The following is a 144179-nucleotide window of genomic DNA, read 5'->3' as shown; positions in this document are numbered from 1 at the left end:
AATGGAGAGCTTAGAAGAGGAAGAAAGAGGTTCAAAATGAGCTTTCCAAACCTAGAGTATGTTGGGGGGAAGTTTGAGAGGGAAAACACACTTTTGGGAAAAAAAATAAAATTTTTTAATTTTTAGGGTTTTTCATCTGCGTGATTTTAGTTGGGGGGGGCCTCTAAGTTTGGGCCCAAGAGGTAGGGGGACAAGAGTAGTAATTAGGCCCCATTAGCAAACCAAAGCCTAGGCCCCCTAGGGTCAAAGAAGTCAAAAATGTGCACCCAGCCCTCTTCCTATTGGTCTATTCCTAATCAAAAGTTAATCCAAGAGGCCCTCTTTGGGTCCAAAAAATTCCTAATGTGGAGTTGAGTCCAAATCCCTATCATATCCAAATCTATTTGGGCCTAAGTCTAATTCTTAAACATGATGGGAAGATTTGGATTCAAGTCCAAATCTTTAAGCATCGAAAGGTGATTTGGACTAGAGTCTAAATCTCTAAGTCTTAGAGGGAGATTTGGAGTCAAGTCCAAATCTTTTAAGCCTCACTGAAGATTTGGACAATAGTACAAATGTACATTGGCATTTTAGGGAGATTTGGACCCAAGTCCAAATATGAAGCCTCATGGGAAGATTTGGACTCAAGTCTAAATCTATAGCATTGGAAGGAGATTTGAACTTTAGTCCAAATCTCCAAGCCTCATGGGAAGATTTGGACTCAAGTTCAAATCTATAGCATTGGAAGGAGATTTAGACTTGAGTCCAAATCTCCAATCCTCACATGGAGATTTGGACTCAAGTCCAAATCTCCCAGCTTATTGTTTATGGCTTTTTTTATTAAGAATCAAATTCAAAACTTTCTCGCCAAAAATTTAAAATTTGAATCTTCCCCCCAAAATTTCAAACATGAATCCACAACCCCTTCACCTGCAAGGATTATACCAAAGGGCCGAACAGAAAAACAAGATTTTTATTCATCTACTTGGTTGTAAAACAAGGTTTCAACATATTAACATGAGGTAAGATTTTTTTATTTGTGTATCCATGATTCTTAATTTTGTTCAAATTAAATAAAAAAGTATGTATTTATCTAGGCTTTGAAGTAGGGTTTGTAAGTATAACTAAGATTATGTATTTAGATTGTTAATTAAGTTTCGAAATAAAATTATAGCTTCTTTTAATTAAGAAGCATACTAGTTAGATTAATAAGTACATAGTGTTTAATATTTTTATTAGAAGATTAGAAAAACAGTTTAAAAAGCTCTGTTTTGTTCAACTAGATTAAGAGAAGCAGAGGAAGAAGAAGAAGAAAAGAAGAGGAGAGAAAGAGAGAAGAAGAAAGAAAAAAAACATTGTCTTTCATTTTTTTAATTTAGGGTTTATAGAAAAAAAGGATTAAGATAAAGAAGAGGGAGAAGGAGACGAAGAATATTAGGATTTCTTCTGCTTATTAGGGCAGCAATACTACTAGCTCTTCATATGAAGCTTTAAGCTCAATTTTTAAAGAAGCTAGAAACATAAAGCTTCAAGGAAGATGGCTATATCTAGAAATAGAATGCTTTTCCTGCATAAATCTGTCTATAAATGCATCATTTAGAGTCAAAAACACCTACGCTCACCGTGTTCGATTTCCCGCTACCTTGCACCAACGATGCGCTGCCGTTTGCACCAATGATGAGGTTGAATCAACGATGCCGCTGCCATTTGCACGAATGATGCCGCTGCCGTTTGTACAACGATGCTGGTTGTATTAGTTTATCATTAGTATCATTAGTACTAATTAATAATACTAATATTAACTAATAATAATAGTCAATATTAACTAATACTAATATTATCATTAGTATTAGTTAGTATTAGTTAATATCAGTTAATAATAATAATAACTAATATTAACTATTAGTGATTACTTAATTAGTATTAGTTAATATTAATAGTTAATATTAACTATTAACTAATAATATCAGTTAATAGTTAATCGCTTTTGGACTTATGTTTATAGTACTAATTAATTAGCTAAATAATTAATATTTAATAGTTAATTGCTTTTGGACTTACGTAGTATAAGTTAACTAATTAATTAGTATTAATTAATATTAACTATTAACTAATAATATGAGTTAATAGTTAATCGCTTTTGGACATACGTATTAGTTAATCGCTTTTGGACTTACGTATTAGTTAACTAATTTATTAATTAGTATTAGTTAATATTAACTATTAACTAATAATATTATTAGTTAACTAATTTATTAATTAGTATTAGTTAATATTAACTATTAACTAATAATATTAGTTAATAGATAATTGCTTTTAGAATTACATTTATAGTACTAATTAATTAGTTAATATTAGCTAATTAATAGTTAATAGTTAATTACTTTTAGACTTATGTTTTAGTACTAATTAATTAGTATTAGTTAATAATTAGTATTTAATTAATATATAATATATATAGTATAATTAGTTAATATATCATAATATATAGTATATTATAAATAATATGAGCTAATTTTAGCTAATTATTAGTAGTTAATAGTTAATATTTCATCGCTTTTCATCACTTTTCTTTTAGTACTTAATATTTCATCACTTTTGGACTTTTGTTTATAGTACTAATTAATTAGTATTAGTTAATAATTAGTATTTAATTAATATATAATATATATAGTATATAGCATAGTATAATTAGTTAATATATCATAGCATATATAGTATATTATAAATTGTATGGTATAATAATTTATTAGTATAATAAATATTTAATAATTAATCAAAATAATAATTTATGAGTATACACTATAGTAAATAATTAGTATACAGTTGGGTACCTGTGGTTCATAGTAGGTTGAGATTTGAAATTGAGTCCAAATCACTAGGTCTCTAAGAATTGGAGGGAGATTTGGACTCAAGTCCAAATCTCAAAGCATGGATGGGAGATTTGAAATTGAGTCCAAATCTCTAGGGTTTAGGGGGGAGATTTAGACTTGAGTCCTAATATCTAAGAATTGGAGGGAGATTTGGACTCAAGTCCAAATCTCAAGCATGGATGGGAGATTTGAACTTGAGTCCGAATCTGCAGGAATTGGAGGGAGATTTGGACTTGAATCGAAATCTCTAAGAATTGGAGGGAGATTCGAACTCAAGTCCCACATCTCAAAGCATGGAGAGGAGATGTGAACTTGAGTCCAAATCCCCAAGAATTGGAGGAAGATTTGGACTCAAGTCTGAATCTTAAAGCATGGAGGAGAGATTTGGACTTGAGTCTACGTCTCTAGGAGTTGGAGAGAGATTTGGACTTGAGTCCAAATCTTGAAGCATACAGGGAGATTCGGAGTTGAGTCTAAATCTCTAGAAATTCGTGAGAGAGATTTGGACTCAAGTCCAAAACTCTAGGAGATTTAAACTTAACTCCAATTCTCTAGCAATTGGAGGGAGATTTGGACTACTTGAGTCCAAATCTCTAAGTATAGAGAGGATATTTAGACTTAATTCCAAATCTCTAGGCATTGGAGAGAGAATTGGACTTGAGTCCAAATCTCTAAGCCTCCCAACGAGATTTGGACTTAAGTCAAAATCTCTAAGCCTTACAAAGACAAACCTCCAAGCCTCCCAAGGATATTTGGGCTAAAGTCCAAATCTCTAAGCCTCCCATTGGAAATCTTCTGTATTTTCCTTGAGCACAACGATGATTTTTTATGCATTTTTTCCTTGAGCACAACGATGATTCTTTATGCATTTTTCTTCTTGTACTCTATTGGTTCCACCTGTGAGTTGGCATCATCTTTGGATTGATTTCGTACTACCCAAATCAATCTATGTCCTTAGTAGTAGCCTTGGACTTTTAAGAAGCGTTGTGTGGTTACCCATCCTTGTGATGCTAGATCATTCTTTAGTTTATGGGTTTTCCTTTCCTTGGGATCCATGCTAGCTTATTGTCACTTGCCATCCGTTCATAATATTGGCTTTTGGAATCCATTCCTGCTTGGGATTTTTAACCTCAGTTTTTGGAGAAGTGGAGGGTATAGTTATTGGGTTTAGTGAGTCAGTAACACCCACACTTGTTGCACCTTACACTTGGAAATACTTTGTGAAGTGGAGGTAATAATAATGATTTGGGTATAGGACATCGAGTTTTGACCTACTCCTCTGTCTAAACAAAGCAAGTTTGGCTATCCTCTTTTATTTTGTTCTAAAGTCCAAGAAAGACTTGCAGCCTTCACTTCTTGTTCTCCATCATCATTGTCTACAGTAGCCATGTGGACAAGGGCAGGATGTCTCTCCATAGTTTTTCTTTTTCTTCGTGAATGGTTGCTTCATGTTAACCTTGTTTCTTCATTTCAATCTCCTTTTTCTAAGTTTCCTCTTCTTAGTGGATGGCTTCAATTAGTTGTTCATAGGAAAGAGGTTCGTATAACTTTCTACGTTTGCTCTCATGGATTAACATCAATTAACACATGAATGGGCACATCCGAGAATCATATTGTAATTCGTCGGTCTTCCAAAGTTAACATAATAGCAAATGTATGTTTATAGGCCAAGCCACACAACATTACTTATACCCCTTTAAAATTTCCTATGGGTGTTCCTACAGCTTATTTAAGGATAATATTTACTAAAGGTTTGAGGAGATTTCTCCCCCATCTTCGCCACATGTCTTGTCACTATGATCCCTACCTTGTTAAGTACTCAGCAACATCGTGATCATCACACAAGTAGAGAGGATTTCTCTCAAGCTTTCGGTTTCTTCTTTAAGCACCAGGGTAAAAATTAAGGAGCATATCCTATGGTCAAAGTAGAGTGGGTTAGCGTATCTTTCTTTCATAGAAGGTAGAGTCTATAGGAAACTTTGGTGAATGAAAAATTTTACGATATATGCTCACTTCTAGTGTAAATTTGGTGATTTTTCCTCTACATTTACCCAAAAAATGCTACCTTGGGCTAATATATTAAAAAAGTGACCATTTTTGGGTCTAAAATAGCCCAAGACTTTTGGAAGACCCTTGAAAATTATCCTTTGGACTAAAATTTCACCCCTAATTTTTTCCTTATTAAGCGCTAGCCGTATTGAAGGCACATGGCTATGGTCATGAATAATCATCATCTAAGCCGATGTATGAAGGCATGGTCTATAATGAGTTTCTTTTCAATTATCATTGTACCCATGCCCATTCAGACACAATTTCTTATGTGTTATCTCCTAACATTGATTCCTCAAGCGCATGTTTCCTCTCTCATGAATCACTTATTCTCCTGAGGATGTGGTCTTGTAACACTCCATATCTTCAGGCTCTAAAGTCTTGTTATGGATTTCTTCCTTGGTTCCAAGCTCTTTCAGTACTTTTCGAGTTTCCTTTTATTATCTTGAGTGGTCTATCAGTAGTTAATTTCTTTTTTTTCCTAACTAGAGACACTACCTTCATTCATGGGATGCTTTTAAGATTTTCTCTAGAGGTCTCGACATCAGAACCTTCTGTGAAATCAACGTGATTGGTCCAACAGGTCCTTGTATTTTCAGTTAGGTCTACTGCACCACGTCCTCTACTTCACTTTAACTTTGAGATCTCCTCTCTCAGGTTACGGTACTCTTGTAGTGGGGTTTTTTGTATTTTAATCGTGGCTTACATCATCCTTCCACTAATTTCTTAGCCATTTCTAAGAGTTGGTCCATCCTACCATCAATATTTGATCCGTCCCTACCTTTTTTCCCTCATTCCTTGTCTAGAGTGATTTGAATTAAAGGTTCTGAAACATCTTTAATTTTAATGTATCCTCCTAAGCTCTTGTGTTCTATCAAGATTGGCCCTCTAGGTTTTCTTATCCCCATTCTTCATCTAAGGTGATTTGAGTGGAGAAATCTGGAACATTCTTGATCTCAAAATACCTTGGAAGCTCCCTTGGGATCCTTCCCTATTGTTTCTTTTTCTTTCTCAAGACTCCGAGAAGTCCTGGTTTGATTGGTTTGGTTTGTGGTAGCTCACTCGACAATGATGTTGCCTTTTCTTTGTTACAGTCCCTACTTCTTCTTTTCCCTTTTTTTCTCTTAGAGGATTTTGATGCAGAATGATGTCATGGATAAGGATTTGTGATCTTGTAATATTTGGCTTGAGCCCTTATCACAACTTGCAATGGAACCTCCTTCTCTTCTTCTAAAGAAGACAACAGACATGTCACACTAATGATACCCAACCTAGTGGTGGGTAATGATATATTCATCATTGGAAAATTCAAATTTATTGGCTTAAGAGGGTAGTCACTAATCAAATGATCAATGCCACACTACATAGACCACGCTATCAGGACCTTGACATTTGAATCATGTTAGGGAGGTAGCCTTAACGCATTGATATCCCTTGCTTGGTAGGCTTCTGATGTTGTTTGCATTAATGTTGTCAATTGGTGCATGTCAAAAGCATCAAAAGTCTTGGTGCTCACTTCTTGAAGGATTTGGCGTTACTAAGTCTAGGTATTCTACATAGAAAGCTGGTGGGTTAGGAGTTTATTAATGATCGGCTCTCTCTCATAAGAGTTATTCCCAGAAGGGCTAGTTGAGACCGTAACACTAGAGGTGGAATCTTTGTGTCCCTATAAAGGATTCGTAAAATGCTGATTAGGTTTCTATTTGTATAAGTTGCATTAATACCACCAGGAGGTGGTGTTGGCAAGGCTAATAGTTGAGTTACTCTGGTAGTGCTAAGAATGGCACTCTTGACATTCTCATCATTCTCTTGGCATGATAGGAGTTAGATGATTTGTGATACATATCTTCTCCAATATCTACAGCACTGATTTGCTCTTTCTCTTAGAACTGGGCATTCATGAGCTAGAATACCCCTTCGATTCATCCTTTAATCAAAGTATTCATTGTGTCCTTCGCACACTTGGGCTCTCCCTCGGGGGCTTCACCTAAAAATATATAAGTGTAGCACTTGAGTTCATCAGGAGGAGTATATTAATTCAAAAAAGTTACAGAATTATATTTACAGAAGGGGTTTGTTAAACCAATTTTGAAAAAAAAACGATAAGTTTATGAAGAAAAAGGGGTCATTTTATTCATAAGATTATGTAAGTGTAAGGGATTTCTTAAATACACCTTGAACGCACATGATACATAAAATTTCTTAGAGGTGAACCCCCCGAGGGCCAGCCTTGTTTGAATCCTGGCTTTTAATGTTGGGCTCATTTTTTCTCATTAGGTCTGACCTTAAACTATTTGTGGATCAGATGCATGTAAAGTTATCATCAAAATATATGGCATATAAGCAACACTCCACTAGCATTCAATGCCTCTTAGCATCAGAACACATCATGTCGTTTCTTGATCCTCAATCCTTCCACAAGAACAACAAAAATTAGCCTAATTTGGTTGGGTTCTTCCTCATTAGGATAACTTCTATTCAAGTTCTTGAGATGATTGATGTAGTCTCTCACTGTTTTTGTTCAAGAGCTACTTGAATTGATATAATTATGTTAGTATCTATGCTTAAATGTCTTGAGGAACAAAAGTGTACTTCAGCAGCACAGGGAGGACAAGGGGGAGCAAAGCACATCAAAGAAAAAGCCCATTGAGCCTATAGGAAGAAAACCTCTGCCACCCAAGACACATCACAACTCTCCAGACTCTGAGTAAGTTGAATTCTTCCAGTCACATATAACCTAGCGAGGTCTCAAAACATTTCTTGGGGTTGCACCCAATTTATCAAGAAATCACAACTCTCTCTCCTCTTCTATGGTCTTCTAAGGTCATTATAACTTTTATCTTAATTTTTGTCTAAATTTTAAGGTCAAGTTTAGATATTTCTTGGCCATTTTCGGTCTAAGTTTATATCCTTATGATGTAGGATCCCTAAGGTCCTTAACCTAAACTCCTTATCATAAAATGTTTTGAGGTCAACATAACATATAAATCTTTTCTATATTCTTTCTAGGGTTTCACCATTTTATTCCCTGATATCTAGAGAGATAAAGTGGAATCCTACAGGTGAAACATGAATTGCCACAACCATGGGAATGGCCCACAAAAGAAATTTTGATTTTGGAGACAAGAAATCAAGAAACCAAGCAAGCAAGCAAGCAAGAAGCTAGAAATCAAGAAACAGCAAGAAGCTAGAAATAGAGAAAAACCAAAGAATGAAAGTGCCCACTATATACCAAACAATGCAAGAACTTGTAGTGGGTGCTATAAGGATGGAAGTGGAGACTATAAAGGATCCCCTCAAAACCATCAAGCAATTGGGAGTGTCTCTTCCCTTGCAACAACGGAATCTGTGTCAACTCCAAAAAGAGTAGAAAAGTTTTCAAAAAGAGTGGATGCACACAAGGCTCAAGGGGCACTTGATTATCTGCATATGTGTGTAGAAAAAAGACCCCAAGGAGATCGAGAGGCTCAAAGATACCTTGAAAGAAAGAGAGATAAAAGCAGAAAAAGACCACAAGGAGCTACTACTCCTAAAAGTTGAGCTATATTAGAGCAACAAAAGAAGTTCCAAACATAAAAGTTAGGTTTTCTAAAAAGCAACAAAATGTTGGCAAAATAATCGGGTCCTTAAAGGTTACAATGGCTAGGCAAGAGCAGGAGAGACAAGATAAATCAGGGAAAGACTAGAGGAAGCCACTACTTGCATTTCCCTCAAAGAGAAACCTTATTACGAAGTATCCTCCAAGACTAAGCAGTGGAACCCTAACACAGAGTGTGGATGGGATAATTCATGGAGGGGATAAAATATCACTCTTATTTTGTAAGTAAGTGTTCCCTTTCATGTGTTTTTTAATGTTATAATGTTATTCGTGATAAAAAATAATGTTATTTTGCAAGTAGGTGTTGCAACTTTGCACAAAAAAGGATGACAAGGTGTTTGATATGCTTGATGGGGTGTGGATACATGGCTATGAGGTGCTATTGTGTATGTGTTCATAGTTATATTGTTTGCTGAAATTAAGTGTAGGAATGACAAGTGATTCGACATAAGAGAAGTTGATTCAATCCCATGGGTGATAAAAAAACTAAAATTAGAGAAAAGCAAGCAAGCATGTGTACCAAGATTTTGGAGACAATGTTTTCTATCAATTCGTCTTGCAAGATCTATAGACTAAACATGTACTTTTTTTTAGAGCCTACATAAATGTATCAATCTATGAGGAAATATATATTTTAGATGTAGATACTATTTGCATTTATTGTAATGCACCATAAGTATGACACCAAATTCTAGGTTAACCACTTCATTCTTTAGCAAATTATACTTTTACTATGAGAAAAGGCACATTGAAGATTTTGTGAGTGAGAGAACTTAACATATTTTGCATTTAAAATTGTTTTTTTAAGAACTTGTGCCATTGAATTTCCTTTTAAAAGTTGTCAATCTATTTCTAAATAAGATTAAATTATGATTTTATGATTTTTTTTTAACAACCACTATAGCTCTCATGTGAAATGCTTATCTCTTGGAGAAGTAAGAGGAAAAAAATATATGTATGCATGTGCTCTCTATCTTAAATGATTAAATTTTGAATCGTTTGAAAAGATGAGCATCATTTGTGTTTTGTAGTAGAGGTTTTACCTTGACATTTTTTAGATAGATGATGGTAACTATTTTGATGCTAAAAGAAATATTCATGTAGGGAAATTATAAAATATTAAATCTTGCAATAAAGATTATGTCAATGTTGATGAAGAGATTTGTGTTAATGAAAAGATTAAGATTGTGATTTTGCTTAAATGAAAACAAGTTCTTTTCATAAAGAGAAATGAGTTAACTAAGACAAATGCTTAAAAATTGGTTGCACGTGATGATCATTTAGATTGGCAAGTGAAAATGATAAAGATGTCTTCTTACGATTATTAATTGCCCCCACAAAAAGGGGGTCATCATTTTCCATGGATGTCTAGATTTTTTAAGAAAAAAAAAGAGCAATGCCAAAGAAAGTTTTGTGACCTTTGATGGTTCTTACATAAGATTCAAGTTTTCTAGCTCTTCTTTAGAAGATCTACATCAAGGTGCTTTGTCAAGGATAGCTTGCTACTAGCAATGTGACTTCCATAGGGTAAATGCACATAATTACAAGTATAAGAGGAATTGTGAAAAGTGGGCAAGATACACCCCCTCCCCCCCCTCTACACCCAAGTTACCCCCCCTGACGGGCTCTTCACCCCCCAAGAAAAGAGGTATTTTTCACAATGAGAGTAATCAATCAACTCCCTTAAAAAAATGTCATATTATGTGATAGTAATTAGAGTTTATTGGTCTAGGTTCAAGGGGAGCCTCATTTAATCATTCAACTATTTTGAGCAAAGTAGTTAAACTAACTTGTGTATAAGCTCCCTCATAATAATCTGCTCCTTGCCTATTTTACAATATGTTATGTAAATACCACTATTTAGATTACAATATGTTGTGCAAATACCATTGTTTGGATTAGGCATGTTTTTTTATACTATAGTGATGGTAAGAAGAACAATAATTTTTTTATTAGAAATATTTTGATGATTATTGTTTTATGTGTTATGTTGATTCCTCGTCTTCTTGTCCTTTCCTATATTAAAAAATTTAGGCCTACATATCCTTTTATTAGAGTGATGGAGAACTCTCTTCTGTAAACATGAATAAAATTTCACCCATGTGTTTTTGAATAGAGGACCTTGCAAAAATAAATTATTGACTATGCTTGTAGAATATCTTTGCAATTCAAAATGCATCGCCTCTGTAAACATGTACAAAAGGAAGGCTTTGGCCATGTGGGGCTGCAAGTTTGTTTGATTTGGTAAGAAAAAGTTTCCTTGAACCCACTTGATAATCTCTTTTAAGTTTTACGAGTAATATATAACATGTGATTATTCAATGTGCCTAGATAATGCCCACAAAAAACAAACTTCTCAATGATAGAAAGTCTCTTAAATTTTTAACTAAATATAAAAGTTCATATCACATTGAGATATAAAATTCTATTTATGTGGGGAAGGCTTATAACTTCATTATTGGCATGCCTTTGTAAAAGGAAGGCCTTCACTACATTCCAAACTATTGCTAAGAAATAAATACATATTAAAAGAAAGTAAAACACTCAAGAACGTTTTTTCTTGGCCCTATACATTGATGCTTCTTCGAAAGAGTAACTTGCAACACATTTCCTTTATACTTTTATCCAAATATTATTATCCCATGCTATGCATGATGTATTGATGTCGGCTCATGAGTTAAAATTATTATGATTTCAACCCACCCACTTCCTCTTTTAAATCTATGTATGAATTTCGTGCATGATATCACGTTTAGCAGTTGGTGCATTAGAGACCATGTTGATCATTGTTCACAATAGGTACAATATTGAAGGTTTTGGTGTATATACTACATGAGTTTATCTTTGGTACAATATTGAAGGTCTTGTGTATATACTACATGAGTTTATCTCTAGGGCATATTTTTGAGAGGTCTCCACTAGTTTTGTTATCTCTTTTATATTGCCAAAGATTGTACGATAGTTAGAGTATTGGTAAAGGCTTTGGCACAAATATACTAGAGACTAAGAGGTTCAAGATATGATGAGATATGGAGTTGTAGGGAGTTTGACTTTTACATATCATCATGCCAGATTTGGGCTATGTTGTTGGATTGGTGAGTCAGTTTATGCAGGTCTCGAAGAAGCCACAAAAAAACAAGAGCGAGAGAGAGAGAGAGAGAGAGAGAGAGAGAGAGAGATCGGAGTCAAGGTTATTTCATTTTATTTTCTCTCTTTTGAATTGAAATGTTTTATTTTTGTATAATGCTTTAAAATTTTGAAAACAAGCTTATAATATGATCTATTCTATTAAGCACAGGTGTCACTCTCTCTAGTGTCTCCTCTACTCTCCTCTGAAGCCATCTCTCCTCCTCCTTTTGGGTGTACAAAAAAGGAGAACTAGTAAGGAAAGGGGGAGGAAGATTCCCCCCTTCTTTTATAAAAGGTATTATTGGAATCACTGGTTAGCTCTCTCTCAGGGGCACGTGAGCAGAATATTCGTTGGCCCATTCAACTCCCACCATCGCTTGACAAAAGGAGAAAAACTTGTCTGTGATTTATCAACACACTCACTAAAATAGTTCGTGTGATGGTGGTCCTGTAGGATATGAATATGTGCGAACCAGCTCTACGTGTGTCTTATTACCCTTGCGGACAGCAGGTGCTGCTCGAGGGACTCGCCGAAAATAATTATTTGATGTGTGTGTGTGTGAGGGGGAGAGAGAGAGAGATATGCAGTCTGTATCCAGTGAGACAGAGACAAGGATGTTGTGTATGTATGTATGTAGAGAGATGTGGTGGTATGCATCTAGTGTGTGAGAGGAGGGGTTGTGTGTGTGTGTGTGAGAGAGAGAGAGAGAGAGAATTTGTGTGTGTATGCATATAGTGTGTGTGTGTGTGTGTGTGTGTGAGTGAGTGAGTGAGAGAGAGAGAGAGAGAATTTGTGTGTGTATGCATATAGTGTGTGTGCGCGCGCTATATAGAGAGAGAGAGAGAGAGAGAGAGAGAGAGGGGGGTCTATTTTAGAGCGTGCATGTTTGATCTCCAAATGCTTTGTGTGGTTTCAATCGGCTCTGCACGAGCTGAGGTTTGAATCCAATTTAGCCACACATCATCATCATCATCATGGCTGCATCACCACTCTCGGGCAGAAAAGAGGCAGCCACAGAAGAAATCACAACAGTGAAGCAGGAGCTGAGGAGACAATGCTGGCTTGCAGGTCCCATGATCCTCATCAACATTCTGTTATTCGCAATCCAGATGGTGTCCGTCATGTTCGTGGGCCACCTCAGCGAACTCGACCTCGCAAGTGCCTCCATTGCCTCCTCAATAGCTACTGTCACTGGCTCCAGCTTGCTGGTAGGTTTGTTGGATCTCATTTCTACCCATTTGCCATGTACTACTCTGCTTCTTGAATTGTACAGTGATGACAATATAGGAATACTTTGCGTGATAGAGTTGATGACTCTTAAGTGGACCGCTAACCATGCCTATATCACTTCCACGGCATACATTGTAACTTGTCACCCCCTGTACAGCAGCAAGCGATCTCACACAACCTTTTTCTAGCTCTGTAGAGATAATTCAGAACTCTGTAGGAAACAGATCAAAGCTTGTATTCTTGCTACAATCAGCGACCTGTAGGCCTTCTGTAGGCCACAAATAGCCCTCTTTTGGCTTTGGGGCTGCCCATGGATTAGCAAAGCTACTAGTATAACCTTTCTAACGTGCTCCTCTTGCTTGAACACCTTAGAAATTTGTTTTCCATACTTCGTTCCTTCCGTTCTGAGCCTGTCATTCCCATCGGAATCTATCTGTGTACACCCCTAATAATAATAACTTTGGGCGTCTATCCCAGTATGCAAACAGGGCACTGGACGGCACTACGTGCTGGAGATTCCCTGCAGTTGGTCCGGTGGATGGCACTACGATGGATATTGCCCGTAGTTGGTCCATAGGACTCCGGACATGCTTGCATTGGATGACATACGCTCGAGATGGCCCATAGATGGTCCAATGCACACCTGAATTGATTTACTCGGGGTGGGAGATCGTCCAATCGAAAGTGTATTATTTGGTTTAAATGTTTGCTTGGGAATGACTTGCACGCATGAACATTACCCAGACTAGTTGGAACCCCTGCTTCTCACTTTGTTTTGAGGCTTTCTAAATCAAATTCTACTCAAACCTCCTCAAAAAGTACAGAACGAAATTTTGGTCGCTTAGTGTCTCTAGAACATCTCAGCTACTCGAAATGGGCACTAGACTTCTAACTCATGCAAAGTTCCCCCTTTTGGCATGTATGAAAAAGTGCTCATGACAGCAAATAAATACGCCCAATTTTGCAGAACGAGATACTCGCGCATCCCTAACAGTCCCGCTTCTATCGTGGATCAGTCCAGTGTTAGAAATAAAGCTTTTTTCTAACCACTCAAAAAAGGATAAACCAAACCGGTTACCAGTTTTTATTGAAAAAAACATTGCATAGATTAACCAGTTTTATAACTAAATTTTCGAAATTGTGAATCTTTATATTTAAGGCTAGGCGAAATTGCAATCGTTTTTTCTGGAAATTACACTAAAGAACGCTTTTTTCTAACACTGGATCATTCTTGGACCCCTGTAGGCTGTGGCCCCTTGGTTGATTGTCTAGTTAATACGTCCAACTTTGTAGAACGAGATCATCCCTAACATAATATGTCGTCATGGATCATTGCCTTGTCATGGTTTCTTTGGCCTCCTGGCTCGTCTTCTGTTCCTAGCTCTCAATGTCAAAAAAATCGTACTTTAATGTAATTTTCATGTAGATTAGTAATAAAACCGATTAACTTAATCATTTTTAATGGAAATCAGTTGAGCTGAAGGTCAATGGTTATAGAAAAAAAATTATTACTGGCACTGCCATTGGGCCTTAGAAGTTAGCTTACATAGATGCCATTGGGCCTATCATTAGTATGAAGTAGTATAATATAAAAAAAAACCCTCCTTTACCTCCTCAGTCAGTCTTCCCAGTAGCCAGTCACCCCAAGTTCCCTTAACCCCCATACACTTTATCAGTCACCCCAAGTTCCCTTAACCCCCATACACTTTATCACCCATTTGTCAATCTTACCAAAACTTTCTGATAGCAGGACAATCCCAAAAGTATGTTTGTCATCTTCAATTGTTGATTTATATGTAAGGCATATTTCAGCTGTGAAATTCCTGTAAAGCAGTTTATATGGAATGGTATTGCCCCCATACAATATTATCCGTAGCAATGTGCCTTCCTCTGAGAGCTGCCAGCCATGGGAGAAATGCCCCTCCAGTGTTTGTACTCTGCGTTCTAGGCAGGTCTTTTTCAACTAATAGAAGGATCTCCTTTACGGGAAAAAAAAAAAAAAAGGGAACCTCTGCATTTATTGCAAAATTGGCTCAAATTTGGATTTTCAGTTCAAAACGATACCATAAATTCTTCAACGACCCCATAATTTAATGTTGCACACAGCTTGGGGCTTCGTCGAACTAAGCCCCCCTGCGGCAACTTCCCTTGAAACCACTTACAAACCTTTGCTTTGGGTGCATGCTTCAACCGTGCATGCAAACTTCAAACCTACCCTTGTGAGCTAGTGTTCAGAAACCCTAATGTTCTGCTGCTACATGGAAACCCTAGTTTCAAGCGGTTGTACGAGCCTGACTTGGGGCATTTGAAGCTATCTGGCGGCTATCAAAGACATGTGGACAGAGTTGGGAGTTGAATGTATGCTAAAGAATCATTGATCAGCGCTACTCCATGACACATGATGCCATCATGGTTGATCATTGCGGCATGAATAGCACGTTGGAGAAATCCGATCATTACTTTGTTTGAGGAGAGAGGTGTTTACTTATGTAATTCATGGAGAGAGGGTGTTTACTCTTAAATCTATGCCTGTTTTTGTTTCAAGATCTCTACTATATGCCGATTTTATAACTAAGTTATATGAAAAATCATTCTTTAAAATAAAGGTTACTTAAAATCTCAGTCAATTTTTCTTAATTCTGGCCGATAAAAGTACACTAGAATGTCGTTTTTATTTAAAGCACTGGGTGTAAGCATTGGGTGTATGTGCTGCTCTACAACAAATAACAGAACTCTTTTCCACCCTTTCTCTACCATAATAATTTGATGAAGTGGGCCCATGCAGTCCACTTTAGTTAACGTCTTGGACCGTAATTTATCCCAAGAACCTGAATTCCCATTTTATTTGCAAGGGTAAACGGCTTTGTAGGAAGGCTGAATTCACCAGGCCACACCTTCCCAAACATGAAGACCCCACATTATGATGCTCTAAACATAACAAAAAACTAGCATGCCTGCTTTTTGCAAATGAATCTCAATCAGGCCTTGAGAAGAAAGGCTTGAGTCTGTAATCTTTACACTTCTATTGACATCCAAATCAGCAAGTTGATGCCAAACACTTCTTGTTATGGTATATGAAGCTTTCCACCTAATCCAGAAGTTTGCTATCATATCTAAAGGACCAGTGTTTCACATTAGCAAGTTGATGTCAAAACACTTCTTGTTATGGTATGGAGCTTTCCACCTAATCCAGGACTTCTTGTCATGGATATCATCAGTATATCTAAAGGACCAATGTACCCTTCTTCAATCCCTGCCTCTTGCCTATGCCCCCTCTTCCTTGGCTTACAGTCCTGCGTGGAGAATTCCATAGCAAGATCGTTAGAAGTGAGACTTCTGTTAAAGACATAATCATTTAAGTTCTTGCTGCAGTGCTCAAGAAACATGAATTGAAGAACATTATGTTGATGATAGTGTTTGCTGGATGTAGATGGGCATGGGTTGTGCCTTGGAGACGTTATGTGGACAAGCTTATGGAGCACAGCAATACAGCTTGCTTGGTTTGTATCTGCAGCGAGCATTGGTTGTCCTCAATGTTACTGGCATACCTCTAGCATTCATATGGGCAAACATGGAGAGCGTCTTGTTGGCTCTCGGACAAGATGCAGCTATTTCAAAGAAAGCAGGCGAATACACACTCTGGTTGATCCCCACCTTGTTTGCCTATGCAACAGCACAGCCTCTTATCAAATTTCTGCAGGCTCAAAGCATTGTCATTCCTCTTATGCTGTGTTCTGCATTCACATTCTTCTGCCACATTCCTGTCTGTTGGGTCATGGTATACAAGTCTGGCCTTGAGAGCCGAGGAGCGGCCTTGGCCACGAGCATCTCAAACTGGATCAACGTGATGCTGCTCGCCATGTATGTGAGATTCGCGCCATCTTGCAAGAAAACGAGAACCCCTTTCTCTTCAAAGGTGTTTCATGATCTGAAGGGCTTCCTCAAGCTTGCAATACCCTCTGCTCTAATGGTCTGGTATGCACCTAAAATCAAACCTTCATCTCTAAACAGTGATCCGTCACAATTCCAAGCATGAGTTACAATGATGCTGCTCACAGCTAGAAATTTCACAAGAATGAGCTGATCAATGTTCTCTAATGCTGGAACAACAGCTTGGAATGGTGGGCGTATGAAGCCCTCGTGATTCTCTCGGGTTTGTTGCCAAACCCAGAGCTGGAAACCTCAGCACTTTCAATCTGGTGCGATGAATTGAATACGCACGTTTGAAGATCTACTTTCAGATTAGATGTGTGCTTATTTGAGTTTGTTTTTGCAGTTACAACTGTGCTGCATTTGCTTTTATGGTTCCTGCAGGACTTGGTTCCATGGCAAGGTTAGTGGTATAATAAAGGACGGATTGCAGTGATCTCTTTCATCCTGTTTAGCTGTAGATTGAGGTGATTGCTTGATGTTTGCTCAGCACAAGGGTCGCGAATGAGCTTGGAGCCGGGCGTCCGAATGCAGCGTATAGGGCAGTTTATGTTGCCATGGTGATTGCTTCTTGTGAGGCCATTGTGGTGTCCACGACTTTCATTTCTCTGCGCAATGTGTTGGGACGGGCATACAGCAGCGAGCACGAAGTCATCAAGTACATATCCAAGATGATGCCGGTGCTTGCCGCCTCCACCATTTTGGACAGCCTGCAGGGAATTCTTTCAGGTATCCGGCCTGGTCATGATCTCATGATCTTGGGACACTCCTTCAACTGTCAGTGTGTTTCTGCAATTCTCAATGCTTTGTGCGCCTGCACACTATGCTTTGTAGGTATTGCCAGAGGCTGTGGATGGCAGAGAGCTGGGGCATACATCAATTTAGTGTCGTATTATGGTGTAGGCTTACCAGTGGCTTTTGTTTTGGCTTTTGTCTTCCACATAAAGGCTGAGGTATTCATTTTTGACACTCTTCTTAGACTGTAAGATGCCTTGATGCATAGAAATGCTGCTGGATCGGTTTTGTTTCTGACAAGCTTTGTTTCCTATGATCTGGCAGGGCCTGTGGATGGGGATAAGCAGTGGCGCGGTGGTGCAGTTGACAGCATTGGTGGCTATTACATGGGCAACCAACTGGGAAAGAGAGGTGGGCAACTCATCCTGTCTTTCTAATTAGTAGCATAATCAAGGTCTCTACAGACAGAGCCCCTGCCATTTAGCCATGAAATGAAGTGTAAGGCCAGCATTCCTCATGTAAATGTGCAGGCTATCAAGGCAGCAGCCCGAGTAAGCTCGCCATGTCAGGACGCAATAGAGCCACTACTATTGAAATAAGCTGGGACAAAATGGAGTTATTTACATTATCCCTGCATATAGTATCCTCAGTAAAGAATCTTTTGGGATCACATGCAAATGCCAACAAATGCACAGCAGGTGATCACAAGCCTGAGCAACCAGACTCTACAGGTCGGTGCATAATTTTGAGAAATCTTACCTCCATTTTCTTCACTTAAGCAACAACCACAGGAGTTCACAATGAGGTTTTTGTGGCCTCTGAACAAACTCATTAGTCTAATCAAAGGTCTGTAATGGCTCATTAAAATTCATCAAGGAGTTTACAATCTCATAATCTTATTGGTCGCTTCTTTGATTGAGATCACACCACCTCGTTTCCAAGTCTCTTTTAGGATCCCTCTATAACTTTAATATATAAGGTTTGGCTTTTTGCTAGCTTTTATTATGTTGGTGAGCTCATCACGAGTCTCCCTAGGCACATGACAGTACCTTCTTGCAGGCCCTTTTGGCCTTCCTTAGACATTAGTTCTACTCAATGAATTTTTCAATTTTTGCTTGGCTTGGGGTTGTTTGGGAAGGACAATCCATGGCTTATAGTGTGTTTGCTATAAGAAAATATGACTTCTCCTTTCATACAAACAACAGAATCTTCCATAAGACATAACTTAAAGCAAAAAAAGATGGAGAAAAATAATGAATTATTGTCTCGTCCAAATTACAATTTGATGGCGTTTGCCCACATGTACACTCCAACAAGGAGTTTTGGTTGTGATCTAGGTAGACTCTGAGACTGAGGTTTTCATGTACTAGTAAGCTGCATAATGTAATGAAGATAGATCTCAACACAATGATCTTCATATAAGAGAGAAGCTGTCAAATGAATCTGTATTTGGTACATAGGGTTGGTCATTAGCTTAACCCAGGTTGGCCACTATGTTAACATATGTACTAATATAGTTAGAGTGCATATTAGTTTGTAGAATTTCAACATCTAGCATACTTGGGACTGCCCCTAGCCTCGTACTATTGATTCAATGCCCCCCTCTAAAACAAATCCACCTGCTTCAAGCGTCCTAGGGGGGGGTGTCAACTTTGTATATATGTAACATAGCACGTTAATGCATTTTTTAATGGCGGTTTACATGCCATACACATGCAAGAGGGGATTAAACAAATAGTTCTTTAGTTGATTAAATTATGTGAATTTATAGAGGGGGCTTTAAATTTATGTGAATTTATATGGGGATTAAACAAATAGTTCTTTAGTTGATTTATGTAAATTTATAGAGGGGGGTTTAAATTTGAAATCCAAACATGTATACTTGCAAATGAGGGGTAAACAACTGTGTGAAAAATTGGAAATTTCAAAAATAGGATTTTGTGATACATGCATGATGCAAGCATGTTCTATATGGGTTTTAATAGAGTGATCAACATGAGGAAAAACCAATGGTTGAGATTTGAGAATAACCAATTAGTACTCTGGAAAAACCAATGGTTGAGATTTGGGAATAACCAATTTAGTACTCTTTTCATTGTATTACACACAAGCACTCTTTTGGATGCTGTAGCTAAGACACCTAAGTTAAAAGCTATTTCAACAAAACGTTGGGTGTTTGCCCCAAGGGCAAGGTTAAGCACTTGAAGCTTGAGAGATGGTTGTTGCTAGAAAGGCAAAGCTCTTCTCATTGTATTGAAGAAAAGAAAATGGTTGAAATTTGAGAATAGTAAGTATATGAATGGCGCAATAGATGGAAACTAAAACCAAAGTGCTCTTCTCATTTTTATTGAAAATACATCACACTGGCACTCTTAGGCTAATATAACTCTTCTCATTATATTGACAATACATTACACATAAGCACACTTCTGGCTATTGACAATACATTACACATAAGCACACTTCTGGCTATTATAACTAGAGACACCAAAGTTAAAAGCTTTTTACACCTTGGTCTCCCTACTCCAAGGGTAAGGTAAACATACAAAGCCCGCTCCCTCGAGGACCTATACCACCCTATGCTAAAACATGCTAAAAAGTGAGAGATCTAAAGTACAAGTTTGAGATGCACATTATTAAGTACACTGCGCACTTGTTGAAGAAGCCACCGGTGGTTGCAAGATGAGGGTACTCACTTTCGTTCACTCTCTCTAAAATTGGGACATCCATGCATCTCGGGCGGAGTACCTCGATCGTGATAGTGCCGCGAATTAAAAGACGACACGTGCCTCCCGAGCCTAAATCGACATATCTCGATCGAGATGCCAACTAATGCCACGCTAGCAGGTCCGGGTTTCCAGGCGTCATCCATGTCACCAATACATGTCACCGCCACCACAATATCTCGATCGAGATATCTATGCCACTCGGATCCACATCAGGGCCACGCTGTATCCCCGTAGGCATATTTGACTAGCACATCTCCATCGTCCACGTATCTCGAACGAGAAATTTACATCCAATCGCGACCATTCATTGTTCGAGGTAATGGGATACAATCTCCACCGTCCCCATATCTCGATCGAGATACTGAGTTCAAATCTCAGCCGTCCAAATATCTCGATCGAGATACAGAGATTCAATCTGCACCATCCAAATATCTCGATCGAGATACGTAGATGCAATATCCACCGTCCAATTATCTCGATCGAGATACGGAAACGCAATCTATACCGTCCATTCACGTACGTTGGAGATGTGATCTCGGCCGTTTAAATATCTCGATCGAGGTATATAATGAATCTTGACCGTCGAGATACCTTGTCGTGGTAATGCCTTTAAATCGTGGCCGTCCATGTACCTCGAACGAGATAGTAATATCAAATCTCAGCCGTCGATCCTTCCCCAACCCTAAAATTAGGTGTGTATCTTGGCCGTATGTTGCACTAACCCTAATATCCAGAGCGTTAATCTTGCAAACCCTAAATTGCATGATGTTACCGAACCTCGATCGAGGTTATAAAACCGGAAAACTTTTTTTTTGCCTCATTTTCACAAGTCGTTTTCACTCTCCTTGCTCTCTTGATTTGGATTAGTATTAGTGAGCCCATTAGCTTTGTTTTTAGCTTCATTAGTGCTACTTAGCACTAAGCATTAGACCCTTCACATTAGACCCTTCACATTGGACCCTTCACATTTGGCTTAGGTTTTAGCATGGAGGGCCATGAGGAGGGCCACGAGGAGGGCCGCTCATCTATTGCGGACCTCATCGCAGAGATAGACCGCGAGTTAGCGGCTATCCGTAGGAGTGCTAGAGACACTCCGTCTACATTACATATCGTGGCAGACTTGGAGGCGATGCTTGCGTCCCTTCGTAGCCTTCACCAAGAGACTTGAAAAACCCGCACTGGGCGCTAATTGCCAATCCAAACATGCTCTGATTGTGACCAAACTTTGCAAGCATGTGGGGGGACCCACCCCCACATGCTTGCAAAGTTTGGTCCCCATCGGAGCATGTTTGGGTACGATGGTATGGGGAAGGCCCGGATTTTCCATGGCCTCTTAAGCACCAAGAGACTTGAAAAACCCGCACTGGGCGCCAATTACCAATCCAAACATGCTCTGATTGTGACCAAACTTTGCAAGCATGTGGGGGGGACCCACCCCCACATGCTTGCAAAGTTTGGTCCCCATCGGAGCATGTTTGGGTACGATGGTATGGGGAAGGCCCGGATTTTCCATGGCCTCTTAAGCACCAAGAGACTTGAAAAACCCGCACTGGGCGCTAATTGCCAATCCAAACATGCTCTGATTGTGACCAAACTTTGCAAGCATGTGGGGAGGACCCACCCCCACATGCTTGCAAAGTTTGGTCCCTATCGGAGCATGTTTGGGTACGTTGAGTATGGGGAAGGCCCGGATTTTCCATGGCCTCTTAAGCACCAAGAGACTTCAAAAACCCGCACTGGGCGCTAATTACCAATCCAAACATGTTCTGATTGTGACCAAACTTTGCAAGCATGTGGGGGTGGGTCCCCTCCCCATGCTTGCAAAGTTTGGTCCCCATCAGAGCATGTTTGGGTACGATGGCATGGAGATTTTCAACAAACAATATGATAGCCAAAGTGTTAAAAAATATAATAAAATCAAGAACATCAACTAAAATGTAATGATACTCAATAATGAGAAAACTCATAATGATATAAACATCAAATAAGTACATCAGAATGAAAATGAGCTACCCCAGCTAGTCTGAGGTTAGTCACTGCCCAAAAATCTAAGTACAATGTAAGTGAGCTAACCCAGCTAGTCTGAGTTTAGTCACTATCAAGATAGAGATCTAGTCAGTAGCACCCTCTCTAGCTCTCAACTGCTCTAGAATGCTCTCATGGTCATCCACTCGAAGCCGAAAACGAGGGTGAGAACTGTGTTTTCGGCTCTGTACTCGAACAAGAGTGAGCCTGGTAGCAACCACTAGATGAGAGAACTGAAATGCCTCTAACTCCCACTTCCACTGCTGGAACTCAAGACTCCCCCGATGAAGTTGAATCTGCTAGTAGAACCGGCCTGCCACAATCATGCTATGGGCGTCATAAGAAAACCCATGATCATTCACTGTATCCTGGTCAAGCATGCACTTTGGCCTAGTGCAACTCATCAGATAGTAGTCTACTCCCTCGCTATTTCCCTCACTGGCAATAACAGCAAATACATCACCCTCCTGTAGCAAATCTGTCAGGTCATCATAACTGACCATGAACGCAGGACCTGTGTGCTCATCAGACACCACTGGATGTGAAGGATGCTCGGGGGAGAGGAATGTTTGTATCCATGCATCTGCCCATCCTCTCGAGGCACAATGTGACCAATTGCCATCCATACATGCTCCACAGAAGCATGCAAACCGTCGTGTGTAAATCGTGGGGGCCGCCATGCACGTGCTCCTGATGGAATGTAAGCCCAAGGGCCAGGTACTGTGTCACAATCATGGGAGGCTCTACGGTCAATCGTGCCACCATCCACATGCCAAAAAAATCTCCTGACAATCCGAGCATCACGTTTGGGGTACGATGATGCTGCACTCCCACACAAATGTTAGGAGCACCACTCGACTACGTGGCCCGCATCTCTGAACCGCTGAGCATCCTGTCGCAGCTGATGACGCCTCAAGGCACGTTTCACACACGCGCCTGCACCATCATGCTCACCCTTCCTTTGACCAGTCTCAAAGAATGACCAAATCACTGGGATACTAGACTGCACATGCCACCTATAAATCCATAAAAGATAGTCTTAGTTATTGTTTTCTTTAAGATGTTCTAGTGAATTTAGTTTAATTGTAAATGTAAGAAAGCCATAAGTACAACCTGTAGAGCCAATAGAATTGACGTGATGACTTGAACTGTGCGCCACAACCATCCGACCAAACCCATCGTTGGACATGTCTGATCCCACAATCTCCTAAAAAATCGTCATGGAGACGAAAACAGTGTTGCACAAAATGTGCATCATGTGAACGATCATCACTGATATAGAAATGATACTCTCGAATAATGACACGGGTCTCGGGGGTACTCGCTATCCCATCTACATGAGCCTCTGCATGTCGATAGCTAATGTGGACCAAAATAGCAACCTGGTGAGGTAAGCAATACATACGCTTAGGACACAAAAAATCAATTAAGTAATGTAGCTCAAACATAAAACAAATATTACAAAATATAACCATTACCTGCTCTGAGAAGTAATACTCAGATTGTATCTCCTGAAAAGGTGTGAAAGTGTAGTTCTCTGCAAAATCAATCACAGAGATGACCACACCAATAGGAAACTCTGCTAGGCATGCTCGGAACTGACGATCCTGCCACTTGGCACAATGACTGTGCCGTATGTAGGGGTAGATCTGCTCCCTAAATGTGGCTGTGAAGTGACAACGTGGTGTATGTTTGTCCACGAGCTGCAACTTCCTGGACTGTCCACCACTCTGGAGCTGGTGTGTCACATACTCATAACGTTGCCATGCCACTATCTCTTGGTCACTTGCATCAAGATCTACCATCTGTAGATGTGCAAGTGAACCACATGATGTGCAATTGCTCTCCACACAAGGCATCCTATGGAACTGGGCATCCTCCGTGCGTGCACACAAAAGAGAGTGGATGAAATCACGTGGACTACGAGGCAACTCTCTATGCCCACTAAGAAAACAGAACACATCATAAAAAAGTTTGAACTCAACATGGTAGCGACAACAACATGTATCACGCTGACGTGAGTACCTCACAAACCAAGGCTTACACCCCTCAAATGACCTTTGCCCAATTTTAAGCTCTGGATACGAAGCCACAAACTGAGAATACAACTCAGTTTGTGACATTTCAAGAAAGCAAGCACCGTGCTTAATGAACACTCCTCTTGTCACTCTCTTACGCAAAGCTTTCTTGAAAACTGGCGATGCACGACAATTCTCCTCCCAAAAACTTTCTATCAAGGTTCTAGTGGTTTCATCTAGTAGGCGATCATGCCTAGCTACACGACCACTACTCGCCCACATAGCACCAACCTCATTGGCATCTAAACTTTGTCGCCTAATAGACCCAACTCTAAGTGCGTGTGGTGCTATGGAAAGGATGCGAGATGTGGCACTAACCTTACCCTTCATTTGGGAGCTACTTATGGCTGCCACAATAGCCCGTCGAGCAACCAAAGCGTCCGCAGAGTTCCTCTTCTTGTTAACTATATAGGAATGACGAACACTTTGTAGCACCGCCATGCCAGCTCTCCTCTCTCTTCGACCTCCAATGTCGGAAAGCGCCCTGCAGTTGGCCATGTTGGGCAGATCAATCAAAGCATCAAGCACACATGCCTGTGATGAAGACGTGAGGTCTTTGAAATAGGAATGGAAGATTGCATGGGCACGACGATGTGCCCCTGACTTTGATAGTTCTTTCCTATCCACACGAAGGGCGCCCAAAGGAGGGGGGTGGGTTCTTGTAGAAGAGAGGACTCAAGAAGGGCGGGTTCATGTGGATTATCTAAACTAAGGGGTAGTGGGGGGGAAGAGGGCGAAGGGAGAGGAAGTGGAAGAGGAGGAGCAAGGCTTGGATCATCGCCAACAACGAAAGGTGTTGCTCGTTGACGTGCTCTCCACTCTCTCTTTCTCTCACGACCTACCCTTCTCCTCTCCTCCTCTTGAACTTGGTGGATGGGGGGGAGTCTAGTCCTATCACGTTTCCGACTCCTACGACTTTGAGAACCCATTCTCAAGGAAGCTAAGAGAGAAAATATTATAAAGGCTCAATGATGGGATAGTACTAGAGATAAGTGTGGGATAGTACTAGAGATGTGTGATTATATAGGAAAAATAGGTTATCCACTTCAAATCTCACTGGATTTCCTATCTAAGATTGATTGGATAACTAAGATAAACATAAAGATAATTAAAGATAAACTATTATCCACTTAAAAATTAATATTATTTATAATATTTATTAACAAGTCTAAATATTTATCATTACTAGATATATAAATATATCTTTAAAGATATCTTTTATTTTATAATTATATAACTGCTTTTTTTAAATAAAGTATTTTTTTCAAATTTTATTCAAAGGTTTATTCTACATAAAAAAATTTCAAGAAATATAAAAATAAAAAATTTATTTTTTTTAAAATTAATAATATGATCTTTAATAATATTTTTATTGATCTAATCCCAAAATATAATCCTTTAAAATTAGTGATTTTAAATTCTTTTATTTAATAAGTTATATATATTTTATTATTTAAATTTCTATATTCTATTTCTCTAAATTACTAAATTAACTTTTTCAAAAATATGTTTTTGAAAAAAAGAGGGGAGGTGGGAAGGAGATGCCACGTGTCACAAGCGTGCATGACATGTGGCATTCTCTTGACATGTGGCACTATTATGGTTGATGTGGCAATTCCATGATGTGGCATGCCATGTCACCATGTGCGAGGTGGCATGCAAAGGTGGCAAGATGATGTGGCATTAATGATGACTAGGATGATGAGGTGGGGAGTCAACTAGGTTGACCATGTTGACATGGAGGGTGGAGGTGGCAAGCTGCTTATGTGGATCCTCTCGATGCTCACGTGGACATAAAGTGGCATGCATATATAAGGTTTGGGCCTACCCAAGCCTCACACATGGAATGAAACCTAAGCTGTGAAGTTTACCAAGCCTAGATTTCCAAACCTAACTAGGATTGGTTTTAGACTTGAAAAGGGGAGAGTGGACACAATATGGGAATTTTCACTGGGAGGATTGAAAATGGACCTTCCCATACTCAAATCAAGCCAAATTTTTTTTAATAAATTCATGGCAACAAGAGTATTGATCCCTTGAGTTTTTAGATTGAAAGATTCAATATTTAATTTTCTAGAATTAAATTACTATTGATTTAATGGGCCTCTGACAGTCATAATAAATTTTCCAAAGTAAATCTACAAAAATCAAACCGTTAGATTTGTAATTTTACCTTATACCCACATTATACTAATCTTTCCCAATCTAATTATCACTAGATCCATACAATTTGAGCATTTTAAATGGTAGATGTGGTGGGAGAATAAAATAGTATGTTTTTTAACAATTCTAATATCTTTTAAATAATATAGAAAATAGTAGAACACATAAAAAATTACTCGATAAATCAAGTTAAGCTCTATGTTATTTGTATTTGTGATATGCAAAGTGGGAACATCATATGAGTAATAATGTAAAAGTTATAGGCAATTTACTCACATTCACTATACCTGTCTAAACCTAGGACAGGGCCTGTATACAAACTTGGTTCCCAAAGAAAAGGGGATTTGCAATTATTGGATATTCGATCAGATTATAGTTTTAGGTGCCCAACTTTGCATATGATGTTTCATTAGAAGACCTTGAAGTGAAACTCCTTGGCTAACTATGAGAGATTGGCTATTCTTCTTGAAAAAATGCCTGTTTTTCAGCTAAAGCCAAGGGCGCCCACGACATGAAACTAGATAACCTCATCTTGCAACCACCCCCTGGACACACTTAATTAATAGCTAAAAGCTTAAACCCGTTCCCACCTAGATCTTGCTTAGGCTGCCCCATTACATGTGGTGAATGACCATTCAGTGCAAACCGCTATGGCTTCTTGACCATTTGTATTGCCAAAATTACATCATTGACCCTTGCCTAGACACATCAATAAAACTGTATTATCTGTTCAATGTCAAGTTACCATAAATTTCCCAAGGCGCAGATCTAGAAATATCCATAAAACCTTTGGCTATACAACTGGTCAAATCGTTAATAATTTAGATTACTAGGCACGCTAGATGAATTGGTGCTCATTAAATGTTACTCTCCTATTATTGTTTATCCAAGAGCATCAAAGGTTTGTTTAGTCAAATCAAAAGTTGGCTTTATATTGTTAAAAAGCCAATTTAGAGTGTTAAGTATGCTAGATGTTCCTAAATTGGTGCTCATTGCTTCTTTTTAGCCTCCTGCTAAACTTGATTCAAGGTAGTCATTACTTTGTCTAGTAAACTGGCTTTTGAGATCTATCTTGATTTTGATCTTTAGTGTTTAAATGGTCTCAATTATAGAGCTTAGCCTAACATTGTTTATACGTTAAAACTCTTTTTGTATCACATTTTTTACTATTTACTAGATTAGTGGATTTTCCTTGTAAGCTAGTTTTTTTATTTGCAACTTCTTACTGGGTTCAAAGTGGCCATAGCATCCAAAATGATGCTTAGCATGGAAGTAGCACCAAATTTTATTTGATTTAACTAATGAAAAGTCTTAAAAATCAATATTTCAAGGTTGAACATCACTAGATTGTGATGGTCCACTAAGTTGCCCAATCTTCCATGTCCTTGTTATCAGTTAAGGAGAATAAAATTATAGATCCTTTTCTAGATTACCCTATAGGTTTTTTTAATGTTGTTATAGTAAATACAAAACTCGAACCCAATACTTTTAAACCTTTAGAGAATACTGCAAATTTCATGACTGGTGCAGGGTTAAAAAATAAGATGCCTCCATAAATATATGTGTAGGAAAATAGCCAATTGATTAGCTCTTATTTTTTTCCTTAGACTAGTGTGAAAAAAATTAGTCCCTTGAAAAAAGTTATCATTACCAATTTTAAGACCTCTTGTGGAATCCAACTCATGAAGCTCTATTTTTCAAATGATTTGCCTCCGAAGGGCTCCTACTCATGCAAGCTTCATTTTCTTACTGAATCTGAATTTTAAAATGTATAATTTAGTAATTCCTCTTCTAAAAATGTATAATTTAGTAACTCCTCTTCTTAAGCGCGGTCCTCTTTGTAGCAAAATGAAAGGTCTTATGTCTATTTGGACCCAAGGACAAGAATAAGTGTATGTAAATCTTGGTATTGAGAGTGGATTAGCAAATCTAAGGAGGATCAAACATGGTTATAGTCATGGTTAGGTCATGATTATAAACATGATTAAGAGTGGATTAGGAGATACTAATGAGACATGACTTAGGCATAATCATGGAAACACACGAGTTGCTTCTTCATTAGCAAGAGCCTCTTATATAGGCAAGTAGTACATGACCACATGACATCACCTATGATGTCTTACAAGCATAAGAGGCCATCTCCCCCATGTGGGTATGCCATCTCCCCCATGTGGGTATGCCATAAATGAGCAATATTCCCTCTAGGCTATATTTGAAGTAGGCGCCCTTTTGAGGATGTGCCTTGAGTAAAGTAATCAAGGTTATATAGCCCCTTTCAACCTTTGAATGGATTTGGGTGATATATCCAACAAACCCTCCTTCAACCAAATCCATGACAATGCTACCTTTATGATGGCAATTCTAGGTTCTAGTTACAACATACAAGAACTAGTTATGATGACCATGCTGGTGCCCGTAGGTCTTATTCCAGTTAGGTTTACAATGCTAGCAATGATGGATGATGCTAGAATACCATAGTAAAGCTTACAATGAGATAGTTATGTTTAGGATGGAGAGGTTTTTAAACATGGTATGGGCTATCCCTTGATTTTACTCAAAAGGCCCATTCTTCTTCGATAAAATTGGCCTCTTCGGAGGCCTCTTCTTGCAGCTCTTCTTTGTCTTGACTTGCGAGAAATGCCTTTTGTGCCTTTTGTTTGAAGAAACAATTTTCTTCAATATGATTGTCCTTGCCGCAGAATCCACAAGTCTTCTTCTTTCCTTTTGTGTCGATGAAGTTCTTCTTCTTGAAGTGTGACTTGTTGTTGGAGAAGTATGCCCCTTCCATTATCCCTATATTCTCTTGCTTCTTCTTGTACTCCTCAAGGAGTGCAGCTTCAATGGCTTCTAAAGTAGGATCCGGAAGATTCATGAGAGTTGACACTAAGTGCCCATATTCATCATAAGGCATGCTTTTCAATAAAACTGCAATGGCATCTTCCTCATCTATTGGTGCTCCTATTGTTGCAAGTTGTGACATTAGGCTTTTCATATAATTAAGATGAGTAGGTAAAGACTCAGAAGCTTTCTTTTCAAGTTTAAAGAATTGGATTTTCAGCCCTATCTTGGAATGCTTCCCTTTTGCCCCAAATAATTTCTCTAAGATTTCCCATGCTTCAGCTGAGTTGTTTGCATTAGAGATATGATGTATGTAGTTGTCACTTAGACCTAATGCAATTATGGCAAAAGCTTTCTCATCCCTAGGTAACCATCCTTGTTCACCATCTCTAGTGGTAGGTTTTTTCTCCTTTCCACTAGCAACTCCCCACAGACCTTTCTTCATGAGAATAAATCTTACTCTAACTTGCCAGGTATGAAAGCCTACCCCATTAAACTTATCAACATGAAATGAGGATGTAGACATGATGATAAAGCAAGGTCTTACCACTTGAGTATCCCTCAAGGGCAGTGTCTAATGCTTTTACAAGATTAGATACCTTCACCAAATAGATGAAGGTTATTTATGAAAAATTCAGACCAATCATGCCCTCCTAAAACATTGTTTGCTCTTGAGTTGTAGACATTGTTTCTTACCCGTCTCCTCGGCTTTCTGCTTTTCTTCTTAGGCCTCAAATGTTGAATATTTGATGATTCAGCATCAGATGGTTCAGTCATTGTGATTAAACAATGATGTAAATTGCAACATCATCAACATATAGAAATATCACCACATACATGAAGCTCAACAATTTCTGAAAAATTGTGTCACTAGATGTCCTTGAATGAGATAGAAGCCTAAGTCTAAACACCAAATGCCTTTAGCACCTTCAATAGCAATGACTTGAGGCCAGATTAAGCACTAATTACTAGTGATTAAGTGAGTTAATCATTCATGCTTTAACTGTTATCAAATGAGCTTTCTGAGATTATGTCAGACCTGAAGCCACCAAACCACTAAACCATTCAAGAAAATGACTGCACAGGCGTGTTTGCAGCTATTGAAAACCCCCAAAGCCAAGGCAAATTAGTGAATCTTGCACTGGTTCAATCGGTGGACTGATTTCCCCCAAAAAAATTGGCGCCGGTTTCGTCTGCAATGCTGGCGTCTTTGCGCAAGATCCGCCTAATTCCACCAGGCTGCAGCTTCTTTATGATGTTGAGAATGCATAGCTTGAATCCCGTACGAATTCGTGGAGGCGAGTGTGAGCTGTGGATGCTCCAAGGCAACCCTATATTTCAGGCTATGAAATAGGAAGGGATAAGCTTATGATTAAGCTAATTAAACACTAATGATGAGGCAAATGAGAGGGATGAGGTTGTATTAACGTGGCTCTGATACCAAATCTTGGTATTGAGAGTGGATTAGCAAATCTAAGGAGGATCAAACATGGTTATAGTCATGGTTAGGTCATGATTATAAACATGATTAAGAGTGGATTAGGAGATACTAATGAGACATGACTTAGGCATAATCATGGAAACACACGAGTTGCTTCTTCATTAGCAAGAGCCTCTTATATAGGCAAGTAGTACATGACCACATGACATCACCTATGATGTCTTACAAGCATAAGAGGCCATCTCCCCCATGTGGGTATGCCATCTCCCCCATGTGGGTATGCCATAAATGAGCAATATTCCCTCTAGGCTATATTTGAAGTAGGCGCCCTTTTGAGGATGTGCCTTGAGTAAAGTAATCAAGGTTATATAGCCCCTTTCAACCTTTGAATGGATTTGGGTGATATATCCAACAGTAAAAGTGTCAAGAGCTAGGGAATAGGTTGCCCATGCCCAGCCACCATGAACACTTTTAAGTTTAATGTGAAAGGGGCAACCATGAAAACGAGAAATAATCACTTGTTTGCTAATGACAATTATAATTTAGTAATCCTAAGCTATGGTGGTTTCAAGATTAGTGAGCCATGCAAACTCTTATTTATGAGTGTTCGCCTTTCTTTCACTAGTATCAAAGCTTGATTTTGATCCCATTTTCTTGATTTTCTAAACTTTCTTGATTTTCTCTCTTCTTGCACATGAAGAAACCCTAGAAATCTTTGATCATATGGCTTGAATCTCTGCACATTAGCTATCTAGGGCTTCATAGGCTTAATGCTAAGCAACATTGTATTTATTTGCACCATCCAAAACCCTAGAAAATAGTGATAATTTTCCCACAAGCAGGCAGCACAAATCATGGCTCTCCATGTTGGTGAAGCCTAAATGGCAAGAATACCTACCATTGAGGCTTGCTATGGCTTCCCTAGCCTAAGTAATGGTGAAAGCAAGCTATTCTGAGCATTTAGCTCTCTCCTACAAGACAAGAGAAGGGAAAACATGGTTTCTTGAAGAAGAAAAGGGAACAGATTCAAGCATCAATGCTTCGAGGATGAGTTGCTACAGAACTCATGCCTATGACTTGATTTGGGGTTTTCCTCAAAGAAACCCTAATTTCCATAACATTGGCCATTTACATATTTATATGTTGCCACCATTGATTGATTGCATTTGAACCAACATTCATAGAATGGCTTCTTTAATACATTGGAATGATTTTTCATGCCTTCTTGAAGCATTCTATTGAAGATTCACATATTGAGAGTTTCAATGAGCCATTCTTGTATCCATGTGTAAGATTGAAGTAATCATTGGCTTCATAGTGGCATTGAGTACACTTAGGATCTTCCATTTGTCAATAGGGGTGTAATGATGTATAAAGAGGCATACTGGATGCATAATGATGGATTTGGCAATGCATATGACACATTTGGATGGCTTTCTTATGATTTCTTGAGCCTATGGTGAAAAGCTAAGTACCATATCACTTTGTGGAAAGCAAGAGTTTATGCGTACGAGTTAGATTATGTTGGCATGCATCTATAAATACTATTTTGTAAGTGAACACACATTCTCACTTCATTTTAGCTTTCTTTTAATTCTTTGCAAAACATTCAAGCTAGATATGTGGTGAGGGAACCCTTGGCAATGGATGGAGAGGCCAAGGGTAGAGTGTGTCTTGAATCTTCGTGCTCTATGATTACCTTGGAAAAGTGGCATGAAGGGGGATTAGGTATGTGAATATGAAGACATGGCCTCAATCCTTGCCATCAGACTCTAAACTTTGGTAAGGGGTTAAAAACGCTTGGTCGATGAGAGATCACCAAGCAAGAGCGTTTCTTTGTATATCACAATTGGTAATGGACAAATGTAATTGATGAACAATTGGTGCATGAGTTGACATTTGATATTGAATACATTGGATACACTTCTTGATTTAAGATTCGATTATATATACAAAGCAGATTATCCCAAGTACATATATGGTGGTTATGGATTGAGTTTGGGTTGCTCAAATACATGCCTGAGGTTGCCAAATAACACTTTTGATACATAATACATTGGCAAATGTAATTGGGATACACTATGTCAATTTTGGGACACTTTGACTATATTATGCTAAATCATAAAACCCTAACTCAATCAAAAATGATTGGGGCTATTTTGTGAGTGTTTATATAGCTTAGGGCTACATCTAGAGCAATGAAACTCCCAATTCCAAGACAGTTTGCTATCCCAACTAGCAAGGTCAACTGCACAACAGGAGAAATCCTAATTCAGTCATAGCCTATTTTCTATCTTACCAAAGTGTTTATATATTCCAAGATGTTAACCCATTCCCACGGTTAACAAGAGCTAAATCCATTATCTTATATCAAGGATTCAAGGTAGACAAACCAAAAGGTCATACATTTAAGATATGAAGCAATGGTGTCCAAATCTACAACTTGGGCAGGTGCCCGTAATGGTCCGATGGAATATGTATGGCGATTCGCGCTTCAAGGGTGTGTGGTAGTAAGTTAGGATGAAGTTCCAAGTGATGTACTTCATGGATATATTATGAGAGTCATCATTGTAATAGCATTAGGCCTCTTATGAGCTGAAAGTGCTCGGCTAGCCAGAGTTTAAGTGAGTGTGAATACTTAAGGCCATATATATAAGTGAATATCTCTCATAATACAAAAAACTCTCCCATTGGGCAATAGAGTCTCGCTCTTGCTAATCTCTCTCTTATCCATGCTAGTGAGTGTGTGTGAGTGAAGTGAGGTGAGAGGAGGGACGAGTACACGTAGTGCACGCGGCGGTGTGACAACGCTCATTTTGGGAGGTGCGGTGGAATTGCTTCTCAGGGAGTTGTAGCGCTTGGAGACCTCAAGGGTTATGAGATCGGCCAATGGAAAGATCTTCATGACAGTTGTTGCGGTTCACCATGTAACTTCTTGCTGGATGTGTTTCGAGAAGGGAGCTTGGGTGAGCCATAACATTTTTGGCGCCGATTACCCATTTCCCATTGTCTTTAGTAATGGTTTCCCATGAAAAAGATGTGGTTTTGATGGAGATTTGTGTGTGATTTTGTGAGAAATAGCTTTCTTTTTTGTTTTTGAAAGAATGATTTTTTGACTTAAATGTGTTGCTTTGTTAGTTTTAATCTAGTTTTAGTGTTTGTTCAATGTGTATATAAAGTGTGCTAGGTTCAATTTGCATCCATTGCATCAAACAATGCAATGCATTGTAATTTTGTGATTTTTAGCTCTCTTTTTTAGTTAGACATAGAGCTACAATCATTAATTTTTGCTTGATTTGTGTGTTTTTTGTTTGATTTGTATGCATTAGAGTGTTAGCAATTATTAGGAGTAGCTTAATCATTTGAAAAATTTCACAAAAACTTTTAAAACTCTTGAAATCGACTAATCTTTTTCAATTGATTGGTTTTTCTCATTAAGGGTGATTAATCCACTTCAAGGCCAAAAAAAACACTAGAAAATGTGTTTTTTGGGTTCAAAATCGATCATGTAGGGTGTCAAAATTAATGTTTTTGGGTGTTTTGGGAGCATCTAGATGCATCAGAACATCTATTACATCAATTTCTTCACCATTTAGATAATTTTTATTGTTTTTGGCCTAATTTGCATAAAGAAATAATTAAGGGTTTAATTAATATTTGATTATTAGTTAATTACACTTTAGATTAAGCATAAAGCTTAGCAATCCAAGGATCTATCTAATGATGTGCTTAATGGTGTGGATTAATTGAGGATTAAGAGTTAATTAGAAACTCTTAATTAGTCCAAAAAGGAGAAAGATTAGTGGAAGGATTAATCTTTGATTAATTCTTAAGTACTTTTTTCCATAACTCATTAAGGCTAATGGGCATTAAATAAAAAAAATATGCCAATGAGTTGTCAAATGGCCACTTTTGGGGGTCATTTATGAAGGGTGTAAGGGGGTGTCATAAAAGTGTTGGCTTTTCTTATTTCCACTTATCTTTTTGGGAAAATGCCCATATCTCCCCAATTTAAATTCAAAAAATATTCCCTCCACACAAGGAAACTCGAATTTCCCACTAGACTCCCAAAAAAAAATCACATGAAACACCTAGTTCACATCGTGAAATGCACCTACTAGTTCACGTCATGAAATAGGCCCTCATGCAAAAAAAAAAATCCATGAAATACCTATTTCACGTCGTGAAACGCACCTGCTAGCTCACGTCGTGAAACAAGCCCCCACATTTTTAAAAAAAAATTCCATGAAACACCTATTTCAAATCGTGAAACACACCTACTAGTTCACGTCATAAAATAGGCCCCGTGTAAAAAATAATAATAATTATTAATTTTAATTAAATCCGTGAGATCCATTTCAGGGCGTGAAATGCACATGCTAGTTCACGGCGTGAAATGCACCTGCTTATTCATGGCGTGAAACAGGTTCATAGGTAAAAAATAAAATAATTAAATCCGTAAGATGCATTTTATACCGTGAAATGCACCTACTAGTTCACATCGTAAAACAGGTCCGTGGGTTTTTAAAAAAAGTCTGAAAAACAACCATGTTTGGAGGCTCATATCTCCTAGACCGTGAGTCCAATGAACGTGTTCTAGTGCTCAACGAAAAGCTAACATCGAGTCCTTCAAATTGGTCTTGAGCATTTGATGGCAAAATCCATCGTTTTAGCCTCCGACCAGCATTCTCAAAATTCAACCCAAAAATTGAGGTTAAAAACGAGCCTTAAAGCACTAAAAATCGCCCAAAATAGCCCAAAAAAGATTGTGTACCATATTCATGCTACTTTTTAAGTGTCTACGACAAAATCATGAAAAAATAAGAGAGACAAAGTTATACTCCAAAAATACTACAACTCTCTCGTACAAAATTTTTCCAAATTCCTTTTGGAGGAACAGAGTCAAAAACAGGCTACGAAACACAAAAAATTTTAGAAAATTTTTTTATCTTGAGACAATGATGGAAAATAGGTTTTGAGACCTCCTCTTCCATCTAGGGATGCTACTGGCATGCACTTTTTCCTAAAAAGTTCATCCTATTAAGGTCATTCACATGTGCTTTTGAGACCTTGGCTTCCATCTCGAACACCAATGGGACACGTACTTTTTTCAAAAAAATATCTCTAAGAGGTCATTCACGTGTGCTTAGCGCCTAAGCAAATCACGTGTGCTTAGCGCCTAAACAAATCAAGGTAAACGAACACTCGTTTGACCCAGAGAAGGGTGCGCCAAGCCTCCTAAGACTATAACAGACTATAAGAAAACCTAAAAAGCAAAAAAAGAAAAAACATGTGCGCTTACTCATTAAGGAGAAATTAGCAACGTCAAGATATGGCAACGATAGAGGAATTACTAAACCCAATGGTTGAACTCTTCGAGCCATTGAGATTCATGCCCTAAATGCATCTCCCAATACCACTTGCCATGCTAACAACAAGCGTGTCATCGGGTTTTACACCCCCTGTCACATCAATTCCTTCGGGATTTGGTTTCTTGCCTAAAACACTACCACAAATCCTAAACCTTTAGAAATGCTACGAACCAACCCTTTGCAATCCCTTAATTCCCAAACCTTGGACATATTGATTAATCTAGGAAGGGGGGTTGCCCAAGGACTAAATGAGGTCCTAATCAAGAGCACCCACACACGGCCTCAATGACTCATCCAATGACACGGCCATACAGATTTCCAAAATCATGGGCAAGTATGATGGAATGACTGATCCTGTTCAATTCATACAAATATTTGAACAAAGATGCGAAACCTTTGGAAATCCAAACTGTCCCACCAAGGTACATGCATTGAACCTTTGCTTAGTAGGAAAGGCTAGTCGATGGTTCATCACATTAATGCCAGTGATTAAGACGAACTTCAGGACCTTGAAAATAGCCTTTATCCATGGCTTTTCAAGATAAGGTGATCGGTGAAGTGCAGCAAGAGAACTCTATTCAATTGAGCGAAAACAAAACGAAACCATTGGAGATTTTATCCTTCGGATAAAAATCTTGGACTCACGATGTGAGCCATGGGAGAAACTAAACGATGCTTAATTAAAAAGATGTTTCATGATGGGCATAAAGCAAAACAACTTATAAAACTTGATCAATTAAATCCAATCCGAAAACATTTGATCAATTTTGCAAAGAAGCAATACGTTTAGATGACAACATGATGGAGGATGATCACGATACGAGATGTTCCTCATCTAAACCAAGTGAAGCAAAGGTTAAAGAAAAATTGATCTCAAAATTGTCATTCCCTGAATTCTATACAGCCTTGCTTAAAAATTTTAAAACGGAATCTCCAAGAGAGGATGAGCCCCCTCAAAACCAAACATCCATAATGCCTCTCAAAGTGATGGGGGCAAAATGCCTTGTTTTTATTGCCACCATCACTACGTCCATCCCAATCCCCAATGTGCATACAATAGGCCTATTTTTCTGTATTACATATATTACAAAACCTTTGGTCACAATACACCCCAATGTCCTAATTCACTTACAGTTACCTCAATCTCTCATGCCCCAAACAAACAATTTTCAAAGGGTAGAAACTGCTTAGGAAGTAGTTAAGCAAACACTTCAGTGTTTCTATTGTCGTGGACCGCAAAGTGGCAGACTGCATAGTTTGAAATACTTCCATGCACATCGTCTCACTGACACTTTGCCACCCATATGTGAACAATGTGGTATTGATCACATATTCCAAGATTTTCCAAGGCGAGTTGCTTCACTGCAACCTGTCTCGTAGAATACAACTCTTATGTCTTAAGTGTGCAAAATGGGCAATTGTCCACGACGGTACCCTTGAATATGCTTACACGCTTACAAGCCAAGGCACGATAAACAGTCAAAAAGAATGCAAAAGAACAGAGTTCAAAATGGGAAGAGGAGCATGTTTTAAAATAGAAACTACAAAAGGATGCAAAACCTTCTAAACCCAAGAAAAATAAGGGAAAACAAATTGTCGAAACCAAGGTAGAAATAAAGGACATGAAATAGGAGCCTGTGGACCTGGCCCCAAAAGAGCCCAAGCTACACATGATGTGAATGCCACCTCAAAGGCTATCCCTGAAACTAAAAAAGCCACATGTGCAACACATGATACAAAAGCCCAAAAAAAAATTTGTTCTCGTCACATGGGCAAACATAATGAATCCCCTAACGATCCAAGGAAGGTCAGAAGAAGAAACAAGTTCTAGTATGTCACTTAGTGAGGATGAAACAAGTTCTAATTCACCACTCACAGTGCACCTCACAGACCAATCAAGAAACTACAATCCACCCAACCACCCCAAATTGAATATCATGATCACATGACAAGCTCAGGAGAGCATGCTAAGCATCGTTGAGTGTCATACAGGATCATCAGTTGTGATTGAACCTCATAATGTCAAACCTAAAAAAGTAATCAAACTACAAAAACCAGAGGAGTATCGCTTCCCCTTTCAAGAGGAAGATGTACTCTCTACAGAAATAAACTCATCAAGCTAAAAAGAGTCATCCGAGGAAGATTGCAATAAGGATGCAATTGAAACAGCACGTGAGAAATTCGATGAATCCCTTATGAAATTTAAGCAATCTCTCAAATCGTCATTTGAAGGAGTGCTCTTCCCTTGTGGTGAAGCTAGCATAGTTTCAACCCTTGCACCTTTAAAGGCTCACCATGATTTATACCAAGACATAAAGAGCTACATAGAACAAGATTGTGAGGATTCACAAGTTTCCAAACAGACCTCAGTTAAAGTTGTCAAAGGACTGAGTGTACCATTGTACACATTGGGCACTCTAAAAAAGTTGAGAGCCAAAAAGAGGATGAAAGTGAATGGGAATATGAAAACGAAATAAGAACTGAAGCTGAAATTGAAACTCAAGCTTCCATAGTTCTTCTTGAGGATTCTAATATCATGATATGGTTGGATTTCCCTATGGGCAATGATGTTAAGTGTAAACGAGCATTGATTAGCCCTCGAGCTAGTCATAACATCATGACAATAGACACTTGGGTGTCATTAGGAAAACCTAAAATCATCCCTAAAGACAATGGTCTTGCAAGATGTGCCAATGGATAAAGCATTAAAGTTCTAGGGTGCTTTAGCTATGCTACTCAAACAATCGGTGGAAATGTGAAATTTAGATTCCATGTTATCCCATATCCCCTTGAGAATGATGTCATCTTTGGTGGAACTTGGATACGTGACTCGTTATATTCAATTGATGAATCCATGCAAACAGTCACCTTGAACACTCTTGCACGCATTGTGAAATTGCTATTACGGGAGGAAGAGACCTTGGAGGAGCTGAAACTTCCAACATATCTTACTCAGAACATCCCAAGAATTATGGTTGGATTGAAAATTTCTAATAAAATCACCACAATCCAAGCACATCTTTAGCACAATCTCATGACCCTCAAGTTATGGGATTTGTTAGGTCACAACCAACACTCGCGGCTCATCCTGAAATAATTCTATTCACACAAGACTTGAACATGCCATGTTTGGGGTACTTTGAACAAACAATGTATATAGAATCTAACCCCCTTATGTGTAAGTTTTTGTAGTTAAATATGTGTTGGAAGCAGATTTGATCTTGGGGCATAAAAGGACTATTGTTGCCAAAGCACCATTGTGCTTTGCTAGCGTAAAGAAGTCCCCCAAGAGCCACCATTAATCTCTGAAAAGGAACTCAAGGGAAAAGCCCTGGAGCCAAAGCCTCTTCATCAACCAATCTCACCCAAAGAGTGGACTGCATGCTCAAAAGCCTCATCATCAAAAGCCACTCCACCAAAGACCCAAGCCTCATTGTCAATAACACCCATGAGTCTCACTCTCACAACCTTAGCGCCCAACCAATGTGAAGGAGAGCCCCAAACCTTCTGCTTCAACCAAAAATAAAACCCCACCATGACAACCAAGATCATGATATCTTAATGGTATCGAAATGTGGGTGGAAAAGTAGCTAATTGTAGCTTAGGGCTACTATGAAGGTGCCAATCCAATTTGGGTGCCTCGACAATCAAAGACTCTTCCTCAATGCAAAACTCAAAGGCCAAGGAAGAATAACAATACTCCACAACATCGTCCACAAAAGCCTATGTGAGTTTCTCAAAGAACTCCAGTCACTCAAGAAGTGTGGGTACCAAAAAGATTACTGCAAGCTCAAGGGTACTACCAAGGTAATACCAAAGCTTTGATTCCCAAGCACATCAAGAAGTCACTCGAGCCTACTCAAAGAAAGAAGCCTCAAAGGTATCAATCATTAACTCCTAATGTTCATCAAAGATGGGTGCCTGTGCACGTGCTTCAAGAACAAGGATATTATCATGGAAATCCCATCATATGGTTGCTACACTCAAACAAAGCAAAGAACGCTTCACCAACACTTTCAACCCCAACAGCTTCACCTAAAGTCTAACAAAAATGGAGGCCCAAGCAACACCAAGCTAGCCACTCGACCTCTCTCTTACATACAACTCATACACAGGAGCTTGCGTGTTCAGTCAACCCCAATGGCAACCAACCAAAAGCTGTACCTACCACCTTAACAACACTTGAGCCATGAATTCAAGAATCAATCCCCACGTTTGCAACAATGAAGACTTATGAGCGCAAACAAACTAACAATGCTCTTTTCACCCCTCTGGATAAGAAGCATAAGTGCAGAAGCTACGTGGCAGACATAAGAATCTATTTTCTCAAAAAGGAGAGAAGCCACAAGAACCTGTTGCATGCAAGGTGGTAACCACACCAAAAAAAAAAAAACAAAGAAAGACAAAAACAAAAGGGAGTCACAGTATGGCCCACCTGAAAATAGCAGAATATCACAAGAACCTCCCAATGATCTTCAATAGCCAATACCTTTTTGTTAAGCTTATAGCTTACCATTCTTTTGGCTAAGTTAATGTAGCAACTTGTCCATGAGTACATATCCATACTCATGCAATAGCCAATACCTTTTTGTTAAGCTTATAGCTTACCATTCTTTTGGCTAAGTTAATGTAGCAACTTGTCCATGAGTACATATCCATACTCATGCAGGAGGACATTTGCACCAAAGCCTTATCACGCGATAACTTTCCAGGTATATCTCTGAATTGGGGGGTCATGGTGGACAAAAGCCTGGTCAATAGTACAACCCATCATCTGGAATTTTCCTTCAAATTGCAAACCTCTCCAAATGAAGATAAGTCTTCACAACACATTGGTCTCTAATCCTTCATGAAGATTTCTATATTAGCCTCGCAAGTCGACGTGATTCTTTCATGCCTCACTAACAAGTGGCTACTTCACCAAGCAACAGCTCAATAGGAGTCTATTTGACTCAGTTATGTATATCTACTTCATCGAACACTTAAATATACATAAAAGCATAAAAAGCACATGGGAAGAAGCATGCAAGAACATGTCCTACTCAACAACACTTGACAAGAATCCTGCCACCAAAAGGGACATCGTCGAAGGCCAATTTCTTCAAATGATAAATGTCGCTTCAATGAATCAGATGAGGAACTAAAAATCACAATCTTGTTCTAGTGATTTTGTCTGCATTCCTCTGGATCCTTCCTTCTCTTCTCCCCCATCATCGTAGTGGAACGTGGCGGTGTGACAACACCGCCGTGGGAGGTGCGGTAGAATTGCTTCTCAAGGAGTTGTAGAGCTTGGAGACCTCAAGGGTTATGAGCTCGGCCAATGGAAATATCCTCACGACAGTTACGGTTCACTAGGTAATCTTCTTGTTGGATATGTTTTGAAGGGGGTTTGGGTGAGCCATAACACAAGAGTACTCCCTTTAAAGAGCCTTGATAAGAGCCATTGACTTCCCAATCCATTACTATTTGGTTAGTCGATGGGCATAGTTGGCTTTTCTAAAAAATCAAAATAGAATATACTTACCCTTTGACTTTTAAAAAACCCTCTTAGGAGTAGGTAGTATTCATCATTATCTCACCATCAAGCCAAAAACCAAAGGATTTTAACACGATTTGAGCATTATATACTTAAATTACATTTTTAGCAAAAAATAAGCTAGTATGATGGGAAGAGGCCAAAACTTCAAACATAAGGGCAACTTCAAGGAAGCTCTTGTGCATGATGAAGCGGGTACAAAAATGATGCAAGGGAGGAACAACTTGCAAATCAATCCTCTCATGTGGAAGTACATGAATCTATGCATGAAGAAAGAAATATCAATGAAGCAGCACATGAGGATGTCAATGCATTGGACAGTGCCTAAAGTTCAAGAAGACATGAATGTCATCTTGTACTTTTATACAGAAGCTTTGTGACCAGATGGATAGAAATGATGACCTAACCATGGAGAGGCATGAGAACTTAGTGGGCTACATGGATCAAAGATTTCAATTCATGGTTGACAAGTTCAATGCTTTGGGCAAAGAGATCCAAGATGGAGTCTCTTACTTGAAATAAGAGTGGAGTAGAGGCAAAGAGATGTTGGGTGAACCAACAAGGCATACCTATGCATCAAACAAAACACAAGTTAGTGGGACATAAGACCATATACCATTTGAGGATGCAAGGCACACAAATGGATCAAATGCTCTACAAGCTAGTTTGCTTTTTGGCCATGGTCATCATTGTTTTACAAATGAGAGAAAATGTACCTCCACAATCGACCCATCATGGTGGGTCATACATGTATGGAATGCCTATGCAACAAACTATGATGCAAGTTTTATCATCAATGCGACGAAGAAACTTTCACAAGCGTAAGGGTTTAGCTTGAGCCAATTGTGGACAGAACTTGGAAGACACCACCTATGGTCGCTCATCAATTCAATGAGTTTGGAGCCAATCATGCTAGACCACATGTGCATCATAGAGGTGATGAGGATGAGTTTAAGGGACAGAGGACAAGATTACCTTTACAAAGTTCAAAGGCAAAGTTTCTTCTCATGAAGAATTTGAAGAATGGATCGATAATATGGAGCTTTACTTTGAGCTTAGTCCTCATAGTGATCGAGCCAAAGTGTTGTTTGTTACATTACATTTGGAGGGATATGCACATGCCTGATGGTGGCACTTAAATACTCATGATTACATATCACTACATGGGTGGATTTCAAGAATGAAATGAGATGTGTGTTCATTTCATCCCTAAGCCAATGATGGAGAAATGGGATGATTTCACTCAAGTCAGCGATGTAAAGGATTACTGCATAAGTTCATGAAGTTTTCACTACATGTGGAAGGCTTTGACTTTGAGTGAGGAGTTTAAATTGAGAAAGTGCATAAAAGGGTTACAAATTAGAGTTTATGTGGATCCTCAAAGACCCAACACCATCAAGGATGCCATGCTAAAATATGTACATGTAAGGGAAGCAAGGCAAGGAGCAAGGGTTGATTCAAACACTCCATCCATGTTCAAACCTTCATGTGATGTTGAACTTCATACCACGCCTCCTAGATTCCCTATCATCATGCATGGAAGAGGTGGGAGAGAAAATACATTTGGTACATCTCTTCTTAGACCTTCAAATGTTGATGTGAAGCATGTCAATGCTAAAGGAGCCAACAAGAGCAGGGTCATTAGTTAAAATCGCCATCAATAACTTGAAGAACAAGGCATTGTCCTTCAAGTGTGATGACAAATGGTACAAGGATCAATAACTTGAAGAACAAGGCGTTGTCCTTCAAGTGTGATGACAAATGGTACAAGGATCATTGGAAGGATTGTAAAACCAAGAAGATGATATTAGGCATGATCCTCACTGAAGAAGCGTGTAATGAAGGCATAAAAGAGGATGTGGACAAGTATGAAGATTACTTTGAAGATGCCAACAATGAAGTTGAGGATATAGAGAATAATAGTGAATTTCCTTTTAATTTGGGTGAATCAAAGAAGAGAGAAGTTGACTATGATGATGGATTACCATTGCCGATGTGTGTGCGTGATGATAAGGACAATATGGCCACTTTGTGCAATATCTCTAGTGATACCTATGCCGGTTGCAATGGTGCAAGTACATTAAGGCTTAAGGCATGCATAAATGGAAGGGTGGCCCATGTTTTGGTTGATAGTGGAAGCACACTTAGCTTCATCAACACAAAATTTATGTGCAGTCTCAAACCTCGATTCTAATGAGATTCTAATATGACCCATGAGGCTCACAAAGGGCCCGTTTTAAGTGTCGTAGACTTTTGGAAACTAGAATATTCCTAGCAGCTTTCCTCATCTTCAAAATTGGTCTTCAAGCTCCCATGGCCTTCTTAGTGATGGAAATTACTAGTAATATATCAATCTTATCCCTCAAAGTCCTTCCTACTTGGCAACTCTATCTCCCCAACGTGATTGCCAAACGTGAATATCCATTGGGAAGTCTTGTTTCTATCAACAAATTACCATAACTCTCAGTGATTTTATTAGAATTCCCAAGCAGTTTTGCTAGGTAAGAGCTCAAATATTACTCGATGACTATAGTCGCCTTCCTATCACCTTGAACAACTCTCACCCATCACTCAAAAGAGACACAAAACCAGGGTTCAAGCAGCAAATTCTATGCTTAGGGCTTAGCCCCTCACCATGAAGCTTGCAAATTGCTCTTCCATAACCAAGAAAATAGCCCATTCACTCACAAGAACAAAGCACACAAAAATATCATCTTCCTCACCATCCTCACTATCTCCTTCTTCTTCCATTGATACAAGAATAAGAAACACAAAGAAAGGAGAGAAAGATTTGAGCCAACCAACAGAGAAAAAAAAAGCATGCATGACTTTCTCAACAAACTCCCCTCTTTTCTTGAAATTATTAAAAATGAGTACACCTTTGGCCTAAGTTCCAAAGACCTTTCATTTTTGCAACTAAAGAAACTAAAAAGTACCCTCAAACCTTTCAAAAGTTGAGAAAACTCACACACAAATATTATTTAACCATGGCTTTTAAAATTTATGCGGACCCGTTAATTTTTCCATGCCAATTTACAATGGTTTTTTACAATAAAGCTCATCAAAATAAATGATTATAATAGCCAAAATGCTAAAACTTTATCAATGTAAACTAATAAAATATGCCAAAAATGCACAAAAATAGGGGTTGTCAATCCTTCTCCACTTAGTTGTGAATGTCCTCGTCGTGAGCACTTTGAAAAGAACACTTTGCCTTTGAATAAGCACCTCGAACATGTTGATGAAGAAACCATAAACACTCTATCACTTATCTTCTCTTCACATTGGTGGACCACCTCAATCGGTACCTATCCAAAAACACCACACTTCTTCTCACACACTTCTCACTTCACATCTCAACTTCTCTCCTTCTTTACTCATCATCAACACCTCTAAAAAGATCTACCGCTTTGACTTTGAAAGAACAAGGCAAAAGAACCTCCCCAAAATGAACACAAGTGTGTCCACAATTTTGGATGGCTTGGATGGCGACCATTATGAATCACAACATAGTAGTAGGTGACGTGTCTGAGAGATGGAGTTTATGATGAACCCGTTCGTAGCAGCAGAGTAGAGTCGCAGACCCTTGACACCCTTGAACCCCTTCTTTTTTAAACCTTGTTTTACTGTCCAGAAGCAACAATGACGGTTGGGCCACCTCCTCCTCCTTCCTGATTTGAAAATGTAACAAGCAAATTTTGAGCCAAATTTTCTCTCTCTCTCGTATGCTAGTCCTTCACCTAACTAGCCACATGCACGTTCTCATCATGCGTCTTATCATGCTTTAGTCGTCGCTAGTATATACAAAACGAAGAGAAATCTATTTCCTTTGAGGAAGCACATGAAAATAATCGCTAGTATATGCAATGAAGAGAAACCTATTCCCTTTGAGGAAGCACGTAGACAATGAGGATGACTCAATCCTCAAAAATGACACTTGGTATTTAGCAGATTTACCTTATGGGTAAAAAGGCTATTAGTAAGAAGTGGGTTTATAAGCTTAAGTTGCAAAGGGTTATGCTCTAGATAAGGACATAGATTATGATGAGACCTTTGCACCCATGTCTCATATGACTACAATCAAGTGTAGTATTGAATTATTGATTGTGTATCATGGTTGGAATGCTCATTAGTTAGATATCAAGACAACCTTCTTGAATGGGGATTTGCATGAGGTTTATATATCTCAGCCTCCTGGTTTTGTTCATAAGAAATAGGAGTATAAAATATGCAGGTTAAGAAAAGCTTTATAGCCAAAGCATGGTATGAGAAGATAAATGCATGCTTGGTTGTAAATGGTTTTTGCAATAGTACTTTCTATGTAGTGAGGAGTAAAGACTGTTTTTTGGTCATCATTTTATATGTTGATGACATATCACAGGCCCTAATGAGGAGAATATTTTAGTCTTGGCATCTTTTTACAATGGTTGTGGAGTGTGGCTTAGATGCCTTTTGGTATATCTTAGTACTAGTGGACAGCAGCCCCCGACCTCCATCTTGGTGTCGGATAACAGTTCTCCACCTCCATCTTCACTAATAGCTAGAGTGCATTAGCCATTGTTATTACAGAGGGACCCAGTGTTTCATGCTTGTACAAAGCACATTGAGCTGCATTGTCCACAGAGAGGCTCATTACACTCGAGATTAGCTTGGCTTATGTTTCTACATGTGACAATGTGGCAAAGATATATATTCATGAAGGAAGTTTGAAGCTTTTCTCAAAGCTTTGGGCTTATTACCATTTCGGGATTGATTAGCCACATGATCCCTGTACATGTTCACATCATTCACTACAAAGAGAATTCATGGCCATTTATGTGGTAGTGATGTGTGGAGGCTAATAATGGGCCGGGACACTTTTTCCCTCTAGGAGATTTTCCCCTTGAGCATGTGTACACACTCTTATGAATGTGTGGTCTGTGTACACACTCTTGTGAGTGTGTGTAGGTGACCTTATAATGTCATTCCACTTGTACTTCACTTATTCTGATCAATCTACTTTAAGTGTTGTGCTTCTCTCCATCTCTACTCGTTGCATGTGTGTGTGTGTGTTGCTATCTTTGTCAACACTCCAACACAAGGAATGGTAAAGAGTCCATCAGGACTAGTGGATTTATGTTTACATTTGGGAGTCAGTGAGTTGGAGCTCAAAAAAGAAATTGTGTGTTGCTTTATCAAGTATTAAAGTTCTTGTTCGCTTAGAAAGATACTAATGGATATGCCTATGGATGATGAGGTTACCATATATTGTGTGCTTAAAGAAAAGGACACAACTCCACAAGAACCTATATGGGATTGTCCCTCCTATATCAAAGCAATCACCACAGTAAGTTCTAAATTCAACACCTTGCTTGAAGGGACATATACAAAATCCAATAGGAGAACCACGAGAACCATGGTAAAAAAAGCCATGATACACAAGAACCTCCCACATAAACGTAGGTGAAGGTCATATAATTTCATGTGGAAGCCAGTGGTCCTGAATACAATAGATTCCCACTTCAACCAACTCTGGAATAACCAACTTTGAATCTCAAAGAAAACCTTGATGTGGGTGGGATGCAAAAAAGTTGGCTTCCACAGTTGGTATGAAGAACAACATAGAACAATGATTGCGTAACAAAAAGCAAAACAGATTCAAGACCATAAATTTTCTATGTCATATTATGCGTACAACAACATATGACGTATAATACCAAATGTATGTGTATTTTTCATGTTATAAATATATAATAACTCAAGAGATGATGTACAAGTATGATTTTGACTTTAAGAATATATGACTTCAAAAATGATAATGTATATTTGATTTATAATGTTCAATTTATTTGAAGAATCTCTCTCTCTCTCTCTCTCTCTCTCTCATATTACCCAACTCTGAGTTACGCATTAAACCTGATCAACAAAGTATATAACATCTACTTACCCAACCTTTGATTTCTGATTGTGTCACATTAAATGGGCATCATTTATTCAAAGTTTTCATCCTCAGCTTGAAAAATAAAATGTTAGCTAATGCATTAAGTAACGTCCTTCCATTGTTGCAAACATTTCAGTTCTTGATATGCATTATGTGTGATACATATGAGAATGATCCTAATTTTCAGGACGCATGGTTGAAGCTGCACTTGAATAATTATTTGCATGTTGATTTCTTTGAAAAGCATTTATGCATAACTCTTCCATTTAGACAATTGCTTTAGAAGAATTGCATAATCCTCCGTACATCGATCATAGAGATATAATTATTACTTTGAAAGCACTAACATATGATTTTTATTGGCCTAATGTAAAGAATGATGTTTCTTTTTTTTTAATGTCTTATTTATCAATGAGTCAAGCGACATCATGGGAAATAGAATGTAAAGAATGATGTTTCTTTTTTTTTTAATGTCTTATTTTTTTTAATGTCTTTTTTATTGGCCTAATGTAAAGAATGATGTTTCTTTTTTTTTAATGTCTTATTTATCAATGAGTCAAGCGACATCATGGGAAATAGAATGGCTTACTCACGCTATTGCCTATTCCTAATGTTCCTTGGGAAGAAATATCTATAGACTTTATTATCGGTTTACCTATTACTTTTGCATATGAAATGATATGCTTTGGAATATTGTTGATAGATTTAGTAAGCAATCATATTTCATTGCATGCAAAAAGACATTATCTACTTCACAATATTGTTGAATTTCTATTTTATGATCTCAAAATCTTCGTCTAACAATGAAGGGCCATCATAGACTGGATAGGCCGGAATAGGGCCTCCAAATGGTCTTAATAAACTAATGTGAAATGTATTATGAATATGCATGTGATAATATATCTAAACAGTAAGAATTATCGTTAATCTTTGTGAGAATCTTGATTGAGCCATAAAATCTAGAGGCTAATTTAACGGCTAGGTGTTTCTATACGCTTTTCAATCTTTTTTTTTTGTCTATGCGAAGCCAAACATAATCACCTTCTTGAAAAGTGAATGTCTTACGTCTTGTGTTAGCTTGGGTCACATATTATGTTTGGGATTTAGCTATAGCTTCATGTACTTATTAAAGAATATAGTAGGGGTAATTTGTGAAAGCTGAGAAGTAGGTGCCTGTAATTTCTTACTATACACAACTTCAAAAGGGGCTTTGCTTGTAGTAGAATGTGGTGTATTATTATAAGCAAATTGTAGCAAATTGTCTCAAGTACCTAGTATAGAAATAATGTAGGATACACTACAAAACAACTTGCCATCTACATCATATTATTTCGACTCGAATGCGAAGGGAGATGGAGAGTTGCAACAGCATTGCTCAGCCCCTCCAAAAATCAAAGAACCCACAAGGAGGGCATGGACTCTTTCTTGGGGGGAACAAACTAATTGATGAGCTCAAGGGAATGCATGTGAAAACCATTGTCGGTTGGGGCGACACATCCTTTGGCAATGCAAAAACTAGAAGCTAAAAAAAACACACACACACACACACTCTCCAAGTTTGATAGATTAAAATAGGACCATAATGTTAGATTATATAAGTAGTATATAAGCTATAAAGTCTAAATATCAATATAATGTAAGTAGAGCTGATTTATCTTCCCCCCAAGAATATGTAGTAATGTTGAATGCATGCATAGCGTTCAACGTATTAGGTAGCAGGGTTTCATGTTTCTCTCGTCGGCTTGCCATCATTTTGAGTCTAAAGCAGCAGTTGTTTCCCTTCCTCTGCACAGGCAAGTGATCTATCTGCTCTCGTAATTCCTAATTTCTCATGTTTTATGCACTTCGTTGCAGTTCTCACAGAAAACTCACCTGCAATATTTTCATTGTAACTTGTAAGCTTTGTCTCCTCAATTTCAAAAATTTTGGGCGTTTTAATTAGATTTTAGCTCAAAATGCTGCAAATTACCTGAAGTTGTAAGTTTTACGATCTGTTGAGAAAAATGTATTTTGTTCTTTGAATTTACTCAAAACGCATTAATGTTCCTTTTTTCTTTCTCGTCTAGTACATCACCTTCTTTCTAGTTGTCAAGAATCTATGAAGTGCTTAAAAAGAAAGGCACTAATTAAGGGGACCTTAACGATGAATGCCTTGCCCATTTGACTAAGCTGAGCATGCTTTGCATGTTGCCATCCTATCCCCCCCACACTGAGTAGATCCTTCCTTAGTCGCAATTTAATACCAGCCCAGAGGCTGACCTTCCCACTTGGAGGCATTACAACTTGTGTTCCTCCACAATACCGACCGGGCCTGCAGGGATTTGAATTTGGGACTTCCCCTCCCCAAGGCACAAGTCCTCACTGCTGAGCTATGCGCCCATTCGCTGCATGTTGCCTTCATTGCAAGTAGCTGGCTGCAAACTGAGCACACAACCCTTGATGCCATGTCAATCTATGCACACATCCTTTGATCATGCTCAGGGTCAAGAGATCATGCTCGCTCGTAGTGCCATAATACCATCATGTCTTGCTGCTTGATAAAATGTCCATTCTCAACACCCCCCCTTAATTGTTCACTTTAAACAAACAGGACTCCTAGAAATTAGTTTACATGCTTTCTTGCCGTTATCGGCTCCAATGTCAATGCTGTTAATGCCTGCTTGGATTTGCTGATATCAATGTCAAGCCTCATGGTAATGTTGATGTTGATGTTTTGGATGTTAGTTCTGGTGCATGCACTGATGCTATATTAGTTCCTGTGCATGTGCCTTTGACTTCCAAGGAAGCACAAAGAAAAATTGGAATCGACAACTGTGAAACTTGCCTTCTGATTTCCTGGTATTTGGCTTCATCATTCAGCAGATCTGACAAAACTGAACATTCTCATGCACATCATACATCATGTGAGGTGAGAAGAAGAGTCCGGTGAACTTCTCTAAAGTCGGCCCCTCATCAAAGTGTGCTATGGGAATATCACTTGGCTGCTGAAAAAGCACCTTTTCGAAATCCGTGTCTTTGATGTTGACGCATGTTATGCTGATGTGGATTATTTTTAGTTGTTTAATTTTCAAATTTTTGTGTGTGCTGATGTGGCAGCTGTACATTTAAAGTACTTTTTGAGTTTTGCTGCTGTGGCATGATCTAGTTAAAGTATAGAGTAATTTCCAAATCTGAAGTAAGCTGAATGCAAAATTGACTCCCATGACTGGTGGCCATGATTAGACTTGGGTTGAAGTAATTAAATGGTGCAAAAAATTGCATTGAAAAGGTCTGCAGTGGGCATAAATTGGCAAGCATTAAATGAACCTTTCATTCAAAGCTTGCTCTCTTTACTAGATGTACTTCAGCCATCAAAGCTTGTACATTCACCATCATTTGCGTGACTTGGTGTCCTTGAAATCCCGGCCATGACGGGGAGAAACCTTGAATTAGGGTTTAGAGTTCATTCATGGGAGACATACACAGAGAAGCAAGGAGAGAGAGAGAGAGTTGTGGGGATAAGTCAACTCATGAAAAGCATGAGTGTGTGACTCCCCTATCACACATGTATATTGCACTAGTACACATAGTGCACTTAGTACATTAAAAGTACTAAGTGTACTATGTACTATAACTTATGGGCTTGTACACACTATAAGGGTGGGCATAACGCCTTTACCCCAACAACCTCCCACTTAAAGGCAAAGTGCCCTTAAGTAAAGGAAAAGAAAAAAATCAGCATGTACATGATAATATACAAGACCATATCAAGGCTGAAAATGGCCTCATCCAATGCCCATCAAGTGTCTGCAATGAGCAAACCGCTCCGGAGGCAAACTCTTCGTCAACAGATCAGCCGGGTTGTCATCCGTATGAATCTTAACAAGCTGAATTTGCTTGTTCTCTATCACCTCTCTGATGAAGTGATACTTCACATCCACATGCTTCGTCTTTGCATGAAAGACAGGGTTTTTTGCCAACTCGATGGCACTCTGACTGTCACAATGCAACAATGGAATATCCCCTGTATAGCCCAAATCAACCACTAACCGAGATAGCCATAATGCCTCCTTGCAAGCCTCTGTGGCTGCAATATACTCGGCCTCTGTAGTAGATAAGGCTGTGCACTTCTGCATCCTGGATATCCATGACACAGCACCTCCTGTGAATGTAAATACATAACCGGTAGTAGACTTCCGGTTATCTGGATGACCGGCATAATCCGAATCCGTGTAACCATGCACTAATGCATCCTGTTTGCCAAAGCAAATGCACAAATCCTGTGTGCCCTTCAGGTATCTCATGACACCTTTCACTGCTTCCCAATGCTTCTTGCCAGGGTTGACGGGGAGAAACCTTGAATTAGGGTTTAGAGTTCATTCATGGGAGACATACACAGAGAAGCAAGGGAGAGAGAGAGAGAGTTGTGGGGATAAGTCAACTCATGAAAAGCATGAGTGTGTGACTCCCCTATCACACATGTATATTGCACTAGTACACATAGTGCACTTAGTACATTAAAAGTACTAAGTGTACTATGTACTATAACTTATGGGCTTGTACACACTATAAGGGTGGGCATAACGCCTTTACCCCAACAACCTCCCACTTAAAGGCAAAGTGCCCTTAAGTAAAGGAAAAGAAAAAAATCAGCATGTACATGATAATATACAAGACCATATCAAGGCTGAAAATGGCCTCATCCAATGCCCATCAAGTGTCTGCAATGAGCAAACCGCTCCGGAGGCAAACTCTTCGTCAACAGATCAGCCGGGTTGTCATCCGTATGAATCTTAACAAGCTGAATTTGCTTGTTCTCTATCACCTCTCTGATGAAGTGATACTTCACATCCACATGCTTCGTCTTTGCATGAAAGACAGGGTTTTTTGCCAACTGGATGGCACTCTGACTGTCACAATGCAACAATGGAATATCCCCTGTATAGCCCAAATCAACCACTAATCGAGATAGCCATAATGCCTCCTTGCAAGCCTCTGTGGCTGCAATATACTCGGCCTCTGTAGTAGATAAGGCTGTGCACTTCTGCATCCTGGATATCCATGACACAGCACCTCCTGTGAATGTAAATACATAACCGGTAGTAGACTTCCGGTTATCTGGATGACCGGCATAATCCGAATCCGTGTAACCATGCACTAATGCATCCTGTTTGCCAAAGCAAATGCACAAATCCTGTGTGCCCTTCAGGTATCTCATGACACCTTTCACTGCTTCCCAATGCTTCTTGCCAGGGTTGGCCATGTATCTAGAAACCACTCCCACTGCAAATGCAATGTCCGGCCTAGTAGCAACCATGGCATACATGAGACTGCCACAAGCTGAAGCATACGGAATCTTGGCCATATCAGCCCTGTCTCTATCTGACTGTGGGCTGTCCATAGCACTGAGTTTCACATATGGAGGCAAAGGAGTACTAGCTTTCTTCCCCCCGTCCATATTGAACCTCTGCAAGACTTTGCCAATGTATTCCTTCTGAGACAAATACAACACATGCTGATTTCTGTCCCGAAGTATCCGCATACCCAAGATGTGATTTGCATCACCCAGATCCTTCATATCAAAGGTCTCATGCAGCCTCTTTTTCAATGCATCCATCTCTTTACGAGATTTCCCGGCAATCAACATATCATCAACATACAAGATGAGAATCAATAGACTGCCATCCAAAGCTTTCTTGGTGTACAAGCAGTGATCTATGTCACTTCTCCTGAATTTCTGAGATTTCATGAATGTATCAAATTTATGATACCATTCCCTTGGTGCCTGTTTGAGCCCATAAAGACTCTTTTTCAGCTTGCATACAAGCTTCTCCTTTCCACTCACTGCATAACCCTCTGGCTGCTGCATATATATCTCCTCATGGAGATCACCGTGAAGAAAAGCAGTCTTCACATCCATCTGAATCAAGTCCAGATCATCATGCGCAACCAAAGCCAACACAGCTCTAAGTGTGGTCATTTTGACCACTGGAGAGAAGATCTCATCAAAGTCCACACCATATTCCTGCTTGAAGCCCTTAGCCACTAACCTGGCTTTGTATCTTGGCTTAGCATCTGATGCAACTTTGAGCCTGTATACCCACTTGCATGGCAAAACCTTCTTGCCTGCAGGCAAAGGCACCAACTTCCATGTTCCATTTTTATGCAAAGAATCCATCTCTGACTTCATGGCACGCTCCCATAGAGCTTTGTCTGCCCTCTGTAAAGCCTCCTTGTAACATGAGGGCTCCCCACAGTCAGTAAGCATCAAATAGTCAACCCCTGGAACAAACCTGTCAGGGGCTCTGGAGGGTCTAGTGGACCTCCGTACCCAATGACCATCATTTGCAGGTTGCTGTCCAGCCTGCATATCATTCATTGGTGGCTCCTGTTCCATGCCATAAGGCTGAAAAATCATGCCCGGTATCTCCTCCAACTGTGTTATATCCATAGGGATATCTTCTGCCATATCTGGCTGTCCATTTGGACCATTTTCAGCACCATTTAAGGGCTGGTTTTCCTGCTGTAATGGCTGATTTACAGCCCTTTGTTGTTGTCCATGATGTCCATCATCATCAAAGATGACTCTGCCAGGCTCCTGTTGCCTTGCAGGCTCCTTATACATGCATGTTTCATCAAAAATGACATCATTGCTGCGTATGATCTTTCTATTCATGGGATCCCAAAGTCTATACCCCATTTCACCTCTGTCACCATATCCTAGGAATATGCATTTGTGAGACTTGGGATCAAGTTTGGTGCGCATTTCCCTGCGTATGTGCACGTACGCAACGCAACCAAACACTCTCAAGTGCTTGTATGACGGAGGCTTCCCTGTCCATACTTCTTCTGGCACTTTCCCACCAAGCCTCGTGTTAGGTGACCTGTTTATAAGGTGAACGGCTGTCATAACAGCTTCAGCCCAAAAACCATGAGGTAATGCAGCATGTGACAACATAGAACGGACCTTCTCCTGTATGGTCCTGTTCATCCTCTCTGCTGTCCCGTTTTGTGGAGGATCATAAGGAGTAGAGAGCTCCCTCTTGATGCCTTTAGCATCACAAAAGTCCTGAAACTGTTTGGACGTATACTCTCCACCATTGTCGGAACGCAAAGCCTTCAGTGTTTTGCCAGTTTGATTCTCAACAAGAGCAACAAACTTCTCAAACACTGAGAATGTATCACTCTTCAAGCGAAGAGGATAGACCCACACCTTGCGTGTGGCATCATCAATAAAAGACACAAAATATTTTGCACCTCCCAAAGAAAGCTGAGGCATCTCACATACATCTGTATGCACAAGCTCTAACTGAGCATCTTTCTGTCCAAGAGCTTTCTTATGGGGGCACTGTAGTTGCCTACCATATATACAATGCTCACAAAACTGAAAACTTGAAAACTTTAGAGAAGGCAAGTAACCCAAACGAGACAATTGCTCCATTCCTTTGACACTCATGTGTCCCAACCGGCTATGCCACATAGAAATTTCCGGCAGCTCGGTTGCATTTACATTAGCATGGTGACAAACACCTGCATGCATAAAATAAAGAGTGTCCACCTTAGAGCCTCTGGCAACAACCAGTGAGCCCTTACTAATCTTCCACTTTCCACGACCAAATGTGGTAACATAATCAGCATCATCAAGCTGTCCAGTAGAAAGCAGATTCTTCTTGATCTCAGGCACATGCCTGACATCATGGAGCATAAGCTGTGAGCCATCTGAAAACACAAGTCTCACATCACCTCTGCCAAGTATCTTGCATGCATGGTTATCACCCAAATAAACCACTCCTTCATTGCCAGCAGTGTACCTGACAAACAAGTCTCTGCAACCTGTGACATGAAAGGAGGCACCTGAATCAATGATCCATGAGTGCATACCATGACCACCTGTAAGAAGTGAATGGGCATCAAGTGAAGAAGTAAAGAGGACCTCATCCTCACTGCCACCTGCATGTGACACATTGATTTCTTCGATCTTGACTCCACTTTTGCCCTTTGGCTTTACATCTTTGGCTTCATCCTTCTCTTTGTCTTTGCCTTTTCCCTTTTCCTTTTGATCATTTTTCCATTTGTAGCATTGCTTTTTGATGTGTCCCTTCTTGCCACAATAATGGCATTCCAAATCCTTTTTGGAGCGAGACTTGCTCCTTCCCCTTTCTTGGCTTTTTCCCCTTTGTTGGGATCTCCCACGTGCATTCATTGCATTGGACTTGCCAACAGAGTTGTTTTTCCTGTTCATCTCTTCTTGAAGAAGAGCACCCTCAACGTCTGCATATGACAGCATAGCATTCGAATTGCTAGTGGCTGTCCTGAATGTGTCCCAACTCTCTGGCAAAGTGCATAACAAAAAAGTGGCTTTGAACTCATCGTCCATTGCCAACTTTTGATTTATAACCTGGCTGACAATACCATTAAACTCATTGAGATGGGCTGTCATAGAAGCCCCTTCCTTCATCTGAAGACCTATGAGTTTCTTCAACCAATACACTTTGCTTGAGGCACTTTGTTGGGCATACAAGTCCTGCAATCTCTGCCACATTCCCCAAGCTGTCTTCTCTTCACGAATGCTGAAAAGTAATGAGTCTGACACAGACAACATGATAGTAGATCTTGCCAGCTCATCCATATCTTCCCACTCTTCAGCCGTAAGAGAAGCGGGCATCACACCCCTTTCTTTGATAGGCTTGTGCTGCTTTTTCTGAAGCAACACATTGTAGCACTGGGTTTGCCAAATGTCATAATTCTGCGAGCCTTCAAGCTTCTTGATGTGAAGCAATGAAGAGCTCTCACCTGTGGTTGCCATAGCAAAATACAACCTGTAATGCCTGACTCCCTGCAAATGTGCAAACACTGCACCCAAGATGTGCAAACACTGCACCCAAAGCACACAAAGTGCTTACAAATGTTCTCCCAAGCTTTATCTCCCACTGCGGAAGCAAGAATGCAACTTTTCTCCCACTTTTTGTGATGAAAACACCAAAATCTGGTTGCTGCAGATTTTGGACAGCACCTTGAATGTGCTCTTTTGTCCTTCCAAAGTACTGTACAGCAGTACTAAGCGCTTTACAAATGATGTACCAAACCTGTACCGGCAATTTCAGCAGCTGAATTTGAACCTTTTGATCACTCAAAACAGTGTACAGCCATGTCAAAACATGCACAAAGCTGTGCCAAATCTGTACCAGCAGGTACAATAGCAATAAATGCTCTCCTGGCTGTCCAAATGAGTGAAAATCAGACTTTTACAGTCCTGTACACTGCATAAAACAGTCCCGAACAGAAATTGGGCAAAAGCCCCTTGACTGCAAGCTGATTTTTGAGGATTCAAGGCATAAAAGTCTCGCCTGCTGCTTTGCCAAGCTCAACAAGCATACAAACTTGAAAAGCCCCTTGATTTGAGATCAATTTCTGATCATGCATGGTACATTGGCGCACATGAAGGCATCCAGAGTGTTCACGATGCTTCCCCCTGGCCACATATACATCAAATACATGAAAGCCCCTTGATTTACAGGCACATTGAGTGCTTGTAAGGCATCAGCACATTATCCACAGCATCAAATGCGATTGCCTGCATGCAAATCAACTCAATCGGCACAAAAGCCCCTTGATTTGCACTGCAATTTGCTGCGATTTTGCCCAAATGTGCGATTTTTCACATCATACAGCATGTATGAGTGCTTAATTGCACAATTACATCAAAAGCCCCAAATTTCGACATCCAATTTCCTGCAAATTGATCCTGATTTGACCAATTTCCTGCAAATTTATCCTGATTGTGACCAATGTCACCCAATTTTGCCAATTTTGCTCAAAAATTGAGCAATTGGGCACCTGTACCTGCTCAATTAATTGAATTGATGAGAAATTCCCAAAATTGAAGCAAAATACCTCTGATTTTCTGATTTTCGGGCTGAATTTGAGGTTTGCAGGAGTCGATTTCGGCTCTGTGCAGGTATACCAGTTGATGGGGATGCGCCTCCTGTGCTGCACACCCACGCTGCTGGCTGCCTGGTGCTGTGCTGAATCTGATGTTGGATGGCCGCTTTGCCAGTAGGGCTTGAGCAAGTCGACTAGGCGATTTTTTTGAATCGCTAGTCGGGCGGGTGTTGAAAAAGCCTACGATTTGAATCGCAGCGCTCTTACAGCCTTACGCGTGTCCGCCTGCCTTCGCTTCACGCCCAGCGTTTGTTTCCGCTCGCTGCTCTTGTCGACGCCTGGCTTAGCCGGTGTCTTCGCTTAGCGCCTATACGCCAGTGATTAACACGCCTGCTCTACGTTACGGGTGCTTTCTTCACGCCCAGCTGCCTTGCGCTTCAACGACCTGTATTCGACTTCTTCTCCTCTGTTCTCTTGCAAGCTTCTGGCTGCCTGCTGCGACTCTGATAGGCTCACACAGAAGAAAAACGACCAGCAGCTCACACAGAGGCAGGAAGAGGGAAGAGGGAGGGAAGACCTTGCTCTGATACCAGTTGACGGGGAGAAACCTGTAATTAGGGTTAGAGTTCATTCATGGGAGACATACACAGAGAAGCAAGGGAGAGAGAGAGAGAGTTGTGGGGATAAGTCAACTCATGAAAAGCATGAGTGTGTGACTCCCCTATCACACATGTATATTGCACTAGTACACATAGTGCACTTAGTACATTAAAAGTACTAAGTGTACTATGTACTATAACTTATGGGCTTGTACACACTATAAGGGTGGGCATAACGTCTTTACCCCAACAGGCCACATATGAAAAGTAGGGAAATGTCCAGGTTGGTGATATGCTTACAGCTTCCTCTGACCTGTCAATGCTGACAGCTGTGATTACTCCAATTTCCAATATACAGGTTCTAGGAAGCCATCATCGTTGGCATATCTTATTATGACATTTCATAGTCTTCATCGGAGCGTCTCTCTACAGGAGGACAACATAACATGCATATTCAGATCTTGGTGTAGATCTGGGAAACTCATTGTTTATATTCATGTTTTAAAGTAACGTACAATAGATTAGGGTTTCATCTCTTGTCTATTGTGTGTTTTGCCAAGTAGGATTTGCGCTAATCTCTATTGCTTAGCGTTAATCAAATCAGCTAATCTCTATTGCTTAGCATTAATTAAATCAGCTTCTGCTCTCATGTCACAGATTCTTTGGTTTGACGAGGAATACACGCCTGATCTGTTCTACTAGTGTGTCTCCTTGGAGCATGTCTACCAGCAAAGTTACCTTGCGAGTTGAAAGAATCAATGGGTATTTGTTGTTTTTTCAACTTCCAGAGTAAAGATTGTTTTCTGACCAAGTGATGTGAAAAGAAGGCTGAGTGATTTTTGTTGGTTTTTTGGATCTAGGCACATGACTGAGCTCATGGAATTTCATACAGAAAGTCCAAAGTTGAGAGTCATTTTCATTCCAGGGAATCCAGGTACTTGATGTTGGTATTAAAACATCAGTTGAGTTTCAAATACTGCACTTACATATGTATCTTCCACCGAGCCGAGTCTCAAGAGAAGAAAGATGGGAGTGAGGACAAACCTCCACTCTTTCGAAGAAGATTGTCCTTCAAGCATAGTGAGGAATATGTTAAAGAAGGGAAGCGTTTCCAATGTGGAAAGAAGGGACATATGGCTGCAAATTGTCCTGACAAGCCAGTGCACGAAGCCAGAGAGATCGGAAGATCAACAAATTGACAGCATGCCATGAAGTTCATCAAGAGGATTGCAGTGGATGCTATTCCATTGCAAGTTCTGAAAAAGGAAGCCGTGGGAACTTTTGTGGAATAAAAAAGAAATCTTTGAAGCATTAAGATTTTATGCTAGCAAAGGATCACTGTTGATTATTTCATATGTATTTGAAGGACAGATATAGATGTTTTGCAATCAAGACAGATTCAAGAGGGATGGATTGTACCTCTAGCCCTCTTCATTGTATATATATATTTTGGAATGGGATTGATCATTATTTTGCTTATATAATGGTTATTTGGACATGCTCTAGTTTGGGTGGCAATGATGCCAGATAGTCCAGTTCCCATTTAGACACTGGATGTTGGCCATGTATGGCCGCATGGTTAGGAGATGCTCATATAGCCTTGGCACCATGCCAAGTAGAATGCACACGAGTGTTGGACAATAGACCACACTCCAAGGTGGGAGGAGACTTCCTGGGACACCTTGTCCTTGGATTGTAGGGTTGGTTCATGTACCCATGTACCCATTCGAGTGTATGGGGTTTTTATTGGGGGTATGGTCAGTCATGACTTGTTGGACCCAATCTTGGGTCCTGACAATGCGATTGGTACATAGCTGCCACTAGGATCCTATATATATGCTAGTGGGGTTCACCCTTCCTCATATCTTGCATATCAGATATCACATGGATATCTTTCTCATTGTTAGCACCTTGCTAGTGCATGACATCCTTTGTCTAGAGTCTACCTAGATTGCCATCAAAGCTCCTTGCTGGAGCACACGGGTGGGCAGACACCATTAGTTTGTAACTTTGGTTTGCAACAACTTTGGTTTGCAACAATAATTCAACATTATTCTCCATATCTCTTGCTTCAAGTTCTTTGTCTTTTGATCAAGTTCCGCTTAGTGTATTTTCTTACAATACATCCCTGTTTCTTGAAAGAAATCATCATAATCACTATTTTGCTTGCATATCTGTGAACATCAACAATCTTGCTAACCTCAAGTCTCACATGTGTGCAGTGCCTTTTTTACATTGTGCAACGTGAACTTTCTTACAAATGTTTGTACATGTGCAGGTGTGGTCTCTTTCTACCAGAGCTACCTTGAGGCACTTTCACATATTTTCAATGGAAAAGCAAATATCACAGGTTTCTCAATTTCCATTCAATCTTGCTTAACATTTCAAAAAAATAAAGGGTTAAATTGTGTGTTGATAGCTTTATGGCCTCATGGTATTGCACCCTGATATTATTTTTAAACACATTACATGATTCTCTCTGCATATTGAATGAGTGTTTTTGATGGCATATGAAAGGACATTTTTTTTTGGTGTGTGCTTGCAGCCATCAGTCATATTGCTCATACAGCCAAGGTAATGCTCTATTGGATTCATTGTTACGGTTGGCAGGATTTGAGTGACACTATACAAAAATCTGTGTACCCTTTGGGTAACGCTTGCTAAAAGCATGAATTGCATATATCAACTGTCAAAGGCTTATTCTGTGATGGCAAAGAGACCTTATGTTTTCTGCCTACATGTTTTATGGAGGAAAGAATTGTAAAGAAGGAGAAGGGAAACCCCTTTGGAGTTGAAGTAAGGAGTGTTGTGCTGTAGCAGGGGAAAAGGAGAAGGGGAAGGGGGGGTGTAATGGTCGGGATAAATTAATGTAAAACAGAGCTTAAGGTTTTCAAGTGGGAGCTTTTTAACCTTCAATTTTCTTGTATTCATATTTGTGTTCATTAAGGTCCGATGTTTTCTACCCCCAAGATTCATCTTTGTGTTCCTTTACATGGCCAAGCTTATGCCTTAAGTGCAGCCAATTTGGGCAGTTTGTTTGTCATGTTTCACCCTTCTAATTTTCGGTACAGCTTTGATACCTTAGCTGAAATAACAAAATTTATGGCAGATTTCTTAAACAAAAAAAAACAAAGCCTTTTGTTGGTTCTCGTAAAGCTCATGTACCTACATCTTTCCCAATATAAGCTGGAGAGTACAAGCCTTTTTAAGCAGTGCTTTGGGGCTTGGGTCATGGACTCAACTTAGAGCCAAACTCTTAGGTGTCAAGTATGTGAAACACATGTCCTAACTTTCAGTATTACGTCCTGACTCCTTAATCATGTTTTATAAATATCATTAGACTAGGAAGTCTTTACAGAGGAGATCAAGACAAGGAGAGATTGGAACCTTAGCCATACCAGAAGCCAGTTGAGAAATTTTTGCAACAAACTTAGGTCAAAGATGGATTGTTTTTTGTATCTTTAACAGAGAATGCTCCATTAAATGACAACAAGGGCTTCGTGGTAATTAGGGCCAGTTCTGGTGAAAGGGAGAAACTTCCGGTTGAAAGGTCTTGACTGTTGAATGAGGTCTTAGTTCAGTCCATGCATGACCTGGGGTGCTGAACTCTCGTCAGCACCATGTACTGCCGAAGGTATGTCATATCTGGGGAACACTCCCAGCCCCTACAGGGGAGGGGGGGGATGAAAGAGTCAATGTCAAGGCTAAGTCTGTCCCTACCTCGTATCCTAGCGAGGCTCGTTGCCTGGACCTTTAAAGCTGTCTGAAAAGTATCCAATCCCCTAGGGACTGCGCTGGGCCCATGCTCAGAGCTCCCCAAGATACGTGCGGATGGGCACCCGACATGTGATCACTGGGTAACTGAACCAGAGGGTTCCATATCAAGAGTTGTTGGAGGCGTTCCTTTGCTGAAGCTGCGGAGGACTCTGAAGGGCCGACCTGAGGTGGTGCCAGCATGAAAATCAAGACTCTTCAAATCTCCTCAACCGTGCTACGAATCTCGGAGTCCTGAATGAGGCACTCGGGGATATGGGTGCTCGCTTGTCTATCCTGCCTCCATGGGTCCTCCAGGGAAAGAACCATGGGAGCATGATGTGCTTGCAAGAATGCCAACCATGCCGCCTCATCCATGAGCCCACTCATCAACGTAAAAACGGTCTAGTCTGCAGAGGTTGGGGCTAGTACCTCTCCTATCTGATCTTGAAAAGCTCAGACTCCCTAGGCTACGCCCGAACTATGGTAAATGTCATGGATCCTGTCCCCGAAGAGTCAAAAGCAGCTCTTCCCAAGGCGAGTACTCGGAGCCTAAAATGGTGTCCATGCCTCCTCTGAGTCTGTCCTCTCCTGCCTCTAGCATGTTAAAATCACCACCCATGGGGGGAAGTGATGGACCATGCTCCAAAAAGTGGCTCTACTTGCTGCTGCAGTGTTCAGAGCATAGAGGTTAAGGAAACCCACTCTGTCCTCTCTAATCCTAACTGTTCTACTTGTGATGATGGTGCTTGAGTCAGTCACTGTTGGTAAGAGCTGCTCACAGACAGAGATGCATACCCCGCCCTGGATCGCGGAGGGGCCAAAGGTATGGGACGAGGAGGTGTGGCTTCTTCCATGGAGAATCTTCCTGCATCTGTGGGTGCGACCCTTAGAGAGATGGTGCTCCTGAAGGAAGAGTATGTCGATAGGTCCACCGACCACGGCTCTGTGAAGCTCCTTCCTGAGGATCCCACGCCTCCTTAAGCACTGTTGTCACCCAAACCTTGAATGTTCCATGAGACAATTTGCATGTTTAAGAACGACTGGAGGCGGAGGGACCATGTTGGAGGAAGAGCGGGGCTCTTGAGGGGGCTGAGGGGGCGGTGGGATGAGGGGCCGGGTCCAGCAGTGGTGCGAAAGGGCCAAAAGATCTTCGAGGTACTTGGGTTGAATAGAGGGAGGTAACGGTATCCAGAAAGGGGGGATAGGTGCCGGGTTCTGAGATGCGACCCCTAGTCCCGCGGGGGGGGGGGGGGGGGGGGGGTTATTGTCCAAGGGCTGCTAAGATTAATGCCCAAAATGGTTCCCTGACTTAACTGTATCGTCCTAGGGTCCGCAAAACTGGCGCGCTTACTGGCACCGCTCCGTCTTAGAGGCCTGGCGGTGGTTCTACCTTGGACCGCAGCTTGCCAATCTCCTACCCCGGATCCTCGGGGGCCGGGGCTTGGTGCTCTGGATCCTGAGGGCTGGTTCACCCCCTCTACGCTGAGGAGGAGTTGTGCCCCATGTGATGGCAAGTGAAGCATTGTCCAGGGAGGTGAGTACTCAACTCTCTGCAAAATAGGATCTACCCAGAGGCACTAAAGAGAGAGGACATGAAGAACAGATGGAATCCCTGCCGTCCAAGCTAGAACCGAGGTGGCTTTTGGGCGGGATTCCCTCGCTCTCTCGATAACTTTACCAATCACTAGTAGTAGGGGAAGGTACTTCTTGAGACCAGGAAAGAAAACTGTAACTGGGAAGCTCGAGACATGTGCCAGTGTGATATGCAGCGAAAGTCTTTGTATTGGTTGATCCTGTCACACAAATGCTCACACCGTCTTCTGTATCCTGAGTTTCGTGAGTTTAGCAATCCATTTCATTACTTCAAACTTTAAAGAGATGAGAGAGAGAGATATGAGAATTGTACACCAGATTGGGTCCCGAATTACCCACTGAAGGGCCCCCTATCCCGATAACGAGATAGTATTTGCTTTATTACTTTAGAGAGAATGACTTTGGACTGTAGATAAGCCAAACGCAAGATCTCGGAGGATCGGAGAGCGGCTGATCTGTACACTGCTGTAGAAACACCTCAATGACTTGATCTCGAGCCTATGCACTCCTCCCAAGGGCATGAGGAAGGGCACCTGAGGCTCAAAGAAGAAGAAGGTGGACTGTTCTACACACTGTTAGAATGCTGAAAACACATATGAATGCTGTGTTACCTTCACCAGATGACTGCTGAATGTGTGGATGATGCACAGAATGCTGAACACTGATGCAAACAACAGTTTCAGGGCTGGAAACTGCGGTAGACTGTTGCTTCAGGGCTGGAATCTGCTGTGGACAGAAACGCTGAGCTGTGGAGAGGGCTGAGGACTGAAACGCATGTGAATCTGGGACTGCAGGAGCTGCTGCTGTACGGCTGGGACAGAAACGCAGCATTGCTGCTGCTGGATCAGAAAACGCAGGTGTATACAGGCTGCAAACTGGCGTTGAACTGAAGGTGAAGGGTATGCTGAATCTGGGCCTGAACTGAGTGCTGAATTCAGGGCTGAATGCAAGCACCTAGGGCTGAATGAAGCTACGGTTTCTCAAGGGCTGGAGAAGCAAGCTTATGGCCTCTAGGGTTGGATTAGTCTTGGGCTGAAAGCAAGAGAGAGGAGAGCTCTTAGCACAATGAAGACTGAATGAGGAAAAGAGGCTCTAGGCAAGCCTATTTATACTAACTGGAGGTTGGTCATTTAATAAAGTTAATATTTATAAATGCCCAATAATGCAAATAATGCTAAATAAATACTAATAAATATGGGAAAAATACCAGATAAATCCCAGTAAATTCCCTAAGGCTTTGGGGATGTTCTAAATGATGCACAGGCATATGTATGCATATTATGCAAGATGCAGAGTGCTTTCTGATGCAAACCCTAAGGCTTCTACTGACTCTACATGCATGAATGATTCTCTCCAAGTGGGTTAAGGGACTTGACTGACTGACTGACCCGCTAAGGCTGAGGAATGACCTACGTAGCTCGTGCCTGACTTATCCTGGACTGAGGATGTACAATGGGGTCACGGCGTACGACAAATATCATCCTATTGGGTTCTAAAACTGTACAACTGCTGCACTTCTGATGATGAGCCATCTTGTCACCATGCACTGAGTGCAAAGTGCATGTGACAGCCAGGGGGTTGGATGTTGGGTCGAAGCCGTGTTGCCACCTCGCAGGACGATGGGGCTCAACTACATGACTATCCAATGCTGCAGGTGAATCAAACTCCACCTAGTAGTATCCGTGCCCAAGAGGGTGAATATCAGTAATCTTTGTTTGGCTCGCTAGCGATGAGGCCAGCTTTTAGAAGATCCTTGAGCTATCCGCGTGCCGGGCAGCTACGCACAATCTTGCAAACCAAGGTGGAGGCCTCTAGGGAGGTGACAGTCGATGCGAGGAGCTTGAGGTTTGCTTCTGAAAATGATGGGCAAGGGATGGCAGCCTCAATTGGTGATGACGGAGCGGCTGCCATGGTGTCCTTCTGAAGTGGTAAGGACTAGAGAAGCCGACTCATGCCGATAGGAGAACCACCGCGTGCTGAGAAGACAAGGGTGATGGGGAATAGAAGGCTAGGGCTAAGCGGAGGAGGGAGTTTGAACGTCAAGGGGTGCGAAGGAGAGAGGAAGGGTGGTGAGGAAGGCCAAGGAGGCAGGAGTAGGTAGGGGCAGCTGGCGCGCAGGGCGGGGTAGCCACTGGGTGATGGGAGGGGAAGAAAGCGCTGGCAACAATGGTGCTGCGAAACAGGCCGAACAGACGGGCGGTGGGATGGGGCGAGGGGGAGGTGGCAAAGGCGAAGGGTGCAGGGGCGGGCAGCGCGAAGGGTGCAGGGGAGGGGGGGGTGGTAAAGCGGCGGGCGTGCAGGGGAGGGGGGGGTGGTAAAGCGGCGGGCGTGCAGGGGGAGCTCCAGCTCTCGATATTTTACCCCCAAACAAGTTATATTCTTAAGAAATTTGCAGTATAAAAATCGGGTCTTTGTTTGGCAGGATTGGGACGAAGGAAAGCTTTTCTCTCTGGAGGAGCAGATTGAGCACAAGGTTCGCTTTGCAACTCATTTACAGTTACTAAGTTTCTTTTTTCTCGGCTTTCTTCTGTATTGCTTCCTCTTATATGCAACATATACCTACTTGCATGTATTGTGTGTGTGTGTGTTTGGGGGGGGGGGAGTGGTAAGGTGACCCTCTTTTGCTGGCACATCAAGTGGAAGTATGTCATAATAATGGCTATTAGTTTCAGAGATGGCCATTTTTGTCTCCATGGAAAAATATTGGAGTACCATTCCAGATTTCTTAAGCTGTTGATCCTATGTGCTTGTTTACTTGTGTACTGATAGGCTAGCTTTTATGTCGATTCATTCATGGAATTATCATCTCATTGGAGGTCCATATTTGTCTTGAAATTCGAGGAAATGCATGTGCTCGATTATGAGTTCCCTTTTCAGGGTCATCGAAAGGGTGGTCTGGCCATTCATGGGTGATGACAACCTAGTGATGATGGGTAGAGACGGGACATCTTACTCGCAGGTTTGAGTCTGCGGTTCTCTTGTTCGATGCTGAAACATGTGCCCTTTCACCCATGGGACTTGTGGTTTGCAAAAAGATGGTCAAACTTATCACCATTTCCACATTGTGAATGGACTGAGAGTTTTGGGGTGAGTACTTGAACTTTACCAATGTTCCTTGTTTAAATCAGTAAGTTGGTAGGTTCTACTTCACATATGAAAAATGAGAGCTCTTTGCATGGGTCCTGACTTGCAATCAATTTTGAGTGTCATTCAATACCCATGAGACCTTTTTTTTTCCCAAGAAAGGATCCTTCTATTAGTCAAGGGAAAACATCAGCATGATGCAAGCTACAGCCGCAAGCTGGAGAGGGAGCCCTCCCCTCTTTTTGTTCTTTGTAATTATCTAGCCCACACATGAGGGACTATTTGTACCTACCTCGGTCTCGGAGGGAGGCTACATCAGGGGAAAGGTGGGGAAAGTCATAGAAGGGTGCTGTACTTCCAAGCAAGCCTCTCTCTCTCTCTCTCTCTCTCCCTCTCTCACTATTGTATCACTTTTGGTCTCGTAGACCCTTTGGGTCTTTTGAAGATGTTTAATATAACTCTCTCTCTCTCTCTCTCTCTCTGTGGGCAGCCAGGTGGAGGTAGCAAACTCATATGTCTTCTATACTTCCCCTAGTGTGAGGAAACATACAGAAACCACCTACATGGGCAGCCGGGAGCTCAGAAGGTGCAATCCATGTCCTGTGTATGTGGAGGCTAAGGAGGTCGAACCGGATAGTCCAGTTGACGTCCTCATGGGAGACCTAGAGTATAGTTACTAGGAGTTTCAAAAACGCTTGATTTGAAATGGGTTTCAAAAAGGTTTCAGAAGTTTCATATTTTTTTGAAATGTCCAAAACAAATTTCATACAAAAAATGCAAAAAAAATATATTTTTTTCAATATAGAATATACATGAAAACATGTACTTAGGCCATGACCAAGACTGAAGTGTCCTTGTTGAGATGGTCAACTAGTCACTACCAAGCAAAAAAGGAATGTCAAAAAAAAAGTTTCATACAAAAAATATAAGTTTAGAATATACATGAAAATATGTATTTAGGCCATGGCCAAGGTTGAAGAGTCCTTCTCAAGATGGTCGACCAGTCATCAGTAGGCAAGAAAGGAGGTGCGCGTGCAAGTTGAGTACCAAGCAACAAGAAAAAATGCGCTTCGGAAATGCGTATGTATGGAACTAGCATGTAAGGTTTTGGGCCTTAAAAATTTTAGGTGAATAAAAAAACGAGTTTCATACTCTGAAACGTTTCGTAAAAGTTTCGGTCGGTTTCATATGATTTGAAACGGGTTTCGTTGCTACTATGAGCTAGAGAAAAGGCAAGTCCAGGCTATACTGAAGAGGTGGGAGGTGGTCCATGTGGAGCCCATGTCCTGAGAACCAGGTGGAAGCTTGGGCATACCATGATCCAGTGTCACCCTCATCTGCGAGTTGTCGTGAAGACTCCAGGGCAAGTCTTGAGTATCTATGACTGTCTGAAAAGTGTGTCCACCACCATCGGGGTTAGAACAAACATTGCCTGAATGATCGCACGTGGGACCGATGGTTTGCTCTGAATCATGCGAGAGATCATGACCTGGGGTCTCTCCACACGCTGTCGATCCTGCTCTTGCTCTGATAGATCTGGTCCCAGAAAGTTTCTCCATACATCAAGGCTCATGTGAGGAGGGTGTCGAAGAGCTAGCCTTTCATCGTGGGCTCTTAAAAATGGGCCTAGAAGCATTGTTGCTCAAGCAGGGCCAAAGCTACATATCCCCGTGTCACTCTAGTATGCGTTGATGTGATCATGGTAAAGTGAGGGCCACTAAAAATAGCTCCGAGGTACCCATATGATGGGACAATCTCCATCGGGGCCCCTATACATGAAGCTCAATATGGATGTGCAGGGGTGGGAGGGGTTGAAAACCATGACCTTGGTTTTATCGAGGTTAGCATCGGCATGTGAGATGTACTCGGCAACAAACAGTTCCTCGTGATCCTATTATGTAGTCTAGGAATGGCCTTGAGGACCATGCCCTTTGTGAAGAAGGTGGAGGTGGTAAGGCGGAGATCTCTTGGTGGGGGAGAGGTGGCTGATGGGGGATATCATAGAGGAAGCGTGCATAGGAGTGCCATGTGTCCACGCAGGTGATAGGTGTGGGGGAGGAAGTTCTCGGAATTTCCTCCACGAGTTCGGCCCTAAGAAGAGTTGGTATAACGCATCCTCTTTCCGAGCGTAGAACTCCCGTTTCTTGCATTGGGTGAGGCGTTGAGAAATCTATCACTCTTGGCGCTTCATGATTTTCCCAACCTGTGTCTCGTGCTTAAGACAGGAGCATGTGGCTCGGCATTCGTTATCATACCAACAGTTCTAGGGCATGGAACTGTAAGGTCGCTTGGCGGTAGACCGCCATGTGCAAATGAAGGAAGTGGTGGCAAATGTGTGGAGTATGGTGGTGAGTTGTGATGTAAGGACGGGTAGGGGGATAGTAGGTTCAACATCCTCGAGTTGGCGGTAGATATGGTCAGAGTAAACAGGGTCAAGCTCGTGATCAAAATGGACTTGGGGGGTGCAATGTGAAATGAGGGGTGGTGGCAGAGGGAAGGGTGGTGTGCAGGTAAGAGTGAAAGAGAGGTAGGCATGGTCATCTTCAAAGGGGGGTGGTGGGATGGAGAAGTCGGGAAAAGGTGTGCCAAAGCTGGAGATCCCATCAGGTAGTCCACCGTGTTGGTACCTCCTGAGTGAAGCAAGGAGGTGAGGGCATTGGAGAAGGGCCATTGCACCATCCTGTTATAGATAACAAGACCATGTGTAGCTCCCAGCTAAGAGATGTCTCCCATACACCATGACCTCGTTACGGTCCTGTGATGATCTCTGCAGCCCCATGTCAGTGATGTCCAGATCGAGTAGTGGGACCTGCTGACTCCCCGTCCTGGCGTTGAAGTCCCCGAGCACGAGGACTTCCCCCAGCTGTGAGAACTCCATAATATCCCCATATAATGGTAAGTATGGCTATTGGCCATGCTATGCGGCGGGAGTGGCTCGGTGCAAAATAACATACAGTGGATGACTCTATCATCGCTAGGCTGTAGCCGCAACCAAAGATACCATGCATCCTCGTCCTTTCGGATGATGCTGAGAATCTATCCGAGATGGGATCTAAAAAGGACATCTACCACTCTTGAGCCACGCACTCCTCATGATCTGTGGGTCGTCTCGCCTCAGAAAGCTAACTCCCACTCATACCCAGCTATGTATGGTAAACCCCTCTCAGGGCTCTGATGAGTCTATGTATAGAAAATGGCATCCCTGCCTATGAGAATCTCGCTCAAACCTCCTGGATTCAACCACGGGGTGCCATTCCATACTGCTAACCTCGGGTGTTTAGTCTCATAGATCTTGCATCCCTATTTGGGACACAAAGAGAGAAGATTTTGTTGCTTCCTTGGGGGCCTAAGCAAGGGTGGGTTAGAAAAGGAAGGTGGAGGGACGCGCGCAACACAGACAGAGCAGAGCAAATCAGGGCAAGGGCGCACAGTCAACGCCTGTGCGGAGGCAAAACATGGCAGCTCAGTAATAAATGCAGTTGCGCAGCCACAACAAAGCACATGTGCGCACAGTATGGACACAGGGAAACACGGTGTGGTGCGGTGCGGTCAGCATCTGTGCGTGGCACGTGCGCAGAGTAGGCCCCTAGATCTACAAGGCCGAGGAGAAGCTAGGACGAGGTAGCAGCTATAGATGCTCGGTGGCGGGTGAGCTTGGGGTGCTCGAGGTCTAGGAGGTTGAGGTCGCCTAGCTCTCCAAAGTGCAGTGGCACGAGGCAGGGTAACGCCAGTCGAGGGGCAAGATGGTGGGCCCCTCGTCACTACTGTGGGGCCTCCTCCATCTTAGTGTCCTGCTATGGGCGGAAAATTGTAGACTGAGATGGGTGCCGGGGTCAAGGATCTCTGAAAAGTAACTCTATGTCGTCAAATCTCCAACAAGAAGAGTCCAAGACAACACTGATCCGGATACTCCATAACCTAACAAACCCCTCTCTCACTAGGCAGTGAAATCTCATCAAGTTGAAGAAGAACCTCTTCATCGCGTTGCCATCTTCGTTCAAGAGTGGAGATTATCTTCCTCATCATCATCTATGAACCAAATCATGAAGTTTTTCATCCCTACCCGCTGATTTCAGAGCGTCTCCAGCAACTGCAATGCCACATCACCATCTTTCCGTGCGACTGTACGGACTGTGCGGGCTGAAAATTCCAGAAACCCTAAAACTGCTCAAAAAACCCTAAAAACTGCTTTTTGGAGGTTTTTATCGCCCGAAAACCATTAAAACAGGTTTTATATAGCTAGAAAGAGCTTCTCTAGGGTTTTCATCATCGACAAGGCTATAAGAATTGTGGAGATTATTCATGGGTTGAGCGAGTGGATTTAGAGCTTGGACATCATAGAGCTTGGACATGGAACATGAAGCTTGGACATGGAAGCTTGAACTTGAGCATAGACATGAAGAACTTGGATATAGAGCTTGGGCATGAAGCTTGGACATGAACATGGAACACAGAGCTTAGACACGGAACTTGGATTTTGGACTGGAATTTGGATTCATTGGACTTGGGATCCATTGGATTTGGATATTGGATCTGGTACTAGCCCGGTGAGAGATATCTGGATGGCATCAAAATCTGTGGACACTCTATGAGCTGCAAATCTGGCGGTGATAAGCCTGGTGCCCAGAAAGGAGATGCATACATCATCAACAAAGTCACTAGTGTGTCAAAAAGCCAGCCCTTCATCCTAGCTCCTAGAAGTGTCTAGTGGCGCTGTCTCTGTAGGAGGGCAAGTGCATCGTATCCTCTAGTCAATCTGTCCTGTGATGCCTGTCTCATGCAAAAGCGTCTACTAGAGCTCATGAAAGTGACCCCCAAGTAGACATATGAGTTTGCTACCTCCACCACCAAAGATGCACTTCTACAGAGATCATTTCCTTAGGCTTACAGAGGATGGTTTCATCCAACAATAGGCTACCTAGGTATTCACATGGCACATGCCATGTGGATTGCGATTGGCTAAGTAGAGCTATCCTACCACCGCCTATAGGTGGAGACAAGGCGGGTAGAGCGCATATTTAGAGATGGAGAGCTCATACGGAGACCTTGAGAGGAGAGAATCTGCAGGTTATGCCACACCGGCGTCAAGACAGAGCAGCACTATACTTGTCTCTACCCCACTGTACTATGAGATCCACAGGAGGTACCACTATCTCTTCCGTGAGGGTTTTGGCCCATTATTGAGGATCATGGAGTGCTAGGATTCGAAGCCTCGTGTGTGTGAACCCTTGTGTGCGCGTGCACACGTGCGTGCGTGTCTGGGAGGTCATGTTTGGTCGTTTCGTTTTGGAAGATACCCGGCTGCTCATACAGCACGCACCTTGTTCAAGATTGGAAGAGTATATTACAGCATGTGACATGGAATGGCCGTGACATGGTGCAAGGGAATTCACTGAGGGTTGAAAGCATACATTGGATTGCTGCTCTTGCCCGCCCATTGGCTTTCACACAGCCAAGGAAAGCTTGAGATCCATGATGGGAAACATTAAGTCCTTCCCTATGGCTCGACGTAGTTTTGGATTGGGTATGTCTTATAGACCTTTGTGGCATGAGACATATGAGTTGGTGTCCTCTTTGCACCAATACCACCGCTTCGTATACATGACCTCTTGGCTGGCTGGAAAGTTTTGGGGGTGCCTTTGGATATTATATCGGCTAAGAATTTATATGTGAGGCTGCAGCCACCACCATGTATGTAATGATCTATGGCACTTACAAAAACCATTCCTATGGTGGAGGAAATGTTTAAGAGAGATCTGGAGGAGCGGTTTGCCATTGAAAGAACGCTTGTTCCTCTAGAGATGCATGCTTGGAGTTCTCCTAGTGGGTGTGCTTTTGCACTCACGACGTATCTATGCCTCGTTATGCCGCGCAGACTGAGACGGTGTTGCACCTATTTTGGTCGTATCCACATTCTAGACTGCTCCTGGATAGGGTTTTAGCTTGCTTGCACATTGGATTTCCTGCACACTTTTTTGAGAGACAGTTCTGGATATTTGGAGTGTTGACAGTTGCGCTCCGGCCTTATGTTGTGTTCTTCTCCTGGGTACGTTTCTGGGCTCTGTGGACAATTTGAACCAGCCGGAACCGATTAATGTTCAGAAAGCATATGTCAGACACCACCTCCTCCTTCTTCAGGCTCTCCTTGCGACAGACATTGCAGTGTTGTTATGCGAGCCAGGATGTTGGTTTGTAGACTCTCTCACTTTTCTTTGATTGTTTCTGAGGAACTCTAGTATGGGTCCTTTTTGGACTCACCGTTGTATAGTGCATATTTCTTCGTGGGTTTTCACCTCGCACTAAGGTTTCCCACTAGTAATATATCATTACTAAAAAAATATGTGTGGTGTGTGTGTGTGTGTGTGTGTGAAGCTATATCTCTGCCTCAGTAATAGGAAGTTGTGCAAACTGTCAACAAGGTGGTTAACACAGGAGCTGGGGTTAAGATGTAGGAGAAATTAAAGGGTAAGGCCTCGATGCATAATGGAACTCCGGAAAATAATAAAACAACAATTACTGGAAAGGACAAAGTAAAAGGGAAGGTAGACAAAGATGGATTTGTGACTCCAAAGAAAACAGCCAAGTAGCTGCCCCAGTCTACATATCATATCCGGAACTGGACTGAGCCACAAACTATATGAGGGTAGAATCAAATTCCTTTTACAGATGTTGGGTCTAGAAACTGGGTGGAAGTCTATAAAGGAAGCACACAAATTGTAGATAAAAATGATGTTATGTGGCATGTATTGAAGGATGCTGGTGGTGACCACATCATGGATGTGAATTAGCTTTCTTTTACTTTTTGTGATAGAAATGTCAATGACTCTAGTAAAGTGTGTGACCTACAATATTCAGGGCCTCTGTGATCCAAATAAATGGAGGCGCTTTTGGAACTATTTAAATAGAATGAAGCTTGATGTGTTGTGTATCCAAGAACATAATCACCATGAGTTTGGTGGCCAGTTTGGGCACCTCATTGGTTATGATATATTTTATGCGGGAACTAGTAGTTATTCAGGGGTTGCTTTCCATGTAAGGCATGAGTTGCAGCCTTTGCTTGAATTCAATGATCCTCATGGGAGATGGATGGTTATGCAATGTATGTTGTAGGGAGAAGTATGTCAATTTGCAAGACTTTATGCTTTCAATTGTCATTTGCGAGACATAGGTAGTGGCGAACTTTTGCCTCCTATCCTTGGCTCACACATGCTTTTGTGTGTGGGGATTTCAATAACTCCCCAAAAGATGGAGACTACTTCTCGTGCATCTCATATGCTGGTGAATGAAAGACATGAATGGCAGAATTTAATCCTTCAGATGGATGCTAATGATATTGGCACAAGTACTTGGATTTACTTTCAAACATAATGCTGTCAATCACTATTGGGCACATCTTGATAGATGGTATATGCTAAATGCTCGACAGTATGATGCATTCACATGCAAGCTATGGGTGGATTATGCTGCTCTATTGTCTGATCATGTACCTTTATTGATGGGCTTGTATTTCAAATGCTTGTCCACAAAGCTCCATTGCAGCATCAACGCCTTTTGATTGTTAACAACTATCTTACACGGCATATTTTAGGCACTGGTGAAGGATGTTGCGCCAGTAGATGGTACATGGGAGAATAAAGACAAAGGGTGGATGATGCAAAACAAACAGTATAATCATTTATAGAACTTAGCCATTGTCATGTATTATGAGATGTCCAGCAGATGGTATTGTGTGAGAACAAAACTTGTATTACTCTGGATGAGCAAAGGAAGATAAAAAAGGTAGGTAAGGCCATGCTACAAACAAATAATAGACAAAGGTTGCTCTTCCAAAGCCTTCTTCCATGCGGATATACGAAGGCAAAAGATTGCTCGAACTAAAAGGCATGAATTCTTGGCGTGTGTAACAGTGACTAGTGGGGATGCCATATGTTAAGTGAAACTGAAGTGGAAGATGCATTAACAGACATGGATCACTGGAAATCTCCTCAAAGGCACGCACTGACGTTGGAATTCTTCCAAACATTTTGGGAGGATCTGAAGAACCCAATTCTGTATATGATTAATGCTGCATGGGTGAGCGGTGAAATGCCTGCATCGTGGAAAGAAGGGTTGGTTACATTGGCTTCTAAAAAGGAATTGTGTGAAATGCTTAATGATTGGCGCCTAATCACTTTAATGCCTGTGATATATAAGCACTAAAACAAGGGTTTTTTGAAACGTGTTTCATAAATGTTTCAAAAACATTTCTTTCAAATCCCAAACGTTTCAAAAACGTTTCATACAAGAGGGGGGGGGGGCGGGGGAGACAGGCCCCAAAATTTTTATATATGTTTATAATATTGAAAAAATATGTTGCCTTGCCTACAAAACAATATTAAACATTTATCATTTACACTCTAAAACATGTTTACAAGTTAAAACTGAAGATTCAGGATGATCCCGTTACAACGGGCACCCAACCGACCAATTGGTATAATAAACTGGCAACAGCAAGAATCAAATTCCGGATTCCATCATCAATAACGGCAACTGCTTAAAACTCAAGAAACAATATATAAAGCAGGCAAGAGTGACATTGTCCAATATGCACTCAAAGTGATCACAAAAAGTTTGAATCTTGAGCTGATACAAAAAAAGAAAACTGAAGTCTGAAATACACAAAGTAAAGCATGTTGATAGATGCATGACAAACTAGAGGAGCCTGATAGCCCCAAAGACTAGAGTCCTCAATCAAGAGTCTGGGCACTCAATCCTCAACATCCTTGATGTCCTCATCAGTAGCCTCCTTGGTTGATTCATCATCACTCTCAGAAGAGGATGATGTTGCCTCAACTGCCGCACTCTTCTCAACTGCTGTACTGGTCCTAACACCTGCTGGTAATGCTTATGTTGAAGCTTGTGTGGCACGAGCAGGTGCCATCAACTCCTCAAACAACATGTCATATATGTTGTGCTCCTCCTGAGAAAATTATGGGACATCTCTCACCTTCTCAATGTCGATTCTATCGACATTGACCTGGCGAGGCTCTATTGGATTGTGTCACATGCACTCTGCACTCAGTGCATAGTGACAAGATGGCTCATCATCAGCAGTGCAACAGTTGTACAGTATTAGAACCCAGTAGGATGATATTTGTCGTACGCCGTGACCCCATTGTACATCCTCAGTCCAGGATAAGTCAGGCACGAGCTACATAGGTCATTCCTCAGCCTTAGCGGGTCAGTCAGTCAGTCAAGTCCCTTAACCCACTTGGAGAGAATCATTCATGCATGTAGAGTCAGTAGAGGCCTTAGGGTTTGCATCAGAAAGCACTTTGCATTCTGCATAATATGCATTCATATGCCTGTGCATCATTTAGAACATCCCAGAAGCCTTAGGGAATTTACTAGGATTTATCTGGTATTTTTTCCATATTTTATAGTATTTATTTAGCATTTATTGTCATTTATAAATATAAACTTTATTAAATGACCAGCCAACTTGACCAACCTCTAGTTAGTATAAATAGGCTTGTATAGGGCTTAGTTTCTCATTCAGTCTTCAGTGTGCTAAGAGCTTTCCTCCTCAGCCCTAGGAGTTTCCCTTGCCTTCAGCACTAGACTAGTCTCATCCAGCCCTTGGAGTGCTTGAGTTTGCTTCAGCCAGCTCTGTTCCTCCAACACCCCTGATTCAGCATACAGTCCAGCCTCAGTTTCAACGCCAGAATTCAGCATACAGTCCAGCGTTTTCTGCATGTGAACCAGCCGTACAGGCAACCTGCGTTTCTGTCCAGCAGCAGCCGTACACCTCTGCGTTTCTGTCCAGCGCCTGTGTTTCAGTCCTACAGGCTGCGTTTTCAGTCTTGCAGCAGTTCTACATCAGTTCCTCCGCCTATATGCATCATCCATACATGCAGCAGTCATCTGGTGAAGGTAACACAGCATTCACAAGCATTTACAGCATTCTAACATAGCTTAGAACAGTCCACCATCTCCTTTTCTCAGCCTCAAGTGTGCAGCCCTTCCTCATGCCCTTGGGAAGAGTGCATAGGCTCGAGATCAGTTCATCGAGGTGTTTCTACAGCCGTGTACAGTTCAGCCAATCTCCGATCCTCCGAGATCTTGCGTTTGGCTTATCTACAGTCCACAGTCATTCTCTCTAAATAAATAAAGCAAATACTATCTCGTTATCGGGATAGGGGGCCCTTCAGTGGGTAATTCGGGACCCAATCTGGTGTACAGTTCTCATATCTCTCTCTCATATCTCTTTAAAGTTTGAAGTATTGAAGTGGATTGCTAAACTCACGAAACTCAGGATACAGAAGACGGTGTGAGCATTTGTGTGACAGGATCTTCCAATACAAAGACTTCCGCTGCATATCACATTGGTATCAGATTCAGATTGTCCACACACACCGTATCCTAGCGTGGGGGCATCCTTGGATGGTTAGATTGCATTCTGGCACGACCACCGACTTCAGCATCATGTCTACAGAAGAGAGTACTCATCAGCTGGAAGACGTCTCCCCCGAAGGAGACCATGTTCTTCCGCCTACAGCAGACACCATAGCTCTTCTTAGAGCTCAGAACCATCTGCTCATGGAGCATCTCCAACTCTTGGAGGCAGCAGCAGCACGTCCTTCTCCACCTCCAGCAGCACCCGACTACATCTCCCTCTTCTTTCAGATGGAATAACAAAGGAGAGAGGATGAGGCCCGAAGGAAAAGAGAAAAAGCAGAAAGATGGGACTATGAGGAAGCCCAACGCAGGATCGACGAAGACCGGCGTTGGCTGAACTCGCCGCTCGGGAACACCAACGTGAGCTTGATCGAGAACGTATGTTACTCGAGCACCAACAGGAAAAGGAGGCCATACACTTGAGGTATCAGCAGCTCTCCTCAGTCTCCCCAGTCATAGGTGTCACCAGCTAGCAGTCCGCAGCAGCATCAACCACCATCATTCGTAGTCAACCAAACTTCAGTAAGTATGATGGTAAGTGTGATCATTCATCAGTTTAATGCTCATTTTCCATTAGCTAGGATCACAAACCCACAAGACAAAGTCCACTTAGCGGCTCCCCATCTCACTGGTGAGGCAGTCACTTGGTGGTAGCATTGGTCTAGTATTCATACAGACCAGGCCACAGGTGTCACAGCCTTTGAGTGGGACATCTTTGTCCATGACCTGAAGACCAGATTTCTCCCGCCCCAGTACATGACCGGTCTGAAAGACAAGTTCTATGGACTCAGACAGAACGGATCCCCAGTGCTTCAGTTTTCCGGTAAGGTTATTACTTTAGCACAGCAGTTAGGGTTATCTGAGCAGGCTAAGATGGAGCAATTCATTCGTGGATTGGACTCTAACATTCGGTTCACAGTTCGTAACTTTGAACCAAGTACATATGACCGGGCTTTGACTCTCGCTCAGAATGAAGAAATGAAGCTTAATGGGAGCAAGCCCAAGGAGTCATCTCAGTCCAGTACCAAACCCCAATAGCAGCAATCAGCTGCACAGATAGGGAAAGGTAACGCGTCTTCTAAAGATGCTAAAAAGGATAGTAGTAATAGCTCTAGTTCAGGGGGTAAGAAGGATAAAGAACCTAAGAAAACCCCCGATGAAAAGGCTAAAGCAGGCATTACTGGAGGTTATCTTCCTCCAGAGGAGCAAAGGAAGTACCAGTCAGAAAATAGATTCAACTTTTACCTTCCACGCATCCTATGCCATCCGTGGTATTTGATGCTAAGCAGGAGGGTGAGAGCGATGCTGCTCAGAAGAGCCTCATCCGAGCTTATGGCTCTGCCCAGGGCCGACAGTTTGTAGTCCTTTTCGATATGGGTAGTTTTGAAGATGCCATCTCTCCCTAGTTGGCTAATAAATTAAACTGCACATTAGTCCCATATCATCTGGATGTGGACGGGTTTACACCTGGTCTTCGCACCCACATTTCCCAGAAGGCACAGCAATTTGCCTTTGAAGTTCAGAAGGCCTCTTTTCAACGAGATTTCATCGTCTCACCTCTGTTGGGGTGTGACATGATCTTAGGAATTTAGTGGTTCCGTCAGTATGAGCCTATTCCCAATTGGGGACAGGACACTTTTACTATTTGTAAAGGTTTTCCTGAGCCTGTCATGATTCGTGGGGATAGAAGCATTCTTGGCATCCCATTGATTTCACATCTCCGGGCCAGACAAGCTATCCGCAAGGGAGCAGAAGGAGCACTCCTTTATGTTCATGCTCAAACAGCCCCTCCCTCATTAGTAGCATCCATTACATCTTCAATCCCTCAGTTAGCAGACCTCCTATTCAGACACCAGGACATTATGCTTAGGGACGATCTCCCGCCCAGTCTCCCACCCTCTTGCCTTGAGGACCATTACATTGATTTGGTCCCTGGATCAGATCCTCCTAGCAGGTTTCCCTATCGTCTTTCCAAGACCTTAGAGGGCGAATTAGAAAAGCAGTTATCTGAGCTTCTCTGAGCCGGATTCATTCGGCCTTCTTCCTTCCCATTTGCTACACCTATCCTATTTGTCCAAAAGAAGGACAAGTCTGCACGCCTTTTGCACAGGACTGATTGTGCTTGCTGAAGCTCCCGCCGTCACCCCCCTGCTCGCGCTGCTCGCCCCTCACCATCCCTCCCTCGCGCCCTGTCCCCCCCCCCCCCCCCCCCCGCCTGCCAGCGCTTATGCGCCCCCCTCTTCTTCTCGCCATCGCGCCCCCCCCCCCCCCCCTTCTCCTCGCTCTCTCTCCCTCTCGCGCGCTGAAGCGCCCCCCCCCCCCCCCCCCCCCCGCCAGCCCTCTCTCCCCCCACCGCCTCTCCTTTCGCGCTGCTCCCGCCCCCCCCCCCCCCCCCCCCCCCCCTTCTTGCTGTTTCTTCGCCGCCTTACCCCCCTCTTCTTGCTGTGTTTTTTCCGCCCCCTGGGGATCCTTCTTTTTTTATCCTCCCGCCTTCCCTCTCCGCCCTTCGCGTGCAGCACGGTTCTTGCAGGTATCGCATTCGCTCCGCCTTCGCCACAGCTTCAGACTTTGATGTAGGCTCCTCCCGCCCCATCTCAGAGGGACTCTTCTGCAGTCCCCTTGACCGCCCCTGAGGATACCCCCATCAGGCTTTCTCTTTCGCCAGAAGAGGAAGCGAGCCTCGCCGCAGAGGTGGAACGCCTCCAAGCACATTCCACCATCTGCCGTATAGTCGGCACTCGCCCCAGCAGAGGGGAGATCCGGGATCTTCTTCAGGCCCGCCTTCTTGTAGATGTGGGCAAGTTCTGGACGTACAGCTATTGGGCCGTGGACATTACTAGATCGAGTTCGAGGCCGCCCAGAGTGTTGCCAAGGTCCTCGCCATGAGTCCCCTTGACATCAGGGGTGCTCGGGCTTTCTTCAGACCTTGGCAGCATGGATTTGACCCAGCAGCGGCGGAGCAGGGAGAGCGCCTTTTTCATGTTACAGTTTGCTTCCCTGGACTCCGCCGGGAGTATCTTCCGCTCCTCCCCAGGCTCGGAGCATTGGTGGGCTCGGTACTAGAGACTGGCCCCTCAGCTGCTTCAGTGGTGGCCAGAGCTGCTGGGCTACCTTCGGTCAGAGTGTTGGTGTCTGACATCTCCCTTCCTAAGGTCATTCAGCTACCTAGGATAGGGGGGGGATGGATAGATCAAGGAGTTCTCGGGGCTCCCGAATCAGTGCTTCATTTGCAGGCAGGTCGGCCATCTGGCCAAGGACTGCCCTCGCAGGAGACCCCGACCCTCACCACAGCAGCAGGCTACTGATGGCCCGCCCACAGATTCGGCTCGGCAGGCTGCCTCCGGGACACCTGCTCAGGCCACAGAGGCCTCGGAGTGGCAGCCTGGACAAGGGCGCCGCCGAGGGAGACAGCCACAGCAGCACGCCCAGAGACCGCTGCAGCAGCAGCAGCCACAGTCTCAGCCTCACTGGGTTTCCGTGAGGAACAGCTTTTCTCCCCTCCAGGAGGAGACCCCCGCGGCGACGACTGAGGACCAGGAGATGCCAGCACCCCCTCCTTCACCCCCCCCACCCCCGTCCCCTCCTACCGCCTCGCTTCCACCATCGCCTCCTCCCGTCTCCGCTCTGGTTTCGGCAGCGGCTCCCTCTCCACCCCCCCGCCTCCCCCTCCTCCCCGTCCGCCCGCCTCACCTTCCCGGGAGGCCCTGGCAGTTCCCTGGCGTTCACTTGCAGTCCGGAGAGCGTTGAGCACTGACCTCGCTCGAGCATCACAGAGGAGACCTATGCCGATTAGGGCTTCACGGATTTCATCTATCCGCAGTCGGCTGAGTCGCCTTGGCATTAGACAGCGCTCGGAGGCTTTTGATTATACCTTCACACGGCTTTTTGGAGCAGAGGGCCCCCATGAGCCAGCACCCATCCGAGTTCATGTAGTGATACCTCCGGCCCGTGGGGAGGAGGCACTAGACTCAGCGGTGGCCTTCTCGTTCCCTCTATGTGGCCCTTGCGACCGGGAGTGGACTCTAGAGCTCGCTCTCAGCACTTTGAAGACTCACGTAGTTGAGTTTTCTCATCACATGAGCGATCTGGAGGTGACAGATGTGATAGGCCGACTTTGGGAGTTGGCTCATTTTTTCTTGGATCCCGGGAGTGTGGATATCTCAGGGATTCGGCATTTGGTCGTTCGCATAGTGGCAGACTTAGCACGCGACCCTGGATATGTGTGTATACACGAGGTTGCTTTGTCAGAGCGGGAGGCAGTCACCATGGGCCACAGCCACTGGCACCTGATCCGGGATTCTTGCAGCACACCGGGTGGGCAGATTCGCAGCCGCTCGGATGGGGACTACTCTCCATCCAAGCCGCTTGCGAAGGCCCGCCGTATGGCTGAGACAGCATCCACCTCAGCAGGGCATCCATGAGGATCATCTCATGGAATATACAGGGCCTTGGCGGAGCACATTTTATACGCTATCGTGGTTGCTTGAGGCAGGAGCTTCAGAGATGCCTGGTTGGTGGCAGCATTGATATTTTGATGATGCAGGAGCACCACTTGGATGAGAGCAGGATCCGGAGATATGGTTCGGTGATGCCTGGTAGATGGGACACTTTTTGGTCTGCAGGGTTTGGTCCTTTGGGTGGACATGGAGGAGTATGCATGGTCATTGCAGATGTATGGTGGCAGGCCATTGTGGATCGAGGGATCATTGTGCCTGGTAGAGCACAGTATGTCATTCTGAGGATGCATGATGAGCTATTGGGCGTGCTCATGCTAGTGCCAGAGCAGAGTTCTGGACCCAGGTTACGGATGCATTGCTAGAGGCCGCACATTGGTGTGTCGGGGGAGACTTCAACATGCTTGAGGACCCGGCAGATAGGGTGGGAGGCAGTCATGTTACAGTGCACGGCACGGAGCTTGCAGCTTGGGACCGGTTTTGCATGTCACTGAGGATCACTGATGCATGGCAGCATGGGGCTTTCTCCCGGTCTCAGGACAGTCTTAGTTTTTCTCGGTCGGATCGCCGGCAGGGAGGGACTAATCTATCACGGATTGATCGCTTTTATGTGGGCGACTGGTTAGGGGAGCGAGGGGGCTCCGTCGGCATTCTCGCTGGCACCTCATTTTCAGATCATGCGCCAGTTATCTTGACATTGGAGGAGAGGACACGGGAGCCCAACTTGCAGTTGAGGATCCTAGAGAGGGTACTTACAGATCCCAGTCTCGCTGAGGACATTGAGAGGATCTGGCATGATAGTCAGTGCTCTGACCAGGATGCAGCGGGCCAGTGTGCCCAGGGACTCATCGATCTTAGCTCTTTTCTGCACGCTGCAGCTTTGACACGGCTGGGAGAGATTCGCGAGCGGGAGCATCGGCTGAGACGCAGCCTTGCTTCGCTACAGCGCCTTCAGGAGCAGCAGCCTGCATGTGAGTGGGTGGCGTCCGAGCTGAGCCAGGCATGCCAGGAGGTTCGAGAGGTAGAGGAGCAGAGACATGAGTTTTACTATCGTCGTCAGGCCTCTCAGTGGACGCAGCTTGGTGATAGAGTGACTGGAGAGTTTTTTGAGATCACTGGGCCCCGTCATGCGCGACCAGGAGTCTGCCAGCTTGGTAGACCGGATGGATCGGTAGCTACTGAGCTCGGGGAGATTGCCACTGCATTCTATAGAGACCTGCTTTCAGCGGAGCGAGCCACTGAGGATCGAGATGTTTGTAGACAGACTGTGTGGGTCCATGTGCAGAGGAGGGTCATAGACCGTATGCGTACAGTTCTAGGTGCGCCTCTGTCAGAGATTGAGCTTGCCGAGGCCTTGAGGGTCCTGCCGCGACATAGTTGCCCAGGGGAGGACGGACTGACGCCGGCCTTTTTTATGCGCTATTGGGACCTTTTGGGGCTAGGCCTCCGCAAGGGCTTTCAGCATGTTTTGGACACTGGGGTGATGCCGCAGAGCTTTTGAGAGGGCTTGATCTATCTTATCCCCAAGGGGGAGGGAGTATCAGATGATATTTGGCATTGGAGGCCTATTACGATCCTCAATACTGTCTACAAGGTCTTAGCAAAGGCCTTGAGTTTGAGGATCCAGCCGTTCCTGGGGGAGTTGATTCATGCTACTCAGACAGGATTTGTCAAGGAGCGCAGTATCCTTGACAACATCTTTACTTTCTGGGAGGCGACGGCCCGAGCTAGATTTCTTGGCGAGGACTTGGTCGTGATGCTTCTCGATTTTGAGAAGGCATACGATAGAGTTGATTGGGGTTTCTTAGAGGGCACTATGCTTCGCCTGGGCTTTGAGCCAGGATGGATCAGAGGGGTGGCGGCTCTGTATTCCACAGCTCGCAGCCAGGTGTTGATTGCAGGAGGACGGGGGCCGAGTTTTGAGCTGACCAGATCAGTCCGTCAGGGGTATCCCCTCGCCCCTTTTCTTTTTCTCTTCTTTGCGGAGACTATGAGCATGTATTTGATGGCAGAGGAGGTTGGTTTGAGAGGACTTCAGCTCCCAGTTCGGGGGGAGGACCTGCTTGATGCTGAGTTTGCAGACGACACGGGCTTATTTTTGCATGGCCAAGAGGCCAATCTTCTTCGGGCAGAGCAGTCGCTCCAGGTTTTTAGTGCAGCTTCGGGAGCATTGATCAATTGGCGCAAGACAGTGGCCTTTTGGATCAGTAGTGCTCCCACTCCGGCATGGAGCCCAGACCCCGCAGATTGCCCTGCTTCTTCTGAGCATTCGGAAGAAGCTTTTGTATTGGAGTACAGCTCGACTATCCTTGGCTGGGAGGGTGGTGGTGGCAAATCAGGTGCTGTTAGCGACCATGTGGTACATTACATCTTGCTGGATCTTCTCGAGCTCTTGCATCAGCCAGGTACAGAGGCTGATCAGGAACTTTCTGTGGTCTGGGCGGGACGGTCAGCGAGCTCGGGCAAAGGTTGCATGGGCAGTTATTACACTTCCGCTGGCTCAGGGAGGTTTGGGCATTATAGATCCAGTCGATCAGAGTAGAGCTTTATTGGGGAAGCTTATCGTTCGGGGGTTGCTTCTAGGCGCTGAGCCTTGGAAAGAGCTCCTCTTGCAGCGGCTGCAGGCTCGGGCGCCCCCAGCAGGGGGCACTTGGGCACCAGAGATTCGCTGGATCTTTATAGAGATGAGGAGGACAGGCCTCAGTAGAGGATGGGAGGACAGATTTGCTTTGAGTATCCTGAGAGCTTGGGAGCTGCTGAGACCGGGGCTCTCTCAGCGACCTCCTTCTTGTGTTGAGGAGCGGGCCAGACAGCCGCTCATCTGGAGCCCAGCGGTTCGCACAGAGCAGGGTCATATGCTGGGTTCTCGGCCTCGGCTAGCCTGGGGGCCTTTAGCGGCAGGCCTAGCTCGTAGTTTTGGAGACTGGCAGGCCTTCTGCAGTCTACCAGAGGAGATCCAGGTGGAGAGGCTGAGTCACTTCAGAGGGGGGTTGATTATGAGGGATGATATTCAGGAGGCACTCACAGAGGAGTGGTTCACGCCTCTCGAGCCAGTGGCCCCACGGTGGATGGGAGCCTTTACACAGTTGGAGATCCTGATTGCTGTCAGAGCTTGCACTGAGGATGGCAGTTGCCTCTACTATGAGATTCAGGATGAGGGCAGACTCCAGAGAGTGGAGGTGGAGCCGCCTTTGGTTGCAGAGTGCACCTTTCAGAGGATTCGGGTAGTGGCCACCGCTTCTCGGAAGTGGCATATTGACCCCGACCCTGCTGATGTGCTCCCGGATTGGCGCATATGGGCATATGCAGCGCGCCCCTTGGCCCGGCTACAGTGGGACCCCGGGGAGTACGAGTGGCATGATCCTTATGCATCCCTTGAGGCCACAGAGATCACCTTTTTCCAGTATACTGTTCGGCTGGGGCGACATATTTTGACGGCGAGAAGGACGGTCTCTCCAGCGGCAGCGGGGCATTGGCGACTACAGGGACTCTCACAGGAGTTCCTGGAGGATTTTTGGGCTCGGCTCTGGGCTAGTCAACAGGCCCGCAGGATCTCGACTTTTCAGTGGCTGGTCGCCCACAGGGACTCAGCAGTTGGCACTTGGCTTGTTTACAGCGGTCTTCCGGCGGCCTGCGTCCGATGCGGCCACCCTATGGAGACACAGAGACATTGCCTTTGGGATTGCCCTCAGGCGCAGCAGATTTGGCTGCGGATGCTGCGTATTCTGGCCCCCCTCTCTCCAGAGGTTATGTTTACGTGGGGTGCCGCTGCTTGGTCGACTTCGTCAGGGCCTGCTATGGGCTATGAGATGGAGCAGGGCAGTCAGGTCATTAGATTTATTAGGGGCCAGCCTCGCCTGGTTCCGGCACCGGATTTCTCGTCCGCCAGCTGGACACAGGAGAGGGATTTATGATGGGAGCTCCTCAGCAACCTCACCATCTGGTTCACCTGGAGGGCCCGGTTCTTTACGGCCTTTGAGGGGAGATTGGAGCCACCAGCAGAGACTGTACGGGGGATTTGGCAGGAGTTGATCCACACCCTGCGAGGACAGTACGACCAAATCCGGGGAGACTCGGATGAGGTGATCTTACGGCGCCAGGCCTTTCACACCACTTGGCGCTGTGGCCCTTTCTACACCTTACACATGGGATCCCCCCGTTGGCACTACAGGCCACCTGTTTGGCTCTTCCCCCCCCTATTGTATGATTTAGCCTCTCAGTTCTTTGTACTGATGCTTGTATTTTGTAGCACCTAGGGAGAGTCTCCCGGGCTGCCATGCTGTATTCACTGCTCTGTCTCTCTTATGAGCAGGAGAGATCTTTTGTAGCCCTACGGGCGTTTTTTATATAACTAATGAAAGGATCTTTTCTCGGGGGGGGGGGGGGAAAAAAAAGTCTGCACGCCTTTGTGTAGACTACAGGGCATTAAACAAACTCACTATCAAGAATAAGTTTCCTATGCCCAGGATAGAGTACATTTTGGAGTGTTTAGACGGTGCTAAGTTTTTCACTAAGTTCGACCTCAAGAGTGGTTACCATCAGGTCCGCATTTTTGAAGCTGACATTCCAAAAACAGCTTTTTGGACAGAGTGTGGTCACTATGAGTTCGTAGTCATGCCTTTTGGGCTTACAAATGCACCCGCAACGTTCAATAAGATGATGTCTAGGATTTTTGCAGTCCACATTGGGAAGTGTGTTTTCATATTCCTTGATGACATACTAGTCTTCTCAGCCACTGCGGAGCAGCATGAGAAAGACGTGGAGAAAGTCTTGCAACTTTTGCGAGATAATCAGCTCTACATAAACGCCAAGAAGTCTATCTTTGGTGTTAAGGAAGTTCAGTATTTGGGCTACATCATTGGTTCCGATGGGATTAGACTGGACCCATCAAAGGTTCAAGAGATCTTAGATTGGGACATTCCTAAGACCGCCCAAGAAATCCGTTCATTCGTAGGTCTTTGTCAGGCCTATAGTACACATGTCCATCAGTTTTCCAACCTTGCAGCACCTCTTACCGACTTGCTTAAGGGGGTGAAGACTCGCAAGCAGAAAGTCTCAGTTATAGGTAAGGCACTTGATGCATTCCGTGCACTCCAGAAAGCTGCCTCAGAAGCACCTGTATTGAAGTTAGCATCATGGGACGAACCTTTTGAGGTCATCACCGATGCCAGCAATGTAGCCATAGGTGCAGTCCTCCAGCAGGACAATAGACGCGTGGCATATTATAGTAGAAAGTTGGATGTCGCCGAAAAGAATTATTCGGTATATGACAAAGAGCTTTTGGGTGTGATCACAGCGCTCAAACATTGGAAGCCTTTTCTTTATGGACAGGCTTTCACAGTGAAAACAGACCACCAAGCACTTAAGTGGTTTCAGACTATGCCAAGTGCCCAGTGGAGTGATCGACAGGCCAGGTGGAGTCAAATCTTTCAACAATTTGGAGGTATGATTGAATACATTCCTGGTAAGCATAACCCAATAGCAGATGCTCTCAGTCGAAAGTCCAGCATCCAGGCAGTTCAAGAATTTACCATTCTCGAAATCAGTATAGTATGAAAGACCAATATGTCGACTCCCCTGAGTTTGGTACTCAGTGTAGTTTGGCCCTCACTTCTGAGCCTGGCCACTATTCAGTAGAAACGGTTGGTTGTTCTACAAGAACCGTCTCTGTGTTACTCGGGAAAAGCGTTCCGTTCTTTTCCACGATGCCCATGACTCCTTAGTTGGAGAACATAGGGGTATCAACAGTACCCTCGAGAAATTAGAACGGTCCTTTTATTGGCCAAAGATGAGGCGTGATGTCTATGCACATGTACAAGCTTGTAAGATTTGTCAAAAAGTCAAGGTTCCCCATACAAAGAAGGCAGGTTTACTTCAACCTTTGCCTATCCCCGACGGACCTTTCATCGACATATCTATGGACTTTGTAGGGCCTCTACCAGCATCCACTGGATCCCGTAACACTCAGTGTTTTACCATTGTGGATCGCTTTAGTAAATTCTGCATGCTCATCCCATGCAAGCATGCGGCCACAGCCGAGGACGTAGCCCGTCTGTTTCTCAAGCATTGGTATCCAATTTGTGGTTTGCCTAGCACCATAACATCAGATAGAGATTCCAAGTTTACCTCGCATTTCTGGAGGGCATTATTTGAAAACTTCGGAACTAAGTTGCAGTTGTCTAGTGCATTCCATCCCCAGACAGATGGCCAGACATAAATTTATAACGAGTTGGCCTTTGATGTCCTCAAGTCATACTGTCATGACCAGTAGTCCAAATGGGAACATTATCTTCCATTGGTTCAAGCTATCTTGAACGACACTCATTCATCCAGTGTCAGACGGACTCCATATGAAGCAGCCTTTGGTCGCCGTTTTTCTTCTCTTTTGACGAGAATGGTGTCTCCATCTTTAGAGGCTAATAAAACCACGGAAGCATTTTCCGAGATCATTGAGTCAGTCAAGGACCGCTTGATCAAAGCTTATAGCAGACGTGCAAATAAGTCTAGACGAGATGTCCACTTCAAGGAAGGGGATTGGGTCTATTTGCGTATCATGAAACAGAGATTGAAACAAGTGGGCAAACGTTGTCCCAAGCTTTCATTCCGTAGTTTTGGCCCTTTTCCAATAGTCAAAAAGTTAAGTGATGTCTCCATGAAGTTAAAGTTGCCTACCAGTTGGACAATGGTGGATGTTTTCCATGTTTCTTGGCTAAAACCATATGTTGGTCCAGAAGTGTTTGATGTTTCAGATGAACAACAGCCAGAGGTGGTAGACGAGGCAGAAGTTATTGAGCCTGAGCAGATCCTTCTTCATCGATGGAAGCATGGTTCCAGTCGACGGATTCGTCAGTTCTATACGAAATTCCGAGATCGAGGCACCCACGAAGCCGTATGGCTAGACGAGGAGTTCTTCCAGGAGTACTCCCAGTTATTGGCGGACTACTTGGAAGCCATGAACCTGCCGCCAAGCTAAGCAGGAGGGAATGTTACATGCACTCTGCACTCAGTGCATGGTGACAAGATGGCTCATCATCAGCAGTGCAAGAGTTGTACAGTATTAGAACCCAGTAGGATGATATTTGTCGTCCGCCGTGACCCCATTGTACATCCTCAGTCCAAGATAAGTCATGCACGAGCTATGTAGGTCATTCCTCAGCCTTAGCGGGTCAGTCAGACAGTCAAGTCCCTTAACCCACTTGGAGAGAATCATTCATGCATGTAGAGTCACTAGAAGCCTTAGGGTTTGCATCAGAAAGCACTCTGCACTTAGTGCATGGTGACAAGATGGCTCATCATTAGCAGTGCAACAGTTGTACAGTATTAGAACCGAGTAGGATGATATTTGTCGTACGCCGTGACCCCATTGTACATCCTCAGTCCAGGATAAGTCAGGCACGAGCTACGTAGGTCATTCCTCAGCCTTAGCGGGTCAGTCAGTCAGTCAAGTCCCTTAACCCACTTGGAGAGAATCATTCATGCATGTAGAGTCAGTAGAAGCCTTAGGGTTTGCATCAGAAAGCACTTTGCATTCTGCATAATATGCATTCATATGCCTGTGCATCATGTAGAATATCCCAGAAGCCTTAGGGAATTTGCTAGGATTTATCTGGTATTTTTTTCATATTTTATAGTATTTATTTAGCATTTATTGTCATTTATAAATATAAACTTTATTAAATGACCAGCCAACTTGACCAACCTCTAGTTAGTATAAATAGGCTTGCATAGGGCTTAGTTTCTCATTCAGTCTTCAGTGTGCTAAGAGCTTTCCTCCTCAGCCCTAGGAGTTTCCCTTGCCTTCAGCAGTAATGATCCTCCTGTTCATGGATTGTCCTGTCTGGTTTCATCAGAAACCGTGCTGAGCTATCTGGCTCTCGAGAGACAACACTCAGACTATTGCTCAAGGCCATCTGGTCATGAAGGCCGCCCGCACTAGGATAGCCCGAGAGTTCATCAATAGTCATCTAGGCCATCTGGTTGCATTGACCGCCCGTCTATGAAATCCAATATAGTCATCTGGGCCATCTGGTCGCAATGACCGCTCGACAGCGAAATCCAATACAGTCATTTGGGCCATCTGGTCGCAAATGACTGCCCGACTGTGAAGTCCAAGATATATGGCATCGTTGCTGTCCAATGGATCATCTAGCATCGTTGCCACCTGAATACAAATCCTTCTCCTTGGGCTTTTGGGAATCGTTGCCACCTTGACCATCTGACAAACTAAACATTCTCGAATATATAGCTCAATGTCTGTTCTCTGCTACTAGCTAGGCCAGATGCTTTCCAAAGCTGGGGTTGTAATGGTCTTCTTTCATCACTTTTGGCCTCAAATACTTTGTTTAATCATAAACGGATTTCCTTCATAAAAAGAATCTTCTTTGATGCAAGAAAAAGTCACAAAATTTCCATTCTACAATCTGTTCCAATACAATCCTTGAAATCCTCATCTAAGACTTTCATAGGCCACAACATGACCCTCATGGTACAAGACTGCTCCAATGCAATCTCCTCTTGACAAACTTCTTGGTGACAGGATGTCAATTTGATGATCTTCCGATCTGTCTGGTTTCTTGCTTTGGCTTGTCAAGACAATTTGTAGCCAAGTGTCCCTTCTTTCCACATTGAAAACACTTTCCTTCTTTGGCATATTCTTCACGTTGCTCGAGGGATAATCTTCTTCGAAAGAGTGGGGGTTTGTCCCCACTCCCATCCTTCTTTTCTTCTCTTGAGACTTGGCTCTGATGGGGATCGATCTTTAAACTTCTTCCTTTGAGGTGGATCTCGATTGTCGTTCTTTGTCTTGCTGTCCATCCAAGGCATGTACAATGCCTCGTCTTGTAAAGCCTTATCTTGGGCTTTTTCCAACGTTTTCAGTCCAGCCATATACATTGCTTGCATAAGCTTAGGTTGCAATCCATTCACAAACTTACGCATTTCCATTAGTGGTGGAATGGGAGTATATGACGTAAACTTCAAAGAAACTGCTGAAAAATTGTTAAGGTAAGATGCCACATTCTCACCAACTTTTTGCTTTACCTCATCCCATTCCTTCTGCACATTTGCTTCAAAGTTTGCGGATAGGAACCTCTTGTTGAACATAGTCTTGAAGTCAGTCCAGGTCTTCGGCTCAGTCGCTTCCTGTACCACTTTAAGCCAACCAATTCAAGGCGGCATCCTTCAAATGCATACAAACCATTTGAAGCTTTGACTTTTTGGAGTAGTCGTCTCCTCTAAAAGCAGCATGAAACTATTTAACAAAAGATAATGCTTTTGTGTATCCCGCTTTCCATGAAAAGCATCAAACTTGACGCTCTTCTCTCCGAGTTTGAAGTCCATCTTGCCGGTTGATGAAGGCTTCTTTGCCTACAGGGATGACCCACAAGTATCTCTCAACGGGCTAGTACCAGATCCAAAATCCAATCCAAATTCCAAGTCCGGATTCCAAGTCCAAGTTCCAAGTCCCAAGAAAACTCAATTCCTAATCTGTAGGAAGATCCTCAAGAAGCTTCTTGAAAAAAGCAAACACCAAGTTGGCAATGGAACCCTTAATCCTAATGACGGATTTATGAATCAGAAGTCAAATCTCTTGCCGAAAAGCAGAAGTGTACACGTGGCAACACTGGTGGCTGAGGGTAGCGCTGGTGGCAAGGAGCAGCACAAGCGGTGTAGGGCACAGGGTGGTGGCGGTTGCGCAGAGGTGGAGCTAGGTGGCGGCCGGGCGGAGCTGGGCGGCGGCCTGGCTAAGCTAGGCGGAGGTGGCACAAGGAGGTGAAGCCGGTGGTGAGGTAGATGATGAAGATGATGGTCTCCACAACTTTATGCACTTGATGCCCAAACAAGAGGGCTCTAGCTTCTTTTATACCTTGGAGAAGCCTTGCTTTTTGCCAAAAGCTTGTCCATGCTTTGGCTTTTGGCTTTTACTTTTTGCTTTTCTTTTGTTTTATGTACTTTTATTATTAATAAAATATTACCTGTCTTTTAATAAAGTTGTGGTGCTTTGATTTTCTTACTTTAGGACCTTGCTTTTTGGCCCTGTAGTTGCTTTTTTGGAGAAGCGGCTTTTAGCTTTTTGGTGAAAAAAGGAATCATCAGCATATGCTTGTGCGAGAAGTTGAGAGCCACCACACATTGCTAGGCCATGGAGATTGCCATCTGCAACCAGCTTGTCTATATACAAGAGCATAGGATGGGTAGGAATTGCATATAACAGTGAACTAAAGTGGGCAGCCCTGACATATTGATTTTCCTAGTTTCCAAGGAGTAGAGAGATCTCCTCCCAATACGCATTTTGTTGAGTCTTCAGCATACAACCAATACATAACATTTCGCATCTTTGGTTCAAAGCCCATTTTGCTCATCACTTGTGCAATATAGTCCCAATGTAGTGTATCAAACGCTTTAGCAATATCTACTTGCATGATAATGATGTCTTGTTTTGTGTATTTGGTGTATTTAATGCCAATATATGCATTTGCAATGTTATCATTGATATGCCTTTGTGGTACAAAATCATACTGTGTGGGATGCAATCCTTTATGAAATAAGCATTTGACTCGAGTGACTAGCATTTTTGTGATATATCACAGGCATTAAAGTAATAGGACGCCAATCAGAAATCATTTCGCACAATTGTTTTTTAGGCACAAGCTTGACAAGTCCTTCCTTCCAAGAAGTCAGGAGGATTCCTATGTTTGAACAACGATTTATCATGGAGAGGATAGTGCCTTTCATAAGATCCCAGAAAATTCTACAGCAAGAACATCCCATGTGCATCATCAAGCTCATCTTTAGTGAATGGTGTTTCAAAGTCATCAGCCTCTTTATACAGAGTCCAACAAAGTTTGACAGGCCGCACAAACTTGTGTAGCAAGAGTAGGTGGAGACGCAAACACATCAGCAAAATGTTGTAAACATACTCCTCAAGTTGTAGCTTGTTTGTGGTCCATTCACCATTGGGTTGTTTGTGGTCCATTCACCATTGGGTTGCTTACACACACTATGGATTGCCTTTGACGAGAGGCATGCAATCCTTTGAAGAAAGCTTTTGAGGAACAACCTTTATCAAGCAATGGTTTTTGTCGAGTTTTTACTTGCCACTTTTGAAGCTTTCTTTGGTCATTGGTTTTCAAGGTTTGCTACGCATTCCACAAATGTCCTACTCCTAGGCATTCGAAATTCTATGCTGGCTGATTTCTGTGTATTGTTGAATAAGGTGTTTAGTAGTGGACACTCTTTGTCTTTCTTCCTGCAAATACCATATGCCATAATCCTATATAACAGCTTGCATTCTGATTACAAAGCTATACCAGGCCACATCCACGTCCTCATGCATCTGCATAGAAAATGGACACAAAACATCTCTCACCATTTCCTCGAACGATCTATGCATGAGATAGCTATTGTTGACAATCAACAATCTCGGATTCCTCAAGGAATAATCACATGTGTTCATTCCAAAATACAATGCCAACCATAGTGGTGCATGATTTGAAAGCTGCAGTAAGTGATCCAACCACATTTTGCAAGTGAATGCATCATTTTGCGCTGCATTCAAAAGATACTAGCGATTTAAACATGCCCAATAATCAGTAATAGGATTATGATGGAAGGTATAGCCGTTATCATGCATCATAACTTGTGTCTAAAGATCACATGCATGTAAATGCATAAGGGTTTGGTCCCATATCTGCTTTTCACACACACTTTTTTTTTTGGTAATGTCTAGTGCAGTATATTTATATGTTCCCAAATTTACAAAGATGGGAGATCTCCATAAAGGAGAGGAACCCAAATGTCAGAAACATAAACAGAAGAGCTCTATGCAAGAAGCATCCATATCACCCTCATGGCAGGCATCATATAAGGATTGCCGCAATGAGGCTCTGAAGAATTCATATGACTGTTGATTCAGCCTACCCAAGTATGCCATGTTGTGCTCACTCCAAACTGTCCAAAGAGCCCAATATCTCACCCAGAAAAGAAATAGTGAGTATTGGGACAAAGACTGCAATAATCTGCCAAAGAGCCAAAAATGTTTCCCAAATCTGTGACTCGGGAATCGGAGCCGAAGATAGCCTGAAATTCTGCTGAGGAGGGTCCTGGAACAAGGACATTGCCACAGCAGATGAAGAAAGGTCTCTGAGGGAGCTGAACATCTTAGACATGTGGATGGTGCAATGTGACGTTTGGCAAGTGTGACCCCAACTGATAATGTGCCTGTCAAACATCTCCAAAGAAAGAGTCTTTGCTTCAGTGGCATTTTACACTTCCATAACATGCGGAGATTCTTCCGCCACCAAGAGAGAGGCTTTCTCATATGCCACAAAGAATTGGCATGTTGCTGAATCCATGGGGGAGGCTGAAAAAGCCTGTAAGCTTTGATGGAGGTCAAGGCTGGAAGGGGAACAGGATGAGTGCTTGCAGTAGATGAGCACAATTGCCAATCCATGAGCCTGTCTGTGTCAGCCATAGTTGGAATAGGTAAAAAAGGAAGCAATATATCAGCAATTTTCTTCCATATTGGCCTATGATGCATTCCCAATGCATAGGTAGCAGTGGCCCGAGGAAAGGATAAGACATATCCTCGATCATCCACCACATCATGTATGTACCTAATTCCCAGTTTCATAAGATTGTATGCCCGAACAGGTTCCTGCAAGGCAAGTGGAGTGTCAAAAATGGCACTCCAATGAATACTTTCCTTCCTCATGGAGTTTATCCCCAAGCAATTATCCATGATCGAGACAAATGGCCCCCAAGAATGCATTGAGCAGTAGCGCCAGAGTATAGCCAATAAACAGCATTTGCCATCTTGGGACCAAAGCCCAGCTTTGTCATAATCTGAGAAATGAAATCCCATTGAACATTGTCAAATGCCTTAGCAATATCCACCTGCAATATCAACACATCCTGACGAGAATACTTAGCATATTCAATTGCAGTCAAGGCATTGGATATATTGTCATGGATCTGTCTTCGCGGCAGAAACCCATACTGATGAGGGTGAAGACCTGCATGGAGTATCCCATGAAGCCTATGCACTAACATTTTGGCAATAAGTTTGTAAATTACCGGCATCAATGTAATAGGCCTCCAACCAAATATGTGATCACACAGATGGTTTTTGGGCACAAGCTTGACTATGCCATGTTTCCAAGAATGCAGCAACTGATTTTCTTGCCATGCCACATTGATCATTCTCAAGAGGACCTCTTTTAAATCATCCCAAAAAGAAATGTAGAATTCCACCGTAAGGCCATCCCAGCCAGGGGACTTATATTTACTGAGGTGGAACAATGCATTATCCAGTTCTGTGTGAGTAAAAGGCCTCTCCAAAGCAAGAGCATTATTCGGCTCAACTATTGCAGAAACATATTGGAGTAACTCAGTCCTTGCATCAATCACTTGATTAGATGGGAAAGGAGGAGCAGAGAACAATTTCTGAAAATAGTTGTGGCATTCATCTTGGAGATCCAAAAAAGAATGAGTCCAAGAACCATCCAACTTCCTAACCCTTAAGCATGAGTTTTTCTTTCGAGTAACATGCAACCCCTGAAAGAATGCTTTTGATGAGCAGCCCTTGTCCATGAGGGGCTTCATTCTCGCCCTTATCTGCCATTTGTGCAATTTCCTCTGATCATTAGCAGAAAGTTTTGATTGAGCACGTGATAGGTAATCCTTTTCTGAATCCGTAAGTGGCCTAGATTGAGAAAACTCAGTCAATTGTTGCACTGTCTTTTTTGGCCCCCTAATCTCATTCCTCCATTCAGTCATATGCCACTTGCCATACTCCCTAATGACATTTTGCATACGAGAGACAAAGCTGTCCCAAGCAAAATTCATGTCCTCCCGGGCATGCAATAGCAAAGGATGAATAGCAAATTTAATCATCTGTCGGAAATATATGTGCTGGAAATATGCGCTGTTAACATGCAACAATCTACTCGGGAAAAGTGGCAAATCATCCAGAGGCATGCCAAGCTGTAAATTCATCCACAATGGAGCATGGTCTGACAATCCCAATGAGAAATCTATTAGTAGATGAGGGCTGAAATCTGCAAATTGTTGTGGATAAAACAGATACCATCTGTCCAGCCTTGCCCAATATGTGGTAAGTGCATTATGGTGAAAGGTATATCCAGGGACCGACCCTTGAAGAAGTAGCCATAAATCTTCAGCCTGCACAGAGAGAAGCAGGTCATCCCATTTCTGCCTTTCCAAAGATAGCATATGAGACCGTGAAGTGGTGTTATCCCGCATTGGATCTCCATGGATATCTGCATATAGAGTCCCACAATGTAGCCCTCATGGCCGAGGTCTGGGAGGCATACACTGATGCAAACTCAAGAATATCACCATTGAGATTACATTGTATGACAATCCATTTGCCACTGCTGTCATTGAAGGCCAACTGAGGCTCCAACTCATGTCTCACCAGTATGCATACACCTGAATAGGTAGCGGTACCAGCATAATATATATCATAACCATGCAAAAAGCCATGATGTCCAGCCATGGAGTGCTGATTGTGCTCTTGCAAACAAACAATATGTGGCTGCATTTTATGTACATAATTCCATAGAAGCCTCCATTTGGAAACATTGCAGAGGCTCTATACATTATATGTAAAGCACTTAAGTGTTTGAAGCATAAAGGGGGTATGTACAAAAAAGTGAGGATAAAAGGAGAACTTCAAAGAGGCTAAGCCTCTGCCTGCATAGGCTACATGCCTTCACTACTCATGTAGGACATAGCATTTTCCCCCTCCTCTGAATCACATATGGGGATGCCTTTCTTCAAGACCCCCACCCAATTTTGAAGGACAGGGGCGGAGGCTGAAGTAGAAGTCTGTCTTGGTGAAGGAGAAGAAGCATCCCATTGACGAGATTGAAGAGGGCGTCGCTTCAGAACAACTACCTTCTTAGGTTGTTGGAAACCATTCTGATCAATTCCCACAGATTCCTTCAGCTTCTCTTTCCCTTTATCTTTTCCTTTTCCAACAAGCGAGTGCACCTGATTAGCTGATTTTGCATTCTTGGCTGCATTTGTATTTGCTGCCTTAGCTTGCAAATTCTCATTCTTTTCCCGGGGCTGAGGTGGCAAAGCATTTGGAGGGGGTTGATGGCGAACCATCGGGCATTCAGAAGCTAGATGCCCAAACTTGTGACAAGTAAAACAAGCACCTGCAAACACACCCCACTTCAATTCAAAATACTTTTTGCCCCATTGCACCCCCTCAACTTCGACTGCAATAGAAGGAGGGGTAGGTATATCAGTGTCCCAAAGTATACAGAATCTGTTACGGTTTTCCATGGGGCGTGGAGGACAAATAACCTGTCCCAAAGTGGCAGCCAGGCCAGGCAACTCTTCACGCATATAATCCGGAAAGTTTGCAACCTCAACCCATACTGGGCAGTGGTGCCGTATCAGGCTTTGGTAATCCTTGTTGGGGGACCAGGGCATAGCATGCACCATTTGCCTCCCATAAAACAGCGGAGAAAACTCAAGAAGCCTCTGTTTGCATGAAGCATCTGATAGATGCACCTCATAAAAACCTCTGGAAGCAAAGTATACTCCTTCTACAAAGCATCCTCCAAGGATGGATTTGATCCATTGTGCAACATCACTGGCTGCGGGAATTCTTCCTGGAAAGAATATTATGACCGCAGTTTGAGAGAGCTTCCTGAGGGGATTCACAATGGACGGCAATTTCAACTTATAGGTGACCTCTGGAATGGGTTTGCCCTATTCTTGGCGAGACTGCTGGAAGTCATCTTTAAGAGTGTCATATACATATTGAGCTTCTGATGTAGATTCTTCCTGCAACAAAGGAGGCTCTGATAAGCGACGTTTCGCATCTGTATTTCTTTCTTTCCTGGCATATGTACAGACGTCCATTCCTGGAGCCATAATCAAAGCACGCAGGAAAAGGAGAGAAAGGTTCTCGAAGGAGGCAGATGAGATATTGACAGAGAATTCGAGGAGAGGGCAGAATCAGCAGAAGTGGATACGCAGGTACGTGGACAGATAGGGGAGGAAGAATGAGGGCTGTTTGGCAGTCAGAGTGCAGAACAGAAAAGGAGAGAACTGGAACAAAAACTGCGAGGCAGAAAACTGAAGCGTAAACAGTGAAAGAGGGCAGCACAGGTGCGACAGACAGACGAGGAGCAGGGAGGATGATGAGCGGCAGTCTGGGAGACGATGGTCGGATGCTGCAGGCTGCGTTAAGCATGGCAGAGCTTGCAGCGGGTATCCTCTGTCGACATCTTGAAGGCAGGCAGCAGGGTGCTCTCTCTCTCTCTCACACACACACACACACACACACACACTGCTTTTCACACACACACACACACACGCACACGCACACGCACACGCACACGCACGCACATGCACATGCACACTTGTGCACACATACCCATGCATATATAAGCCTTATCAAAACTCCTCTTACTAATGAGGAGCTTCTTTTATCATTATAAGGAATAGGCTATGTTTTTATGTGTCATGGCCCATGGGCAATAAGATGATTATAGATCAAATTATGTTGTACATCCTCATGCTTTAGGAGCATAAGTGAGATGAAAGTTTTTACAGCAAAGCGAGCTTTAATCTGGGCATGCTCTCTGTCAAAATCCTTGGCACCAAACATGTTACCTTTTACAGCTCACCTTTTGATGTAACCTCCCTCAAAATGTCCTATTAAGGAAGGGAGGCATCCCATTTTCCTTTTTCAGACCCGCTATGGCACTGTAGTTTAATTTTAGTGGTAGTGGTGGTCACTGGGTTTGGTGTCCCTCAGTCATCATGTACATTTTTCTGATTACTTGTAAAGAGTACTGGCATATTATAGATTGTACATACCTTTGAACTTCATAAGTAGTCCAAGGGGGTGTTGTGATGGGTGATTTGTAGGAAGGGTTGTGGAAGTTGATTTGGAGGCTGTGTGAGCATGCAACCATGTTTGTGTGTGGCACTTATATTCTAATCACTTAACATTGCCTTCGGCAGGTCCAGTTTATAGAAAATCATGATTCCGACCCAAAGGTTCCACTTTTTTTGGTGAGACTTTAGGGCACCAATTTGAATGCACCATCTGTTTACTTTCTTTAAAGACAGTTTTTCCAATTTCAGAGCTACAGCTTGCAATCAACTTAGAAAATTGGTTGAATGTAGGTGGGGCATTCTATCGGTGCACACATTGCTCTGTGCGTTTTCAAGAAGTTGCCAGACAAGGTCTAAGGTTTTGATATATTCCTTATTCCTATTAATTTTTTTTGCAAAACTAGCAGCATTTTGAGCTCATGGACATACTCACAAGAAGTACGAAGGCACCAGCTTGACTGTGTCGATGCCTTCCTACTAATAGCTTTCCCAGTCCATGGACAACTGCAAAGAGGCTAAAGGGGCACCAGTATGATGGTGTCTTGAAAAATACTTAGTGAATAAAAATGAGTGAAAAATGTAGCTGGCTTGTGTTGACAACAGTTTCTCATATTATCATACAGGTGCAATATGTAGTGGGTATGTATCCATTCCTGGCCATCAACAAAAGCTCATCATTTCAGTCTCTTCTAAGATGGTTTGCTAGGTACCAACTAAGTGGCATTGCCTAGCAAATGACAAATAAACTAATTCACATTGGTTTAATCCTAAAGGGGCTACGCTATCTGATGCTTAGGACTGATATATGGAGATTTTTTAATTTTACAGGCAAGGACTGCTCTGTGAAGCTTTGAGCTACTTTGCTGGCTTTGTCGGGCAACTGCCAAAATTTATGTCCAGAAGTCTTGTCAGCGGGATCATTGGCCGAGGATGGAGCCCAGTCTCTGTCAACGTGGCTTGCCAATACTTGCTTCAAGTAAGGTTTCATAGATTAAGAGCATACAAAAGGTTAGTTTTGGAAGGATTCATTAGATACATAAGCAAACCAAATCAAAGATAAACTTTGTCTGTTTGATATCCTTCCAGTAAATTTTGGTAGAATATGTGTGCATTTCTGTCCACGACCATGGAGTCCAGTTGGTAAAGGAGTTGACTTTCTAGGCAAGTGCCTAGGTTCAAATCCTGCTGGCTGCAGCCATGTGACGTGTTGTTGTCTATAACTCTTATATGTAAATTAGTCTCTCTCTCTTTCAAAAAAAAAGGTCGCGTAGCTTACATCTTTTGTGTACTTTGTGCAGTATTCAATGGTACGCAATTTTTCTTACATGGGAATGACTGAATTCAGAAAGGTAGCTCTTTTAACCTCAAATAATTAGCTTTCTCTGTTGTGTGTGTGTGTGCGTGCGTGTGCTCATGCTGTGTGTGTAGTGTTGAACTGATTGGTATGTTCTTAAATAACAGTTGCAGACATTTCCAGACTGGGAATTTCTGAGACAAAAACAAGATCGAATCTCTTTCCTTTTTGGTGTGGATGATCACTGGGGACCACTGACTCTCTTTGAGGAGGTAGGTTTACTGTAGAATAAGTATGAAAGATAGACCTTGTTGAGTTTCCCAGAGTAGAGATTCATATAACTGCTGACTTATAACTTGTTTAACTGTTTCCGCTCTTTGAAATTCTTTCCCTCAAAGCAAAAAACCCTTGATTTTTATGTCGTGAAACCATTCTTGGAGACTTGTATGTTCTTTTGAAAGATAGTTTCCCTTGCCTATCTTCTTGCCCATGTTAAACAAAGTAGCACAAACCATTCTTGAAGACTTGTATGCCCTTTTGAAGGATAGTTTCCCTTGTCTATCTGCTTGCCCATTTTAAACAAAGTTGCACTCCATCATCCTTATCCTTGGACCTTGGCATCATCGAATCATGGTTATTATAGTGCATCATCATCTCTGCAACACTGCACTATATTTTCCGTGAAGGTTATTGATTACTATATAATGATGTCCTCGTGTGTGTGTGTGTGTGTGGCTGCGTGCGCTGCTGGAGAGCTCGTCGTTGGACCGTGTGCCCGGAACCTCTTCATCTCTACTCGCCTGATTCCTTCTCGTGGGTTCTTGACCTGCACCCTCTGCACTTAGCTCCTGTTGTCTGCTCGACCTGCTTGACTCCCTATTTTTCCTCTCTCTCTGTGCGCGCATCTGTATGTGTGTGTGGCGCGTGCGTGTATCAAGGAAATCGTTCTCTCTTGCTGCTGACTGGCCTCCCCAGCCTCACATTGTTGCTCCTAATTCTACAGATTTCTGTGTATGTGTGTATAGTAATTTTTGGTTACCCTGTCTTTTTTTCCATGCTCTCTCTCTCTCTCTCTCTCTCTCTCTCTCTCTCTCTCTCTCTGTCATTGTGTACAGTCTCTCAGCATGGATCCAATTCCAACTTTCAAGCGTGGAGATATAAAGAGGAGACAAGTTCTCATTGGAAAATCAGATGATTGACCTTTACATTGTGACAATCCTGAATTGCAGCCGTTTGCAGACACTCTCCATGAAGGTTTTATTGAAATCAAAAAAGTTTGGGAGACTCCTGCGCCTCAATTCTGTGTCAAAGTTCCTGGACATGTAATACTTAATCATGTGATGAATCTGGCTCATAAGGCTGTAGTTCTTTTTCCCTTGTGAAAATGCCCGACCTAGTAGATGTTGCACAATTGCTTAAAGCATTGCTTGGTGGCTGTTTTGTAGCTGGTGTGCATAAAGCTGACCTTGGCTTTTTTGAAGTGATATTCACAGATCCGCAATACAAACAAACACTGTTGGAAAAATCGCCTTCGTTTTATGGTCGGTAACTCGTGCATGTTTACCCATGTTTGCCAACTAAGGATTATCAGAGTCTTATAAGGCTATGGATGGAGGTGACCTCCCGCTTTATTGCCGGGCTGCACTACCATTGTTGGCAAATGCATTGGGCAAAGTTGTATGCCCCCCACGCTCAAATGTAAATGTCAATAGGTTTTGCATATTGTGGGACACTCCACACCATCAGATGTTGCTATTGATGTGGAGATGACTGGCATGCCCTCCCAAGATGTCTTTTTTAAGCTTAATTTCTTGGCTCTTGCTTCACTTGTGGCAAATTTGGTCATATGCAATTAGAGTGTCCGATTGTGCTATTGCAACCACTAGTTGCAATGCAATTGAATGAGAACACTCCGGTGGGAACAGTGCAACCCCAAAAGGGAAAAAATGTACAACCGGCCTCAAATGGTATTACGGACAAAGGCAAAATGAAAGTTGCATCCACTAGTTCTCCTATGCCAAAACCTAAGGAGAAAGAAAATCAAGATACAAATTCTTGCCAAACCCCCCAAAAACAATAAGACCGAAACCTGTTGTCTCGCGCAATTGGACAGGTTGCCTCGACTAGTGGACATCACACTAATGAAATAACTAATGATGTTACAAGTGTTGGTTGATTCGGTCAATAGTGGTGAGGCATTATACGAGCAAAACCAAACACTACTACTTGCAAATGTTGTGCACAACTCTGGAAATGTTAGTGATTCAGATGCTATGGTTAATGTTCAGCATGGCTATGTTGGGAGCCAGGCAACCATGTTGGTGGAAACTTAAGAGTTGTTGCTCCCATTACAAAACATGTAAATATATATATGCCACTTAGATGTTTGTCATATAATGTACAAGGCCTCTGCCAAATAAATAAATGGAGGCTTGTTTGGGCGTAGATACATAGAACTCAGCCGCACATAGTTTGTTTACAAGAACACAACCATCATTCTTTTGCTAGAAAGGAAGGTTGCTTTGCGGGTTTTCGTATCTTCTATGCTGGTAATCATGCTTTTTTTGGTGCTACCATTTTGGTTAGGCATGAGCTACAACCTCATCTAGCCTATAACGATCCTCAAGGCGGATGGATGATCATTCAATGTATGTTGAATGGTGAAATATTTGAGTTTGCAACTGTATATGCTTCGCAAACATCTACAATGCGAGCTCAAATGTGGCCAAAATTACAAACTTATCCATTGGTCACAAATGCTTTTTTTGTTAGAAGTCATCTCCTGTCTAGTTTTATACACCAGGGCCTGTGCCCGCCCTTATGAGGTGTTTTCCCATTTTTCCCCACTCTCCGCATTTTTCCCCTATTTTTTCCCATTTTTCTGAGGCTTGGGAGGGCTGCCAGGTGATGCCAGGAGCACCCTATTGCTGGCCGACTGGATCTACATCAGTCGTGGGCTTCAGGGCTGCTGGCCGACTGGATTTGATCAGTCGTGGGCACCTGTTTTGCTGGCCGACTGCATTTATGCAGTCGTGGGTCTTTTCATCAGTCGTGGGCATTCCTTCTGCTGGCCGACTGCCCTCTATGGGAGGTATATATAGGACCCCAGCCCCCATACCTCATTTGTATCATTCCTCGGGATCTTCTTGTGTATATAGAGCAGAGTTACACGCCTACATCTCTCTCTCTCTTGTGCTGTTTTTCTGCCTGCGTTTTTGCTCTTGTGTTCCCAGATTTGGTCATCATCTCTGCTGCGTATTCTGACATGGTATCAGAGCCCTAGGCTCTAGATAGGTCTTGGGATTTGTGTGAGCAAGAGGGGGACTGTTTTGTGGCTGATTGGTGGACTGTTTTGGGCTGTTCGGGAAGAGAAGGTGCAAGAGGAAGGCGGGCTGATTTGCTGGACAGCCACTTGCAGATTTTAGTTCTTCTTTGTTCCCACCCACCCACCCTTTTCAGAGTACATCCCCGCTATGGCAGATCTGTTTGAGATGGCCGAGAGACATGTGAAGATCCCGACACTCCCCACGTTCCCGGTGGACCGTCAGTTGGACGGGAGCAACTACGGCATATGGAAGGTGATGATGGAATCCGTTCTGGAGTCTTACGACCTCGCCGATTTCGTCGTTGTTGGTGTTCCATGGCCGGAAGTAGAGGAAGGGGATTTACCGTCAACCCGAAAGGACCGGGAGGCCCAGACACAGATGTGGGATCGTGTCAACGCCAGGGTCCGTTCGTTTATTTTCCTCAACTGCACACCACAGGTAATCAATCATGTAAAGCACATGACGCTGGCCAGAGGTATATGGCAGCATTTGGCCTCACTTTACAACAGGGTATCGCCCATGAAGAGGATTTCCTTGGAAGTACAGATGCGGGTTATGAGCCCTGCAAAGTCGTCGACGACGCGGGAGCATATTAACAAGCTGCAGGCTCTTCAGCAGGAAGTTCTTCAGGCTGGGAAGGAGATATCGTCAGAGGACATGGCCATCACGTTGCTGTCACATTTGCCCTCTTCGTACTCAGCATTTTACTCGTCGTTGATTACCAGTGGGGACAGGCTCCGCACCATCACGTGGGAGGAGCTTGTGCCCATGGTCCTGGACCAAGAGGAACGATTCACGAACCCTCCTCAAGGTGGAGGTTCGGAGGCCTTAACTGGCCAACGGTCGAAAGGCCGTAACTCGGGCAAAGGGAAGGCTTCATCGGAGAAGTCTTCTGAGAAGAAGTCCGACGCTGACCGCGAGAAACTGAAGGCAGAGAGGACCTGTAATGATTGTGGCGAGAAAGGCCACTACTGGAGGCAGTGTCCCAAGCGGAAGACCGAGAAGGGTGAAGACTCCTCAGCAATCATGAAGACTCCGGCTTTTGTGCACCTGGAGGTGATGGACACCGATGCTTCATTTTCTTCAGGCAGGGAGGAGATTGGAGGACTCTCCGCAACGGATACTCGGGAGTGGATTCTCGATAGTGGTGCTTCCAGGCACATGACTCCTTCCCGTTCCGGTTTACAGGATCTCTGCAGGCTTTCTGGTCATATTCTTACTGGGGATACGTCCACTATCCCAGTTCACAGTGAGGGCAGGATGGAGATAGTTCCCGATGGCAGAGGGGGGAAGCATTCCTCCCAGGTGTTGTATGTTCCGGCACTTGGTTTTCATCTGTTGTCAGTGCATCAGGTTTGCAAGACTGGCGAACGGGTGGAGTTTGATGAGCATTTTGTTGCTCTCTGGGGCAAAGCAACAGGCCAAGTGGTTTGGGAAGGTGGAGTGGAGAATGGAGTCTACAGGCTTTCAGCACTCTCTCTCCCAGGTCCTCACGACTGTGATGAGTGGCAGTCTGGTAATGGCTACTCAAGTGTGGATACGCTGTAGGTACAGGCTTTCCGAGACCAGATGGTGGATAGCGTACCAGTAGATGGCAGCAGTTGGCAGGAACTTTCCAGTACTGATGTTGGTAGTTCTTGTGTTCGTGAGTCAGAGGAAGGTGCACAGGTCACTTATGCTCTGATGTCTCGTAGTGTTCGGGACATAGAACTTCCAGTAGTTGAGGATGTTCTTTCCACGGGGACCTTTCGGAAAGCTTGGCAGGTGACAGGTGCTTACTTGCAGAAGGAGGTGGTTTCTCCAGGCTTAGTGGTTCCGGATTCAGAGGGGGTGGGTGACAGGTTTCATCAGGTTTCCAGGACTTGTTTGTGCACCGTAACAGGTGTTGATCCTTGTGAGCAGTGTGATGTCTCTGAGATTCAGAAGCTGTATGGTTCATTGATCTGGTTGATGGACACCGGATTGGACGGGAGCTTCCTGATGAGGCAGTTGAGCTCTTGGTTGCAGATGTCTCTTTGGGAGGCAGGATTGCGTTTCCTGTGGTTTCTGCGACATGCGAAGGATCATGGACTCTTGTACACAGGAGGGGGATTGTTGGATGGAGTCCGACTCCACGGTTGGAGTGACTCGGTTTGGGGAGGAGATCCGGACACGAGGAGATCTACTTATGCCCCAGGAGCAGTTTTACGGAGCAGGAGGAGGTTACATTGTAGGTTTGGGCTTCCACTGGAGGAACCCATGGTCATCCAGAGGCACTTTGTTCGTGAACAGATCGTTGCTGATGACATCTTGCTGGAGTTCTGTTCGACGGAGGACAGTACGGTGGACCTCTTCAGGAAGTCGCTCTCTCAGGACTTGCTCAGGCGGCACCCCAGCTCCTAGTGGTTGGTTACACAGCCAGGAGCTGAGAGGGGGTGTTAGAAGTCATCTCCTGTCTAGTTTTATACACCAGGGCCTTTGTTGTGGGTGTGCCCGCCCTTATGAGGTGTTTTCCCATTTTTCCCCACTCTCCGCATTTTTCCCCTATTTTTTCCCATTTTTCTGAGTCTTGGGAGGGCTGCCAGGTGATGCCAGGAGCACCCTATTGCTGGCCGACTGGATCTACATCAGTCGTGGGCTTCAGGGCTGCTGGCCGACTGGATTTGATCAGTCGTGGGCACCTGTTTTGCTGGCCGACTGCATTTATGCAGTCGTGGGTCTTTTCATCAGTCGTGGGCATTCCTTCTGCTAGCCGACTGCCCTCTATGGGAGGTATATATAGGACCCCAGCCCCCATACCTCATTTGTATCATTCCTCGAGATCTTCTTGTGTATATAGAGCAGAGTTACACGCCTACATCTCTCTCTCTCTCTTGTGCTGTTTTTCTGCCTGCGTTTTTGCTCTTGTGTTCCCAGATTTGGTCATCATCTCCGCTGCGTATTCTGACATTTTTATGTGGTTACTTTGTTGGGTTAGGGTTGCACAGAGAACAGGGACACACACAGAGAAGTACACAGCAGCAAGTACTCTCAAGAGAGAGAGAGATGGTGATTGATGCTCAAAGAAGATAGGATACAATATGTGGAGCAAGAGGGTTGACTCCACAATATCAAAAGACAATACATGTGGTGTCCTTTCACACCTAATATCCAAGGGGAAAAACCCAAAGGGAGAGAAGTGCCCTTGGTTAGCCCATGTTCACATATGGCACTACTCATAGCATATGTGGCATAACTCATAGCATATATCCCAATAAATCGCCCCTGTAGTGGCAATGTGAACTTGTACAAGGTCGGCAACAGATCACTCTCTGCAGGAGAGTAAGCCTAAAGCTTTGCGGAAAGCTTCAAACTTCTCTCAAGGCAACGCCTTCGTAAATAGATCTGCAACATTGTCCTATGTAGAGCAGTAAGATAATGAGATCTCCCCTGCATGAATCCTCTCCCTGACATAGTGATAATAAATCTCTTTGTGCTTAGTACGTGCATGAAACACTGGGTTTCGTGCCATGGCTATAGCACTCTGACTGTCAGTGAGTATGGTGGTGGGTGTCAGTTGACACTTACGAAGATCAATCATCAATCTCCTCAGCCACAGTTGACACTGTGGCTGTAAAGGCTGCCCTGTACTCGGCCTCACAAGTAGATGTGGCAGCAGTGGGCTGCTTTTTGCTCAACCGTGATATGCATGAATGCCCCAAAAAGAAACAATTCCCACTGGTGGATTGCCGTGTATCATAGTCACCAACCCAGTCGGAATCATTGTAAGCATGTAATTGCAAGCTGCCCCCTGGGATATACCAATGCAAGATCCAGGGAGCCCTGAAGATAGCGGAAGATCTGCTTCACTGCTTGCCAATGCTTTGTACTTGGGCTGTGCATAAATTTGCTACACTGGGAAACCCCAAACTAAATATCTAGGCTTGTGTTGCATAAGTATATGAGGCAGCCCACTGCTTGGCTGTAAACACTCGTATCAAAAGGTTCTCCAACATCATACATGCTCAATTTCAGCCCTGGCTCCATCGAAGTAGAGATGGGCTTACAATCTTGGAAGCCAAATTTGTGCAACAGCTTTTGAATGTACTTACATAAATCCCAACATCTGTCCGCACAAATTGTATGCCCAAATAATAATGCAACAATCCCGAATCTGTCATCTCAAATGACGTTTGCAATTCAGCTTTGAATGCTGAAATTTGATCCATATCATTCCTAGTTTAGCAACATGTCATCCACATAAAGAATGAGCATAATCAAAGTGCCATGATCTTCTTTCACATAGAGGGTGCTCTCCATTGGACTATTGCGAAATCCTTTCGTGGTCAAATAAGTATGTATCTTCTCATACCAAGCTTGAGGAGCTTGTTTGAGACCATAAAGTGCTTTTCGAAGCTTGCATACTTTGTTTGAGACCATAAAGTGCTTTTCGAAGCTTGCATACTTTGTTTTCATGACCATGCATCACAAAACCAATGGGCTGATTTACATACACTTCTTCCTGCAAATCCCCATTGAGAAAAGCTGATTTATGTCCAACTGATGCACATTCCATCCATGATGGGCAGCCAATGCAACAACACATCTAATTGTGGCCATACGAGAAGTAGGTGCGAAAGTCTCATCATAATCAATGCCCTTTCGTTGGGCATATCCTTTGGCCACTAGCCTGGCCTTGTACTTGTCAATGGTACCATCAAACTTTCTTTTCAACTTGTAAATCCACTTTGTGTCAATGGGCTTCTTGCCAGCAGGCAAGTCTACCAAATCCCAAGTGCTGTTTTTATGGATAGAATCCATCTCATTTTGCATGGCTTGTTCAATGCTCATCCTCATGAGCCTCTTCAAATGAATTTGTCTCATCTGCATCACAAAGTGTACTCATGCAAGCAACATCTGCCTGTTCTCTTGCATTATGTGAACCAGCCCGTGTCCTGCTACCAAGTGGAGCTGAAAATTTGCTCTCCTGTAAAGTATGGAGCAGCCAACGAGGCACAGCTCTAGCCTCTTTCGTTGCTGTCCTTACTCTACTGCTTCCTCCATATGTTGAGGTGTAATAAGCTCATTCATGGGCTGATTTTGAGTACCCAAATGTTGTCCATTAGGCAAAGTTGATGGCTGATCTGTTGAGTCATCAATTCCCAATGGGAGAAGTCCTTCAAACATGTTATGTGGGCCCAAAGGTGGCTGTCCAAAAAATTCAGCCAGTGGCTGGTCTAAATTTTCAGCAAATACAACATCTCTACTGTCCAAAATCCTTTGTGTGGAAGGATTAAAGAGATGGTAGCCTTTACTGCCACTGCTATAACCCACAAATATGCACTTAGCTGCTTTGTTATCAAACTTACCTCTCAACTACTGAGGTGCATGTTACATGTGCATATGCTATACATCCAAAAACTCTAAAGTGATCAACTTTAGGTTTCCTTTCGTGCAAGGCCTCATATCATATGGCGTTATAGTTTTCAATGCTTTGGTAGGGCATCTATTCAACACATGTGTAGCACACAGTATTGCCTCCATCCAGAATTTGTGAGGCGATTCTTTGCCTTTAACAAAGACATGTTCTTTCTCTCAGCAACACCATTTTGCTGAGGAGAATATGGCATTGTGTATTGATGCTTTATGCCTTTTTTTGCCATAAATGCTTTGAAAGCAATGGACATGTATTCCCCCCCTCAATCTGTACAGAGGGTATGCACTTTGCAACCTGTTTGATTTTCAACTTGTGCCACAAAATGCTGAAAACATGCAAATACATCAGATTTTACCTTTAGGGGATACACCCAAGTAAATCTGGAGTAGTCATCGATAAAGGTTACAAAGTATAGATGCTTTTCAAAAGATGGTGTCCGCATAGGACCACACACATCACTGTGCACAAGCTGTAATTTTCGGACAGCCCTTGTTGATCCATCTTTTGGGAATGCATTTCTGTGCATCTTACCCAATATGCACCCTTCACATACATGTTTTGGTGGCAGCTCTACATGAGGCATATCTTGTACCATTTTATGCCTTTGCAATAGTATCAAACTGCCATAATTCACATGCCCAAACCTGGCATGCCACAATTCTACCTCATGCATGGTAGGTGTAAGAGTGGTAACCACATGAGCATCATGCTCTCTCTTGTCAAACTTGTCAAGCTTATATAACGTTTGGTACAATGTGCCGGAAATGACCAATGCATAGCCACCTTCACGGTCTTTCATTGTGCATCTGTCGTCTTCAAAGTTCATTGCATATCCTCTTTTAGCAAAAGAGGAGATGGACAACAAGTTCTTCTTAATCCCTAACACATACAATACATCTGGAAGACACAATTTTGCACCATCTGTTGTTGTGAGGATCACCTCACCAACACCCTAAACTGAATAAGAAGAATTGTTTGCACATGTTACCTGCTTGCCTTCAGGGGCAGCCATAAGCTTCTTAAACAAAACCCTCCATGAGGTAATGTGTTTAGAAACACTCACATGTGACACTACTCGTAGCATATGTGGCATAACTCATAGCATATATGCCAATATACTTCAATAATTCACCTGACTATGAAGACAATATACTTCAATAATTCACATGACTATGAAGACAATAGCTCTCGCAGATCACACATGATTGCTTCTAAGAAAAGGACATGGCAAAATGTACTTCGAAGCATGAAAGCGTATGACTTATGGAAGCATGTAATGCCTACCCAAAAAGGATATACCTGTTGGGTATTTCGGAGCTTCACGTTTAACCATCATGTGTAGCCGTGTGTAAGTGTCCGACTGTGTACCCACGTGTGTCCGTGTGTAAACTGCCCCCAGAGGGCTAGTATGTGCGTGTGTATCCTTATTCATGTGTGTGTGTGAACACCTGCATAGGTATGAACACACCCTTATAATTGGATAAGATAAGTGTTGCCATGTGTCATCATTGTGTTAGTCTGTGTGATTGTGTTTGAGTCAAGATAAGGCTCCCAGCCTACAAAAAGAGACATTGTACTTGATGATTTAACAACATTAATCATAAGCTTCTTTGTGCCGAGCAATTGAAAGATAAGGCTCCCAGCCTACAAAAAGGGACATTGTACTTGATTTAACAACATTAATCATAAGCTTCTTTGTGCCCAGCAATTGTCTCTCTTTTGAGCATTGTTCTCTCTCTCTCTCTCTCTCTCTCTCTCTCTCTCTCTCTCTCCCCCCTCGTAGCTATGGAGCAGCACGATCCACCATAGCCTTGATTTCACAATTGGTATCAGAGCTAGGCTAGATAGTGAGGGTTTACAATATGTTTCTACGCCACTCTGACGTCGCCTGTTGCTGTAGCTGCTGATGTCTATCTGATTGTCGCCAACAACCTGCAGCTGATAGGATAGGGTTAGGGTTTATATCCATGACAGTGCTGTTGCTGTCGACACCAGCACCATAGCATAGACTTGTTGCTACTGTTGCTGCCTCGGTTCGCTGACAAAGACTGTTGCTTTGCTGGTCGCCACGTTGCCTTCACTCTTTAGCCAGTTGTGCATCCTCGCCTACTAGTTAGTAGCGCATCCTTTCTTGTGCTATTCACCTGCCAATGTGCCCAGTCAACGCCACCTGCTGTCCACGACCAACCGTATCACCTCCACATTGAAGGCCCTGTATACACCAAAATCTGGGGATTTTCTGAACTAGGGTAAAATTTGCCAAATTGAAGCCTCTACAGGTGCAAATTTGGGGCTTTCCTGATTTTTTTTTTGGGTAAAATCTTCAAATTAAAGCTTTTGTACACGTAAAAATTTTGGGGGGGCCGCGGGGGGGGGGGGGGGGGGGGGTTTGAATCTTTCAAATTCTACATCAAATTGGAGCTGCAAAGTCACAGAAAAATTGGGGCTTTTATAAAAATTGCCGTCTACATCCAAAATTGAAGCCTGTAGCAGCGCGGAAAATTAGGGGTTTTGCTCAAATTGACCTCCTGAGCCAAAATTGACGAGTTTGCACCTCTTGCATTTTGGGGCTTTCCCGAAAATTGGCTTTTTATGCCGAAATTGATGCTTCTTGCATCAATTATCTTCACCCGCATGAGTACCAAAGGTGGCAGAACTGCCCTGCATTATCTCGGCAACACCAAGAGCTGACATCGACACTGCTTGACTTCACCAAAGCAGTTCTAGCCTTGGCAGTTCTTCTCCGCATGCGGCTCCACCGACACCGACTTCCTTTCGGGTTCACCGTACTAAAGGATCTTTCTCCCTCTGAGAAAGATTTCTTTTTCTAATATATTTCTGTGTTTGAGTCGGGTTCTCTGCCCGGGATGTCGCCCAAAATCTGAAAAATAATCTTGTGTGTGTGTTATGTTTTCCCGCCTAAATGTTTGTATCGCCTTGTGCTATAAAAGGCTTCGTAAATTCCTCGATTACTTTGTGTTTTGAGTCAAGGGGGGTAATCTAGAAGGGTTGAGGAATCTTATGTGTGGTCAAGCGTCATTTGTAGGCATGACTGTGATCTGTTGTATCACATCAGGTATGGCCATTGTGATCTTTTGCATCACGTGGTGCCAGTGAGCCCAAATCACCATAAGTATGAAGGTCACTTCATTAGATATCACCTTCACTCCGAAGGGGGGTGGGTTAGGTATTTCGGAGCTTCACGTGTAACCGTCATGTGTACCTGTGTGTAAGTGTCCACCTATGTACCCATGTGTGTCCGTGTGTAAACTACCACCAGAGGGCTAGTATGTGCGTGTGTATCCTTATTCATGTATGTGTGTGTGTGTGTGTGTGTGTGTGTGAATACCTACTTAGGTGTCAACACACCCTTATAAGTGTATAATTAAAGTGTTGCCATGTGTCCATAGCAGCCAGGTACGGGACGGGACGTATAATACGGCAAAGTATAATATGTGTATAATACGTCGTTTTTATCAAGCCAAAATAAAAAACGCCATTTTTTTAATAATAAAAAACGTGTGTATATATATATATATATATATATATATATATATATATATATAATGTATGTACATACATACATACATACACACACACACACACACATATATACATACATACATACACACACACACACACACACACACATATATATATATATACACACACTTTTTTTTTTGGTAATATCCAGTGCAGTATATTTATATGCTCATAACTTTACAAGATGGGAAGACTCCGAAGCGGAGAGTATCCCAAATGTCAGAAACATAAAGAGAAAAGCTCTAAACAAGAAGCATCCATATCACCCTCATGGCAGGCATCATATAAGGATTGCCGCAGTGAGGCTCTGAAGGATTCATATGACTGGTGATTCTGCCGACCCAAGTATGCCAAATTATGCTCACTCCAAATTGTCCAAAGAGCCCAATATCTCACCCAAGAGAAAAATAGTGAGTATTGGGACAAGGGCCGCATATATCTGCCAAAAAGCCAAAAATGTTTCCCAAATTTGTGACTAGGGAAACGGAGCCGAAGAAAATCTGAAATTCTCCTGAGGAGGATCCTGGAACAAGGGCAGTGCCAAAGCAGATGAAGAACAGTCTCTGAGGGAGCCTGACATCTTAGACATGTGGAAGGTGCAATGTGACGTTTAGCAAGTATGACCCCCACTGACAATGTGCCTGTCAAACATCTCCAAAGAAAAAGTCTTTGTTTCAATGGCATTTTACACTTCCACAAAATCCGGAGATTCTTCCGCCACCATGAGAGGGGCTTCCTTATATGCCACAGAGAATTAGCATGTTGATGAATCCATGGGGCAGGCTGAAGAAGCCTGTAGGCTTTGATGGAGGTTAAGGCAGGAAGGGGAATAGGATGAATGCATGTAGTAGATGGCTGCAATTGCCAATCCATAAGCCTGTCTGTATCGGCCACGGGTGGAATAGGTAAAAAGGGATGCAATAAATCAGCAATTTTCTTCCATATCAACTGATGATGCATTCCCAATGCATAGGTAGCAGTGGCTCGGGGAAAGGATAAGACATATCCCCGATCATCTACCACATCATGTATGTATCTAATTCCCAATTTCATAAGATTGTATGCCCGAACAGGTTCCTGTAAAGCAAGTGGAGTGTCAAAGATGGCACTCCAATGAATACTTTCTTTCCTCATCGAGTTTGTCTCCAAGCAATTATCAGGAGCCCATTTGATCTTAGAGAGAACTTGTTTCCTGTCAAGTATGAGGGCAGTAGAGAAGGGACAACCAGGTATCCTCCCTACAAATCTCCCAATCACAACCTCCCAATGATCCGTAATCCAATGACCATAAGCACAAGTCCTCATGTTGACACACATGGATGCTAAGTTCTAACATACAAGTCCATGGCTGCTGTTGACGGAAGAAAGTATGCAACATTGTAGCCTTCCTTACAAGTACATGATATTTTATATTGAGGACATTAAGTCCACCATGCATCCTTGGGGAGCACACCATTTCCATCTTCATCAGTCTCAATGCTTTCACAGCAGTTTTTGTCTTCCATAATATCTCCATAGCTTGAGACATAAAATCTGAAATATCCCTGGAGGACCAATGCAGCAAGGGCAAATAGAACTGGACATAGGACATCACAATGGATTGTACTATTCTGAGCCTGACATGAAGAGGCCAAGTAGAAATCTTCCAGTATTCCAGTTTATGTTGAAGTCTCTGGAAAATCCATTTTAACTGCTGCTTTCTGGTGATATGCCATCCTATGGGATATCCCAAATGCCTGACAATATCTCTGGAATGCACCACCTGACCCGGCCAAAGAATAGAATGCCAGTCACATTGTTTCAGGGGGAGTAATTTAGATTTGTCAAAATTGACATGCAATCCCGCTGCCAACCCATATAAAGAAAGAGTGGCCATAAGCATGCGAAGTTCCTGAGGAGAATTCTGTGGCATGAAGAAGGAATCACCAGCATATGCTTGTGCCAAAAAAGATGTAGCCCCTGGGATTTTGAGACCAGTCATCTGTCCTGTGTTTGTAAGATGATCAAGATACATCAAAAGAGGATGGGTCGCAATGGCATAGAAGAGAGCACTGAGAGGGCAGCCCTGTCTAACTGATCGACCCAATATCCATGACCGAGACAGATGGCGCCCAAGAATGCACTGAGCAGTAGAGCCAGAATAAAGCCAATAAACAGCATTTACCATCTTGGGACCAAAGCCCAACTTTGTCATGATTTGAGAGATGAAATCCCATTGAACATTGTCAAATGCCTTAGCAATATCCACCTGCAATATAAGCACATCTTGATGCGAATACTTAGCATATTCAATTGCAGTTAAGGCATTGGATATATTGTCATGGATTTGTCTTCGCGGCACAAAACCATACTGATGAGGATGAAGTCCTGCATGCAGTATCCCGTGAAGCCTATGTACAATCATTTTGGCAATAAGTTTGTAAAGTACAGGCATTAAAGTAATAGGCCTCCAATCTGATATATGATCACATAGATGTTTTTTGGAGACAAGCTTGACTATACCATGCTTCCAAGAGTGCGGTAACTGATTTTCTTGCCAGGCCACATTGATCATTCGCAAAAGGACCTCTTTCAAATCATCCCAAAAAGAAATATAAAATTCCACTGTAAGGCCATCCCAACCAGGGGACTTGTATTTGCTGAGGTGGAACAACGCATTATCAAGTTCTGTGTCAGTAAAAGGCCTCTCCAAGGTAAGAGCATCATCCATTTCAACTATTCCAAAAACATATTGAAGAAATTCGGTCCTGGCATCAGTCACTTGATTTGATGGGGAACCAGGAGCAGAAAACAATTTCTGGAAATAATTGTGGCATTCGTCTTGGAGATCAGAGAAAGAGTGAGTCCAAGAGCCATCTAGTTTCCTAACCCTTAGACATGAATTTTTATTTCGAGTAGCGTGCAAGCCCTGGAGAAAGGATTTTGAAGAGCAGCCTTTATCCATGAGGGGCTTCATTCTTGCCCTAATTTGCCATTTGTGCAATTTCCTCTGATCATTAACAGTAAGTTTAAATTGTGCATGTGAAAGGGAATCCTTTTCTGAATCAGAGAGTGGCCTCGACTGAGAAAATTCAGTCAAAAGTTGTGCTGTCCTTTTTGCCCAGTTAACCTCATTCCTCCATTTTGTCATATGCCATTTGCCATACTCCCTAATGACATTCTGAATACGAGAGACGAAGCTGTCCCAAGCATAATTCATGTCCTCCTGGGCATGAACTGGCAAAGGATGAATGGTAAATCTGATCATTTGCTGAAAGTTGTGATGTTGGAAATAAGCCCGATTAACATGCAATAATCTACCGGAGAGAAATGGCAAATCATCTAGAGGCATGCCAAGCTGCAAATTCATCCACAATGGAGCATGATCTGACAAGCCCAATGAGAAATCTATAAGGAGATGAGAGCTAAAATCTGCAAATTGTTGTGGATAAAACAAATACCATCTGTCAAGCCTTGCCCAGTACGTAGTAAGTGCATTATGATGAAAAGTATATCCAAGGACTGACCCTTGGAGAAGTACCCATAAATCTTCAGCCTGCACAGAAAGAAGCATGTCATCCCATTTGTGCCTTTCCAATGATAACATATGAGATCGTGAAGTGGTATTATCTCTAGGCAGAGGGGAATTATTAAAATCCCCACAGATGAATGCATTGGATCTCCATGGATATCTGCATAAAGAATCCCACAAAGAAGCCCTCATGGCAGAGATCTGGGAGGCATAGACTGATGCAAACTCAAAAATATCACCATTAACATTGCATTGTATTACTATCCATCTGCCACTATTGTCATTGAAGGCCACTGAGGCTGCAACTCATGTCTAACCAGTATGCATACACCTGAATAGGTAGCAGTACCAGCATAATATATATCATAGCCGTGCAAAAAACCATGTTGTCCAGCCATGGAGTGTTGATTATGCTCTTGCAAACAAACAATATCTGGTTGCATTTTATGTACATAAATCCATAATAGCCTCCACTTTGAGACATTGCAGAGGCTCTGTACATTGTATGTAAAGCACTTAAGTGTTTGAAGCATGAAAAGATATGTACAGCAGAGTGTGAGGATAAGAACCAGACATCAGAGAGGCTAGGCCTCTGCCTGCATAGGCTGCATGCCTTCATTGCCCATGAAAGACATAGCATTTTCCTCTTCTTCTGAATCACATATGGGAATGCCCTTCTTCAGTACGCCCACCCAATTTTGAAGGATAGGAGCAGAGGCTGAAGTAGAAGTTTGTCCTGGTGAGGGAGAAGAAGCATCCCATTGACGAGATTGAAGGGGGCGTTGCTTCAATACAACCACCTTCTTGGGTTGTTTAAAATCGTCCTGATCAATCGCCACAGTTTCCTTCATCTTCTCTTTCCCTTTATCTTTTCCTTTTCCTGCAAGTGCGGGCACCTGATTGACTGATTTTGCATTCTTTGCTCCATTTGTATTTGCTGTCTTGACTTGCAAATTCTCATTCTTTCCCGTGTCTGGGGTGGCAAGGCATTTGGGGGGGGGGGCTGATGGAGAACCATTGGGCATTTAGAGGCTAGATGCCCAAACCTGTGACAGGCAAAACAAGCACCTGCAAACACACCCCACTTCAATTCAAAATACTTTTTGCCCAATTGCACTCCCTTAACTTCCACCGCAATAGAAGGAGGGGTAGGTATGTCAGTGTCCTAGAGAATGCAGAACCTGTTACGGTTTCCCATGGAGCGTGGTGGACAAATGACCTGTCCCAAGGAAGCAGCCAGGCCAGGCAACTCTTCACGCATATAGTCCGGGAAGTTTGCAACCTCAACCCATATAGGGCAGTGATGCCGTATAAGGCTTTGATAGTCCTTGTTTGGGGACCAGGACATAGCATGTACCATTTGTCTCCCATAAAACAGAGGAGAGAACTCCAGAAGCCTCTGCTTGCATGAAGCATCTGATAAATGCACCTCATAAAAGCCTCTGGAAGCAAAATACACTCCCTCTACAAAGCATCCTCCAAGGATGGACTTAATCCACTGCGCGACATCGCTGGCCGCCGCAGGGATTCTTCCTGGAAAGAATACTATAACCGCAGTTTGAGACAACTTTCTGAGAGGGTTTATCAGGGACGGCAACTTCAATTTGTAGGTGACCTCTGGAATCGGTTTGCCCCATTCCTGTCGTGACCGCTGAAAGTCATCCTTAAGGGTATCAAACACATACTGAGCTTCCAACGTAAATGCATCATCTTGTAAGGCCGGCTCTGATATGCGGCTCTTAGCATCTGCAGATCTTTCTTTTCGGGCATATGTACAAACATCTAAAGCTGAAGCCATTGATAGAACCACGGATAGGGAAAGGCTGTGAAAAGGAAAAAGGCTGATATTGACAGAAGGAGGCTGTGAGGTTACGAAGACAAGAAGGAAAGTGGAATAGAAACAGTAATGCAGAAAAGGTGCAGGAAGGCGGCAGAGACTCTCTCTCTCTCTCACACACACACACACACACTCACTGACACGCAGAAGAGAGGGAAAAGGCTCACACACCACGCGCACAGAGCGGTCGCGCTGATGAAAAGACGGTTACGGTCTGTGTTACAGAAATCCTGGTCAACAATGTGTTGGCAGAAACCCCAAACCAGGGTGACGAGTACAAGCAAGAGGTCCCGGCTGAGCAGTCGAGGCCACAAAACCTTGATCAGGGTCGAACAGGGGGCAGCGAACTGGAGCAAGGAGTTGCGGGCTGCACAGTCGAGGGTCGCGAACCCTAAAGTAGGGTCTGAACAGGGTCGGCGATGGCGGGCTCTCCTACTCGCACACACACTCTCACACACTACACACACACACACACACACACACACACACACACACACACACACACACACACACTGTCACGACCCTGTGTTTTTCTCTGGACAAGATGCAGATGTGCACGGGGACATGGTGGACAGTGTGAATGGCATCAGGTGGGAGTGGAGATAGGCGCCTCCTCCTTTTTCTGGCCCCTCTTTCACCAAAAAGCTCACACGTGGCCCCAAAATAGCTTATGGGCCACGTTTTCTTTAATGAAGGGCTTTTTAATAATTTTTAAAGGTTTTTAAACCTTTTAAGCTAAAATCTCTTTGCCCCCTTTCACACATGGGGTTATCCACACATGGGCTTCCATCTTTCTGGAGGTAGTGTGTGCTTTTTCGCTGAGGAGGGCTGGTCGCCTGAAGATGCATGTTGGCTGCGCATGGAAGGGCCTGTGCAGGTACAGTGTACGGCTGCTGTGCAGGTACAGTCCACGTGGCAGATTTGGTTGTGCATGTACAGGCGTGTACAGGTTGCTGGTACAGGCAGCGCAGGCAAGTACGACAGCAGGTACCATACTGTATGACTGCTGGTACAGTAGACTGCTTGTGGGCTGGACTGCAGGTTCAGGTGGGCTGCGTGGAGGAGAAGATAGTCGGGCAGGGGCTGAATAGAGCGTAGATCTCTTCCCTTTCCTGGTGAAAAGCTGGCGCAAAGAGATCTCTGGACACAAAGGTGGACAAGGGCTGGATATTCATGAACATAGACATCATGATGATGGCGTTCAACTGATGGGCTGGACTGCAGGTTCAGGTGGGCTGCGTGGAGGAGAAGATAGTCGGGCAGGGGCTGAATAGAGCGTAGATCTCTTCCCTTTCCTGGTGAAAAGCTGGCGCAAAGAGACTGTCTGCATGGACTCCACATGGATGGACTGCAGAGGTGCTGGACTGTACAGGGCATGAGAGTTTCTCTTTTTCTCTCTCTCTCTCTCTCCCTCTGCTGAAGAGTAGACAAGGGTTGGTTTCTCTGGACACAAAGGTGGACAAGGGCTGGATATTCATGAACATAGACATCATGATGATGGCGTTCAACTGATGGAACTTTCAGCTTCTCTTTGCTTTGGATTCAGGACTGTTTTGGGACAGTTTATGGGCTGTTTTTGTTTGGCTGCAAATTCAGCTATGTGCTTGGGTTTTTGACTGCAAGTATAGGTCTTGTGGTTATGTTTCTTGGCATGGGAGTGATGCAAGTTCGCATGGCTGCGTGCTCATGGAGCAGATTGTTTTCTTCCTGCTGGAAAGGAACAGTGGGACCTACATATATGGGCATCTCTATGTTGCCAGATGTTTCATGAGGGAATAGGTAACTAGATGTATGCCGTTGTTGGCGAGGAAACATGTTTGTGGGTTTCTCCAGGAGATAGGTCACATGCAGGCAGAAGGTACAGGAATGGACACATGCTTGGTACAGCCTTGCTACTGATTAGACAGGGGACAGGGAATCCATGACAGAGATGGATAGTACCCTTGGAAGGTAGAGAGGGTTTGTACAGGTGTGTCAACTGTATTGTATGCTGTGCTGTGATGCGAGTTCTCTTTTGAGAGACAGTTTGGGAGTCTGTGTTGTGATGCAGAAGCACTGGATGTGTCAGGGTGTGATGCTGTTCATAGTGTGAGAGGCTATGGATGGTTGTGGCAGCCTTGATCATGGGAGAAAGCTTCTGTATGCAGACTCAATGTGTGAGAGTCTTTCGATGTGAACAATGGCTGGACTTGTTTGTGGATGCCGAGTGGACAAGAAGCCAGATGTAGGTTCTTTGCAGGCTTCAAGGGTTCTACTGCGACGGCTGAGTTCCCAGCCTTATATTGTAATCAAAGCTCTTATAATCAATTAAAGAAATACCGCAAGGGGCGCCACTGCGATTTGGGGCCAATCGGTGTCCGTGTACTATTTGCAGGAGCACTCTAGCTCCCCCTGTTTGTTTTCCTTTTCTAGGTCCTCAATGGTGTTGAAGTGTTTTATGTGCGAGTGTTTGTTTCCACCGCCCTTCGTTTTCTGAAGGCCGGTTTTCAAGGTTCCGTTGCCGGGACACATCGTCGACTTTCTCAAGGAGGCGAGTCCGTGGTTGCTTTGGTCGGGACAATCGCCAACTTTCCTAAGGGGGCGAGCTCGTGGTTGTCTCATGAGAGTCACATCAAAAGCTTCAACATGAGGAAAGTGAAAAGGAAGTGCAGGACACAGTACAGGATTTTGTGTCTTTGCCTGTATGAGGTGAAGAGCAAGAGTTGATGATGAAGCTCAGGAGAGAAGACACCAAGGACAAGAAGTAGTCGGCCAGGAACAAGAAGCAGTTGAAGTGTTATGGTGCAGGAGATGCGTTGAAGGCTATGGCTTTCGACAGTTTGTCACCAGTGGTATCTTCACGGAGGCTTCATGGGTTCGGAAGACAGTTTCTTTCTATGTTTAGTAGTGGTGATCTACTATGCTTCATCGAGGACTTGTGCTTATCACTTGGGTGGAGTGCAAGCAGGTTTGGGTGCCTGAGGATGTATCAGATGAGGCTCAGATGGAAGTGGAGGAACTTGACGAGGTTCTTATTCCTGAGCATATACTGGCACATAAGGAAAGAAAGGTACAGGGTACGGTTTCCCGTCGCTATCCTGTGAAGTTCAAGCGCCGTTCACTGATGGATACGAAGTGGATGGAGGAGGTTCACTGATGGATGCGAAGTGGATGGAGGAGGGTGACTTAGCAGATTCACCTCAGGAGTTGCAGCTTTATCTTGATGCCTTTGAGTTGGAGTCGACTCTTGTTACGGCTCATTCAGGTTCAGCAGAGCATAGGTCTGGAGCATTGCCTGATGCTCAAGAGGGGGGTAGCACCTCCGCTCCCTTGTTTACAGACAGGCTCATTTGTTATCTAGGAGTCGCTTGGTGACATCTTTGTATTCACCCGAAGGTACTGAGGCTGACAGTACATCTGCTTATGGGACTTCTATGATTTTGTGTTCTAGACACATGAGATGATGGAAAAGTTGGGTATGGTTCACAGTCGTGCGCACCTTGAACTATAACTGCAACTATGGATAACTCTATGGAGGGCATAAGTCTTGCGAGCAGTCCTAGAGTTGGTTTGGTTCATGGAAATATGGATCGAACTCTGTTTGTGCATGTATGCATACACTTTTTGAGGTAGAGGTATTTTTGTATTCTGGTGCCATTGGATCCTGGTACCATTGAGAATACATTGGGAAATACTGGGAAGATTTTAACAGGCAGGAGTCATACTGTTTGATCTCCATCCTTCGGCCCTCTAGGGACACAGGGAGGAGTGTCTCTCTCTATCACTGAGCTGCTTCTGCCGTCTGTGACAGGATCAGGAGTCACAGTTCCAGGACATGCTCAGTGGGTTACCATTCTGATTGGTGAGGATAGCGTTGGTTTCCTCTTAACATTTATGCCTTGAATGCTGCTGCAGGTCCAGCTATATTTTGGAGCACTATACGACATGCCCTGCCCCAGGCTGATTTTTGGTGCATGGGTGGTGACTTCAATATGATAGAGGCAACAAAGGACAAACTTGGAGGTGGCATGGCCATAGTCTCAGGAGCAGAGTACTCTGCCTGGGAGGATTGATATTTATTCTTAGGGAACAAGACCCTTGGCATCTCCCAGAGTTTGGGCGTAGCCTTGGGAGTCTGTCACCCGCCTGTATTTTTGAGAAATCCCCAATCCAAAACCCTAATCAGCTTACAGGAAATTTTGTATCAAGAATTTTGAAGTTAATAAAACTTGGACATGTTGTTTGACCTAGCATGGCAGACTTCATGATTGGACATGTGTTCTTTTCTAAGGAACCATGATTGGATAAGCTTCTATTCCGAAATAGGAGAGCATAATATTGCATGCATGAATGGACATGCTTCCATCCCGAAGTGGGGAAGCATGATTGGACATGCTTCATAAGCATGATGGACTATGCACTCTTACCATTATGGGAGAGCGTATAGATGGATACAAGTGGATGGAACGGATGGTACTTACCTTAGGCACATGCACAATAAGTTGTTTAAAGATCTTGCATTGGATACTGATTTTGAGAATGCTTGGACATTTAGGCATTCATCTTAAAGTATCGAACTTGTGCATAATACTGGTTGCTGATCTAGCGACTTGTATTTTGCAGGAGGATAAGTATGTTTCTTACTTAAACTACTTTCAATTTTGATAGTTTTACAAGATATGTACCTTTTAAGTTGGAGGTCGATTTTGAGGCCTTTCCCTTCATCTTTTGGGAAAACAGAGGCTGGAATCGGAATCAGAACGGTTGAAAACCCCATCGGGTAAATTTTTTTATTTTTTTAATATATATATATATATATATATATATAATTTTTTGAGGTGACATAACGACTCGCCCAAGCTATCTCAGCAACTGTCTCTTCAGTTGCACATGCAAATTCGTTTTAGAACTTGAGTTATAAGCATCTCTTTCTATTTTTCAAAGAGGGAAAGAGAACTAACTCTTTCTATTTATTGACAAAGGAAAGTTTCCCATGCAAAACTAAAACATGTGTAAAAGTTTCCCATGCAAACTAAAACATGTGTAAGTTTCCCATGCAACCTAACATGTGTAATCTTTTTCTATTTTGAACTAAGAAAGCTTTTTAGAAAGGAATTCACCTATAAAAGGAGGTGATTCCCTTCATTTTGGAAGAGGAGAGTTCATGTAAACTTGTGCATTTTTGAGAGCAGGAAGGCAAGAAGACTAGCTTTTTCTCTACCAAGTGTAGAGAACCATTTTTCAAGAGAGAAGGCTATCATGTGAAGACGGAGGTGCTACTCAAGAAGAGGCTTTGAAGAGTTGAAGAAGAGCTTGTTGATTTTCTTCATCAAAGGACTTCACTCTTGTGAGCATCCTTGCCACAAGAGAAGATAACCGGTTGTGTGACCCATTGGTAGGCCATTGGGGTGGCACACAGACGGGTGAGTTTCTCCAACACTTGTGTGTGTGTCGTAGGCCACCACATACAAACTAGGAGATTCCAAAGGCTTTGTTTTCTATCTTGTTTGAAGGCGGTACCATGCTGATTCAAATCAGCCCATACACTTGTAAAATTCTGGAGGAATAATTCATATTCCTATGAAGGGGCTCGGCCGTTCCGGGTCTATGCTGTGTCGTCTCTCTCTCTCTCTCTCATTTATTCTTCCATCTATTTGGCTCAAGTGGCTCGCAGCCGTGGAGGCATGGTTGGTATTCTGGAAGGCACTACTTTCTTAGATCATGCCCCAGTTATTTTGTCCCTTCTCCGTTTCCCGCTTAGCTCGACAGGGCTGTCCTCTGGCACCGTACCTCTTCCTATTTGTTGCCGAGGCCATGAGTAGTTTTCTCTCTGTCCAGGAGACCAGACTTCAGGGATTGTGTCTTCCCCTCCACACGCAAGAAGTGCTACTGGACTCAGAGTTTGCAGACGACATAGCGGCCTATCTTGCAGGAGATGTTGGGAATCTCTAGAGATTCACGGAGGCGATCAAGATTTTCTGTCGTGCATCAGGAGCGCAGATCAACTGGCACAAGTCGTGTGGTTTTTGGGTAGGGTTGCTACCTGCCCCAACTTGGCGACGAGTTGAGGCTTTCCAGTGGATCCCGAGGGGCACTCCAGTCCACTACCTCGGTTGCCAGGTTGGCATTGATATCTCTCATGAGCAGCAACTCGCTCTGCTTCTTTTGAGTATTCGGAAGAAGCTTTTATATTGGAGCTCGGCGAGGTTATCCTTAGCAGGCAGATTGGTGGTGGCGAACCAGGTACTGCTTGCCACCATGTGGTACATCACTTCGTGTTGGGCCTTTTCTCGGACATGTATTGGATATGTATAGCATTTGTTCTGGAACTTCTTGTGGGCCGGAAGTGATGGGAGGCCAGCCAGGGCCAAGGTGACATGTAGAGTGATCATTCAGCCACGTAGCAGAGGGGGCTTGACCTCATCGATCCCGGTATATAGAGCCGTGCCCTGCTGGGCAAGTTGATTGTCAAAGGACTCCTACCCGGTGGTGAGTCCCGGAAGGATTTCCTCTTGGCATAGTCACATGAAACAGGAAACGGAACAAGAATGACGAGGCTATCGGAAACGGAAACGGATCTGGGATTGCCGAGCGACCTCTCACCTGGCTACATTGGGACTGGGGAGAGTGGACTTGGCATGATCCCGCAAATCGAGAGGAGACTCTAGATGCCCCCTTCTTTGCATATAAAGCTCGGCTTGGCCGCAGGATCTAGATGCTTGAGATAGATGACACTCCGGCAGCAACAGCACACTGGCAGTCTCAGGGCCTATCACAACGCTTCCTTTCAGATTTCTGGAAGTGGCTTTGGGATAGCTTCCGGCCGAGGAAGATCACTCTCTTTCTTTGGCTGATGGCACACAGGAGTTTGGCGGTCAATACTTGGCTGGTAGTTGGAGGTCGGTGAGCAGCTTCCCTAAGGTGCGGCCACCCCCAGGAGTCTCAGCAACATTGCCTTTGGGATTGCCCGAAGGCTTTCGCTATGGACAGGGCATCGACCCGGATCATCACTTGGGGTACTGTCGCTTGGGCCACCAAGCAGCCTGGCACATCTGGCGTGCTAGCTGCAGGGAGGTCATCGAGGGTACCCACACTCCGCCTAGTATGAGTTAATTACTGGTTGGGTTAGAGCTCCAGGAGCCACGTCACAGGAGATCTCTAGCACGATTTGGGTGAAATAGGGTTTCCCTCTCTCCCTGACTTAATTTGGGCTCTACATTGATGAGATCTCTGACACACTGACAGACTAAGTGTCACATGTTCTCCTCGAGCAGGCACCTTGATCCACCTCCTATTATATGCAAATGATTTAGTGCTTAGTGACTACAGAGGCACTTGGATGGCTTGCACACCTTTTGTGAGCAGTGGGACCTCACGTTCAACCTTGGGAAGACCAATGTGAGGATCTTTAGAACCTCACTCAGTAGCGTCCAAGCATTGGTTCACCTGGGAGACCCCGTGGATATTGTCACATCCTATGTATACTTGGGAGACACCTTCTCCCACCCAATTTTCACCAAGAGTCCAGTAGGCCAGGCTAAATTGATGAGAGGCTACACAACTCTAGCCCTTCTCGAGAGACTGTGCTTTCGAACGCACTTTGAGGAATCTAGTAGTAAGGGATGTCTCTTTGACACCTTAGTAACCCCAATGGTGATGTATGGGGCTTTTTCCACAGGTCAGAGGATTGGGGAAGTATTGAGAAGCATCATTTCAGTTGGTTACATAAATTCAAAGGAGACTTGACATGGAGAGAGAATCCAAGGTGGAAATAGCATACCATGGATGGCCTTATCTTCCTCTATGCAATTAGCTGCCCAGGGGATTGTTGAGTGTCTGTATGCACGGACCACATGGTGGACTACATCTCATGGATTTTTTATGGATGCATTGCCACCTTTTCAATATGGACAGTCAGAGGCAGCCATACCGACCAAATGAGAGAGGAATAGAGGTATCGGAGATGACATTTGGGAGTTTCACATTCATAGGACGTGGATTCTACCTGACAGGGGATTGTTGAGTGTCTGTATGCATGGACCACATGTTGGATTACATCTCGTGGATTCTTTATGAAGGCATTGCCACCTTTTCAATATAGACAGTCAGAGGCAGCCATACTAACCAAACAAGAGAGGAATAGAGGTATCAGAGATGACATTTGGCAGTTTTACATCCATAAGACGTGGATTCAAGCACAAAGGGTTTGGTCTGTGATTGCACACCTCTTTGGTAGGATTAAGAGGGATGCTATCATTTCTTTTGGTTCTATCATTTGGTTGACACAGTCTAGGCCTCAGCTGAGGTTCGAGGGGATTGACAGGAGCTTGGCCATTATGGTTAGGCAAGGAGTTGCTCGGCAGTGTTGTCTTCAGGATTTGCCACTTTTTCACTTTGTCCCTCCGGCACAGAGGTTAGATAGTTCTTGGGAGATTATTGCTAGCATCTCAGCCTGGAATATCTGGAAGGCTAGATGCATTGAGGCCATTGAGGGTACTCCCGTTCTTGTTTCTCAGTGTCTTTGCAGGATTTGGAGTGATATTATTCACACCATTATGGCTACTTGGGCCAGAATCCAGGGATCTTCAAGGGCTACGGAGAGAAAGTGTGCCCAGTTTATGAGAGTGGGACATTGGTATCTTTTTCACATCCTCTCATTCGGGACCCTATTGGCAGCACATGGCTCCTGATTGGTTGAGATTTCCACCTTGCTTGGTGTGAAATCTCCATTTTGTAATATTTTTCATACATAATAGAAGTCTCCTTTCTATTGTTTTTATTTTTTTTAAAAACCTGACACGGGGAGTGCAGGGAGCTCCAGATATGCATGTTATGTTATACACACAAGGTGAAAAAAAAGGAACATGCTGTTCTCCATTGTTCATGATACTATGAGAATTGAGAGCACCATCACTCTCTATTCAGAGAGGGCATAGTTGTTTTTGTACGACGCACGACATCATACCGTATGGTACGATAACGTACAGACTTGTATGGGTTATATATATATATATATATATATATATATATATATATATATATATATATATATATATATATATATATTCTTAAAAAAATAATTCTTTTGGTGGGTAATGGTGTTGTTTTTGCTTGTCTATGACTGTTTGAGCTTCCTCTGTACTATGATGCTTCCCTCCTTTTTAGAATACTCCATATCTCGAAATTGGAAACACCTAAGTTTATAAGTATTTTTTTAAAACACCTTATGTTATCGTACGATAAGAAAAAAAATTATATCGTACCGTATTTTCCCGTACGGTATTGTACCTGACAACTATGAGAGAGGGGTTTATCCTTTGTGGAGAATTATTGAGTATGATGACCAGAGAGGTCTGGCTCTCTATGTGCATGATTTTTGTAGACATGGGGAGCATCTCTTGGAAAACCACACTTGCTTGCTTCTTTGGAGGGTATGACCAACGTTGTCTGAGGGACCACCACCTAATGAGCACTTTGATTGAGCCCACTCTCAAGGGACATGTCTCGTGACCTCTCAAAGACTAGCTGCATCCTGCAGACTCAGAATTCATGGATCCACTTGTATAACCAAGCATAGAATTCATGGAATGGGGAGTTCTAGTGACAAGATGGTAATTGTTAATGGTGCAAGAGCCTCTCCACAAGCACAAATGCCTCATTTAAAAGTTCATGAGTTCAAAAGATACTGACATGGTTTTATTCTTTTACACACAGACTTTGTAGGATTACCTTCTTAACAATGAACTTATGCTCAACAGGTGTCCAAGCAAGCGCCTGACTTGGATGTGGAGATAGAAAGAGAAGGGCATGACCACGCCTTTTGCTGCACTGAAGCTGGGTCCTGTTGGGTCGCTGCCTATTGTGCCAAGACTATCATGAAGGTGCTGCCAACACTTGAGCCAGTCTCTGAATTCTAGTTTGCAGACAAACAAAATTGTACACCATTCTTTTGTGTTTTATTTGCTCTAGAAGGCCTGCAACTGCAGGGATATATTGTCATTAATTCATGTCTTAATTGGACACATGTTTAAGTAGACTCCTCACTCTAAAGTAATCTTTTCTGAGAGGCTTTTTTAGCGAAATAAATGCTCCGTGTGACAATGGACATGTCAACTCCTTTTGCCCCTAGCGGATACATTAACCTCAATTTCATGGTGTGTTGACTTGTATCCACTTCAATTCTCTTGTGTCTTTGCCGTGTATGGTTGGCGTCCATAGGCTTTGTGGTGCTATTTATTTGGTGCCAAGGCTGTTAGCAAGGGGTGAAATTATGGCCACGGCCAATCATATCCTAATAGCAAATGATGGTGACAAAAATGTGAAACTTAGCATTGGCATTTTGCCATCTAGACCATGGGTGTTCTCTCTTGGTGCTGTTACTACATGCAGAGGTCATGGCTTATAGTACTTACACTGGTGTCAGTGAAAACGCAACAAGAAAAGTATAGCGGCAAGCATATGTATATTTCATAATTGAGTTTGATTTTGACGCAAGTAGCTGTAGAAATTCTTTGTTCAAGCTATGTACCAGAAAGGGTGTAGTTGGGAAAGGAGAAGAATTCTAGGCCAAGAATCTGCTCTTGAAAATGTGGGAATATGGAGCTCCACGATGCTTTTAGTACCTGCATTTTGGCCCAGTTTACATGGTTGTAGGATATGATGATCTTTTGAATTTTGTGATGGTTAGTTGACTCTCTCTCTCTCCACACACACATATTAGCCCCATGCTTGATATTTTGGAGAGTGGTATACCATCTATTGAGGGCTAATGCGCCTCTCATGTTTCACATTTCGTGCTCCTGGTGCTCCATGATGAGATTTCCATGGATGGTTTTGTATCACTCCAATGAGATAGTTTTGATTTGTTCTATTTTATTTTTCCGTTCCATGATGGGACATTATTGTATCACTTTGGTCTCATAGTAGATGCTTAATATTTCCTTCTTTCTTTTTCATATTTGATCTTTCTCATATTTTGTCAAATATGATAGAACATAAAAGAGTTACAAGTCATCCAAAGCAGGACTCATGATGATGGTGAAGCCAATCAAGAAGGTATTAATGCCATGAATCATCATATCAAAGCAACCAATATACCAATGGAGGGCATATCGTTTTATTTATCAAAGGTAATAGTATATATACGAGTGGTCAAAACCTTGTGTAAGAGTGGCCCCTTCTTGTAGTCCTTGTGTCACAATATTGGGTAGTTTTGTTTATAGTTATAAACAAAACTAGATTTTTATATGCTTTCAATCTTGCAAGGATAAATGGTAGCAAAGAATTGTTTTAGCTACTTGGTGGTGTTTCGAGGGTGCCATTGTGGATGGATGTAGTTTTCGAAGACACATTTGGGTGACACATTCATGAAAAGCTTGGGCTTCTAGCAAATGTTTCGGTATGATGTTGATTTGTCTATGCTTGAGGATGCCTTATCTTTGGTTTTTGTGGCCTTTGTTGGTTTGTTGGGTCCTCAATCCTTAATTGATGTAGTGTGCTTGCATTAGTTCCATGGGTTGTATATGGGCTCTCGTAGACATTAATCCCATCATCATCTCTCTTTCGTTTCTCTCTCTCTTTACTAAGCAAGTAGGCAAGCTAAATGGATGCTTGGGTTGAGCACCAAGGAGTAAAAGCAAGCGAAGGAGAGGGATAGGTGAGCAAGTGTAGTTAATGGGGGAACATAGTTGTCATGTTATTCCGGTAGAGATGACGATGGCGATTGCAAGTGCCATAAATTGTTGATTGAAGGGCTAAGCCTTAAGGATTTTTTTGATGTTTTCATTGAAGTGGTGAGGCTTTTGGTCATGGGAGGTCCTTATGTCATGGCCTCTTGTTGGCAAGGGTTCTCATGGACACTCTCAAATTCTTCTTTTTTAATTTTCATAGATTCTTGTGTCTATGCTCCATTGTTTCCAACATAAGTGATTGTGTGTGCTGCTAAGTTAACTTGTTTATGACTATGAAGGTTGGAGGGGCACCTTGGATGATTGGACATATTGTCGCTTGTTATAGCCATTGTGAAGTGTGGAAGGATTCCACTTTATCTTAGTAACCATTGTAAGATATCAAAGGTCACAACCTTCATGGTTCTTTTGACACGGTTGAAGCACTTGTTGGCTTTGCTTGGATCAAGTGTGTCATGTCCTTTCTAGAAGTCCAATCACACAAAGGAAAGGTTAAGCCAACCTTTTTTATTGTCAAATCATGCACATTATTAATAGTTTGGCTATAATTCATTTGGCCAATTTAATCAATAGCCTACTTTTAGCAAGGGAGGGTTTACCCCATTATCTCTATACATTCTTGGTGATGATGGTGACTCTTGTACTCACATCCAATATTGATGAAACTTTTTGGATTGTGTGTTGTTGAATGAGTAAATATTGTGTTTGTTTCATTGCCTTCAAAGTAATTCCGAAGTTGTTTGTGGTTACTTGGGTAAATTTTTTGCTTTTTGTTCTAGTGGAGCATTGGGGTTTCCATCTTGGGTCAACATTGTCTATTGTGGCTCTTCTACACCCTCATGAAGCTTTGCATTCGTCCAATCATAAATTTCTTGCCATTTTATACAAGGCATGGGCTTCCTTGTAGCAATTTACCCATGGGAATTTTTACTTTTTTTTTCATACACAAATATTTAGAGTGTAGTGATGTCTTTAGATTAATGTCTACACTCACTAGGAGTTCAATTTGGATGTGCTAAGCTATATGGATGGCTATCTCCCCTTCAAATCGAGGTGAGGTCATTGGGGGTCAGTGAGCATTTCATCAAGTAAAGTACATTCTCTCATGGATTTATCTCCAAATCTTCTTTTGATTCCTTTAGAATAGCTTTGGAAACATCAAGGTCTTGTTTGATTGGTTCAGTGGGTGTTGTATTTGGAGAAACTACATGAGGGCCCGTGTTTACCTCTTGTCTCCACTCAAATTTCTCTTAGTCTCCTTGAAGAGTTTTCGCGGCCTCTTCAAGGTGGCACATTCCCCTTGTCCCCACCAAGATAAAGTTCTCACCTAGGTCCTAATATATTGGGGAAGTTTCCTTAGATGCTCCACCTACAAGGAAAAGTTCATTGGGAAACTAGTCCATAGATCCACTATTGAAGATTTTAGATGAGGCAATTTTGGTTGTAGTCTTGGATCGGCACTGTCAATCAATATTCTTTTGTTTCCCTTTCCTATATTTTGAAAGTGTAAATTTTGTTAAGTGGTAGGTTTATCTTTAGATTTCAATTTCCTTCCTTTGAGGTTGACATTTCAACACAAGATTGGGCTTTCAGTTGGAGCTTGATTGCTACAATGTTCTTGCCATCTTCTTGTACCTTGGTTGTTATTGCAGTTATTCTTGGCAATAGTGGCTGAGGTGGAAAAGCTTGCAGGTTTAGATTTCCCTAAGATTTCCTTTTGTTTTTGTCATTTGGAGAAATATTTTGTATAGAGGGTTGCAAGAAGTGTGATTGGCTGACTTGGAAGAGGAGGAAGGTGTAGGAACAATGCATTTGTGAGGATACTATGAGGTTTCATGTCCACCAAGTGTTATCTACCAACTTGCTAAGGTAGGGTATTGCCACAATCCTTCTATGCTCCAAGCCCACTTGTCTCAACACATTGATCAAAGCACCACCATCTACGTATGCATTTACATTCAATCTCTAATGACCAACAAATCAACATGGGTTTCTTCACACCCTTGCACTCAGAGTCGCAAGTGTCACAAACTGTACACATAGCAACCATCTTCACAACCTAATCAGTTTATAGAAGAATGCTTGCGCAAATTATATGCAAACTCCAATAAAGATAAATACTTTTTCCAATCACTCTATCGTTCTCTAACATACCCTCTTAATATATTCTCTAAGAGTTGGTTGACTCTCTCAGTCTAACCATCAATCTATGAATGATCACCGCTACTCATGTAGAGTTGCATTCCAAGTTTACTAAAAACATGCTGCCAAAAATGACTTGTAACCCGCGGATCTCTATCGACACAATGGATTCTAGTAAGCCATGTAATCTAAACACATTGGTAATAAATAATTTCGTTAGAGCTTCAACCTTATTCTTAGTAAGAACAAAATGTGCCATCTTAGATAATCTATCCACAATGACAAAGATAACATTATAACCGTTCCTGGTTATGAGCAAACCCATAATGAAATCCATGGAAATACTCTACCATTTCCTTTCTAGAATAAGCAACGGATGTAACAATACAGGCAACTTCACACACTCGAATTTAGTAACCGAACATTGTAAACAATGTGTCACATAATGATTAACATGCTTCTTGAATTGTGGCGACTAGTAGAAATGCTTAATGAGCTCAATAGTTTTCTTAATTCTCAAGTGTCTAGCACATGGACTATCATGGCATTCTCGCATCACTAATACCCTCAAATTATCTGAGTCTGCCATTCCTCTTGAGAATTCCATTCTCAATGGTAAATCTACGTTTACCAAATAATAAATCAGACGGAGCTAGATCCTCATCTACTTGGCTAGCCTTATTCCATAATGATTGAACATACGGATCCTATTTGAGCTTTACATATTTTATGAATGATCTCATTCTCGACTATCCTAAAACCCATCTGTTACATTATACGAGACAATGCATCGAAAACAACATTCTCTTTTCCTCGTTTATACAAGATTTCCATTTAAACCTCTTGCATCAATTCAGCCCATCCTGCTTGACGGCCTCTCCAATCCAACTGGTTACAAAAATACTTGATTGTATCATGATCCATGTATACCTTAAACTCAGCTCCATACAAGTAATGCCTCCACACCTTGAGTGCATTTATAATTGCATACAGTTCAAGCTCATGTGTGGGCCACTTGCGTTGCAAACTGCTGAGTTTCTTACTTTCAAAATCCATTAGTTGACCTTCTTGATTTAACACAGCTCCTATGGCAATGCTACTAGTATCTATCTCAATGACAAAAGGTAATGACGGATCCATGATCTTCAACACAAGTGCAGTTGCCTACTTTAACTTATTAAAACTTTGTTGTTGAATGTCGGTCCAGACATAAACAATAGTAACTTGCAACAAGTCAGTCTCAATGGCGCTGCTATTTTAGAATAGAAAATAATAAACTTTCTATAAAAAACAGAGTCCTAAGAAAGATATGAGCACAATAATGTCTTGTGGAATAGGCCAAGCCAAGATTACTACTACTTTCTTTGGATCCATCTTTTCTCCTAGCGCCGATATAATGTGTCCCAAATACTCAACTTCCTCTTGACATAGGAAAGTCTTTTGTTTATTGGCATACAACACATTTTCCTTGAGCATGCTAAATACTATAAACAAGTGTAGTTCATGTTCCAGTAAAGATTTACTATAAAGCAAAATGTCATCAATAAAATCCACCATAATTTTACCCTGAATGGCCTAAAGACATCCTTCATTAACATTACAAATGTGGTTGGTGCATTAATAAGTCCAAATGGCATAATAAGGTACTCATAATGACTAAAATGAGTACGAAAAGCAGTCTTAGATACATCTTTGTCTTTAATACGAATCTAGTGATATCCACTATTTAAATCTATCTTACTGAAGACCTTAGCTCCACCTAAAGCATATATCAAATCATCAATCCTTGGTATTGGATATCGATGTTTTATAGTAAGTTTATTTAAGGCTCTGTAATCGATACACCTTTGATAAGAACCATCTTTCTTCTTAACTAGCAAAATCAAAGAAGCGAGCGGTGAGAAATCGGGGCAAATGAGTCCTTTCGCTAGATACTCCTCAATCACCTTCAACACCTCGTTCTCCTCGACCAAACTTATCTGGTATGGAGGTCTATTGACTGCAATTACACCGGGCACAAGCTCTATGTGATGCTCCACATTTTTGCGTGGCAAAGGCAAAGAAGAGGGCAGGTCAGATTTGAAAACATCAAAAAATTCTGCCAGAATTTTTCCTTGCAAAGATTTTGTGGCATTACAAGTTGAAGTTCCACTTTCATGCATGTCTATAACAATTGGAACTTTTTGAACCCAACCTAAAAAGAGAGACAAGATATTCTTAGCATTTGTGTAGCAGTAATTAATGCATTCTTGGGTAGATCTGGCTCACCTTTTATGTGATGTGTCCTCCCCTCATGCATAAATTCATGGACATGTGTTGCAAAGTCAATGAGAGGCTTCTTCCGTGTATGCCATTCTTTCCCTAGCACAACATTAAAATGTGCTAGTCAAGTAATATCAAAGTTGAGCTCCTCAAAGTAGGATTGAATGATGAGACCAAGGCCAACAACCTATTGATCCCAAACCTCAGTTCCTTTGCCATCTGGTAGCTCAATTGTATACTAATATGGCGAGGGTTTATTTTTTAACTTTAACTTCTTGACAAGTTGCAAACTAACCACATTATGATAAGCCCGTATATCGAAGAGTATCTTCACTAGTTTCCCTTTAAGAGAACCTTTCATAAAAATAAGTTATGTAATCGAAAACTGGAAACCATGACTAGCCTCTAAAGATAAGACTCTATCCGCAGTCGTAGGTTCTCGTTTCTCAATTGACACTGATCCTGGTAGAATGCTCGGGTGTTTGTTGTGGAGTATCATCCAATAAATCTTCCTCAAGATCATCGGCTCAGTGGTCATATTTGCAACAACTATGCATTGCTTCTTTAATTGGCAATCACACCTTTAATGCTTGCCCATACAAGGATAGCATAAGCCTTCATTCTTTGCTTTCTCAAACTACTTGGAAGTGAAAGAAAATTTGTGTGAACATTCTTTATTGACATCTTTCTCTTAACTCCTACAAGAGTTTTTGGCAGACGAAAGTACACTAGACATAGATGCTATTCCCTTTTGCCCACTAGTGTACCTCAAAGCTTCATAAGTAGGTCACATAAAATGAGACTTGGAACCTTGACCCACTGCCTGACTTTGACCATTTCAACCATCTTCATAAATTAAAGCCATCTATATAGCTCTAGATAAGTTTGAAACTTCTCTCGACGCACGAATGGTCGAGGTTCATTATTTAACCCCAAGACGAATCTATGAACCTATAAGCACAGAAATCTAGTAAAATTTGGGGTATTTTCATAAGCACCTCTTGATCCTTGTCTCCGTACTCCTAAACTTTAAGATTCTTTTGTGAGATAAAAAACCAAGTGTCAAGTGCCCTACTCTGCTCATCTGGTGGCACAAAATTCTAAATAAACATATCCTTTAATTCTTCCCAACTATTCGGGATTGTTGTGTCCTTTTGAATTTTCCTCCACCAACAATGAGCCACATCTTGTAAATTATATGTAGCATGCTGGATTCTAATGTGCTCATCTGTGATATCATCACACAAAGTAAAACATTGCTCCAACTTAGAAATCCACTGATCTACTACATCAACCATGCAAGAAAGTAAAGTGGCAATATACTTTGGTGGATTATTATTTTTAGCATTATGAGTTAGATGGAAAAAGTGTTACAAATGATGTTTGTTGATCTATAGTTACATGTGTTTTACAATAAACTTTGTGCCAATATTAACACAAATATTTATTTTTAGCATTAGTAGTTAGATGGAAAAAAGTGTTACACATTATGTTTGTTGATCTACAGTATGTGTTTTAAAATAAATTTTGTACCAATATTAGCACATAAATTTATTTTTAGCGTTATGGATAAGATGGAAAAAAACTTATGCAGGTTTATAATTTGTTGTATTGAAGGAGCTTTTTTATTTTGAATAGCCAAACCTCTCTCAAGATTTTATTGTTCAAAAATTTAGATATATTAGGGCCTTGAGGATTATTTATTTATTTAAAAACAACCTTTATGACCTTTGTGCACACGTGTGTGTGTGTGTGCGCGCGCGCGCGCATTACGTGTGTGTATGTGTACATGCGCAAGCACACATGTGTGTATGTGTGTGTGAGCATTCCTAGAAGTCTAAATTCTACAAAAGAGAAAAATATAACAAAGTAGAAAAGGTATAAGTGATGTTAGCTTCTCCACCCCACCCCCCACCTAGTCTAAGCTTGATAAATCTAAGATTCCAAATTAAATCCAAATGTGTACAAGCTAGCATAAATATATACAAATCTTGTTTACAAAAATTTGTACCAACAAATAATATTTTGCACATCCTACTTAATCTTCTGAATCCTCTCCACCTATAACCAACAATAAATTGGTAAACAAATATTCCATAAGTATACAAACCATTACCACACACACATATTTGCCAGGCGTAAGTAACCTAGGAATCACCCTTCTATACAAACCAACTGTAATAACAAACATTGGAGATGCCAAACATACATCAATGTACACCAAACATTTTAATATTTACAATGGCATCACCCATGATATTAATATGATCTGGCATGACACAAAGATAATCCAAGTGTCCCCGAATTATCTGAGAGGGGTAGAATTATATTTTTAAGAGAGCTTAAAATACATTTTCATAACATTCTCTCTTGCTTGAGTTTGCAATTTTCCTCAATTTGCGGGTTTGTTAAAAAGAATGGAGGATCTCAAGGGGAAGGCATGAAATATTTCTCAGGCACCCATCTTGCATCTTCACGAGGATGATTGATTTTGAAAAGTCACCAAAAGTATTTAATATATTAATTTCTAGTACGAGTCAATGATAGTATCTGAGATCAAAATTTCATCCTCACCCTCAATAAGAAGTGGATCCTCATACACAAGATGAGTGGGAAGTGATTCCCTAAAAGATTTTAGCAAACTCACATGAAATGAATTATGAAACTATCAATGAGACAGTAATTCTAGTCTGTAAGCAATATCATTAATTTTGTGAATCACCTTAAAAGGTCCATACAATCTTGAGGCGAGCTGAATAGCTAGGAATTTCTCAACACTCTTAAGTTTGTGTTTCTCAATTCTTAAAAGTATATAATCTCCAATTTCAAAAGAGATAACTTTACGGTTACGGTTTTCTTTCATAACATATTGCTCGAGTATGTGCAATAGAATGTCTTATGTCATTCAAAATGCTACTAAAATTGATAGTGAATTAATCAATAACTTTGATTCTGCGGGAATGTCTAGTAGCCAGAATAGGTAAAGCTTTTCCATACACAATTTCAAAAGGTGCTCGACCGGTAGTCGAATGAGGAGTATTATTTTCTGCAAAAACTGTAGAAGATGAATGTACTCCCATGAATTAGATTGTTGGGAAACATAGGCTCTAAGTAAATCCAAGATAGTGCTATTGGTAACCTCAGTTTGTCTATTTGTTTTTCTATGGGAAAGTGGTGGAGATATCTATCTTAGTGCCTAATTTGGAGAAAAGAGTGATCCAAAACTTACTATAGAATCTAGAGTCTCTATCAAAAACACTGACTTTTGGCAAGCCGTGATGCACAAAGATTTGCTGGAGAAGTCAATGTTTTCTTACTTACAAGGTAAGAAATAGGTTGGCTTACTTAAACGGTCCATTGTAGTCCAAATCATATCATTATGACCAGATATAGCAGGCAAACCCATGATGAAGTTCATTAATATATGTTCCCAAGTATCATTAGGGATTAGTAGAGGTGTGAGAAGTCCTTGGGTTTTATTGTTTTATAACTTTTAATTCTCTAATAAACAAAATATTCAGCCAAAAATTTTGCTACATCTTATTGAAGATAATGCCAAAAGAATTCTCTAGAGACTAATTGTAAAGTAGCAAAAACACCTCGATGACCCATGTATGGTGGTTGATGCATTCCTCCAGTATAAATTGTCTAAAAGGTTGTGTAATACATAATCTCTTCTGGAAGAAAAGGTAATCATCATGGCATGAGTAATCACCAATAGGATTCTAATTATTATCTCTAAGCTTAATCCAAACCTCAGAGAAATTTGGGTCATTCTCATACGACTCTCTCATAGGACTCAAAGGTTCGCTCTCAATCACAAAGATGTTATAGCTACTAGGACATCACTTTCTCTGCAAGCCAATATCTTTTTTATTAAGGATTAATCAAGTTAAATCCTTAAGCTTTCCAAAGGATAAATTAAAGTTTCTTTTCGTTATTATTATTCCTCTCCTCCCTTCATCAATCATCGACACTGGAAAAATCTTGGCGCAGGCAGATTCGTTGCTTCTCTCTCTCAATCGTGCTACCATGGGTTTATACAGCCAAGGTGAAGCTTTTAAAAGCTTAAGCTATTAAGCTCTGTAAGCTTTAAAGCTTAATACTTTTATAAGCTTTAAAATCTTATAACTTCTATAAGATTTAAAAAGCTTATATTTCTACAGGCTTCAAAGTCCCTCATAGGCTACAAAAAGAAAGAGAGAGAGAGAGAGAGAGAGAGAGAGAGAGAGAGAGAGAGAGAGAATTCTACCATAATTCTAGTCTATTTATCACATGCAGAAAAATTTTAGAAAAGCTTATACTCACCTTTTGAAAGCCTCTTGCAAGCAATTTTCGGCCAATACTAAAGGGGATCAATAACAAAAAATTTGGATGTTATCTTCATAAGTTTCTCATTAAATCAAAGCTTTCGGCAGGATTTTTAGATACTCTAATGGATTCAAAGTGCCTTTAAAAATCTTACCGAAGTCAACCAAACACTCAAGACTCTTGACCACGCTTGGGATTCATTCAGAATTAGAGTAAAGGACGGTGCTAAGATTAATCTCTTGATAAATTTTAAACCCGATTTCAACATGGTTCAAGGCATATCAAGAGCTAAGTTTTACATCTTTATTTATTTATCCACATCATAAATTTACATTTTCTTTAGTTATTTATTTGCAATGGCCAATTTACTCGCACAACCCACTATGTAAGAGCAAATTCTCACACTTCAAGAGCAAATTACAAGTTTTTGAACTCCGACGCGAGCTAAAATGATATATGAAGTGTTTTAAGTGCAAGGGTCAAAGCATGTTAACATGCTCAAAAAAGCATGTCGTGGGGTGGACAGTGCTAATTAGCACAATTTTTGGATGTGCTAACTAGATCCAAAGATGACCCACAATGAAAAATTTCCTATCATGCTATATATCATTGGAAATCTATTGAAACAAAGAATCTTGATGTATAATCTCTGACAAAGTATGATTTGATTTGTAAAAATTTTACCACATGCCCTTTTTTTAAAACTACTATTGCTAACAACGGCAAAAAGCATAGCACGTTAACATGCTTCCACCCACAAGCATGACTCTTCCGACTATGAGACGAGGAGGAAAGTGGTCATATTAGGTGCACTGTCAAGGCTACTTTGTGTGCCCATATTTCCTGGAAAGACTCACGGATTAGTCGAAAGACGCTCACTTTCTAGAACTATGATGGCAAGAAAGATGCATGCATGCTAATTGCATGGCTCAGTCAGCTGGATGATTATTTTTTAAGCAAATTTTTTTTTAAAAAGGACAAGATTAAATGTGCTTACAATCATTTGATTGAAAGTGCTACTTTGTGGTGGAATGTGATTAAGCAAGGCAAATATCGACCTACTACATGGAAGAAATTCCATAAACTTTTAAAGAAATATTTTATTCCTTTGCAATACGAGGCTACAGCTCGTCAACGATGGGATACTTTTTACACCAAGTCGAGAAAGAGAATTTCCAAGCTTACATCGATAAATTCTGGGATATTCTATTGCAGGTTCAAGTGATCGAAAAGGTCAAAGAAAGGGAGCAAAGAAGAAAATTCATTGCCGATCTCGAGCATACTATTAGAGCAAATGTTAATATGTTTCATCCTCGTAATCTTAGTTTTGCTATGGATCTTGCTCTAAATTTTGAACTCAAAACTTCTATTTCTTAAGATTCTAGAATACTCTAAACCATCTTTTTCTTCGAACAATTTTGATAAATTCAAGATGCATAAGGGTAAAGATGTAGGCAAAGGAGATGTTCGAAAAGATAATAACAATAAACCCTCAAATGGCCAACTAAAGAATCGTACGGTTAGGTGTTTTACAAGGAGAGTCACTTTTTTCCAGACTATCAAAAATAACTCCACACTTATGGCTCGTGTCAACATGGTTGAAGAGGACGACGATGATTCATTCAAGCAAGAGGGTAATTCCAATCTTAACTATTCGGATGAAGGTAAGATTTATGTCCATGCTTTGTTGAGAATTCAAGGAAAAATAAAAGGAAAAAAAATCTACTTTGCATGATGACAGTAGTTCTCATGATTTCATTTTCGAAAAGGCATTGAAAGCATTTAACCTAGATGCATTGTACTCTAGTTATAAAGTGAAAGCTGCATTTTAAGAAACTAAGTACAATTGCACTAAAGAGGTTAAGAACCTAAAGTTGGAAATGGAGTCATTGAAAGAGAAAATAACATTTTTAGTTTCTCCTTTACAAGGTGTTGATGTCATTTTAAGAATGCCATGGAGACGTGAACATAATCCTCAAATTGATTATAACACCTATACAATATGGTTAATGAAAGATGACAAAGAAATTTGTCTACAGTGTCAAAGTAAGGGTGACTTAGGTCCTCTTTTAAATCATACCTAAGCTAAAAGATCTATAAGGAAGAAAGAGAAGACATTTTTTATTCTTGTCAACCAGGTTAGTGCTCAAGCTGACTCTAACATTAGGCAAAATCTGGACTCAAAAAAAGGCCCTGTAAGAAATGCCATGTTAAGTTTTTCTAGAAAAATGGACTGATGGCTAAATTTTTATAAATTAATGGAGATTATAGATTAGGAACCTACTCTTCGAGACCTTTCCAATGATATATCACATGATGGGTAATTTTTCATATTCAAGAAGTTCCCAAATTGGTGATGACATGGCAATTTACTTGAAAGGGATGACTACGAAGAGGATATGCCATGATGGATGTATTATTTCAAAGACCAGGAGAATAATGTGTTCTTTGATGTTGGTCAAAATTTCACTATAGAATAACCTTCAAATTGAGAGGATTGATATTGAAGCGTATCTCTCACGTAGGCTTGCAAGCTCGCAAGCACTTATCAACGGTGATGACGAACTTGTATGCACATGTGTTTGGTGATGTTGTTCAAGTGATCGTATATTTCTTGCACCTTTCATTTTTGTAATGGATCTCTCTCTCTCTCTCTCTCTCTCTCTCTCTCTCTCTTCATGCTTCTATCCTAAGTGCATCACCATGCCATGTGATCACCAATTTGGGAACTTCTTGAATATGAAAAATTGCACATCATGCTATATATCATTGGAAAGATATCGAAGAGTAGATTCCTAATCTACAATCTTCAATTTGTTGCCCCAGGTTTTCAGAAAAAATAATACCTATATTTTGCTTTAGAGAAGATTTTGCATGATGATTTAACTAACTTGGTATGCTTGAAGTCAAAAAAAATTGTAATAGAGGAAGACCTCTTCATTGTGATCTCTTTGTGATTGTTTAACTTAAAAACTTCAATAAATGCAAAGCAATCAAAATTATTTGAGAAAAAAATATTGACCTAAATTCTATCAAGTACATCATTTGAACTGATTAGGTGCCACATAAAAGCAATTAAACATGTAGTTCTGCTTAAACCGTGCAATTTTTTCTCCTAGGAAACATGTGAGTAGATGTAGAATTTTCATCCATGTGCAAAGCTCAAAGGCTTTCACAAGATACCCTTGCACAAACAAAACCTTTAGTTAAACTCAACCATCAAAGGCATCACAAGTTGTAGCATAAAACTATGTGCTTAAGAAAAATGGCATAGAATTTTCAATGTCCAAGTAAGTTGTTGGAATCTTGTAGCCCACGATTGCTCTAAATTAGGAAAGGATTAAAGCTGAACTTTTAGATTGATCATAGCATGTGACATTGCATCGGTAACTTAGGAGATAAATGCTTGCATTTCAAGTAGACAACATTGAAAATACTCTTTGGAGGTCAAGCTATACATCTAGACCATAGTTTGTGAGTTTACCCATGTTTAAAAAGAAAAATACTTACAAGTGTAACCATATTGAACTAAGGAAACTCTTTACAGAAGTGTCTCCGTTTAGTTATTTTTGAAATGAGCCTTTAAAGGGGCGTCACCATATGAAACCTTGAGATGGTGGTCCTTGTAAGCCATTATGCTATGCTTACATCATACCACCTAGAGAAGGTGACATGGAGCATGGACAGACACTTGAAGAAGGTTGTAGAAGAAGGCATTTCTTATCCATTAAGGTCCTTCAATGTCCACACTTTGTAGAAGGCATTTCTTATCCATTAAGGTCCTTCAATGTCCACACTTTGTAGAAGGCATTTCTTATCCATTAAGGTCCTTTAATGTCCACACTTTGCACCAATCGCAACAACAAGAGGGGCATTGACAATTCACACTGAATAAGTTTTAAGAAGCTATTGCTTCTAAAATAAGTTCCTTCAATGACCACATCCTGAGAAATCACAAGCTAGAGAGCAAGGAAGTTTTCATGAGAATGTGGAGGAAAGGTCTTGCAAAACTTGAAGGAAAGTAATTTCAATGATTTGGTGAAGATGGGGATCATTGAGGCTGAGGTAGCAATACAAGAGGAACTCTAAGTTGGTGGCTTCCCAGAGCCCATTGCCCACAATCATATCTACCATGGATTCCCACAACTCGTGGTGAGGCTCATGTGAGTACTTCACAACGGCGCTACTAGTGCCCACCATCTCACATAGAGATTTAGGAAGCTCACAGCTTACCTCTTTCTCGCTTTTCTTTCCTTTCGGCCATATCCTTCTGCCTCTTCCTTGATCTTCTCTGCGATGCTCACCCTTTCTTTTGGACCCTAGATGAGCTGCAGTTTTGATGATATTTGCTGCTGCAGATGCATGTGTTGGTGCTGAGGAGGCTGAAACCTCATTGTTTGCCTTCGTGGGCGCTTCATTATCGTCCTCACTCTCGCTGTTTTGATCTGTGAAGGCCAATTGCTCTGTGTTTGTGGTGGTTGATCTCGGACAGGAGGAGGATGCAGCAGAGGTCTTGTTGGAGAAGAGGTCGCGTGCTCTGAGGAAGGGCAGCAAGAGTTTCTTTGTTGAAGCATCAGAGAGTTTGATTCTTGTGAGCCAAGAGGGCCACAGGCCATGAATCAAACTGTGTAGCAGCTTGCCCATCTTGTTTGGCGCTTTTTAGAATTGGGCCTGAAAAGCCTTGTGGTGGGCAGTTGTGGGCTTGAGAAGCCAGGTGCAGGCAATACCCATATCTTCACCAACTACAAGACTGCATGCATAATATCATTTAAAGCACAGAAGATTGATAATAAGGTTTAATTTAAGGGTTTAATGAATGATTAGGCTAAGCCTGTTATTAGCCTTAGAGATAGCTAAATGCAGCAGAAAAACACTATCACCTCTTTTGGCTTATCTCTAAAGCTATGCAAACCCTTTGCATGAAAAACCTGCAAAAGGAATGATTCTTATAGCCCCTTTCTCTTCGAAGGTGAGGCCAAAGACAAGACAGCAATCCACCACCCTATCTTGTCTTCTCTCGTACTTTCTTTTAATTTGGTTGATGTCCCTTGAGAGTTCTATTCTAAAGCAAATCTCTCTCTCTCTCTCTCTCTCTCTCTGTGTGTGTGTGTGTGTGTGTGTGTGTGTGTGTGTGTGTGTGGGGTCTTCTTGCTTTCAACATCACATCATATGATTTTAATTCCCATCACAAAAATGATTAATTTTTTTGTTTAATCATCAACATCACATCATATGATTATACTCATCCTCATTCTCATGCATGGTATACTCTCTCTCTCTCTCTCTCTCTCTCTCTCTCTCTCTCTCTCTCTCTCAAAGCAGCTATTATGAGCCTTGCACCAGACTAAGTAGACACAGGGTGATTTTGCTCCACTTCAAAAATCCTCTCTCATGATGCGCTTGTCCTCCCAAAGCTTAGCCAGCTTTGCCCCCCCCCCCCCCCCCCCCCCCCCCCCCCCCCCACATATGGTTTGTTGCATCAGATGGCCCCCATTCACCTGCTCCTGTCCCATAAAGTGACAGTGTTGAAAAACAATGAGAGAGAATTGTAGAAGTGTATATATCAAACCCATTTTGCTTAACCCACAAGCATGGCATGCTTGTCAAAACAAAGCACTGAGCAATTGAGCACTAAATAAACTCAAATGCTTAATTAACGAGCACTAAACAAGTGATATAATAATCACCTTCACTTTCAATGGAAATAGCATGAGCAGGCAGTAAACCTATATTACTATGCTCTTGGAGACTGTAATCAATCTTTTCATAATGATATTAAATTAGCAAATGGGCATTAAGAAACTGTATTAAGCACCCACCAAGCATTGACAGATTGTGTGAGCCAACAACTTTTGCATCCATGGTGGTTTACAGGACCCCCCATGTTTGCCACCCTCTCTCTCATCTGAGCCACCACCCATTTGTGCCTGTCTTCGACATTACTTGCCGGATCTAAGGAAAGCAGTGGGCCTAAGCTTTATTAAGTCCAAAATTACTTAATTAATTCTAATCCACCCAGATCAAATACAATTAGCAAAGCAAGCAATATATGGGTGCCTTCTTTTCATACTTTACAAGAAGTCCATTGAAGACCCCACAAGGATTCGCTTTCCGAGTTGAAATGACCCCCCACTAACGCCACCAAACACATCATTCAAACCGACAACATGGGACCCCCTCCCCAACCTCTCTATCCATTTCTGATGAAGAGCCACAAGGCTTTCAATCATCACACACTACATCTCTAATAATCTAAGGCATGTGAAGCACCATTACCTCAGTCAATTCACCTATTGTGCCATGGTCTTTCCTTAAGTCTCACACACTCATGACACTTAGATGCCTCTAAATTCCTTAACCCACACATTGATGACACTTAGATGCCTCTAAATTGAGTTGGTTTGCCCATATAACACATCTACAAGAGCCACCCTTGCCTTAAACCCATGAATCATGACAATGAGATGCCTCTAAATTGAGTTGGCATGACAACCTCTTATTGATAATCCTACATGTCTAAAATTGCCATCATCTTCTTCACTCACCTTGGACATCCTCACCTTTACATGTCCACCATGACTATAAAGCTCTCTTATTG

At 42.4% G+C, this 144179-nt stretch overlaps 2 protein-coding genes across 2 annotated transcripts; both read left to right on the top strand.

Annotated features, from left to right (window-relative positions):
* Positions 1-12053: 12053 nt before the first annotated feature.
* On the top strand, positions 12054-18453 carry LOC147631093 (protein DETOXIFICATION 16-like). The gene is made up of 8 exons (XM_086809044.1): positions 12054-12837; positions 16290-16834; positions 16972-17058; positions 17136-17192; positions 17280-17518; positions 17624-17742; positions 17849-17935; positions 18055-18453. The coding sequence occupies exons 1-8, from the start codon at positions 12604-12606 to the stop codon at positions 18121-18123; spliced, it is 1437 nt and encodes a 478-aa protein (XP_086665170.1). The 5' UTR covers positions 12054-12603; the 3' UTR covers positions 18124-18453.
* Positions 18454-49260: 30807 nt separating this feature from the next.
* LOC147631092 (alpha/beta-Hydrolases superfamily protein) lies at positions 49261-127352 on the top strand. Its single transcript, XM_086809426.1, has 13 exons — positions 49261-49419; positions 58744-58848; positions 58947-59020; positions 60365-60436; positions 60632-60660; positions 65858-65908; positions 98421-98471; positions 98586-98645; positions 98918-99000; positions 99123-99270; positions 99593-99643; positions 99756-99860; positions 126938-127352. The coding sequence occupies exons 1-13, from the start codon at positions 49352-49354 to the stop codon at positions 127094-127096; spliced, it is 1056 nt and encodes a 351-aa protein (XP_086665552.1). The 5' UTR covers positions 49261-49351; the 3' UTR covers positions 127097-127352.
* Positions 127353-144179: the final 16827 nt, after the last annotated feature.

This window comes from Cibotium barometz, chromosome 15 (assembly GCF_041138505.1).
Source record: "Cibotium barometz isolate CiBa-2024 chromosome 15, ASM4113850v1, whole genome shotgun sequence".
NCBI classification, from domain to species: domain Eukaryota; kingdom Viridiplantae; phylum Streptophyta; class Polypodiopsida; order Cyatheales; family Cibotiaceae; genus Cibotium; species Cibotium barometz.
This window is presented reverse-complemented; position numbering and strand designations above follow the sequence as displayed.

Bases quoted from the DNA above. Each gene is read 5' to 3' on its own strand.
- LOC147631093 (XM_086809044.1), top strand. From the start codon at position 12,604: ATGGCTGCATCACCACTCTCGGGCAGAAAAGAGGCAGCCACAGAAGAA. The intron at 12,838-16,289 runs GTAGGTTTGTTG...TGCTGGATGTAG, and splicing joins TCACTGGCTCCAGCTTGCTG to ATGGGCATGGGTTGTGCCTT. The intron at 17,059-17,135 runs GTGCGATGAATT...TTGTTTTTGCAG, and splicing joins ACCTCAGCACTTTCAATCTG to TTACAACTGTGCTGCATTTG.
- LOC147631092 (XM_086809426.1), top strand. From the start codon at position 49,352: ATGTTTCTCTCGTCGGCTTGCCATCATTTTGAGTCTAAAGCAGCAGTT. The intron at 58,849-58,946 runs GTATTTGTTGTT...TTTTGGATCTAG, and splicing joins CGAGTTGAAAGAATCAATGG to GCACATGACTGAGCTCATGG. The intron at 99,644-99,755 runs GTAGCTCTTTTA...CTTAAATAACAG, and splicing joins GAATGACTGAATTCAGAAAG to TTGCAGACATTTCCAGACTG.